The following is a 144,179-nucleotide window of genomic DNA, read 5'->3' as shown; positions in this document are numbered from 1 at the left end:
GGGGGGGGGGGGGATGGCCTCCGGTCCTTGACACTAACCTATGCGAAACATAGCGGCATTAGGCCGCTACTTCACGCCGGTATTCTGTGCGAGTGTGGTAATTAACCCGGACGAGTCTGGCCCGATTGTGCTGACGTCATAAGACGGCAGCGTGACTCTCCCACTTCTAAAAAGCCCTTAGTCGCCTCTTACAACACCCATGGGCCTGGGACTTCCCTATTCTTTTTACGCCCCGGGGAAAGTACAGGGCAGGCCTTTTATTCGCGATAAAAATTAACTTATGTCCTTTCTCAAGCTCTTGTCTATATCTGTACTAAATTTCATCAAAATCGGTTCAGTGACTTAGGCGTGAAAGCATAACAATCAAACTTACATTCACATTTAGAATATTAGTAGGGATTCTGTCATGCCTTATAAAGATAAAGATATTATTTATTATCAAAACTGACGTTGGTTGGGACGTTCTCTGATTTACTGAAAACATTATTCGAGTGCATTCCCGGGATCTTATATCGAATGTAAGGAGTCCAACGAAGGGTTCCTTTATACAGAATGTGTGAACAATACACATTCCTCAGAATAACACAGTAGGATTCTATTATAAATTTTTAAGTATTTACAACTGACGTAAGCAGTGTTTTCTTTTTTTTTTTTTATTATTATTAAAATACTATTCGTATAAAACATTTCATATCAGTTTCTACTTGCCAAGTATATTGTTAATTGTTAACCTAAGTCCCTACTATTAGTATAAATGTGTATGTAAGTTTGTTTGTTACTCTTTCACGCTTAAACCACTGAACCGATTTTGATGAAATTTAGTACAGAGATAGAATAGAGCTTGGAAAAGTATGTAGAGTACTTTTTATTGCGAACAAATAAAGGGATTGAGGTGGAAGATGGAAGTTTTTATGGAAGTTTCGTCATTTTCGAAAATGACACCATAAAACTTTGCATTCAGGCATTTGATAAGAAGTTATTTATAAGTATTTGATCAAGCATTTTTAAAACTACTTAATAGTATTAAAGAGACTATCCACATTGACAAAGGATATCCGCTGTATCGTACGTGGAAAGGCGGCCCAGCAGCGGAAAGAGCAGTTTGTATGTTTGTAAAGTATCCCAAAATATAAAACAATCTGCCCAATGTAACTATTCCACGCGGAAAAAGTCCCGGGTAAAAAATAGTTTAATATATTCCTGTGTTTTAAAATAAATAAAAATTTAGGAATATCATTAGGATTATCACACAAATACAAACAACAATAGATCAATATTAATTGAAGATTTTATTATTTTGAGGTCAAATCAAATCAAATCGAAATTGATTTATTATGCTTCAGAATAGATTGATTAACGAGATGTAGAAAGAAACTAATTGCCACTCCTTTAAATAAATATTCCCCTACATTATTTTCGAAATTACTTTAATGTCAGAACGCCAGTAATTTATATCAATTATTATTAAGTATATATTTAATAATAAAATTATTATTATGTACAGTGGAAATTTACGGCAGTAACGAAACGAAATATGATATAATTTCTTCAGAATAGAAGGACTATTGAATTAAAAATGGCGGATGAATTCATTCACAACTTTGTAATGAAACTTGAAGAAAATTATAATGAATATTTTAAAAATCAAAGTTAGCAAGATTCCACTCGTACATGATCTGAAAAATGCTAAGCTTAATACAACCGAAAGACCTGCAAAAATCGTCCCAAATATTTACTTTTCAAATGATGCACAACGCCTTAATATTGTATCTAAACGATAAATATTTTATGAAAAAAAAAAAACAATTAATAACGTTTTACGAGTATTTATATTAACCGGGACAAAAATATTAAAATTTTTGAATATTTTAGTTAATTTTTTTGTGCAACTTAACTCAGATTCGGCCAAACCGAGTTCAGTGTCATTCACAATAATTATTGTAGCAGGAGTTCCCCTTATCATTTTGTGTTTGGAATTAAATATTCCAAACGATTCGCAAAGAAAATTTATTGAATTAGGCGTTACATTGCGGAAATCCATAATTATACAAATGATTTAAGTTTTCTTTAGTGTTAATTCCGTTAGCGTTAATACTAAGAGACTAAGAGTCTCGTGCCAGATTTTGGCGAGACAACACGTCCTGAGGCTGCCTCGTGTAGAGGCGAAACACATGTCGAATTGTTTTAAAGCCAATTATTGGCGGAATCAACACTAAAGAAAACTTAAATCATTTGTATGATTCGCAAAGAAATAAGTTAAATTAGGTAATACGATATAATATTATCATACATACTAAATATGATATTTGTTATTTAAAGCAAAAAAAAAAATCATCAGATCATGATTAAGTATATATATTTATTAAACTTTCAACAGAGTTTTTTGTACTAAATATTATAGCTACTAATAATAATAAGTATGAGATCTGGTTTTACAGTAATGTTCATTTTAACCACAATTTATTCACATTTTAAGGCTGATCTGTATGGGCCAGGGTGTCATTCCTCGTGTGCAACGGCGGCATGGACGGCTGGTTGAAGTTACCAAGAGCAGCTTTCGACAACGACCAGAACTTACGTGTTCCGGTCGGGTAACTGAAAAGCTGCTCGCCGATTTTGACGACGTGCTTAGACTTCGCACGGGCGATTTGCCGCTTAAAAAATCTGGAGACACGGTTATATTTCCTCTTAAGAACTTTGCAGTTCGGATCCTTTGTGCCCAGCGCCGCAACCCAAGTTCGATACGCCTGTTTCTTGCAGTCAGATGCTACTAATAATAATAAGTATGAGATCTTTTTTACAGTAATGTTGATTTTAACCATAATTTATTCACATTTTAAGGCTGATCTGATTTATATTATTTAAGCATACATTTATTACATTTAATTTTACTAAAGACCAATCTCATTATTCAGTGTCACACACTCAAACATACACATGTTTTTACTTTATTTATTTTTTACTTTCTTTTATATTTAGTATAAATAAATTTGTAGTTATTTAATTAAATTGTTATTTTTAGAGTATCTCCAAAATTTGCAATAGTAATGCCAAATGATGACTGCCAAGTTAAATGGCTTATTGTTAGTTATAGCTCTATTTGATCCCACGATATAGTCTCCGACTAGTGTGGCGATCAATGACGTTCTATGTCATTGGTGGCGATTTATTGATAATCACAATGTAGTCATACACATTATAAGCTTGTAAAATACTTAAAATTATTGTATTAATGACAATGCGCATGTAAAAAGATAGATTTAATTAAATTATTCTTATTTTTTTAAAGCTTGAATGAAGATAAGCAAACTAGTGCGATTCTGAATATAATATAATTAAAATATAAAATATAATATAATATTTTTTAAATAAAAAACAATAGTTTTACTATGTACACTTTGCCATCAATATTTTTCAGATACAACTAATTTTGGTTCGAATTTTTCATAGTTCTAGGTCGATGAAACATTAAATGGCCATTTTTATATCTTCAATGGATAATAAAAAGCCTTATAATTGTTCATGATATTAATAATAACATGAACTCCAACAAAAATAGAGAGTTTGAAGTAAATTTAAAATATTTGAGTGATTAATTACGTGTTTATTTAATTTCCAGCTGATAATAAAAAAAGCAATATAAAGTCTGAGAAAAAGATATTCAACTATGATTAGACGAACACAAAAAATATGTGTCAATATCAAAGAAAAGTTCAGATGAAGACCCACTTTTAAATCTCGAAAGCACAATAATTCATTCGCCTTCTGATCACTTTTCAATTTAATATTAAGAAATGCTCAATCATTATCACCCAGTGTCACACAATTCATGCGGCGATTTGAGTTAGAATAATTTCAGCGTGTAAGGACAGGCCTTGCTAAAAACGTAGTAAGTAGTTCATGCTAATAAACAACGGCCACTTAGGTATTGCACTTTGGTATTTAGGCTTGTCAATAGTTTCGTGCAGTAGTAGGGTAGTGTAATCTGACTTTGTTCTGCTAAATTTACTACACTACAACTACAAAACACCAGCGGTCCTATTCTCGTAATTTCAAAATCGTTGAAGTTAATTTTTAGTCTCATCCAAGTTTTCATTTAGATTGGTATTCTCCTATCATTTCTCTACAACGTTAAATGAATCTGAGTCGCGCGTCACCGACATTTGAACGACAAGCTCGCTAAAACTTACCAATATTGTTCTAAGAAAACTAAAATATTTCAACTACTATTAATAGGGTTATCGATGCTGTATTAGCGCGTGCGTAGGAAAACATATTGTATTAAAAATTAAAAAAACAGCTATGGCAAAACAATAAACAGACATTTGTGAGATTCTAGGATCTTTTCCAGGAATTCCTAGTGCTAAAGTTGCGTTACTGTCCTCTCGGCGTTTGTAGAATGAAATATGATTTTTGTTACACCGAGAACTATGATGCGATGGTCGTTGACTACTGATGAAGTATTATTTTTAATGCGTATTGCGTTCGACTCGGTGCTCGGTGATAAATTTAGTTATCAACTGGTACAAGAGTCAATTGGCATTAGATTAGCTAATCAGATACCAATGCGTCTGTTGTCTATAGGTATTTCTCTTCTTCCTACAGAAACTGTCTGCACAACAAAATAACAAAGAAAATAAACAATTGCTTTTTTCTTGCCGATTTTAACTGAACCAGTGTCAATATTTGGCAAACTAAGCAACTTCCAATAAATGATTTTCTATCTTGTTACGAGAATACGCATCGTGCAATTTCCCTAAATTGGAGCGTAACTTCATCACATTGGAAACTGAACCGTAACGAGACGTAAATATTATGTAATCTTTTAATAAAAAATAATTTGTGCCAGTGAATGCAACACGATGATTCTTCTTCATTTGTTAAACATATTTATTACACAGATTACATTTAGAAATATTTTTTAACAATTTTGTATTGAAATGTTTATGGTTATAATATTATAGTGATAGTGTCGACAGAATGATTTATCATAAGTAACAAAAAATATTATGTAAGAAACAATAATTACGTCATAAAAATAACACATGTTAATAAACTTGATAGATTTGGTAAATAGTGGTTTTTCGCATGTTGAATTGTACCTTCTTGCTTTAATGTATGTAGGTCTATATAATTATTGAAACTCAAAGGGAGTCATGTAAGGGAGTCATGTTTATGTTTAGAAAAATAGCATAGTTATTTGATTCGATTAAGAAATTAATGAACAGAATTGACAATTTAACGCTGAAAAATCATGTAAATTGAAAGAGTTGTTTCTTAAATATTCTAGCTTGACATTATGATTTCGTTTCAGCCGATGGCGTCTTGTACGACATAAATAAAGTTGTAAATATAAATAAAGTTTGATCATAGTTGGCAAAACTTAGTTTTATTCAAATCAAAGTCAATAATTCAATCGCAATGATGATTGTCCAAAACAAACTGTTCTTTGCACAAGATGCTGGCTAGATTATTACTTAAATGGCGTCTATTTCGCCCGTGAAGCAGTAATGTGTAAGCATTATTGTGTTTTGTTCTGAAGAGCGGCGTAGCTAGTACAATTATTACTGGGTAAATGAGACTTAACATCTTACGTTTCAGAATTTTTGCATATTTAAACAATCCTGAGCGGTACTGCATTTAAATGGGCAGGGTGTATCAAACTAGTTGCAGATGCTTTATCATTATTGTTAGTCATTGGAAATACATCGAAGTATTACCTCTTTCTAACACCTTTATTTACTTCACTTGGATTCGATCTGAGTGATTTTGGTGATAAGTTTGTTTTTTTTTTTTATAAATCTAAATATAGATAATTTAATAATCAATGTTAAACATTGCCTAAAAATGATAATAGGCAAAACGTACTTACTAAGCTTAGGTGCCGCGGAAGAATATGCAAGACGTTTACCATCAAAATCACTCCTTAGCATTTCCGAATCTGCAGAAAGTAATGGCAGTAATATTGGCAGTAGATGTGAGTGCTTATGTACACTGTAAGAGGGATTAAATAAAGCTATACCACATTCAAAAGTTTCGTGTACTATTTGAAATGCCGTATTGACACCAGCAAGTTGAATCCATGGTATTATTCTATAAACCAGCCTAGCAAAACTCTCTCAGAAAAAAGCGATTCACTCGACTGTATGAAACGTGCAGTCATAGATAGATTAACAGATGACGTCTATAATCTTGTAAAAAACTGTTCGCTCTCAAACTCAGTCGCCAATCGCCATACTGTAATTACTACTATTTTAAATTTATATCAAATTACTGCACGTTTCATACTCATTCATAGACGCAAAAGTCAAAGGAATGAACAATGTTGAAATGGTAATTAATTCTGAACGAATTAATTAACAATGAATTAAAGGTATAGAATATTAAAATGTTTAATCAAAATACGTTTACTATAGAAGAGTCTACCGAAGTGGTAAGACCGTAAACATTATTTGAAATTATTATTGTGAGTAATATTTGACTCAGCATCATGGATACGATTATGAGTACTTATAATTATCTCATCTACGATTTGGCAAGTAAGTTTTATTTACAATTTGAATTTTTCTCTATCATAAACTACATAAGATGTCTCATTAATTGGTGGTTCATACACATCACATTTGATATCTTATTACTAATTAATATTATGAAAGTGTGTACTTTTGCGTGTTGCTGTTAGTTAAATAAATTTAATGTATTTTTAGTGTTGCGCCTTTCATTTTCTTTGCAAAATGGTGAACAGTATAACTTATGATATTCATAAGTTTCATTCCTTTGACCTAAATGAATAGTGTAAAATTTTTATCCGACGTCAAAATAAAGGAGGTTATGAAGGCATGTAATTTATTATTTGTTATCGCAGAACTCCGTTGTTTGTGGACAAAATCAAAAATAAGCTCAAAAACTACTGCACCGATTTTTACGTTGTTTTCACCAATGGATAGTGTACTTTACTGCGATTGGTGTACTTATTTGCAAATATTTGTTGGGGGTGTCGGCAGAAAAATAAGCCATCTGGGAGCTTTCTACGAAAACGCTGTACGAAAACGAGCCCTTCGAGATATAACAAAATAATGTATGGTTGAATTGTGAATTTTATATAGGTCTACAGAATAGTCCGTGGCATATTATGTCTATCTCTTAGGGAAAACATACTATATCTATTTTAATACCATAAAAAATTGACAATTATAAAGCGGTAATGTAAGAGTTGCTTACACGTATATCTTATACCTTTAAACGAGCAATTCTTGTATGTATGTAATTTATATAATCTGAATCTCGGAAGCAGCTCCAACGATTTTAATGAAATTTAGTATACAGATAGTTTCGGGGGCGAGAAATCGATTTTGTTAGGTTTTAATTAAAAAAAATGTAGTTTTATCCATGTTTTAATGAGAAACAGCGACAATAACATTAGAATACAAAGGTAAATTTCGCCAGTATATACAAGACTATAATAGCTCAGATGGGACATTGGGTGATCCGGAAAGCAGAAGACCCCGGTTTGAATCCAGATGTCCTATTAGTTTTTTTTTTGTTTTTGTATATTCTTAAAAAATATCGTCCGGATATTGATATAAAATCATTCAGAAATACGATTTTATTTCATTAATTTTGATTACAAATTTCTGATGGCTTTAGACAACATTATTCCCGAATATTTACATCATTTTTTTAAATGTCAGAGCAGCGTTTGTCGGGTCAAATTCAAATTCAAATATTTTTATTCAAAATGTGACATCACTTATCGAAAATTAAAAACTACCACCCATTCCAAAAAGAATCCCTCAGACCTGAGAAGAACGGGCGCAACAAACTCAGCGGGATTTTATACATACTCGAGAAAAGATGCATCACGATTATATAATGATATCTCACTATATAGTTCATATAGCTTTTGTCTGCTCCTATGAATCCCAGCTGTTGCCCAATCATTAAATGACAAGAGACCACAAATCAGGTGGTCTTAGAAGTAAATATAGAAGCAAACTCTGTTTTAATTATATTAAATAACATATCATTCATTTCATTGGGATTCATATTATATTCGAATAAATCCAAATTTGAGAGTTTAACTGACACATTACCTCTATATTTCTCCATTCGCCTATAATTTACAGGAACAATCGTAAACTTTTAATTTTAGTACATTTATTGACCTCAATATTAAAAGAGGTCTGAACAAAGTAGTCTGAACTCAGTTTGTTTATTATAGCCTGAGAAATGGGTTTATAATTGGAAAATATGTTACCAATACAGCTTTTGGAGGTGCCGGTTACTCTAGTAGGCTCTAAGAAAATATTGGTTAAATCATATGATTTGAACAAAGATCTGAATCTAATACTGGTGGTGGATTCTTCTAATAAATTAATATTAAAATCACCACATTTCGTGATATACTTCTACGACTTCCATAATTTTAATAAAACCTCCTCCAATACACTTTCAAATAATTCATATACTGCATCTGGGGGTCTGTATATACTAACAACAATGGCGCGCTCGAGCTCTGCACAGGCTATTTCAATGGTACGTTCAACAGAGAGGCCTACAATATCTTCACTTTCTTTGAATTTTAAATAATTTATTTGCAAGTATAAGAGATACGTGTAGCCTTTTCTCTGCTAAACACACTTTTCACCTGATGACCACTGAAGTTAAAGATGAGCTTATAATATTTTCTGAGCCATTGCTCTGTTAAACATAAAATATGTATATCTTTATGATTCAGTTCGGTCAGCTAGTTAATGAATAAAGAATACCAGGTTGCTAATAGTACTAACGCTGAATCTCAAGAGCGCACTTAGACTGTGCTCAGACTTTACTTACGTAAAACATAGCTGAGTATAAGCTTAGCATTATCTTTGATTTCGTTTTATAGTCATTTGACAGCTGAAATTATTTTATTTATTTATTTAAGAATAACTCAACTTAACATTAACAATTGATTTGCACTTACATACTAATTCTAGGTTGGTTATTCTAATTAGGTGCATTCTGCATTTTAATTATTAAGAAATTACGTAACTTAGTAATAAATCTTAAATGTAAAAACTATACAATGTAAATAATTATAATGTGGTAAGTGTGGAATTACAAAAAATAAAAGTAAGAATTAATAAGTCATTAACAATCTAATACAAACTATTATCTACCGTGCCCTATTATCTACTACTATTATCTAATGCCCTGTGCTGCCTCGGGGCGTAAAAAGAATAGGGTAGTCCCAGGTCCAAGGGTGTCGTAAGAGGCGACTACGGGCTTTTTGAAAGTGGGAGAGTCACGCTGCTGTCTTATGACGTCAGCACAATCGGGCCAGACTCGTCCGGGTTACTTACCACACTCGCACAGAATACCGGCGTGAAGTAGCGGCCTAGTGCCGCTATGTTTCGCATAGGTTAGTGTCGAGGACCAGAGGCCATTCCCCCCGTCCTTTCCCCCCCCCCCAACAAAATATGAGAGCGGTCCTAAAAAATAAATTACCCCAGGAGGGAACCGGCTCTTGTAGAGCCGGAGAATCCCTCCCCGAGCATTCGCGCTCGGGCTGCCCCTCGTATTCTGGGGAGGGCACAGTACCGCGTATGTCACAGGACAAACAGGGCAGCAACACCACGGCACCCCGCTCCACGCTTAATGTGGACTTTTGTAACATCCGGGGAATTCACTCCAACTTAAACGCCGTCCACCACCACCTTGAGACGGCGCAGCCGGCCTTGTGTTTCCTTACGGAGACGCAGATATCTCGACCTAGCGATACGTCATATTTAACATACCCCGGGTACAAAATTGAGCATAATTTCATGCCTCATGCCGGGGTATGTGTGTACGTTAGGGAGGATATCTGCTGTCGCCGTCTCGGCAATTTTGAGGGTAGGGGCCTGTCTACTCTCTGGCTCCGCGTAGATTTAGAGGACCGCGTCCGCATCTATGCGTGTGTCTACAGGTCCCATAGTGGTAACGCAGAAACGGATCACCTCATGGGCTGCGTTCAAGCGGCATTTGATGACGTGCTTGCTCAGATCCCCTCCGCTGAAATCGTAGTCTTGGGTGATTTCAACGGGCACAATGCCGAATGGCTTGGATCACGTACCACAGACTACGCAGGGCGATCTGTGCATAATTTTGCATTGGCGTATGGTCTGTCCCAATTGGTTGAGTCGCCGACGCGGCTCCCGGATGTGGATAGCCACATGCCGTCCTTATTAGATCTTCTGCTGACTACACATCCCGATGGTTACCAGGTCTCTGTCGACGCCCCTCTCGGAACTTCCGACCATTGCCTGGTCAGGAGTGTAGTGCCTATCCGACGCCAACGTCGCAGACCACCAGCGACCCGCCGCGTTTGGCACTACAAGTCAGCAGATTGGGATAGGATGCGTTCCTTTTTTGCATCCTACCCTTGGGGCAGGGTTTGTTTCCTTTCAGATGATCCTAGTGCCTGCGCCGTTGCAGTAGCCGATGTGATACTGCAGGGCATGGATATTTTTATACCAAGCTCTGTAGTACCGATCGGTGGCAGATCACAGCCCTGGTTCGATGCGTCAGTTAAAGCAGCATCTGACTGCAAAAAACAGGCGTATCGAACTTGGGTTGCGGCGCTGGGCTCAAAGGATCCGAACTGCAAAGTTCTGAAGAGGAAATATAACCGTGCCTCCAGATTTTTTAAGCGGCAAATCGCCCGTGCGAAATCGAAGCACGTCGTCAAAATTGGCCGAGCAGCTTTCCAGTTACCCGACCGGAACACGCAAGTTCTGGTCGTTGTCGAAAGCTGCTCTTGGTAACTTCAACCAGCCGTCCATGCCGCCGTTGCACATGAGGAATGACACCCTGGCCCATACGGCAAAAGAGAAAGCCGATCTCCTGTGCACTCTTTTTTCCTCCAACTCGACTCTTGACGACAACGGAAAAACACCGCCGACCATCCCGCGGTGTCAGAGCTCCATGCCTGAAGTACAGTTCCGACAGAAAACTGTTAGGCGAGCTCTGTTTTCGTTGGACGTCAGGAAGTCGAGCGGGCCGGATGGCATTTCTCCAATCGTTCTTAGAACGTGTGCCCCTGAGTTGACGCCGGTGCTAACGCGTTTATTCCGGCACTCTTATTCAAAAGGCGTAGTCCCTGATTCATGGAAGTCAGCCCTTGTCCATCCGATCCCAAAAAAAGGAGACAGTTCGGATCCGGCAAACTACAGGCCTATTGCTTTTACCTCCCTACTCTCCAAAATTATGGAGAGCATAATTAACCGCCAGCTCTTGGTATACCTTGAGGGTCACCGGTTGATCAACGACCGGCAGTACGGCTTTCGCCATGGTCGGTCGACTTCTGGTATACCTAACACACAGATGGGCGGCGGCTATTGAAAGCAAGGGGGAAGGCCTGGCAGTTGGTCTGGATATAGCGAAGGCCTTTGATCGTGTATGGCACAAGGCGCTCCTCGCAAAACTTCCATCATTTGGGCTTCCCGAGAGCTTATGCAAGTGGACCTCCAGCTTCCTCACTGGGCGCAGCATACAAGTCGTTATCGACGGTTATTGCTCGAATCCCAAGCCCGTGAACGCTGGAGTGCCCCAAGGCTGTGTGCTATCTCCCACGCTGTTTCTTCTGCATATCAATGATATGTTGGACACCGCCAACATGCATTGCTATGCAGACGACAGCACTGGTGATGCCGTATACACGGGCCATGCAGGTCTCTCTCGGGAAAACGTCGACCAGTGCCGGGTGAAACTTGTGTCTTCTATCGAGTCGTCTCTCGAGAAGGTCGCGGAATGGGGTAAGTTGAACCTTGTCCAATTTAACCCCCAGAAGACTCAAGTTTGCGCGTTTACCACTAAAAAAACCCCATTTGCCGTATCACCGCTCTTCGAGAACACTTGCCTTAAAGCCTCGCCTAGTATCGGAATAAATCTGGGTCTCGAAATCTCGAGCAATTGCCAATTCCGTGGCCATCTGGAGGGCAAAACCAAACTGGCTTCAAAGAAACTGGGCGTCATAAATAGAGCACGGCAATACTTCAAGCCGGCCCACATTCTAGCGCTCTACAAAGCGCAGGTCCGGCCTCACATGGAGTATTGCTGTCATCTCTGGTCTGGCGCACCCCACTATCAGCTCGATCCATATGACCGCGTGCAACGCAGAGCAGCTCGAATTGTCGGGGACCCAGTACTCTGTGAACGGCTGGATCACTTGGCGTTGCGTAGAGACGTCGCTTCATTGTGTGTCTTCTACCGCATTTATCAATCTGTTCAACCTGATTCCTGCCGCCGAATTTCACCTTCGCACGACACGCCACAAGTTACGATATCATCCCCACCATCTGGATGTGTGGCGGTCCTCCACAGTGCGGTTTTCAAGGAGCTTTCTTCCTCGTACCACGAAGCTGTGGAATGAGCTTCCTTGTGCGGTGTTTCCGGGACGATACGACATGGGTACCTTCAAGAAAAGCGCGTACACCTTCCTTAAAGGCCGGCAACGCTCTTGTGATTCCTCTGGTGTTGCAGGAGAGTGTGAGCGGCGGTGATCACTTAACACCAGGTGACCCGTACGCTCGTTTGTCCTCCTATTCCATAAAAAAAAAAAAAAATACCGTGGTCGTTATTTTTTCTAAAACTTTATTTCTAAATGACTTAAACGTGTCGTGAAAAATGTCAACGTCATGATCGTTGATATCATTGAATGTTGTAGATATTCTATTATAAGGACCGTATTGTTTCACATTCGTTCTAGAGTAATTATTTGAAATATTTTATCATGCTGAGGTTAGGCTAAAACAGTCCAACGCAAAAGTAAAGTTTGAGTTTTATCACACTCAGCTAAGTTTAACCTAGGTAAACTCTGAGCAAATTCTAAATAGGATCTATAAATTTCAACCTAAAAGAGTCCATGTCGTAATTTTTATGCTTATACTAAAGTATATTTTTTTTGTTAGTTTTTAATAAAACTGGGTATCTTTAGCAAACGTATTTTTTTAAATTCCTCTTATAACAATTCTAATTATTAGAAAGATAAAAAATTCTTGATAGAAAAAATAATGATTAGCGATCTAGCAAACGGAAGAAGCCTTACTTTTTCCGTTAGTGCAAACAACCCAATTATTAAAGTTTTAATTTAGTATGACTTATACTGCATTATACAAAAAAATCCGTTTATTCTTTTTGCCCTTGAAAACAAATTGGAATACAATATCAACAGTTATGTAAAACATAATTAATACGAAAATAATGTATTGTCATCGTGACTTATAAACATATTCTTCCTTATTGGTAGGTCAAATGTGTGACCGATGGTCTAGCCGAATTATAATATGTATAATTTATGTAGAACGTTTGGTATTCTAAAAATACTTATGAATCAACATGACGAAAATGATATTATATAACAGCTGGTATGTTAGAATTCAAAATGTTGTCATTTTAATTGTTTCAGACAAGGTTTAATTGTTATTATCTATTAATACACTGGGTAATATCAATTTCACAAGGAGGCTCCTTTGCACAGGAAGCCGGCTAGATTATGGGTACCACAACGTCGCCTACTTCTGCCGTGAAGCAGTTATGTGCAAACATTACTGTGTTTCAGTCTGAAGGGCGCCATAGCTAGTGAAATTACTGGGCAAATGAGACTAAACATATGTCTCAAGGTAACAAGCGCAATTGTAGTACCGCTCAGAATTTTTCGGTTTTTCAAAAATCGTGAGCGGCACTACATTGTAATGGGTAGGGCGTATCAATTACCATCAGCTGAACGTCCTGCTCGTCTCGTCCCTTATTTTCATAAAAAAACTTACTATATTATATGGACGTAATTCCAGAAAAACATTCCAAATCACAATCATGTCGAAATTAGGTTAAGAACACAAAACTGGTCATATTAACGGACTGACAAAAAATGGCAGCCCTACTGTCACTCTTTAAATAACATCATGACTTAGTATCCCAACCCACAAGTATGGAATACACTAATATTTAATAAACTTTGAACAATTTGAATTCCTTAAAATGTGATGTTTGTGGCTTGGAACGTTTTTCAGGAACTACGCCCATATTTTACTAGCTGACCCGACAGACGCTGTTGTGACAAAAGAAAAAATAAATGATGTGAGAATTCGGGGATAATGTTGTCTAAAGCCATAGAAAACATGTAATCAATGTTATGAGTTAAAAATGAAACAATAACGTATTTTTGAATGATTTTGTAATATGCAGTAATAAAATGATAAGAATTAATATCGTATTTGTGTAAACAGCTTTTACATCACCCCTTTACAATTGCCTATTTTTTAAAGTGGAATAGAAGATTTTACTAAAATGCATAGAGTATATGAACTTTAAGAGATTGAAATATTACGCCGTCGCGGACTTTTATGTCAACCTATTTAAGATACACAATTTCACCATAAATTATTTTACTATCATTATATCTCAATTTTTTTAGACAGCGTTGTTATATATACAAAATCTACAGAGAAACTAAGCAAATATACTGAAACCTTCCTCGAGAAACATACTGTCTATTGGTGAGAAAAGGATGAAAATCGGTGCAGTAGTTTTTGACCTAATCGCGAACAGACACACAGACAGAGGCGGTGGAGGACTTTGTTTTATAATATGTAGTAATTTTTGATTAAAACAATGGTCTTTTAAATTACTAACTGAACTTAAGACTTTGTCAGTCCACATAAAAATCAATAGAGACCTGTGGAAGACTTGGACTTGGGAGAGGCAAAGGCAAGGAACAGGCTTGTTCAAACATTATTATGTTTCGGTTTTAAGAGAGCCGCGGCCGTAGCGAGTGAAATTACTTTACATTTATATTCATTATCTTGTTTTTACATAGATAAGTTTAATTAAATGTAGGAAGTAAGATTCGACTGTAATAAAAAGTATAGGTAATAAATCAAGTTAAAAATATTTTATCTCGTAGTTAAATTGCATTACACTTGAAGAATGTCATTTTTTCATACAGCTCGTTCGGAAGGCAGTTTTCCTTAGAGAAGAACGAGCAAGAAACACTAAGGTTGTTCTTTTCAAAACAGACTGGTATTAAGAGTTCTTATTTTCAATTAAATTTACAGATCATTACAATAACAATATATGCAAAGTGATGCAAAAAAATACTCAAACGTCAAATACTAAATGCCTTACACGAGTAAGCCAAAAAAAATTTAAATTAATAAGTAAAAACATATTACAGTTATTATAGTTATTGAGTACATACATATAGTACAATATAGTACATGCATCAATCCACACATACCGTTAATAAAATAAAGGCATTATGCGAGCATTTCATTAGCTATTAAAAATATATAACATCTTTAATAAAAAAAAAAGAATTTAAGGAAATAAAAAAAACATGAACCAGATTTCCCGGTCAGCTCCAGCGACCACAAGTAGCGCCCGTTCACGAGCATGACGCATGGACCAACCATCGCCTCCCTCGACCATATTTTAGGGAAGTGAACGAGAAGTGAGCGAGCATGACGATGCCTATCACGAGAACTCTACCAAATAACAAAAGATAATATTCATCAACATATAGCGATACTCACTGAAATGCCTTTACTCACAATTTGACCATTCTGTTTAATAATAACAGACATCATTATTGATTCTATTTATAGACTATTTCAGTGACAGCTATATTTTAATTTATTGTGGTAACATTGATATCTTCGTAGATATATTTCAAAATACACAAAAACTTTCGTTGATTTTATATTATTAAAAGTGCTATTATCACTTAATTCTTTATCTTAAAGGTGAATTTAAATTTTGATAAATGCCAATGTTGTTTATCTATAAAATATGTATTGTGTATGTCGAAATTGTTACAAAGACTCTCCATCTTAAAAATAAAGTATTTTCTACATGTCTACCAGTTTTACCAGTGGGAGGCAACTTTGCACAGGATGCCGGCTAGATTATGGGTACCACAACGGTGCCTATGTTTACCGTAAAGCAGTAATGTGTAAACATTATCGTGTTTCTGAAGGGCACCATAGCTAGTAAAATTACTGGGCAAATGAGACTTAACCATCTTATGTCTCAAGGTGACGAGCGCAATTGTAGCGCCGCTCAGAATTTTCTGCTATTTCAAGAATCCTGAGTGATACTGCAGGGCGTATCAATTACCATCAGCAGCACCATCATCATCAGAACGTCCAGATCATCTTGTCCCTTATTTTATAAAAAAAATATTTAATATTTTTTATAATCCAGTTAATATTTTATAAATTGATCTATTTTTTTTTTCAATTGAGTGGTTTCTTCTGTTTTGGTATGTATTATTGAGTAATGCAACTAATATTATGGTCTTAAAACCATATTCATCATAAAAAAATAATCTCTCAAATTAAGCTAAGTTATATTTTTCTGAAAACATTTAAATAATCACGTTTGTTTCAGGTCCAGTGACAAAAGATTGGTTCCTCTTGTCAAGTCCATGGCCGGTACTTTCAATAGTATTATTTTATAATTTCTTCTGCAAAAAACTTGGACCCTATCTAATGTCAGACAAGGAACCGTTTGAGCTAAAACTTGTGATAAAATTGTACAATTTATTTCAAGTTCTCATCAGCTTGTATCTAGTTTATGAGGTAAATTATTTAGTTTGTCTATATAGTGCATATAAAATGATCAATTCCAAGTCGAGCATTGAAAAGCTGTTCATTGAATGCTCATCTTCAATATGCTTGATGACTGATATAGAAAAACTATTCAATGCTGTTCAGAATTATTGACAGTTTCCAAAACAATATGTCAATAATTGGTGTCAAACAAAATGGTGAATTCAAAGTCCAGCATAGAAAAGCTGTCCATTATATGCTCGTTTTGAATATGCTTGATGACTGATTTAGAAAAACCATTCGATGCTATTCGGAAGTATTGACATTTGCAAAACAATATTGAAGTTCTGCAGAAATTAAAAGTTTTTAAAAAAAAATACATGTCTATACAAAACAAGCTCACCCGACAGACGTTGTTACGCCCAAAGTACAGAAATATGATGAATTTATAAATTTGATATCAAGCCATCGAATATGTGCAATTAATGAAAAATCAAAATCGTATTTCCAAATATAATATATCTATGATAATTCATTATTAATCGAGATATTGGGTTTTGAGATGTCCGTTTGTAAAGATGAACATTTACATAAATTTTAATATAAGCGATGTTTCTTATCAAATAATAAAAATAACACACACTAATCATTCATTTGCGTGCGTTCCATAAAAAATGACAATGCGTATGTTACTGGTAACTATTTTAATTTAATTTAATTTTTTCGATATAGAGGCCTTTTTAACTTACTTAAAATTCATTCCTCACCATTCTTATCTCACCTCTTCATCCTCCACCTAAAAATATCTTAGCAAATAAGCTTTATGAATCTTAGATTATGTCTATTTCCATGGTTAAAGGTAATCCTTTAGTCATTGTGGGCTAGGACAGACAATTATGTAGGATTGTCAAATAATTTGAATCCAGCATTTGGCATATCAGCCATTGCAATGGCGAACCTGTGGGCCGAGGCATCTTTATGGAACTAAAATATATTTTTAATACTTTGAATATTTATAACAACATTTTTTTCCAGGGAACAAAATATGTAACTGAATCAGATTATAACTGGTTTTGTCAAGCACCTGATCCTTACGAGATTCCTAGAGCTTCAATGGTAATATTATTTCTTTATTGTTCCCATATTTTCACTTCTTAGTACATTGGACAACAACCAGTTACTTGTGGGAGGCTCCTTTGCACAGGAAGCGGGCTAGATTATGGATTAATGAGTAAACATTTCTGTGTTTCGTTCTGAAGGGTGCCGTAACTAGTGAAATTACTGGGCAAATGAGACTTAACATCTTATGTCTCAAGGAGACGAGCGCAATTGTGGTGCCGCTCAGAATTTTTGGGTTTTTCAAGAATCCTGACCGGCACTGCATTGTAATGGGTAGGGCGTATCAATTACCATCAGCTGAACGTCCTGCTCGTCTCGTCCCTTATTTTCATAAAAAAACATAAACAACCGATATTGTTTTATTAACCATAAATGTTCAATGGGCACAAAAGGGTTTCTTTTGGGATGAATTCAAGAGCAACAGAAATTAAAAGAATATTTTCTATGTGCTAAGATGGATGGTTGGTCGGGCCGTACGGACTGATTAAAATGAGAAGAAGATTAACTTAATTTTAATGCGTCAGATTTTCAGAGCGGCTTTCTATGTAAATCCAGAATTCTTCATTTTAAAAAATAATAACATTTTAAATATAAAAAAAAATGCCATTTTCAACCTTTTCTAATTAGTCACGTGTCAGAAAAAGACAGGCCAGTTCAATATTCTGAAATCGAGTGTTATATTTTGAATTTCTTAATTTCACATTTTAAATTTTTTTATATTTTAGTCATGGTTTTTAATATAAAACATATAAAAGCTCCCGACAAGACACTAGTATTTTTCTTCTAATCCTATATTACTTTCACATTTTTAAAATGCTTTTGAGAAAATTAACATTGTTTGATCTATTCACCTTACGTTTCAAATTTTAAAGATCTCCATGATGCTTAAATATTTTAATTTTATTTTCTTAATTTTGATTAAAATATATTATCATATTAAAATTACTTTATACACTTTTATAGTTAGCAATTTTAGATAAGTTAGATATTTAGTTATTTTACTGGTACATCATTTTTGGAATAATTTTTTATTTCAAACAAATAAGTCCTACATTTATTATAATAACAACAAAGTTAAGGTGAAGACACACAAGAGATATCGCCGTTTTCTCAAGTGATATCGAACAATATTTATAAAAGAATAATTTTCTTTATTTACCTATTTAACAATTATTTCAGATAGCGAGATCAGTATACATCTACTTTATTTTGAAAATCATAGAATTATTAGATACAGTATTCTTCGTCATGAGAAAATCCTACAGGCAGGTTTCTCCTCTTCATTTACACCATCACAGTTTAATGCCATTAGCGTCGTGGATTGGAGCCAAGTATGTAGCAGGTATACTTTTATAAATTATAATATTATTAGATAGATATTTGCGGTTTGAGTTTATTAATTTTCCTGATGGAATGACCCTGGTGGCTTGGGCACGCGGAAGGGCGATGGTGTGGGACTCGACATGCGCCGACACTCTGGCTTCTTTTCATGTCCAAGTTACGTCAGTTGGTGCTGGGGCTGCTGCTTCGACTGCTGAAGAAAGCAAACGTCGCAAGTATGTCAGTCTCAGTAAGTCTTACACCTTTGTGTCGTTTGGTGTCGAGACGCTTGGCCCGTGGGGTCCAAGGTCTCAATAGGGCTTCTGGCAACCCAAACGCTGGCAGCTCTTTCGGTCAACAGATCATCCTAACTATACAACGTGGAAATGCTGCCTGTATTCTTGGTACACTTCCCCTTAACGATATTTTTAATTTAATGTAATTATAGTTTTGTAAACATAGTTATAAGATTTGTTTTGTTTGAATAAATATTAATTATATTTTATCCTAGAAGTGAGGGTTATCACTTTAAAATATAACAGTTTTATTAAATATTACTATTAGTAGTTTCGAGAAATATGTAATATATGTTCAATTTATTGCTAGAATATAATGAACCTAGACGCGTCAATACCGGCCGCGCAAGCTTGTGCCTTGCTAACTAAATAGTCTTGGCCTGTGTCAACGTGCCTCAATTTCGAGAAATAGGACACAATAAGGGCTGTCTTTCACTCGGACCAGTTAAGCCATCGTGATGTCCGTAAGCAACCAAACTAGACACCATAAAAACACCAGAGTCATGAGGCGTCCGAGCTGGTCGCGCCACCAAATTAGTTGCGCAACCAAACGGACACCAAGTCAGTAACTCTCTATATAGAGCTGTATAAATTTTGTTGGTATCGGCGACTGGTTGCGCCACCGTTGTGTCCCGGTGTAATATAGCCCTAAACGGTGAATGAATGTGCGCTGCCCTTTCGCCGTGGATGTTGGTTTCGATTTGCGTGCCTAATCTTATTGCTTATGTAACTGTTTGCATTATTTATACTAAAAGTAGCTCCAGCAAAATGACAAAGCCAGCCATTTAGATTTTCAAGGCTTCGGATGGCCCAGTGTGCCTTATTTTTATGAAAATAAGGGACGAGTCAAGCAGGACGTTCAGCTGTTGGTAATTGATACGCCCAGCCCATTACAATGCAGTGCCGCAGGATCCTGAAAATCCCAAAAATTATGAGTGGTACTACAATTGCGCTCGTCACCTTGAGACAAGTTGTCAAGTCTCATTTGCCCAGTAATTTCACTGGCGCCCTTCATAAAGAAACACAGTAATGCTTACACATTACTGCTTCAAGGCGGAAAAAGGCGCCGAAATAGGTGCCTAGCAAGTTCACTCGAATACTGAGGCTTTCTGCGAGGTAGGCCTCTCATGCGTCGCACATCAAGGCTGCCTCGCTTAAACTGTGCGCTCTGAGTGTACACTTCTTTTGACTTTTGTATATATTATTTTATTGTTTTCAGGTGGTCAATGTGTTTTGGTTGGATATATTAATAGTTTTGTGCACGCAATCATGTATAGCTATTATTTAGTATCTGGATTAGGACCCGAATACCGTAAATACCTGTGGTGGAAGAAGTATGTCACACTAATACAATTGGTATGTATGAGAGAATTAAATATACATATATATATGAAAACCAGCAGCAAAGATCTGTGTGACCTGATCTCTATCGTTAAATGACATAATAGTTCTATTTCATTCATTATTAACATTAAATAATATAACATAGCAGACGGTAATCACTGGTTAGCTCTGCACAGGGTTTCTTAGTGAGCCATCCAGGGGAATTTAATACATAAAAGTTTCCACTTTGTTTCTGGTTTTGAGACTGAAACTGTAAATTTATATTAGGCATGAAGAACAATATATATAGTTATGCTTAAAAATAAATAAATGAAAATGAAATGGAAATAATACACCTGCCACAAACTAAGACATCCTGGTGAAAGACAAGATATCATTTAAATGATGAGGCATTTGGATATATTCTGGAACTTTCTTCCACTTTTAAGGCCGCTATTCTAAGAAATCACCAAAATAGCACATTATTGATACATTTTTCACTGTCTAGTGCCAAAAAAAACAATAAATTACCCCTTTATTTTACAGTTGGATCCATGCTAATTATTCAATCTAGATAAAAATTGTACGAAAATTTATAAATTATACATCAAAAGTATTTAACATGACATAGTTTTGTAAAGAAAATTGTATTATGTTTGTAATATATTAAAAATATATATATATAGCCCTAACCAAAATATGGCATGAGTTTTTGTGCGTGTTATTTCTAGGTTTAAAGATTGAGTGATTCCTCTGGTGTCACAAGATTGTGCGTGCGGGGTGATCACTTATCATCAGTTGACTCGTTAGCTCATTCATTGTTCTTCTCTTTCTTAACAGAACAGCAAAGCATGTTAAGCATGCACCTCTGGTATTGATAATGTCAATACCTACTTCTCGTGTCCCATACAACATTACTAACACAGCCATGTTGATGATCTGAGTGTAATCGATCTTTTCTGGCGTTTGTTAATTTTTTACATTAGTTATTTTTTTTGGTTTTTTCGTCCATTATTATGACAGGCAATGGGTTCTTTGTTGTTATTTCTACAAATGTAGAATAGCACGAAGAATAAAAAAAGTATTGTGTGGTTTTATGAAACCCCAGTAAAAGTGAAACTTTTTTCACATTATAGACATTTAACTAAAAATTTTTCCATTAAGGGTATAAAAATCGCTTTATCAATCTTAATTTTATACTTGGAAAATTGGAATGATAATGGGAAATAATAAAAGTAGTAAGTCTCCAACTAAAATTTTTAGTGAACTCTGTGTCTCTTAGCCCTGGTTTAAAATATTGATTGAAAAGGATTAAAAATGATGAAATTTGAATACTTTCAATTCTTTTTCATGTATATATAGATATAGTTTACATGTAGTGACTGATTCCCAATACTTTTCAATCAATATTTTTAATCTGGGAGAGTACGACATACATAATACTTCACAATTATTTAGATTATATACACATATTAAAAAACTGGAAAGGGTTTCATTCAATAGTCTATACACTACACGGTCAGCTGCTGCGAACTATAGGCACCGCCCGACCGTCATGCGACATCCAACACATAGACGAAAAAGTTTGAGACGATGTAATAAAAGTTTCACTTTAATAATTTTAAGGATTTGTTTTGTTACGCCAAAGAAGTATCACTTCTTGCGTGCATACATTATAAACACATACTTTATTTTATATTATATTGTGTAGTAATTACACATTTTTTTTTTCAGATACAATTTGCAATGCTCACTGTTCATAGCATAATCAGCCTTTTCTTCCCATGTGGCTACCATTTCGCATTCAAATTATTAACGATTGCGTATGGTTATCTGTTTATAAAATGGTTTGGAAAGTTCTATTATACCAATTATATTAAAACTAAGAAACCACAAAAACATGGATCATCACAAAACGGATTGAAAAACGGTTCTTATAAGCAGCAAAAAATGAAGTAGGATTATTCCTAAAGAATGTGATAATAAATTATTTATTCACAATAATAATGATTGTTTTAATTTATCGACATTATTCACTCTATAGCTTCGCGTTACATTCATTAAAACTCAAAGTGAAGGTATTTGTTTGAGATGTCAAATTAACAGCTAAGGTCAACTGAGGGAAATGCTTCAAAGAGGCAAATGCTTATTTTTGCCATTTTTTTCTTCTTTTTTTCTTTTGCAATTAGAATAACAATGTTTATAATATGGTATATATACCCGAAAAAATTTTTTAAGATTAGATGCGTCTCTTTGTTGCCGCTAATCTAAAATATGTATTGATGACTTAGTGCTATTAGTTTAACACAAATAGGCTTTAGTAAAATAATATGCGAACTGATATTGACAGAGCGAGAAGATAGGTGTATATAAACTATAAGGTTAAAAGTGGACCGCGTCTAAAAGAAACTACTTCAGGCAATGATATTATAGTATTAAAAGAGGTAGATATGTCACTAGCGGGCCGAAAATCAATCCTCTAAATTGAGTCAATTGGTTCCTTTGGTCGTAGTCACTCTCTCGATACGAAAACGGTACACACGCGTTTGTTGTTGACAGAATTTCTTACAATTTGATATAGGTACAATCCACTAATTACGAAAGTAAAAAAAAATATATAGTAAAAAAAATACATAGTATTACATACCACAGTTAAGAAATCATGAATTACCACATTTTATTTTATTTCATTATTTATCTAACAAAATAAATATGTTGCCATGACAACGCCGATCGCTGCCAAGCCGATCATAGATTAACGTACAGAAATGACAAAATGTTGATGCTGTCTGTTGCGGGATGATCGAGGTAGAATATTTTAGGAAATGATGTAAAAAAGTCATTGTTGCAGTGAATGTAATAATTTTTAATAAACAAGTGCTTATAAAGGTAGCTGAACTATCAAACTACTAAAACAAGTTTTAGGGTAGGTAGCGGATGTAGACAGTGAGTGCTATTTGTTTACGTAGGAGTTTTTTCAGTATAACCCTTGCTAACTGCAGAAGAATCAATGGATCATTTTCTTCTTCTCCCATTACCTTATTGTAATACACCCTCAACAAAAAGACTGTCATAAATAATATAAGATACAAAAAATAATAATTGTAATCTTAAAACTTTTTGGGAGCAGGTGTTAGTAAAATTGTAAAAATACTTACTGTAGATACCTTTCGGTTTTGTTTTGGTGTCTGTATGTTTTTTATTATTTTATATATAAATTATTACCATCAATGTGGCTATATATTATAATCAATATTAAATTATTTTTTTATAAAATCAATGACACATTATCTACCTAATTTCAATACAGTTTTACAACTTTATAGCTTTTACTACATGAACTCATGAATGAATCGTAATTTAGGCATAAATCACGGTGTACGGTAATTAATCATATCGGATGAATTAACTGTATTTTCTCTATACAAATACGAAGCAATTAGCATATTAGAGTTATCGCTTTTTCGCTTGCGATAATTGCATTTACTATCCTTCTTTGACGTGTAATTGTAATGTAGTGTGCTATTGCAATGTTAAATTATTCATGTGTGCGTTAGTGTATCATTTTCAAACACCGAATGTTGTCTACGTAACCTATCTATACTTTAAAATATCATTGACATCAGGTGGCTTCAGGTGGGGTTTGTTCTATAAGTATAAGCCCTGTTTTTCCCCGGGGCGTAATAAGAACTGAGGAGTTCCAGGTTACCCTTGGGGTAAGAGGCGACTAAGGGCTTTTCAGAAGTGGGGAGTCACGCTGCTGTCTTATGATTTCAGTACAATCGGGCAAGACTTGTCCGGGTTAATTACTACACTCGCACAGAATACTGGAGTGAAGTAGCGGCCTAGTGCCGCTATGTTTCGCATAGGTTAGTGTCATAGTCTGTCATGATCTGCAAGGCTTAGCCATTTTGACAATCTACAATCGTCAACGCTAATAGAAACCTAACCAAATATATAGGAATGGCGTCACAATAACGTTAAGTCACGTGGTCAAAACGAACGAATAGAAAATAGATAGCCAAGATTACATTGTTAAAAGGATAGAATAAAAATGTAATCGATTCTACAATGCCACCACACACTAAAATCGCTACATCTCATATTAAATCGTAGCCAAGTTACATTTTGAACAAGCGCTAACGACTATCTAAGTAATATATCTATTTAGGTCTAAAATTGCTTGCCCTTTCGTGCAAAGAATGCCTTAGCTATAGAAAACCGGATCAGTTCCAAAGATAATTTGATAGAGCAAGCCGAAAAATTGCTTAAAACTTCTGAAAAAAATCCCATCTCTAAACGTTGGGTACCAACAGTGGTACCCAACCTGTATGAATTCCTGTTCCAGAAGGGGATAGTTGCGGTAATGCTCGCAATAAATTAGCTATAGTACTACAAAAAACCGATGACAATCTTTAGTAACTTGGCACCAAACAAAGTATTGTCAAGACATTGTATTGAAGACAACAGTTTACAGTTTGTGATCAAGAATTACTTAAAAAGGAAGACGTCCCTAGTCTAGAAACGAGACGCCGTACAGTTGCGACTTTGCAATGTCAAAGTCAAAAAAATCTTCATTCACTGTAAAACTTTATAAGTTATTTAGTGCAAGTCAGGATAAAGTACAAAAGTTACAATAGCATTCATATGAGTATAACAATATTAATTAACAAAATTTAGAAACATTAATCCCAACTATCTTTACCATTTAAATAATCTTTCACATTTTAGACCTTAGATCTTAATTTATTTTTAATTATACATTTAAATTTTTAACCAGTAATATTTTAATATCATTTGGGAGTTTATTATAAAATATAACACAATCCACTTTAAAAGACTTAGCAATTTTACAGAGCCTTGGAGATGGAATTGCAAGTTTATGTTTGTTTTGAGTATTGACATTATGTACATCTAAACAATATGTTATGTTTTTAAAGTGATAACCCTCACTTCTAGGATTAATACACAAATAAAATTTGAAAAACAAAATTTTATGAACGATGCGGGTTTCGAACCCACGACCTCCGTATATAAGATTTATAAGTAAAGTTTCATGGTGGACGCAGTCGAATGCCTTGGATAAATCACAAGACACCTCTAACGAATCACCTGAATCCTCCCAAGCATCCAAAATATTTCTTATTAACTCGATACTAGGCATCTGTGGTTGAAAGACCTTGAGTAAAACCATGTTGTCTATTATGCATGAGGTTATTATTGTAAAAATGCTTAATTAGTTGCACATATTTTTTTCGAAAATCTTGCAAATATGCAATCTACAGGGACAGGTCAGGGATTTTTAAAATGTAGTAGCAAAAAATACTGCTATAGTAAAAAGAGTTCCTGTCTTAAAAGTAAGATTTTGTGCACTTCGAATGTCATAACAGTTCCTCATGTAAGAATTAATAATTTACTTTAATTAAGATTTTGAATAGGCAGTAGAGGTACTTATTATTTTTACATTATTATTTTGTTTCTTAGGATCTTTATACTAAGCTCTATGTAAACAAATTACATTATGTTACAAGCTAGAAGAAGTTCCAAGTAAAAGAAAGGTACTTTTCATATTAAAAACATATAAGGAGAACTCTTATTTGTCATTTTAATAAAGTCGATTTTAATTAATAAAACATGTTTCATTTGCCCGTTATTTTATAGGTAGTTTAATATTGATAATCGATTTAACTGAACTAAATGAGAAAAAGTTTCAATTTCTGGCACATCTTGTGGATGTACAGCTTTGTAAGGGGCCGGCCAAAAACTTGGACTCCGGATCAGCCACTCCGGTCCCGACCACCATTTCTCACAACCCACTTGCTCAGCACAAGATAGACCTCGGCTAGAGTAGTCAGCCGGATTATCATCAGTTGAGACATGGTGCCAGATGGACGGGTCAAAAGCGTTGGTAATTTTAACTACACGATGTACGACAGACGTTTTTAATTCATGGGGCTCAGTATTAGTCCAAGTTTCAGTATTAATCCAGTAGAACTATCAGTAAACGCAAAAACTTGAGATAGATTCAGATTTGAGTTTAGTAATGTCTGCATGTGACTTAAGGTGCGGCACAAAAAGTTTGCTCCACACAATCCAATCGATTAACCGTGAGAGGTTTAACCGGCGTGACTTTATATTTTGCAATTAAAAGAAAAACCTGAACCTGATCCCCGATACTTGACCGAATATATTATATACAACATCCATATCCTTGTAGATCCATCGCAAAACCCGATAAGCTGATTTTTAGCTTCCACATAAGCCACCATTTTTCGCGGTATTTTAACATCGTTTCAATGCGACAAATTAGAAACAAAGTTTGACCAATGATAAGACAGCTCTTGATTAATTGGCTCATCCCAAGTCAAGCCAAAAGTTTTGGAGAAGCAATTTAGCTAATAGAATAAATGGCGCTAACCAACCCATAGGGTCATAAATACGAGCGACGTTCGGCAAGATAGAATGTTTCGTAAACTCGACGTCCACAGGGGTGACTCACTAATTCGGTTCCACTGGATGCCTAAAACTTTGAGGGTTGCAGAACCTTCCTCGTAAAATACTTTTGACGTTTGATAATACTCCACAGGAAGTCCTTCTAAAATCTTAGAACTGTTACCTGCTACAAAGCTACGTTATGTACTCTGAGTCCAGTAAGTACATCGACTTTATCTGCCTGCAACTTAGGTCCAGTGTGAACAATGTCGATCAAGGACAAACCATTCGTGTTTTGATGACTAGCATTGAATACAACACGAAGTTTTGTTGTTGTACTCTCGGGACGAACAACACAGGTGCGAAATAAAATACTTACCAGTTGGAATATTGTTGACTGCTTGCATATGATTTAACAAACATGAACTCACAATAGTCAGTTTTTAGTAGTTCTTGTCGACAAAGAATTTTTTCCAGATGAATAAAATGTGACAAGGATCTAAAATATGAATCCCCTAAATGAGTAGTGGTCTGTTTTAATAGAATAAGTACTACATAGCGACCGTCTGATTCCCAGAAGGTAAGAGTCGAATACAAACGGTCGATTTCATCATCCTCTGGAACAGTAATTTTTGTATGAGGTGGATCCTCCACTTTCCAGAATTGCTCGATCATTTTATCAATAGAACAAGTGGAACCAAATAAAGATCTGTGAACTGGCAACATTTATTGGACCAGAAATAATCCAACCAAAATTTCTGTGCAGAGCCGTTGGATAGCCAGGTTCTGAGTTCAACCTCTGCCTGTAATAGATATGATGAAACACTTCAACACCGAGAAGTAACTCAACGTCGGACGGTTTTTCAAAATCAGTGTCCGCTAACATTGTAATATTTTCGAACCGTTTCAGGAATTGAGCAAGTAGGCATTTTAGAAGTAATGTTATGGATATCAATAGGCTTAATATGGAGCTGCGGGTCGCTCGAATTATACGGCCGTATGGAACATTGAGTGAGAGAACCGGCTGCAACGTGCCTTAAGCATCTTGCACGTGCACTACGCAAGTATCGAGAAGTACCAAGTACGAGTCGCGAGTCTGTCCCAAAAACGCACTAGTATTGGCGCTGCTCGGACCGGTGGCTAACGAAGAAGGGTTGTCGACGTGAACTTACGTGTGATGATTACCTCCGCATATGAAACATTTCATTTTAAAAATGCATTTATCTATTGAATGTTTACGTAAACAATTAACGAATAACTTGTTATGTTTTACTAAGTCTAACCTAGCATGTGAACCTAACGATTGAAATGACACTTGACCTAAGACTTGTAAATAATGTGCGCTGCACCACAATGATAACATTCTTATGATATCAAGTCTTTAGAATGATTGAGAAGTGAGCGCAGAACGTTAATAATTCTGCGCCCGCGGTGAAATATTTTTGATCGTATATTTGAACGGGAAACACTCGTCAGAAGATTGAGAAGGCCGCCAACTAACACTAGAAGGCTCATTCGCATTCGACGTGTGATAAATAGTTTCTTTGACATAGTCTTGAAGAAACCGCATTAGATCTTCTAAAGTAAGTATAGAGACTTATTTTGGCACTCGAAGCGGTGTCGCGTATTGTTATCAAGCGCGCGGAAACGCTAAGTTAAATAAAATAAAGTCACCTAAATCATCTAGCTTTAAGGCCTTGAGGGCATTGATGGACTCACAAAGAATATTAGCATACGTCAGCAGTTCATTAAAATTAGGATTTTTCAAACATGATCTATTTATTTGTTCTAAATACGTCACGGCAACAATTCGTTTATTTTAATAACGCTTTAATTCAGCGGATTATAATTGAAATAAATGCACTATTGCCAATTCAGATGTCACTAACACTATGTTACACCTAATGTTTTGGAAAACCTATATAACTTCTGGTAGACTCGGCACTAAAATTTGTAAGTACACTGTATTCCGGTCGTTAGATCCATCTTCGACCTTAGTTTTCTATATTTTTCACGAGCGAAGAAGCGGTTACGCACGCAGCCATTAAGAGATTTTTTTTGACAGATCGCCAGATGGTGCACATTACGGTTGTGCATAAGGAGGAGGGAAAGTTTGAAATTTTTAATCAAACGGTGCCCCGTAAACGGATAAATGGTTCAGTACCTAGTTTACTTTACTGAAATTCAGCAATACAAGTCCAGAGATGTGTTACCGGCCTTTGAAGTGGGACTATGCTTCAAGGTAATATTATATTACCTAAGCATGTTATATAATATATAAATATATTATTTTTATTTATGATTCCTGTCTTTGAGCGTGGGAATTTTCGATTGGACATCTAACATAATTATGTATAGGTAATATATGTAAGGATGTTTCAGTTTGAATAAGGATACTTAAATGGAAGTGGACGGGGCATACTTTAAGAGGACGAGAGAAATGGTATAAAACTATAATATACTCGTATCCGAAAGACAGAAAAAGAAACCGAGGTAGACCAGTTAGGAGATGGGTGGACGATATTAAAGCAGTTGCGGGCAGCACATGGACTAGAACAGTTGAAAACAGGAGTCTGTGGAGAGAAAAATGATAATTATTCAACTAATTCAAATATTATTTTATGAAGGAAAATAAAAATTGAAATAATAATTGTGCATGTGATAAAAATAAATTAAGTATTTTGTCTGAATAAAGGCTTATTTTTTATTTATTTATAATCTATTATCTTTAAACGAGCAATTCTTATTCTTCTTATATATATATATATATATATATATATATATATACTTGAATCTCGGAAACGGCTCTAACGATTAGGTTTTACTTAGGTGATTTTCTCCACTATATAGAAGACTATAATAACTCGGATGACATTGGGTGATCCGGAAAGCAGAAGACCCCGGTTTGAATCCAGATGTCCTATTAGTTTTTTTTTGATCAAGTTTTGTACATTCTTAAAAATCCGAGCAAGGCTCGGTCGTCCGAATATTGTGACAAAGTGATAAAAAAATTGGAATAGATTGAGACTGTATTGTTGTAATCTGAGAATTATGTTAAGTATGTATTAACATATTGACAAATAATTACTGCTTTTTGTTATACTAATATGAGAAATGCGTGTTTCATAATTGATTTTTAATTAGAAGCAAAAATGTTTAAATGATTCCTTACTATTATTTTAATCACTGCGATTTTTGTTAAATGTTACGAAATTTAAATTAATATTATTGTTTTAAAAATAACATGTATAAGGATCTTTTTTCGAAATTCTTTAATTTATGTTATGATTTATTGACAAAGAAATAAATGCCTTTCTACATTTTCTTTTGTTATCACAAATTTAATTTAATAACGAATCGAATGAGCCATTTCTTATACTTTAAATAGCGTCTTTGAACTTGTTGATAAGCCTATAGCCTCTGTTTATGTATCGGGCCTATCATAAAAATACGGGTTACACTCCGTGAGTACTGGCGGAAGTGAAAACTTGAACATTAACATGTGCATGTTTTAAAATTATTTCAATATAACTTCGTTTTACCACTAGTACAATGACCGTATGATCATTCAGTTCAAATAGCCGAACTATAATTAGTTAGAAGTATAACGGCCTTACAAATAAACGCGGGAAACTTTATACGTCCGAATAAAACAATCATAAGCAAAATGTCTCTTTGTAAACATTTTGCATTTTCTTGGTTTATGATAAGTTATAACTTTATGCCAATTTTATTTGTAAGGCCGTAAATCTTTCATCCATAATTTAAATGACAGTCTTACGAATTTTCTCCTGACATGAGTTTAACATTTTATATCTATTCCATGAAAAGTGCTCAACGCCCCTAAAGAAGTTTTAACTTCAAAAATGAGCTCTCTCGTGTAGAATTATTTCTTTATCACGGTTACGTCGTATAGATAAATCGTATTCTTCTGTGTCATCTTCTTCTGTTTTGCCAATTCCAGTGTAAAGTGAACTTAAAACAATATTCATCGGTATTTTGAAAGATGCTGCTACATGTTTATCACTCATGCACAAGCAGCTACTTTAGACTTTAACGTAGGCCTTGTTGTATCGTCAGATTGAAGTTCTTACTGCATTTTATATTGCGTCTAAGAACATAAAATAGTGACATTAACGTAAAATATTGCAACAACATTTGGTAATAAATACCCAGCCAATCTTTTAAATCATAGAATAACAAAATTGCTTAGCCTAATTAATTTAATACTATACAATAATTTAAGGTCACCTGCGCAGAACCAGTCAAGAATTATTTTTAGAAGGTATTTTATCGTTCAATTTAACGATAAAATACCACATTTTTAAGGAAGATTCAATTGAACCTACTTTCATTTTAAAATTTTACCCTACCTAAATTATTATTACAATTAGTAAAGATTATTCTTTCAATAAGATGGACCAATGATCTGCGGGCCTACCATGAACTGTTACTGCGATTCCATAAACGATGTAAAATGAACTGCTTTGCTATTTCATACCACGATGTCATTAGAGCTATCCAATTTAGATTCGACGTCAAATCAAGGCGTCAATCGCAGACTATTTAGTTCGTTCATTCATTCGTACCATGAGGTAATATGTCAACCTAAAATGGATAGTCAAATATGATATGTCAAAATGAGCGATTCAAAAAAAGTTGCTACTCTCTTAGCGGAAAGTGAATCGTTTTGTTAATAAATTTTAAAAAATAGTGAAAAAATACAGAAAAGAAACATGAAGTTGATGAAAGATGAGATGAGAATACTTTATTTGACTTTTTGTAAAACAAAATACTGAAAATGAAAATACTAAAGACGAGGCAGTTTGGCCTTGGTTAAAGCCTGTTCGCAAGAACGAGTTAAAATTTTTTTTTCTGTGCTCCTGTCAAATTAAACATGAATGGAGGTGCGCTCATAACTCGTTTTAATCAGTTTATTTTTACGAAAACACCGAAGTAAACCTTTAATTTGTAATTTAAAGAACTTCAAATATATTACCATTGTTTAATGAGTACTAACAAGGGCTTAGTGGTTTTTAATATACGCTATGAAGCGCAATTTTAAAATACTTTTCTAGTAATTTCTACCCAAAAAATACCGCTAAAGTCATATCATTTTACCTTTCGAAAAGCAAAGCATATAGCATCATCTCACACCACGAACCGCAGACAAATTTTTTTCGTTCATTCTTCCATTAGCAATTCAAACGTCATTCAGTTATAGGCACTTCATTGTACGAATCTTAGCGATTCATTTTAGGTACCTACACTGAACCTCTTATTAAACGTTGGTGGTAGGCCTGCTGATCAAGATCGCCGGAATACGTTGGATGACGGTAGCGCAGGACCGATCATCGTGGAGATATTTGGGGCCTAAGGCCTTTGTCCAGCACTGGACATCTTCCGGCTCATATGATGATAACGATGATGACTTTCAACAATATTTTTTTTTTTGAAGACAGTAATATTTTTTCTACCATACATAATATTCATAATGTCTTGTGAGGGAATAAACTATTTCGTAGAAATTATAAAATTTATAGTAGAAACCTTTAAATGCTTTGTTTTCTTGTGCTTCAGCAATAACAAATTGTGAAGTGTTCGGTAGCGAAACTGGCTGATAATAAAAAAAAAATAGTTATTATTAATTAATAAAGGAAAAAACCTAAGTTAGGCATAAGCCTAAGGTAAGTTTAACCCAACTGGGTAGTGAAAAAGTGAAATTATTTTAAATATATGACTAACTGTGTGATTCCTCTGTTACAAGAGACTATGTGTGCATACATTTGTTTTTCATCCCCCAAAAGATCAAAATCGCAATAAATTTGTAAGCTATTTAACATGTTATGTATAAGTCATTAACATTTACACAAATATATTTGAATAATAATATGTAATGAATTGACTGTTTTAAATTTTATAGAGTCAGGCCATTTAATATTCAGAAAGTCCGAGGTACGGTTACAAGAATTCGTACTTAGCATAAATTTGTATTATTCAATAGGGACCTTCCAGGGCCAATACCAAGAGCACATGACTTTATTTCACTCAACAAAATGGACGTGTCGTATTCGGAATAAAAAATCCAGTGGCCCATAGGATATAATAATATTTATTTTTTATTTTTTTCATATTAGATTTATTGTAAAAATGGCAACTCTGATACGCACGGTCTGGAAAGGATACGGTTTTATTTTTGATGAAATAGCAGGTAAGTTGAGTTATAAATTTTTATTTATTAATAATTATTTGCATGTAATTTATTGATTTAAAACCGATACGTTGGAATAACGTTAAAGTATGTTTATATGTGTTATTTATGACTTACGGTACGCAGACGTGGTCTCTAATTGGCCCTTATGAGAAAGCTCATGGTCACTCTTTGGGCAATGGAGAGAGCTAAGCTTGGAGTTTCCCTGCGAGATCGAATCAGAAACCAAAGCTACCGACCTAGCCCAAATGATTGCGAAACTGAAGTGGCAGTGGGCAGGGCACATAGTTTGATGGACAGATGGCCGTTGGGGCAGTAAAGTCCTCAATTCACCACCGAAACCACGTACTGGAAGATGCAGTATTGGTAAGCCCCCATGAGATGGACCGATGATCTGGTCAAGATCACCGGAATACGTTCAATGAGGGCAGTGAAGGTCCGATCATCGTGGAGATTTTTGGGAGAGGCCTTTGTCCAGCAGTGGACGTCTTCCGGCTGATGATGATAATGATGAAGTTTGTCGTCGGATAGGAGTATGATAATTATTAATAATATAATAAGTTCAAAACATAGATTTAAGAGAGAAAACAAAAATAACTAATTATGCTATAAGAAATGTTAAATGGTGCTCGACGGGACGCACCTTTCGAGATACAGACAAATAGAGCAAATGTATCACAGCCTGGTATCCCAGAAACCAGAAAAAAGGAAATGAGGGGGACAATACAGGAGATTTATATATATATATATGATAGCAGGCAAGACATGGTCTAGGATAGCTAAAGATTAGACAAACAGTGATAGTTAATTATAATGGATATATATTATAAAAAGGCTTATAATATTATTATTAATCGTATTGTCGGATAGCGACTCATGTTCGGAAATCAGAAAAGTGACTGAATTAGCAAGACGTTGTTAACCTAATGGTTAGTGATACGCAATGCCCATCATAATAAAGTGCCGTTCAGGATTCCTGATTGGACTACAAAAAATCTGAGCGGGATCACATCTGCGCTCGTTGCGATGAGACATAAGGTGGTCTTATTAGCCCAGTAGTTTTACTAGCTACGACGCCCTTCAAATCAAGACACTATATAGTAGAACTACGGCAGGCTTGGCGACAGAAAAAGACGCTCTTGTGATATACCAATTTAGCTGGTATCTTTTGCCAAGAAGGCTCCCACTGGTGTAAAACGTTAAAGGAATACATGTATTCATTCATCATCATACCAGCCGGAAAACAAATACTGCTGGAAAAAGGCCTCCCCCAAATATCTCTAACATAACAGGACCGATGGTCTTGACCAAAACATCGGTCCTTATTGTGCGTCCTACCAACACTGCGTCTTCTGGTACGTGATCGCCAGTTCGTCGAACTATGTACCCTGCCCACTGCCACTTCAGTTTCGAAATCATGTCAGTAACTTTGATTCTCCTATGGATGTGCTAATTTCTGATCTCGCAGGGAAACTGCAAGCACAGACCTCTCTATTGCCCTCTGAGCGACCATGAACTTTCTGATCAGGCCTATAATTGGCAACCACATATACGAAATTCGGGATTATTAATTTTTATAATGTTTCAGATCCAAGAACAAAAACATGGCCTCTTGCTGCAAAACCGTACCAAGCGTTAGCAATATTAGCAGTATATTTATTATTTGTATTGAAAATTGGACCTAATTTCATGAAAAACAGACAACCATTCAATGTGGAGAAGTTAATGATACTACATAACTTGAGTCAAGTCATAGCTTGCACTTATGTCTTTTATGAGGTAAGTTTTATTTTGAGCAACTTTCTTTTATTCCCAATTTGTTATATAAAATATATATTTTCATTCTTGTTTCTTAGGAAGATTTAGCACGTATAATATTTATAATACGTAAATTTTAATAGATTATTACAAGAAGTGGGAAGTTTGAATAAGTGTTGAAAAATATTGAGCCCGACTTCTTCTGGGGTTTAGCGAAGGTGAAAAGAAATATATATATATATATTTCACCAGATGGGGGACACCCCATCGCACACTTTAAATTCGCACGCTTATACGTTAGAGGTTTTTAAAATACATAATAAAAAGCAGTATAAACGAAGATAGTAGAGGAAATAATGCACGCCTACCTAACGATGTAGATACTCCGAGAAGGCACTCCGCTATGTAGAATGGCATCTGAATGCTCTGGCGTTGATCGCAGGATCACAGAAGCGATCATAGACATAATTTTGTTCATATAAGATGGCGACATAATTTGTGGTGCGATCTTGTAGTACAATGATTGATCTTTAGTATGAGAGTGAACGGTAGTTTCGGAACAAAAATCGTCAACTCCTCATTGAAATGGGCAGGCGATCGAAGCACGTAAAAAGATGTAGGTAAAAGTAAACTACCCACGTTAACAAATGGCATTATGTCTTCTCCATTTTGCTTTTTGTCTTTCTGTCAGTCTATTTCTCTGTGCATATTTTGTTCTCATTTTTTCAATACAAATAATGTAATCAATTTTTTTTTCTGAAATAATGAGTTCAATTAATTATTTGCATTATAGTACCCATCTAGCCGGCTTCTACTGGTAGATTCTAATATTTTGATTCAATTTCTGCATTGCGTCCCGTCCCGTCCCGATGCCTAAGTACTTTGGCTCAATAATGCAATGCGGTTCGCTGCAGCTTCAGTTAAGAGTCTATAGATTTGTATACACAAATATTTATATTTTATATTAAATATACAAAATACGATGAATAAATGTGTTAACAATTGGGGTTATGCATATGAAATTTAATATAATGTGCACACTTAATCATAAGCTAGTAAAAAAAATTACAGGTCTCTAAAATTCTCGAAATATATATAGGTGATTAGGTGATATAGGTGATTCATAATTGAAATCCAATAAACAGTCAAACTAAAGAATCACTTTAATAGAATCAAAATTGTTTTTGATAGGTTATCTGTAGTAAGGCTTAGCGGCCTAATGAACGAGACTTGTCTACTTTTTATAGTAACAAACGCTGGAAATAAATTATTTATAATCAAAAACCTGCAGAAATGTAATCTGAGACCAGGTGATGCTATGTTATGGAAGTAATTTTAAACACATTTTAATGAGAAAAATAAAAGTAACTAGCAGCTAGTCCACTTTGTGTTATGCTGCTTGTATTGTTTAAAACAGTGACTATAAGATTTGAGTGTACGGCATCACAAAACCACCCAGCCACATAGTACTGAGCCCGTCGATTTGAGATATAAAGATGGAATATCTTATGTGCCTTCACTACAACCAACAAAGACTAATACATAAGCACAATTGCACTGCTATTTTGAAGATAAAATACATGTGGTGGCAAAAATGCCCCGAACAGACACCGCACGTACAGTTGTACTTCTACTACCAAACTCAGTTATTTTGAAATTGACAATAAACGAGATTATTCGGTGCGATAAAGAAATAAAAAACAATAGTTAAAATTTGTACACTTCCCTGTAATTATAATTTTATTTAAATTTAATCATTGAATTGTAATTATAGTTATAAGATTCGTTTTGTTTGAATAAAGTGTAAAGTCATCATTAAAATAGCAAATCATGGACATATTATTTTGTCTAATTAACAATTATATTCATGATTCTCTAGTTCCTTGCACCACCCTTCACATACCCCGCAACCCGTAGTGTTCCTACATTGTATTACACTACTTTCATTCATAAATATTTAGTCCATAATTTAGTTACTTTCCAGGGCAAAAAAATCTGCATTTTATATTTGCGATCTCTTTGAGTATATGATTATCTAGCCTGACATTTTTTGGTAATTATAATCTAATGGTCAATTTCTATGGGATCATATTGTGTAAACGTTTTAATATATTTTTCAGACAGTAGTGTACGCGTGGGGTTGGAAATACAAATGGATCTGTGAGCCTATAGATTTCAGCAATACCCCAGATTCTCTTAACGTGGCTGGCTTTGTTTATCATTATTACATTCTTAAATATCTGGATCTTCTTGATACGGTAAGTGTTTATAATCTGTTTGACGGTACAAAAGCTTTGAAACAGTTTTCAAGCAATCGTCAAACTGAGTTTATTTACCTAAATTAAGACTTATAGTAACACACTCTTCCCCGCAATATTTGATTACGTCCACAACTAGTGGGCTCAAGAGATGAGTTGATGCTCTTTAAGTATCGGTTCGTGAAAACAGCAGTCGGAAAATGATTCCATTAATGCCTGTCCGAGGCAAGAAATTTCTTGTATTAAGCCCGGTTGTGGAATGTCAGATGTCATCATGATTTGGATGAATTTGGCTGCTGGTCCTGACCTGAAAAACTCCACTGAGCACTCCCCATGATAAACCTAGAAGATGCAGAGAGAACATCCCAACACAACGGTAAATAATCAAGCCGATGGAAGATGACCTGATCATCTGATTCGAGCCACTCTTTGTTGTATGCGGTCGAATGGAAGAAGCTGATACTGAGGTGGGAATTTCAGAACAGTACACAGTATATGAGGTCAAATTTGCACCTTACTTGGTTGCAATTATTGCGGTGGCTTGCAGTAAAGGTCTTGTCTTACTGAGTACAGCAAGCATTTTAGAGGCCAATTTGGTCTTCTCTTCCAAGTGACCACGGAACTGAACGTCCTTGATATAAGAACGCTTAGTATTCTGAACAATCTCTGGCAGACCTAGGCATTGGTTTCGAATCAAATCAGTTACAGATCTCGAATCGAGGGATACGATAAAGGGAGACACAAACTTGTGTCTTCTAAGGGTTAAATTAGACTGAATTTTGCCGGCCCCATTCCGAGAGCTTGCAAAGCAAAGTCACCATTTTGGACGGAAGTTTGTTCCGGTTCTCGTCCACGCTATGCCGAGAGATGTTAGCACGGCCAGTGTAAGAAGCATACTCTGTGCCGTCATCTGCATAGCAAATAATACTGCTAATTTGATGGTTGTTAATATGACGCAGAAGAAACATTGTAGGGGATAGCACTCAGACATGAGGGATACCAGCGTTTGTGGGTCTTAAGTCGGAGCATGCACCGTCGATAAAAACCTTGATGCTCTGATCAGCTACAAAACTAGTGACCTGCACAACCTCTCGTGAAGAAAGGCATAGGATGGCAGTTTCGCTATTAGCTCTTAATGCCACACCCTATCATTTTCGGTATTTTAAGACTCACCTCCAATCCTCCTCCTTTCAACTCACCAACTTGTGCCCATTCATGGGTTAGATACAAGAAGATCACTAGCCGAGTAACCTTGGCGGAAACCGTACTGGAAATCGCTGATCAATTGGTATCCCAAGAGCTGGCGGGTGATAATCGATTCCATAACTCAGGAGAAAATGGAGGTCATGGCAATAGGATGGTAGTTGGATGGATCCGAGGGTACACCTTTCTTTCGAGTGCACTAAAGGCTTTTAATTCTTTCCGCCTAATGAGTAGGAAAGCAGAAAAAGACAGGTAATAAAAGACTTAGTTTCAAGAACCGATTTCCAAGGTTTGGTTTAAATAAATAGAAAGATACGAATTGCTAATACATTGTTCTATGAGCCTCTTTTTGCTTCAAATATACACACAAAATTTTTTTTTTCAGATATTTTTCATTCTAAGAAAAAAGACAAATCAAGTTTCATTTCTACATATTTATCATCACACTGGCATGGTAATGCTGACTTGGGGAGCAGTAACGTATTTTCCAGGTATGCAAAATTAGTATTTTAATAATATGTATAATATTATGATTGAAATACGGCCGAAATTAAGATAACAGCTAAGAAGATAATAAACTAGTACATTAAAATTTTTTAAAATTTTTTATTCAAACTAGGATATAAAATCACTTGCAAGTCAAAAACTACTAAGCGTTCGAAAAAGTATTCCTCAGACCTGAAAAGAAACTCAGCGGACTTCCTTTTGTTCATTAAAATATCGCTACAATGTCGTACAATGAAATTTATTATTTAATAGCCTGAAGGCGGTCACTCCATTCCCAATCTGCGGTATCATTAAGAAAACCATTTTTGTTATTACTACCTTACCTTTACCACACAAACGTGTTTTATCAATTATTTTGAAAATCTTATTACATTTGTTTTGAACATTTTCTGGAATCTTGTTGTAGAAGCAAATATATCACCCTACAAAAGACATACTAACTCGACTTAGCCGAGTAGTAGGCATAATAAGTTGATGTTACATACATAACATTATCAAGAATATATTTAGAGGCAACAGTTATAATGTTTATTTCCTTACATTTTGCTCTCAATTATTCTTAAGAACCTAACTCTTATCTATAGTACAAAGATGGTATTAATATCAGCAGCGTTGCCCCGTAGCAATACGTAGTATTATGTACCATAGGACATAATACTATGAAAATAGGTATAGTCGACTAGTCGCACCCTATTTACGTCAGTTAATTGTCTAATCTTTTTTACCGCGTATGCTACAGAACTATGTCTATTTGCCAATGCTTCAATATTGGAGCCCCAATCTAATTTGAAATTAAGAGTAATGCCAAGAAATAAAACAGATTCCACTAGTTTATTCACCTCTCCGTTTAATTAATAAAGCACTGGCATCTTTGAATATGTTTGAAATTTAGTACGGTATATTTTATTTGCTATTCAAAATTAGGATAATAGCGCTAAGTCAGTACATGATGTCAGGTGGTATATCGTTTACTTCGTCATACATAACATTGTTTCTGTTGTTTGACCTTATGTTCCTTTTCTATAAGGTTAGGAAGATTATTTATGTAGGTACGGAAGGGGAACGGTCCAAGAATAGACCCTTGTAGTATCCCCATATTGAGAAGAGACCCAGAAGATCTCCTCTCATTCATGTCGCCCTTATGAATTCAATTGTTTAGATATTATGAAATAAGAAGATCGAACACAGTTCTATTTTTGCGACAGTGACATAGCTTTCGGACCAGCGTTGAATATTAAACACAATCAAAGGCATAAAAGATAAATCACAGAAGATACGAAGTTTATTCTATGATTCTTCCCAGATATCCCAAAAATTCTTGAGTAGCTCAATACCTGCATCCGTTGAAATTTTACTAAGAGTCGGCAAAACCTTAAATATTGCTGTTATTTTACTATAATTCAGAAAGTCACGAAACAAGCCATGTTTTATACGATTATTAAAAACTATTGCAAGATATGGTGCTATGACAATGCAACGAGCCTTCAAACGACACCCTCAAGAGCAATTTTAATTTTTACTACTGTTTTTTTTTTTTTGATAAATAATTTTATGTGATTTTAATATTTAAATCATTGCAGGTGGTCATGGCACATTGATTGGAATGGTGAATTCATTTGTGCATATTGTTATGTATGGCTATTATCTTCTCACCGTGATTGTTCCAAGCACCAAAAATTCAGTTTGGTTAAAGAAACACATCACACAAATGCAAATTGTAAGTAATAATTTGGTAAATATAATTAATTTATAATATGATGTATTTAACATGTACCCATCGTGATCATGAATAATTATTAGTCCTTTTGGTTGAGGAATTTGTTAATAAAGATCTTTAAAAAATCTATTTAATTTGTACTAAAACGAACTTACAAGCCATGCAACTGAAAGTAAGTGATTAACGTTTGTTTGATACACTGCTACTATAACTCTAGAGGAATTCGTGATATCACGTAATCATTAATTGTTTAATATTTGTTTAATTAATAGAACTAGACCGTCATCTTAGTTACGTTAAAAATCAGTTTTGTTCTCTTTTTTCATCATTACCGATATTGTAGCTTGAACTTAGAGAGCTCTTGTACCTTCTCTATTAGTTATCTCTAATCTCTTAGCTAGGTGGGTTGTTATTCGGATTTTACCGATATTGACTGCGGCCTAGTGACACACTTCTTTAAATACATTTTCAAGATAAGCAGTCCTATGCTAGTGAATAGGTTGCGTTCCAAATACGAGTCGCTAGAGAGCGACCTCAGCGCAGTAACCCAATTTTAGTATCAGTGTAGCGACTGATGATTCTGACTTAACTTGAACTGATCTTGACTTAATAAAGATTATTGGCAAGCTTTGTATTTATAAAACATTGGCATCTAAGGATGTTAACACTTAACTAACACTATAATTATGCGTCCAGATCCATCGAAAGAGTTATTGCTGAGGAATAGTTGTCGCCTCCCATTTCTCCTAAATTTGAAAAAAAAAAAAACACTAACTGCTACACTCATATCTGTATCAGCATACTTGGGATTGATATATCAAACTACGTCCAGTTCTGGAGCCATTTGGAAAAGGAGGCCAAATTGGCACAAAAAGCTTGTGTTCAGGGTATATAGGTAGGGAGTATTTCACTTCGAACCATAAGGCACAAATTTGGCCAAACATATACTTCTCGCTTTTCGCCAGTACTAGCTTCTTCTTTTTGACCAAATACAAGGACAACGAATTGGCTTGAATCATCAGCGAAGTTGTCAAGTCAACTCCGATGGCTTGATTCTTTACCTTTGCGTAAAGATATGGGGTCACTCAGCATCGTGTACCAGCGTATTATCCAGTCTATAATACCAGCAGCTGACATTTACCACCGAATATAACGTCTTATGGGAAATTCCATTAGCTTTGCGTTGATGGCTAGCATTCCACAATCGCATTGCTAGAAGCTTCTTGCTTCACACTACCGCTTTGTGGAATTATTTACCTTACGGTACCTTCAAGCTTAAACCATACCATCGCATCCCATCTCAACGGGGACAGCTCATCTCTTCAGTTGACTTCTCGTATTGTGAATGTTCAAGACATCTGGTATTTTATATCTGATTTCAGTTGGACCATCTTTCAAACTTTCCATTTTATTATGTACTAGCTGACCCGGCAAACGTTGTTTTGCCAAATAAAGTATAATTCACGCGATTTTCATCATTTTGTTCTATTGTCAATAGTTTTTGCAGCGCACGCAAAAATAGGTTTTCGATTTTACACCTTGTGTTACAAAATAGCAATTTTATTATGGATCCCTAATTTTGAAAAAAAAAAACATAAAAAAATCGGACCAGTAGTACCAGAGATTAGCGCGTTCAAACAAACAAACAAACACTGCAGCTTTATATATTAATATAGATTTTTGAATGTATCATTAAAAATATTTTATAATACCTTCAATTCAATGTCAAAGTTTATGCTGTAGTCTAACCGTTTTGATAGCAATAGATATTGTTTTACAAAAAAAAATGTTCATTGAGTACATTTTAATAAATAAATTATATATTATAATGATTATTTTATATTTAAGGTCATGTTGTTAAGATACTTAATTAGAAATAGTGACGTGTGCGAAACGCAAATTTAAAGGCAAAAAACCAATGCCACGTTAAAACAAAATACGATATCTAAGAATAAAATAATTTATTAAAAACTGTAGTATTTCATTATAGTGAACCCAAAATATCATATGCTTAAGGCATCGGGTACTGAGTATACAAGTAATTTTCTTGCGTTATAAATGGTTTCGCGAATATCACTCCAATGATTTTAACCTTCCCAAATCGGCAGTGCCATGGGCATTTTTAAGATATACCAAAACCGAGTATGCCATACGGTACCCTACTCCCTCACCAAGTTCTGACCCTTGTTTTGATAATAAGATGGTTTGAGATCCTTATTATAAGCAATCTATTGCTGCTCTTAATATAATACTCATTGACAAAACTCTACGCGAGCGCCAAAATCACGCCGATCTGAGGCATACCGTGCGATCAGAGTTTCCCGGAACGGAAAGATTAATGAAATAATTATACATTTAGTCTGGGTTGCACCAACAAACATTAGCAAAAACAAACATGTTAAAGTACCGGTTAAGCAAGAATGAGTTATATCCTTTAACAATTTGTAGATGACTCCATAACATTAATTGTTAACCAGGTATAGTCCATGTTAAATAGTTCAATAGCGACCTGACAAAAGTTTCAGTGCAATATTGGATATTGACTTGATATTTCACTTTTTAATTTTGACTTAAATTATGTCAAGTAGTACGATGGTGCAACACAATGCACAGTCTATGTTAAAGTCAGCGTAACTGTTAACGTTAAATTTGACATATAACTATAGTATGTAATATGATGCTTGCTTATTTATTGCATGAAATGTATATCTTATGAATTCATTCATTTAATTTAACTTTTTGATTTTCTTTCCGACTTACATAGATAGTTTAATCAGCCTTTATGAACACTGGCTACTTGAACAACCAGATATTAGTTTTCTGATGTTTGTTTTTTTAAAGACATGGTTGTTGTTGTTTTTATGATCCGGATTACAGCGACGTGAAGATAAATGTTTAGACTGCACATTTTGCAAAGTTCTCACTCAAAAAGAGAAAACCATAAAAACGGAAAAAATATGTGATTTAATTTTAGTAAAACATGCATTTAGCACAAGTTTGAATTTATAATTAACTAGTGGACCCGACAGACGATGTACACACGTCTTAAATTTGAAAAATCGGTCCGTCGTTAAGAGGAGTTCACTAACATATATGAGCAGGAGAATTATATTATATGGACGGAATTGAGAATCTAAACCAGCCGCTTAGGAGGTAGTTCAATTATGAATCTAAATTCTAAACCATTCTCGAATCCACCTGAATACACACACCAATCTCAAATTCACTGGAACACACAAAAAACTCATCAAAATCGGTCCAGCCGTTTAGGAGGAGTTCAGTTACAACAGATGCACAAAAGAAATATATATTATATTAGGTTATTTTTACATGAAATATATTAACAAAATTAACTGACACTGAAATTGAATATTTTAAAAGCATAATATGTATGCTCAAAGCTTGAAGATCCGCAAATAATCGGTTCGCGAATAATGCAGCTAATGAATTATTCCAAAATGTGAGGCAAAGAGATTCTTGCGGAACGCATGATTGTAGATTGCTGGACGTCAACGCCGTGCGAATGAATTTTTGTATTTTAACGTGATGTTCGGTAGATATGCGGTAGAAGATGCAAAGGTAAATCATAGTATCGAGCCTATCGGAGATTTGACGTTGATGATTATAATCCATTTCTATGAGGAGTAGAAGTAACTAACTGAACGTCTCTCGGTATACCAAATGGGGTTTTATAGGTTGTAGCAGTTAGGGGTTTGTTCTCAAATTGATCTCGTTTTCCCAATGGGATTCGAAACTTTTTGATATTAGCAGTGAAAGTAGAATTTGTGTCTTCTAAGGATATAATTGAACATAATTCAGCTAGTTTTACTTCGAGATTTTACTGAATAGAAAAATGTTCTGTATTCTTGTTTTCAGACGCAATAATTTACTTGATAAACTATCTTCCAAATGTTATGTATTTTGTAATTCAGCATGTTTGGTTTTTTTTTCTATTACAATACTTCCAATGAAGGACAACTAACTTAAATAAGATTTCTTATGCAAAGTTTGGTAAATACTTAAAATATAAATTAATTGTTTTCATATTATATTATTGTTTAAAGGAATTGTTTGCGTAAGGTATAAGTCTCATTGAAATAACTGAAATTTACTAGATTATGTTAAAGTAATTTCTATTTTTATAAAATAAAAAATCAATTTAAGTGCTTTGAAATATTTTCTTCAAATTGCCTGTTTAAATATCAAAAATTTATATGATTGTTAATTTCAGATCCAACTAGCATGGTGCTGCTTACACATGGGTATTCTAGCAGTTAAAACTGACTGCCAATACCCAAGATGGGTAGCCTTAGTATTCTTGCCAAACGATTTATTTATGCTCACATTATTTATTGATTTTTATATTAAATCATACATTTTAAAGCCCAGTGCTAAAAAAGCCAAACCCAACGAAGAACAAAAAGAATGTGAAGATGAGAAAGTTAACCACTCAATTGAAGATATGATAGTCCGACAACGCAAAATGGCTTCTGAAAACCTACGTTAGCTTACATTGTTTCTAACAAATAATATAATGAATAGTATTCTCTTATTGCAGATTGATTCAAAATTTGTATAAAACTTTATTTAGCTTTATTAGTAACATATTTAGAACAAAATAGATGTTTTAGTGTATTGTCTTGTAATTAATTCATTGCATTAATTTTGCATAGATTGAGATTTTCATTTTACTGGCTTGATTTAGATGGATTTGATTAAAAATTAAATAAAAACATAAAACACATTATTTTAGTTTTTTTACTATCCATTTTAATTATAATAGATATTGACACAGATTGTGTTTAAATCAAAGACGGATCTACACTTTACACATTTATTACTTACTCACACATACAGAAACCAAGTAAGCCATTCAAGGCTACGGGGATTGATTATACCGGGCCCATTAATATTCGATTTTCACCTGGTCGAGGAGCAAATACTTATAAGGGCTATATATGCTTATTAGATTGCATGGTTACTCGTGCCGTCCTCTTGGAGATTTTCTTCTAGACGTGTCCAAGACATCTACAGTGACAATGGCACAAATTTTGTAGGCGCTGATAAGCAACTTCGCGAAATGTTCGATCAAGCAAAATCTAAATTACCTGGTGATGTTGTGAAATTACTTACATCAGAGTCTACCAAATGGCATTTTATACCTCCACACGCCGCAAATTTCGGTGGGTTATGGGAAGTATGGGTACGCAGCGCCAAAATTCATTAAAGGAAAGTTATAGGTGATAGCACTCTTACTTACGATGAGCTATCAACGGTTTTATCATAGATAGAAGCGTGTCTGAATTCGCGTCCATTGACTATTTTAAGTGACGATCCCAATGACCCTCTCCCCTTGACACCGGACCATTTTCTGGTAGGTGAACCTTTGTTAAATATTTTAGATGAAAATTTTTCTGATTAAAATCTTACATAGTAGAGAGATGGAAATTATGTCAAAAAATGGTTAGTGATTTTTGGAAAAGATGGTCGAAAAAGTATTTGGTTAGTCTGAACCAGAGATGCAAATGGAATACGAAAATACCCGAACCAAATGTAAATGATGTTGTAATTTTGAAACAAGATAATATTCCACCTGCGAAGTGGATATTTGGTAAAATCATAGAGAAGCACGTTGGACCCGACAATGTAACTCGAGTAGTAACTGTCAAGACTTAGAATAGCACATTAAGGAGGCCTTTAAGTAAAATTATTGTTATTTTGAAATTAAATATTTTTTTTTGCATAAATTTTCACGGTGGGCGGTCTTCTTTTGTTGATTTTATTTTGTTTGTTATGCTCTTTGACTGTGGGCGGTATCAACGCCCAGTTAGTAGCATTTTTTTCCGAGTAAGTTGTTTTTTGTATAAACAATTTGATTCCTTTCATTTTTCATGTTAGAGAATAATCTTTGTTTTTTTTTTTTAGTAAGATGTTAGAAAACTTATCCTGCGTCCTTTTGTCATATTTGTTTATTATTAAGGCTAAAGTTTGAGAATTTGTAATAAAAGTTTGTTTTTGTGAGTGACAAAGTAAGTAACTTTTGTCGGTTTTGAAACTTAATTGTCGTACATTTTGAAGGACGAGTCCTTGGTGGGCGGAATGTTGAACGTGAAACCGTCTTTTTAGTTCATATCGCATCCGATAGTTCGTTACTAGAGCCTATGTGAAAAGACCGAGATACATTTTAAAAAACGAGAGGTTCCCAACACGATCTACATATAGGTTAGTCTTTTGATACAATTTGACCAAATTCTTCAATCCTTTTTCACAATTTTGATGCTTTCTGACTCATTGATAAGACACCACCATGAATGATGCTGGATTAGTGTTGTCGAAGAGCGGTGACACGAAAAATGGGATTTTTTTAGTGGTAAACGCGCAAACTTGAGTCTTTTGGGGGTTAAATTGGACAAGGTTCAATTTACCCCATTCCGCGACCTTATCGAGAGAGGACTCGATAGAAGACACAAGTTTCTCCCGGCACTGGTTGAAGATTTCCCGAGAGAGACCTGCATGGCCCGTGTATACGGCATCACCAGTACTGTCTTCTGCATAGCAATGTATGTTGGAGGTGTCCAACATATCATTGATATGCAGAAGAAACAGCGTAGGAGATAGCACACAGCCTTGGGGCACTCCAGCATTCACGGGCTTCGGGTTCTAGCAATAGCCGTCGACAACGACCTGTATGCTGCACCCAGTGAGGAAGCTGGAGGTCCACTTGCACAAACTCTCGGGAAGCCCAAATGGTGGAAGTTTTGAGAGGAGTGCAATGTGCCATACACGATCAAAAGCCTTCGCTATATACAGGCTTACTGCCAGGCCTTCCCCCTTGCTTTCAATAGCCGCCGCCCATCTATGTGTTACTTATACCAGAAGATCTCCTGCCGACCGACCATGGCGAAAGCCGTACTGTCGGTCGTTGATCAACTGGTGACCTTCTAGATATACCAAGAGCTGGGGCTGATTATGCTCTCCATGATTTTGGAGAGCAGGGAGGTAATAGCAATGGGCCTGTAGTTTGCCGGATCCGAACTGTCTCTTTTCTTTTTTTGGATCGGATGGACAAGGGCTGACTTCCACGAGTCAGGGACTACGCCGTTGGAATAAGAGTGCCGGAATAAACGCGTTAGCACCGGCGGCAACTCAGGGGCACACGTTCTAAGCACGATTGGAGAAATGCCATCCGGCCCTCTCAACTTCCTGACGTCCAACGAAAACAGGGCTCGCCTAACAGTTTTTTGTCTGAACTGTACTTCAGGCATAGAGCTCTGACACCGCGGGATGGTCGGCGGTGTTTTTCCGTTGTCGTCAAGAGTCGACTTGGAGGCAAAAAGAGCGCAAATGATATCAGATTCCTCTTTTACCGTATGGGCCAGGGTGTCATTTCTCATGTGCAACGGCGGCAGGGACGGCTGGTGGAAGTTACTAAGAGCAGCTTTCGATAACGATCAGAACTTGCGTGTTCCAGTCGGGCAACTGAAAACCTGCTCGCCGATTTTGACGACGTGCTTCGATTTCGCACGGGCGATTTGCCGCTTAAAAAATCTGAAGGCACGGTTATATTTCCTCTTAAGAACTCTGCAGTTCGGATCCTTTGTACCCAGCGCCGCAACCCAAGTTCGAAACGCCTGTTTTTTGCTGTCAGAAGCTGCTTTAACTGACGCAACGATCCAGGGCTGTGATTTGCCACCGATCGGTACTACAGAACTAGGTATAAAAATATCCATGCCCTGTAGTATCAACGGCGCAGGCACTAGGATCATCAGAAGGCAAACAAACCTTGCCCTAAGGGTAGGATGCAAAAAAGGAACGCATCCTATCCCAATCTGCTGACTCGTAGTGCCAAACGCGGCGGGTTGCTGGTGGTCTGCGACGTTGGCGTCGGATAGGCACTACACTAAACTCCTGACCAGGCAATGGTTGGACGTTCCGAGAGAGGCGTCGACAAAGACCTGATAACCATCGGGATGTGTAGTCAGCAGAAGATCTAATAAGGACGGAATGTGGCTATCCACATCCGGGAGCTGCGTTGGTGACTCAACCAATTGGGACAGACCATACGCCAATGCAAAATTATGCACAGATCGCCCTGCGTAGTCTGTGGTGCGTGATCCAAGCCATTCGGCATTCTGCCCGTTAAAGGGAATCTGTGCAAGCAGGTCGTCAATTGCCGCTTGAACGCAGCCCATGAGTTGATCGGTTTCTGCGTTACCACTATGGGACCTGTAGAAACACGCATAGATGCGGACGCGGTCCTCTAAATCTACCCGGAGCCAGAGAGTAGACAGGTCCCTACTCTCAAAATTGCCGAGACGGCGACAGCAGATATCGTCCCTAACGTACACACATACCTCGGCATGAGGCAAAAAATTGTGCTCAATTTTGTACCCGAAGGGATAAGGGATGGCCAACGATCCTCGCCACTAACCTATACGAAACATAGCGGCACTAGGCCGATACCCCACGCTGGTATGCTGTGCGAGTGTAGTTTATTAACCCGGACGAGTTTGGCCCGATTATGCTGACGTCGTAAGACGGCAGCGTGACTCTCCCACTCTTAAAAGCAAGCCTGTAAATGGTGTGGTATCAGGTCTGGGAAATGACCAAAAGAGAATTAGAGATGTAGTTTCTTTGTGTCTAGAGTCGCGTCATAATCCAGAAATTTCTATTCAAGTTAGTGCATATGTTTTAGGGTCACTTACTTCCATGCTTCCTAGTAAAAAACTAGATAGTTCGCAGTGGGTCATCCAACAAGATTTGGAATTGCCTGATCCAGGTTACACTTCGCTAGGTTAGTTAGATATCCTGCTTGGAGCGGAAGTCTACAGCGAAATTTTGCTAAGCGGTATGTTGAAAAATCCATCAGGATATCTCATTGCTCAAAATACGGTCTTTGGATGGGTCTTATCAGGAAAAGTGACTTCTGAATCGTAGATAAGGCGCGCTCGCAGTGCCAAACGTTAAAGTCAACAATCTGTAATGTTGTATTTGCATCTCAGGAACAGGCCTCCATAACATTCTTTGATGATTTGTATCTTGATCTGACACTCCAGCCTATACATCTTCACTAAATCAGCACAGACAGCAATGCGATGCGTCCGCCATCTCATTAAGAGGTGTCTCAAGTCTGAAGTTTTGGTCCTACTAATAGGTCGTCATTTAAAGATACACCGTTCCTTTTGAAGATGCGTTAAATACAACGTGGACTTTGGTCGTTTGTTTATCCTCTCTCACCACTGCATGGTGAGAAAGGTACACAGCTTTCGGATCATTGATTTCCTCCTCTTTGACTAGAGTCATGTGGTTTAACACAATATATTCCCTGGGGGAATATATTGAACATTTGTAGGGATCCCAAGGTTCTTGAGTGCCTTTAAGCAAGAAGATGTTGTATCGAGCAAACTCTTGAGAGCGGCTGCTGATTCGGCATGTATTGGCTTCTGTGCAAACAATGTTTTGAAAATTGCATTGGAATTGTATCGTTTATTATTGAATCGCTTTATTTAACTGCTTCCAAGCCATATGATAGTTTTTCTCGGTGGTAGATAAATTGCGTAACAAATTCTCAGCCTCTCCAGACAGACTACTTTTCAAATAATGTAGTTTTTGTATCGATGGTAAAATTTCGTTCGCATGTATTAATGACACAAACATGTCGTAAAATGTTTGCCATTCCTCATATCTACCACTAAACGTTGGCAATTGTATTCTCGGACGTTGTTGAACGTTACTCGTCGATAGCGACTGTACTTCACTTATATTTTTACGGTCGCTTCCATCTGAACTTGATAGAGCGAGCAAATCTCTTCTTAATAACGATTTGTAGATCACATATTCTTCTTCGAACTCTTCATATAAATCCTTAGTAAAGTAAGGTAAAGATTTGGTTAATTTTGGATCGACTGCAGTTTGCGCTACAATATCTGAATGTCTTCTGTTGAACTTTGCACTCAAATCCTCTAACAATTACAATCTTGTTTCAACATAAGTCAATGTGATTCTGTCTTTTGGCGACTTTTTGTAATTAGTATGCGCTTTAACTAGTATCTCAAATGCGTCATTTTGTTCATTAATTACCTTCTCCACCTTTTACTTTCTATTTTTTTTAATTCAAATGCTCACAAACTTAAAATTTTACAAGTCATGAATGCTTCAAACGAAATTATTCTAAGTTCATATATTGAAAATCTCGAAAAAATTACAAGTTCAAGATTGCACAAAATATTCTAAGTTCTAAGAATTAAAACAGGAAAATTTTACAAGTCCAAGATTGTTTCTGATTTATCTAAGTCTTTGAGAAATTATTTAAATTTTTACAAGTTCTCAGATCATTGAATCTGTCACTGTTCTATTCACTTCACTGATTATACTATGTTCTTAATACTAGTACTCACGAATTTTACTAAGTCCAGTCCTGAGTTTCAGCACCATTGTTTAAATAGGTGGGGATGTCTTGTTCCCTCTCAAGTGGTTGCTGTATGTGTGAGTGAAAAACCTCCGAATGAACAGATATTGATCTGAAAAAAGTGACAGACTGACGATCGTAAAAATTATAGCAACCCTTTTTTGTCTGGGTTTGAAAAAATACCTAACTGCTACTCAACTGATGTCACTCTCCATATCGGGTTCTAAATTCAAAATACGCAGCTGAAACTGAAATAGTGTTTACATTGCTGTCTATTGACCAATAATATTTTAAACAACTGGAGTAAATGCAGAAATATATAGACATAGCTGTCGAAGGTTATTATGGTGTCATTTGTGGCATGTGCCATATTTCTGTTTTATTTTTGAATGAGGTGCATTGTCTATTAAATACTAGGTAATAAGAGGCGGCACTGCCTAAGCAAAATTGAAATTTAGTTTTATATGAATCGTGCAGTCATTTGACATAAATCTATATATATATATATATAAGAGAATGTATGTTTGTATGTTCCCTTATAACTCCTAAACTATTCGACCGATCTCAATGAAATGTTTTGTAATAGATTTGTTGAACCTCAAGGAAGGTTTACATATGTAATTTATATGGCACAACAACGTTTGTCAGGTCAGCTAGTTTGAAATAGTAGTAATTACAGTTTGGCGATTGGCGACGAATCCGGATAAGTTTGAAAGCGAACAGTTTCATAAAACGTAGTGGATTTCGGCTATCTCCGTTTTTACAAGGTCATAGCTGCCATCTGTCAATCTATCAATGAATGCACGTTTCATACAATCGAGCGAATCGCTTTTTTCTTACAGTGCTTCGGCAGCCTGGTGTAATTTATTTTGCCCCAAAAACACGACGGATATGGATAAATGCACGAAAAATCTCGAAGAAGATTGTTAAAATAATGCTCAAACAATGTTGGAGAAAATAATGTGTTAAATGGTAAACTTTTGACATGATAAAACACTTATAAATAAAAATAGCTATAATATGATATAAACTTAATAAAAATATTTGAATACCAGGATAATAAAACATAAAAAAATTATCTGCATGGATTTTCGATACATGTAAATTACCGAGGGATAAATAATACTTCAGCGTATAATTTTACGCTTTTAACAATAATTATTAAGGCAAAGAGTAAGCAGAAAACATGCCAACAAAGTGTTTTAGACAGATTTGTAGTAAACAAAATAGCATTTGGAGCTATGAACACTACTTTATCCTGTTACATATACCCCTGAGTCTTATTTGTAACTATGCTTTCTGTAGGTTATATATAGTTAGCAATCCAAGGCTATTTTGAACTCCCAATTTTTCTTTACAGTTTAACAAGTGTTTTCTCGGCCATTTGTTTAGTACGAAACTCAGAAGAGTTAGTCTTAAGGTTGTTCTTTTATTGTGTAAGTTTAGTATTCCATAACAAGTATTGTAAGGATGTAAACTATTTGTGCCTGTCAAAATCTTACGAAATCGTACGTTTTCCATGAACGAATTTTGCTTGAAAATATGATCAAGCGCTACATTATAATTCCTTGCAAACTATAATGTACCTCCTGCGACAGAGTCTGTCTAAAAGTTGTATGAAAGACTAGGCGGAAGCCCAGAAACTTGTCCAGGGAACATAAATCAGTCGCGAATCGTTGCAGATGATGTAAAAAGACAACGAGGCCAACCATTAATGCGTCATAGCGTTTAGTACAGACATAAACATATAATGCCTACTACTCGGCTAAGTCGAGTTAGTAAGCCTTTTGAGGGGCGATGTATAGATTTTACAAGAAGATCCCAGAAAATGTTCAAAATAAAAGTTACGTTATTCAAAAGAAATGTTAAAAAACATTTGTGTGGAAAAGGTTACTATAACATAAATGACTTTCTTAATAAAACCACAGGTTGGGAATGAAGCGACCGCCCTCAGGCTATTAAATAATAAGCTTAATTGTACAATATTACTTTTTTAACATATTTTTTGATAATAATAATAAAAAGCTCGCTTAGTTTGTTGCACCCATTCTTCTCAGGTCTGAGGCATTCGTTTTGGAATGGGTGGTAGTTTATGACTTAGAGGAACAGACTTAGAAATAGGATGTGACAGAGATGTCACATCCTATTTTGAATAAAAATATTTGAATTTGAATTTGAAGTAACTATTTACCTACCTGTATGTACCTACCTAGATATTATTAAAAGTTATTGACATAATATTGTAAAAACAGTCAAATATTAGTAAGGACTTGTTACTCTAAGAATATAAAAACGAATATCGGACCTGTTCCTTTGATTACCTACTTACATAAAATGTTGGTATCTATAATTATATTACTATATATATATCTATATTTTTTTAATTTCATGCAAAGAGCAGGCAATTACATTGAATTTATAGTTTTAGTTTCTATTTCATAGGCGCCGTTACAGTAGTATTTGCAAATTAAAATATTAATTGTGAATAATTACGATATTAGGTATATATAAACCAATATCCATTCAGGTTACTGCGTATTGAAAAATATCACTTAACCAAATTACTACAACCTTAATTCATAGTGGGTTTATATTATTATTCGACTTCAAAAAAGGGGGACGTTCTCAATTCCACTTTTTTTTAAGTTTTTACATCAGAACTCTCGAATGGGTGGAACCGATATTGATGATTCTATTTTTCTTTGAAATATGTTGCTTCCGGTGTATTTAGATTTTTTCCAGTTCTGATAATGGCATCCGTTAGACACCCATAAAAGTCTGACAATTGCATTAAGTATGTGCGCCACAAATAGACGAATAACTCAATGTCACGCCCAATGATTTCGATGATTCTTTTTTATTCGAAAGGAAGTACTACAATCGTAGTTTGATGAGTATGGTTCGGTTCTGAATATGGGCTCCATGACAAAATAACGGAACTCTTTAATGATTATGATCAAACAATTAACAATAGTCGATTGAATCCTGAACATACCACTTGTTCTAGACAAAGAAACAGAAAACGCTATAGCTATCTATAAAAAATAGGCTATTTTTTCGATTGGCATCATAAAAGTAGGGGTGTTTTTTTACATTTAAGTCGGTTAGACTCCCAAACGAAGCAAGTTATTTTTAGAAAATCTTTGAAAGCAGAATTACTAACTTTTAAAAATAACATAAAGTCTTCTTTCAGTAAAATACCCTATCTACGATATATAAGTTACTTTCCCTTCATGTACCTACCATAACTTTGGGACGCCTTGTATATTTGCCATAAATACTTAAAACAAAGAAAAAAATTCTATTGCAAACAACATTTATTACTTTTACAGTGTTTTAGTTGAATACATAAATATGAAACAATTTAAAATATAAAAAGTCTCTATTATTTGGTCTCCATTGGCTGCAATACAGTCTTTTAAACGTTGAGGAGAGTTTCCATGGGAAATTTCTTCAATGCCAATTGTACAAATTGTTTTAGTGACTCCAAATCATGGAAAGTATGGCTCAGTCACTCCTTCATAGCTAATACCCTACCAAATCCATCACTGATGTCGGATAGTGCCCACGTTGCGCTCTGTCGACTAATTGGGAAGCTTTTTTAGAGCTTTGAGCATAAAGACGGTCATTGTGTTTGTTAAAATGCTGAATTGTAAAAAAATTCGCTTCAATAGTTGTTTAGATTTTACCACCCTATTATTTTTTAAATTGTCAGTAGAGAAATTACCAGTTCGTCTCTTGTAGGCTGCAAGTCCTAAGTCATCTTTTAAAATACGCGACATAGTTCTAGGTGCTATCTTCATCTCCCGAGATAAAATCTTTTGCTTTCGGACAGAATTTCTTCGAATTCATTCCTTTACTGCTTTGACCACCTTTTTCATACGAACACTACGTGGATGATAACACCATGACACGAGAATTTTAAATATTAGATAGATTGTTTAGTGCAATGACCAAGTCGATCGAGCAATACTATAAAATGTCTCTCATACGTTGATAAAGAAGTGTCACTTCAAATATATAATACGAACTTCTTTGTGTTCATTTGTACGTTATGTTGAACCCATGTTAACGAATGCATATATTATTTAGAAAAAATCGTAACAATGACCGAGTGTCTTTTAATAAAATGCTAATAAATGCCAGAGTCGTTGTTCAAACGACTCATCGACTTCTTTTCTTCATTTATATTTAAGTAATGAAGTGAATGAGTCTGTTGTTTTCTTTTAATTTAAAATACCAGAAGCCTTTGACGTTTAAAAAAAAATGGCAGCGATAATTGGAAAACTTGTAACTGGATACAACTTTCTATTTACGGAACTCGCGGGTAAATAACTTTTTATTTTTTTTTTTAATATTTCTTGTTTTATGGTCAAAACTTAAATTTTTTCTATGATCACCGAAATTATTTTCATTAGATTAAAGAATATTTGAGGTAATTCTAGAGTCATATAAATCATAACCTACTATTAAAACATGTATTTTTATTTGTTTGATTTATTTAGAATTTCCTTAAATTTTACATATTAATTGAAATTGTGCGAGACACAGAAAGTATTCAGTAGAGTTTGATAGATGCCGTATTGAAATTTTAAGTGACATTACATCGCATGACATTGTGAAATTATGCAATGTCGGGGACTAACTACATCTACAGGAAGCCAAGCGAACGTGTCACAGAAATGACGCATTATAATATTATTCAATGCTGTGATATCCAGAATATAATAAAGTATTATTAATTAATTACTTATATATTATTATTTTTATTTTGTTCGTATTGCAACACGCCGCACGAACCAACCAAATAATCAACTAAATCATAATTTTCATTTAAATAAAATATTTGTAGAGGTATAAATGTTTTTGAAGTTAAGTTTTTGATTTAAAATTTTCATAATTTTACACATACGAACACTTTTAAATAAAGGAAGTAAGAAGAACTAATTAAAATATTTTACGAGACAATCAAGAAGTTCAGCTGATGGAAATTGATGCTGCCCATTTCAATGCAGTGCCCCCCAGGATTCTTGAAAAACCCAAAAAACGAAGCGGCACTATAATTGCGCTCGTAACCTTGAGACAGTAAATTCACTAGCTGCGGCGCCCTTCAGACCGAAACACAGTAATGTTTACACATTACTGCTTCACGGCAGAAATAGACGCCGTTGTTAACCCATAATCTAGCAGGCATCCGGTGCAAAAGAGCCTCCCACTGGTAAATGACGATTATTATTTAAATAATTATGATTAACGAAATAATTTTTCAATACAAAATATAACATTCAATACACCAATTATATACATTATATTATTTTATTTTCATAGGGTGGCTTACAGCCGTCAATACAAATACATAATATATCTACATGTTTATATATGTGCCAATTATGTGCTCAAACTAATTAAAGGCATTACTATGTACTAGGTAACAACACATTTTTGCAATTTAAATTGACTTAAAGTATACACATATTATGTTGTCATTATATTAGTTTCCTGTGACTTGCAAATAATCTTGTATAATATGTTTCTTAACACTACCTAAACTGTAACAAAAAAGATCTATTTCGGATGATTTTAGTTTGTTACAATTATACTAAGTACGTGGTATAAAGGAGTGTGATCTATAGTTTGTTAAAAAAAATATACGTGTATGTGTATTGTATATATAGATTTATTTAAACAAAACAAAACTTTTAATTGTGTCTACAATACTATGATTACATTAAACTAAAACTAAGATGAGGGGTTGGTCTTCACTGCGCTCAAACTAGATACCACACTACCAAGAACAATAGCTTTTTTATTACGGCAACTATTAGATGCTTGTGTACGTGGCATCTTGACACTTAATGACAACTTTCAAATTTTGTAACATACGCTTCGTGATATTTTATATTGATAGTAATAAAATACAAAATACTTACTGATGATATTTTACAAAGATAGATTATAGATTATTTTTACAAAGTTTTACTACGCTATCCGGCATTTTAGTTTCAATTATTAGCAAAGTTTAACAGAACATCTGTACCTACACAAGAAAGGAGAAGCTATAAGAATAAATTTTCTGAGAGTAGTACTTAACAAATGCGTCATGGCATGCCAAAAAACTCATTTAACTGCAAAGAAAAGTGGTAGTTCAAAAAAGCCCTGGAGCGTTAACTATAACCAACAGCAAACATTAGCAACCTACAGGTAAGACTTAAGTGTAGGTGTAACAGGTTTAAGTAGTGTTCATAGCTCTAAATACTATATTTGCACCACAAAACTTGTCTAAAAACACCTTGTTTGCGTGTTTTCTACCTTATTTATTCTTCCAAACAATTTATTTTAATGTATAATATACAGTACGTGTGTATTTATATGTTCATTATTTACGCATTCTATGACCTTTAACATTTAATACCTATCTACGTTATTTTTAGACACAATTTATAGCATTTTCAAGATTTTATCGTCATTACAAACTAAAACAACTTATTGTCCACAAAGCCCCATTTCTTGTCTTGTTTGTGGGAGTGGGAGGCTCCTTTGCATACGATGCCGGCTAGATTATAGGTACCATAACGTCGCCTTTTTCTGCCGTGAACCAGTAATGTGTAATTTGAAGTGCGCCGTAGCTAGTGAAATTACTAAGCAAATGAGACTTAACATCATATGTCTCAAGGTGACTAGCATGATTGTAGCTCCGCTCAAAATTTTTAGATTTTTCAAGAATCCTACTATTATATTACTATCACCTGAACGTCCAGCTCGTCTCGTCCATTATGTCATTTAAAACTACTTTGAGGAATTAATAAATATTAATTTTCAGATACCAGGACTAGGGATTGGATACTTGTTTCAAAACCATATCAGGGACTTTCTCTTTTGGTACTCTATTTCATGTTCGTTTTTAAATGGGGGCCGAAGTGGATCAAAAAAAGGGAACCATTCAATTTAAATACAGTCTTGATATGTTATAATGCCTTTCAAGTTGCGGCTTGTGGATACTTATTTGTAAATGTAAGTTATAAAAATTAATTTTATAAAATATATTTTTATTTTTTAGAAATTAATTATTAAATTGTATTTAATAAGTTGTTATTTTTGCGGAAATATTCTATACTAATATTATAAAGCTGCAGTGTTTGTTTGTTTGTTTGAACGCGCTAATCTCTGGTACTACTGGTCCGATTTGAATGATTCTTTCAGTGTTGGGTAGTCCATTTATCGAGGAAGGCTATAGGCTTTTTTTTCAAAATTAGGGATCCGTAATAAAATTGCTATTTTGTAACACAAGGTGTAAAATCGAAAACCTATTTTTGCGTGCGCTGCAAAAACTATTGACAATAGAACAAAATGATGTACAGGCTATAATATAGGCAATATTTTATTACTTATAAAACTATCGCATGAATTATACTTTATATGGCAAAACAACGTTTGCCGGGTCAGCTATAACTTATAATATTCAGATTTAATTATACCATAATCTAGGCGATAAATGCTAATATTATAATAATCTTACCTTACCTTGAATTTTGATTATTTTTAAATGGTTAATATCCCTGTTTGGTACTACATATTTTGAGTTGACTTTAAAATATATGTCAGATTTATTTTATGAAAACCAGAGACGAGGCGAGCAGGACGTTCCGCTGATGGTAATTGATACGCCCTACCCATTAAAAAGCAGTGCCGCTCAGGATTATTGAAAACCCCAAAAATTCTGAGAGGCACTACAACTGCGCTCGTCACCTTGATGTCACATAAGATGTTAAGTCTCATTTGCCCAGTAATTTCACTAGCTACGGCGCCCTTCAGACCGAAACATAGTAATGCTTAACGGCAGAATTAGGCGCCGTTGTGGTACCTTTAATTTACACAGCTTCCGGTGCAAAGGAGCCTCCCACTGGTAGATATAAAAATTATTTAAAAAAAATTTACTGTAATTTAATTTTGAAAATGTATTTAATTATGCGTTTATTTGCGTAAAGATAAATCGTATTATTCAGATAAAATTACAATTTATAGATACGTGCTATTTATTTAACTTACCTTAACTAACCTTAAAGCAGAAAAGGTAAAAATACCTATTAATAGAAATAAGAATAAAAGTTGATCAATGATAATAAAACTAGCAATTAGTTCTAATTTTAGTCTGGTTAGTTTTAGTTTAGGCATGTAGTTCTAGTTTCTAATTATCGGAGCTGATAATGTAATTTTACATAAAGTCTAGTAATATTACTAGTCGAATATTTTAATATTTCTAGGTATTTTTTTTAAATATCAACGCAAATCATAATTTGTTTGCTTTATTTATTTAACAAAATATTAATTATTTCTATTTACACTTTGCTAAAACTCTTTATAAAAAAATATTAACTATTAAAAGTGGTTAATTACAAATAGTAAATATATCCTCATAAATTTAATTAATAAAAAAATTTATATCCGAACTGTGTTTATTTCACCTCCCAAAAGTGTCGTGATTTAAGTACCACATATTTAATTTAGCCCCGATTTAACCATTAAACTAGAACACGATTAATACACTTTGAACTTAGCTTACGCGTGCAGATGAGCTTACAGATTCATTCGGATTTCACACAAACTAATCACAGTTTTAGCCTAAACGCGTTTAACCTATATTCTCTAGCCTATACTCGGGCAAATTTATGTAACAGCTATACTCGCATGCGATGTCACAGACTGATAGTTCCTTCCCAACGATATATTTATTTAGTATGAAGCCCAAAAAAATTGGGAATATTTTAAAGTTTAGGATATAATGAAACAAAATAACGTGAAAAATACTTAATTTATTAATTATTTTGCTGATTTTCAGGCTATCACGAATCAGTCTTCAAATTTGAGATTTTTTCTTTAATAATACAAAAATTAAATCTCTACATCTTTTTAGAAACAAATTAAACTTTTAAGTACTGAGAAAGGACAAAGTACAGGACATATTTATCTATGTTTAGCGTAGTTTTGGTCGTCACCCTAAGTAAAAATCGCGGGAACTTTCACAACCTACATATATCATATACTTTAATCTCGTCCTTGTCGTCGTCTTGCTCAATGTCATATGTCTCTTCTTGTACCAGCCACTACTTGTAGTCTTCCATCTCACTTTTATTTTCGTCTTCATAGCTAGAACCAGAACTTAATTCATCCAGCAGTAGTCTCATTCGATCATTATCTATGACTTCATATCAGAATATGAAGTATAATCTAAAAAGAATGAAAAATCTGGTCAGAATTTAATATGGAGTAACAAACATACATACATTTTACTTTTACGTCATAGAGTATACAAAATTTGTAAAAAATATAAACAAAATGTTAAAGAGCTGTCACTGTCGATATCATAATAATTATAATTAAGGTATTGATGAAATCGCTTTGTTTTTAATCAAGATGAAGACTTTTGAACTTGTTTACGTAAAACTCAGTTTGAAGTGTCATTAGTGAAATCTAATTGGCTTAGAGTTGATTGAACAAATTATTGGGTGATTACGAAACTAAATATTGGCGTAACATAGTCAAAGATAGCTAAATGTTTCTGGACAACTAACAACTGGGAACTTCTGTCAAAATGCTTTTACTACTTATTGTTAGACATTCAAGCATTTTTCATTTTCAATGAAGATGAGATGTTTAATGTTTTGCGGAGTTAGGTCCTCCAGGCCTCCGGCCAAATCATACTTGAAAGACATCATCGCTGATTTCTCGTGTTTATCTTTGTCATGAAAAGGTTACTGAGATGAAGCGTAAGAGTCGTAGGAGAGGTGCTGTTGAAAACAGATGTTTATCTTTGATGGTGTTCAGGGTTTCTGGAAAATCAGGCGCAATGACATCATATTCAGATATTGCCTAGGAGATTTTATATCTATCTTGTCAAGTGTTGTTTTATTTCTTGTTACCTGAAAGTAAACATTTTTTTCAGGGCTTAGATATCTGGATAAGAAAATATAAGTATATTTGCCAGCCTGTTGATTCATCAGATTCACCGGATGCAATTAAAATGGCAAAACTTGTACATTTATACTTCCTGTTAAAGTGCTTGGATCTTTTAGACACGGTAAGTTATTTAAATTTTTCTTTACTGCTTTTTCCATGCAACCCATATTAATATTTATTCTTGTCAATAACGGAAGAAAAAGCCACTCATACTTATATGTTTCATATTATTGTGTTGTAGTTATATTTTGTCCTAGAGTACCATCTTCTATTAAAAGATGTAAAGATTTTAATTTAAAGATAAAAAAAATTATTCCTCGTGTTATTTTGTGCTATTTTAAAAACAATATTGAAATAATGAAGGTTTTAAGGACAGCCAATGAAAATAGTATTAAAACACATAATTAATTTAAATATAGGTAAACATTTTAGGCCTAGGCTGCACTATGGTTAAACTGCAGCGGTTTTTAATTGTGTGAGTTTATGACCGCACTCGCCGTTGTTTTTTCCCTCAACTGATTTTTAAACCGTGAAATATCACAAAATTGTGCCAAAAAAACGGCGAATTAGTAATCGCGGGTTGTTTCGCGCTTATAATCGTCACGTGGTGTGTGCGTCTTGAGGGGTTTCGCGGTTAGAGCGGTTAACCGCTCTCGGGTAAAAACCGTAGTGCCGCCTAAGCCTTAAAATTATTTTTAAAAGAAATGATTTTGTTTATTATACGACTTATACGTAATGAAATTTATTTATTTAGCTGAAGTATGATAAAAATGTGCAAGTTGACCAACTAGCGTCAGTCAAAATATATTACAGTGTTTTAAAATCTTAATATATATAAATTAGGTGTCACGTTGTTTGTCCGCGATGGACTCCTAAACTAATTAACGGATTTTAATGTGGATTACTTCATGGAGTGCAGTTTGGTCCAACTTGAGAGATATGATAGTTTTTATTTCGATTCGGGACCCATAATTATTTTTATTTTCAATATTTGTTTTGAATGGACATATTTTCTATGAGAGAATTTAGTGACGCACGGTTTGACAGTTCCGCTGTGAAACAATTTTATTATAACAACAGGGAGCATTTTTTACGAAATAATACTTGATTTTTTTGAAATATTATTGACAAATTTATAAAAAAACAATATTTAGTTTATTATCATATACAGAACAACGTCTGTAGGGTCAGCTAGTATTATATTAATTGTATTAAGTAATATTGTAATTTGTACGTAAGTGTATATATATATATATATAGGTGTGTATAGAGGTAAGAATATGTACAATTATATACAGTGTGTCCCGGCATGTAGTAATAAAAGTACAAGAGTAGTAACTATAAACTGTTTCATCGACGAAAATACCCCATATGGGGGGGTCAATTCTAAAACCCTCTGTCTGCAGCTACTTTTTTGTTTATCTTACCAACACTCACCTTACATTGTAAAGCAACGGCGGTTTAAGTTCTGCGTCCTGTATGTAGGGACTCCTGTTTTAAAGGCAAAGGTGTAGAGTAACTAATACTATGAAGAAGTTGGCAAATAACTTTTTTTTTGTATAAAAATGTTTCCGTATCCGCTCACACACAACGTAGCAAAAGAGCTGAGCAACGCATGCGCCTTCAAGTAAAGTGGTCTATTTGATTGTATACTTTAGGTAGGAATAGGTACAATTGCATATAACTGAAAAATAAATATATTGGTAAGCGTTATAATTAATCAAAATTAATGTAACTAATTGAGAGACATGTTAAAATGTAAACTTTGAACTGTAATCTGAACTAATAAAAATTGTACAAGTGCGAGTCGGGACTCGCTCACCGACGGTTGCGTACAAATAATATTATATACTTATAAAAAGGGAAAAGGTTTTCATTCTTCATCAGTAATCGAAACACACAAAAATAATTAATAGTTCTGCGAATTAAACCCTTTTAAACGATACCCCACATAACACGGATAACTAATTCATAATTTGGACCGTCGTCCCTTGCATTAAGCGACTGTGGAGAGTTTGTTTTTTATGATTAATTACTTCTTGTTCTTTTTATAACTTTCCCCAAAAATAAAATTCGGCAAGTTTTTGGTTTTACCCCGTTTCTTCAAAAATCGAATTTAAAAAAAAAACCGTGACATCTGATGTATTATCGTTTTAAGGTCCTAGGAATTGTTCCTGGCGATTTTTAAGATGGTGTCTGTATGTCTGACTGCGTGTGTATGTGTGTCTGTTTTGCTATTCGAAAGGGCTTGACCAAACAGATTTTTAATACAATTTGGACCGGTGGAACACTTGGGCACGGGAAAGGGAGCTGATGTGGGACGCGACTTGCGTCGATATTCTAGCTCCTTCTCATGTCCAAGCTACGTCAGTTGGTGCTGGGGCTGCTGCTTTGACTGCCGAAGATTTGGAAAAATCTCAAAACAACTACGAAAAATAAACTTTCTAAAAGTGATTTTATTTGAATAGTGTTTAAACGGCTTTACCAATCGACTACGTGAAAATCTGATTAATTCTTTAAAGATTAATTGATTTTTAAACATTTATAAAATAGGGTTTCAATTAACTTTTATCAGTTTTTTGAGCTTGAAGAGCTCAAAAGCGCCATCAGTACAATTTGAAGAGGTAGGGAATTAGCAGGAAATTGTATTGATGGCCTTTAGGGTCAACCGTTCTCCTAATTTTTTACGTGTTTGTGTAAGCAAATTAGTCACAAACGTCAAGAGTAACTTTCGAGTAAACGAGTAACTTTTGGTGCATAATACCTAAATATAATGTAAAATTATGAAACTGTATATCGTCTTCTTAATGGTAAAACCAACTAAATGCCCAATAAAAGTTGTCAATACGAGATAATACATTTTGAAAGTTGAAAACAAAATCACTGATAAAATAAATTATAATTAAAAAATGCGCTAAAATTTATTTGTAGAACAATTATTTATCATTTCAGATAAGTAAATGTTGTGTGCCGCAAGTCTATAATAATATCAGAAAACAGAAAAAATGTCTTAAAACCCCCCAGTTAGTTGGTTTGTACTGTATAACCTTAAAACATGAATATTGAATGAAATAAAGCTACTCCCTACGTGTTATCGATTGGTAATATTGGCTTAGAATAATTATTTATTGGTTCAGATCGAGTTACATCTTTAAGACAGGAATTAATCTAATTAATTATAAAAAAAACACATATGTTAGTTTATTTTACCTGTATATAAATAAGAATACGTATATTAAGTCAAGAGCAAGTACATCGATTTTAATATTTTCTTGACTCTATTAATTATTCATGGGCTTTCTGTCAGTGTAATGTTTATACTTATTAATTTACTTGTAAATACTCAAATTTTAAACAAAGAGTATAAAGCGTAAATTGTACAGCATTTGCAAAAACGTACAATTAACAGCAAATTAAAACAAAAATTAAAAAAAGAAAGAACAAAACCAACATAATTAACGTTCAATAAAAAATCATATTTGCGAAATTATGATATCCTTCTCCTTGAACATATTTTAATCTTACTCTTCATCCGAGGTATCTTCATCAGACACAGTAGCATTGATCGACAATACTAACGTCGATCTCCATATTTTCCTTATCCCAATCATGGTACTCCACTCCCCTCAAGAACCTCGTATACGATACCCATATTGCTGAAATCATAATTTTGTGTGGCGGCCATCTTGGATTTCAAAAATGATCCCAAATTCGTTCTTGGCACCCTCGAGAACCTCGGATACGATACCCATATTGTTGAAATCATGATTTTGTGCGGCGGCCATCTTGGATTTCAAAAATGATACCAAAGTGGTTCTCAACACCCTCGAAAACCTTGGATACGATATCCATTTTGATGAAATCATAAATTTGCGCAGCGGCCATCTTGGAATTCAATAATTATCTCAAATTCATTCTCTGCATCCTCGAGAACCTCGGATTCGATATCTAAAGTATTGAAATCATTATTTAAGCGGCGGCCAACTTAAATTTAAAAGAAAAACCTGCACGATACAAGGCTAGTAGGGAAGATGTTCTACTTACTAGCGGCCGCACGCTAAACCTCCATAATACAAGGCTAGTAGGGAATTCCAAGAGTAAGAAATACTCTCCCTCAATCGGTGTCAATCGCTCTCTCCCTTGAACAAAAACCTCCTCCTCTTCTTGAACAAAAACGTTCCAAACTTCCGTGACGCTCTATTCCGTTTCATTTGTAAAAATTTTACCCTCATGCGCCTAAAGAAGTTTCACTTCAAAATGTATAAAAATATCACAGCATTTCGTACTATTGCGCAACGATGAGTTTTATAAAATATTACGCAGTCCTTCCGGGGTGGGGTCGTTGACCCGCATCGCTCGGCTCGTGTCTCAGCCATGCCCGCGTCGAACGTATATCTAACGCTAAATAGATATATACGTTCGAGTGCTTTTTGCCTAGTGTTGGGAAAACCTCGCCTTAATATTATGCAGTGAAGAAGAACACACACACATACATATACTGACGTTTTCTAGTGTTTCTTGTTCGTGTTCTTTAGCACACAGTGTCCTGATTTTAACGATTTCATTTCTATGTGGCACAGCAATTTCCGAATTTTTTGTGCTACTTTTATGTGTGGCATTAGGGTTATCATTATAACCTCCACGCATACGTATGGATCCAAAAATAGTTTTGCGCGGCGGCCATCTTGGATTTCAAAAATGATCCCAAATTCGTTCTCTGCACCCTCGAGAACCTCGGATACGATACCCATATTGTTGAAATCATAATATTGCGCGGCGGCCATCTTGGATTTCAAAAATGATCCCAAATTAGTTCTCTGCACCTTCGAGAACCTCGGATACGATATCCATAATGTTGAAATCATAATTTTGCGCGTAATATAACATTTCTGTCATACGTCGATAAAAAAGATTTACTTAAAAAATGCATAAAAAATATCACAGTAATTCCGTGCTCTAGCGCAACTGTAAGTTTTAAAAAATATTACGCGGTCCTTCCGGATCGGCGGTCGTTGACCCGCATCGCTCGGTTCGTTCCCGACGCCCGTGTCCATGCGTACCTATCGAATCTTACGTTCGAGCGATTTTTACCTAAAGTGTTGGGAAAACCTCGCCTTAGATAATTGACAGAGAATTGTTAAATAAGGGCGGCACTGAAAATTTCGGGAATCAAGGAAGTGACACAACATTACTAGTTAAAAATGTATTTATTGCTTTTCGAAGTATTCTCCGCGATTTTGACACTTTTTCCATACGATGGAACCAATAATTGAAGCAACCATTCCATTCGGAAGTTGGGGTCTCCAAAATGGCCGTTTTGTAGGCGTCCACAGCTTCTTCAGGTGATGAAAATCGTCAGATATTTTACGCAATTTATTCTTTATTTTAGGGAAAGTATAGAAATCATTAGGGCTTAGGTCGGGGCTGTACGGCGGATGGTCTAATAATTCTATGTTTTCTTGCTCTAAAATCTCATTTTTTCTGTGCGCGGTGTGAGAACTCGCATTGTCGTGATGGAGGATGATGCGGCGGGTACAGTTCTCTTTACGGAGTTCAGAAACGACCTGTGGCAAACAAATGCTAGCATTCCATTCTGCATTAACCGTTCTGTATCTCCCATTCTGCATTAACCGTTCTGTATCTCTCAAGAGGAATAGTCGCAACATGGCCGGTTTTGGAGACAAACGTGGCCCCCATTTTTTTTGCAACACTCCGTGAACGAACAATTTTTGTTAGCTTTAACTCATTTTTGAACACCCAAACTCGTCACTGGTTTTTTGTTTCGGGTTCGTACGCGTATACCTGATACGATGTTGTATACAGCATTTGAGGATCCTTCGTAGAATCTTTCGAGAGTTCTGACGCACCAAGTAACACGAGCCGTTTTTTGCTCTTCACAGAGCAAATGCGCTATCCATCGGGAAAACAACTTTTTTACACATGATTGTTCATGTAAGATTATTTGCATTTGACTCATGCCAATGTCAAAATTGCCTGAATTTTTTTGAATTTTTAGTATGTCACATGTCGATCTTCCTCAATCAGCTTACGCACAGCATCAACGTTTTCTTTGATGACTGCAGTTTTTGGACGACCTTGACGGGGATCATAACTGAGCTTGACACGTCCAAATTGACATTCAGCAAACCAGCGATAAATTGTGGTTTTGGATGGGGCTTCATCACCAAATGCAGAAATCATCTGGTCAACACACTGTTTTTGTGTTAAACAACTCAGTCAATTCCATTTTCTCAACGACTAAACAAGTTTAACAAGACCGAGAATCTTTTTTTAAATAAATAAATGGAATTCGATTTTTAAAACCAAGGAGTTTTCAATTAAAAAGATTTTAATATGACAGGAACAGTGGAAATATTCCATTCCCAATACTTTTAGTGCAGCCTATGTATTACAGCTAAATCTGGTGCAAGAATATTAATCAAAGGCTTTAAAAGTTTAACTGATACCCCAGAGATCATTTGTCGCGTTAGTCTTAATAGATTTAAAAGCTTTTATAACATCAGAGCCAGACACAGGATCTTATTTAAAGATATTATCACATTCAAGAATATTATCCTTAATAGTGAATGAGCGAAGTCTGGCTCATAGGAGTTCAACGAATTTGTAGTGGAAGTATAATTGTAAAGAATGTTTGGAAAATTGTTGCAACTTTGTAATCCGACGAGACAGATCTGTTATCAATGTTTAAATTTAACTAAAAATTTTTTTTGTTTCACCCTCCTTCATTTATTATTTTCCAAGTTGTTTTAAATACATTTTTTTTATATAAGACGAACGAGCAAGAGGCTCACGGGATAGGGAGTGGTGAGACAACCGCCCATGGACATCCGCATCAACAGATGTCAAGAGATGCGTTGCCAGCCTTTAATGTGGGAGTATGCTCTTTCATTTTTTGCTGGTAATTGATACCACAAAGTGGCTCTCCGATAGTCTAGAAGTTTTGCTGGTGAAGCAATGTGTATTATAAAATTTATAAATCCCATAAAAGTAACGGGTTCCCGCGGGCAAGTAAAACATTGTAAAAACATAGTCCAGCATAGCGTCATTCATATTAAATCAATTTTGTGACGGACGTCTTTTCCACCTGACGCAAATAGTGAGAACGACAGGTCACTTAGGTCAGACATAATAAATAGGTAAATATCGTACTAAACTTAATCTTACAATCCTGTAAAAATTTCGAATATGTCATTCGAAAATGTATGCCACAAACCTGGGAAGAATGCGCAAGAAACTCAGCGGGCTTCTCCCTTTCTTTTATAGTAAATATTTCGGTACGTATTAAAATCGCTTCATTACTAATCTGTATTGAATTAACGGTATCATTTAGATAGTTATTTATGTTATAGTAACCATTACCACAAAAAAGGTTTTTTATTAGTTATTCTGAACTAGCTGTTCTAGTTCACAGAATACGAGAACATCGGACTGGCAGACAGATAGACATGACGAATCTATAAGGGTTCTTTTTTTGCCATTTGGCTACGGAACAGGTGCATGCTCCAACTTAAAACTAATAAATGCGGCTGGTGGATATCAATGATGTGCTATGATTTAGTAGTATTCATTTCTATACAAACGACAGCACAGGGTTTATTTGCGTAAATCAAAATCGCAATAAACTTGTCTCTGAAATCAAGTCTATACATAGCAAAATCTCAGAATAGGGCCGTCAAAATTTAGTTCAATTTAACTCCAAATAGACACAAATTTGTGCGTTCACCGCCAGTGCCACAGCCTTAATCGGCATACTTGCCTTCGATACGTATGTGGGTGAATATTATTTTTTGTTATTTGGTAGAGTTCTCGTGACAGGCGTCGTCATGCTCGCTTACATGTCACTGCTTGTGGCGGCGACGTGAGACGGGTTATTAAAACATTGTCGAGGGAGGTGATGGCAGGCCCAGGCGTAGTGCTCGAATGGGCGCTACTAAAAAAAAATAATTCCAAATTTCTATATTTGATATTAAAATATATATACAAAATTACTAAAATCTACTTATTAAAGCAATTTACAATTAAGCCTTTGGCAGGACGTTTTATAGATTTTTTTCATTTTAAAGTTTAACTTATTTTATTTTTTTATAATCGCTAATAAAATACTCGCAAAGTACCATTATTTATTAAAACATTAAATTGATCTTCTGTTCAAATCATTGATTCCGATGGACAGATAGGCAAAAAATTACTTAATAATTACTATATTAATTTCATTTTGACGCATGAGAAACACCTAGGCGGCAAATGGGCATTCCCCTTTATCGTCAAATATTTTATTTCGTGTATAAATAATATGTTCACTAAATAGCTCGAATTTTATAGTTTCCGACTATTGTTTGATAATTAGGGGTCGAAATTTTTAACCTTTTCGCTGTCATTGTTTTAAGGTAAAACAATATACATTGTTTTCTTGGTGCTATATCCTATAATTAACATTATTATTGTGGTTTGTAACTTTTACAAATAAGTGAGAGTATTGATTGATAAATATTACCTACTAGAAATTAGGCAACTTTCAGTTCCGTGGTCATCTGGAAGGAATGGCCAAATTGGCCAGGTGTAGCTTGGTAGGATCAGTAAGCCAAGAAGGTAATTCGCTTTATGTGACTGTTTGCAAATTTGGCCCCCCATGGATCTTTTTCTCATCTACGGCTGGAGTTTCCACAGTACCTGCTCTTTCCAGTTGACTGAATATTATGCTTAAAGGCAGCTCAACTCATTTTACCACATCTTTCACGCGTAGTGCCGGGGAGGTGAATGTGCAAAGTATCACTGACGTTAGATTGAGGTCTAGCTTTGCGTTTTGTTCGAAAGACTCTTCTATGGACTATTTATACGGCTATAGAGATAGACTATCACAGATATATATATTGAAAAAATAGGCTTTAGAACTAACCTCTACTTTGAGCAATTAACGCACACTACACAAAGTGTCATACAAATGACGAGTGTAAGATGTAGCTTGTCACGCACACTAAAGTAATATTCTTGGGCTGTTTTTATCGGTTGTCTAATAACGAGAGACTATCTAGACGTATAAATTATCGACGGGCTGTCAAAAGTTATTAAAGCGCCCTTTATAGTATTGTAGATGTCCATTAGCGAAGGTTTTAACTCTCCGTGTTTACGTAAGTCTCTTACCTCGTCTAATATAAAATAATCAATAAAATTCAAAAACCTGTTAATTCGCAGATATGGATGCAATAATACTTATACATAATATTACCAACAATTTGTATAATCCGGTAATAAATACATAATTAAGGTACTTATTGCAGATAAATACCTGAATTGACAGAAGGAATTGCGTTAGGATTAAGGGTTGTTATAAAAAAACTCAAAGTGGTAGGGCGCTTAATACTTACACATAAATGTATGGCATGTAAATAGTCAGTCTATTTATCAATCAAAAAATCAAAAGGAAGAGCAGACGTCCACAGTATATATACACCCGAAACACTTAAAAAATACATATGAGTTATAGAGCAAGAGCCCGTGGACCCCAGACCTACGTTATTTTACAAAAGCTGAAAGTTTGTCAGCGCATGCTCCCAACGCAAGTAAGAACGATGGACCGTTATGGAGTTTGGGTTACAGTGGCTTTCAGGGAACGGTACTAAAGGTGTGTAAAATACCGATCTAAATACATCTAATAATAAAGTGCAATTTTTCGGTATTACCTGCAGAATATTATTAAAAATCACGTTATTCATTGCTAGACACTTAAAATCGTGGCCAGCTCTTGCCAGACACCATTAATGTTCATGAAATTATAATTTTACTTACGTCATAGTATAAAAGCTGATTTTTATATATAATACTTGGGTAATAAGTAGATGATGTTTCCTCGTTAGCCAGATACTTTTGATAGTTCCAACCCCTTGCCAGATGTGGCTTTGGCAGCTAAACTGTACTAAAGGTGTGTAAAATACCGATCTAAATACATCAAATAATAAAGTGCAACTTTTCGGTATTACCTTCAGAATATTATTAAAAATCACGTTATTTATTGCCAGTCACTCAATATCGTGGCACCCCCTTGCCAGACACACTTAATGTTCATGAAATTACAATTTTACTTACGTCATAGTATAAAAGTTTCCTGATTGGCCAGACACTTTTTATAGTTCCAACACCATGCCAGACAAGCATGTAGGGTAGCTTTTTAAGCTTCTTTCTTTTTTCTTAGTTGTAGATATATATGTAAGAATGGGCAAAATCTACTTGCAAATGTTGTTAAATTTATTGTTGGTATTTGCATTTTGTTCAAACGGTTGTCTAGTAGGTTGTTATATAAGGTGAATTCAACACCTCTATATATGCATATAAAAATAATTAATTAATTAATTAATAAAGATTCAATGATATAGATCAGCTTGAACATTTTCACTGTTGTTTTAAGGTGTTGCTTAAATTTTTAGTTTTCGTCGGTGACGACTTCTAAGTATTTTATGTCAGTAGTTTTACTTATACTATTGCAAGAGCAAGGGCCAGATAGAGTAACAGGACATGTGTGTACTTTAATATCAAAAGTGTGGCAAGGGGTTGAAGTGGGGCAAGTTTTCGTTTTATGAAAACACATGAACTGTGTTTTGGTGAGATAGGTGAGATTATTAGTTTGTAGCCAAGATGCAATATTCCTTATTCCGCTGTGTGTAGTGCAGTAGCCTAGTTTTTCTCGTAAAATAGAATAATTGTATCATCATCATTACAAATGACGTCAGAACTACATACTTAGTTCTGATGCTATTTATCCACAAAAGAAATACCGTGGGGCCTAATATACTTCCTTGAGGGACGCCAAAATCTATTGTACTTGGATTGCTTACCTTATGATCAACTATGACACGCTGATTTTGTCACATTAAATAGCTTTTGAACCAGTTGAGGTAATTTTCTCGAATACCTAGGAGCTCAATTTTTCGTAAAAGTGCAGGAACTTTTGATACAGTCTGGGTATCAAAAGCCTTGACGATGCCTAAAAATACACTAATACATGCTTGCTGATTATCTATTTGCGAAGAAACAATTCTAGTTACAAACGGCCGTTTTCAATAACGTACCTCTAGTTATGGATAGATTGCTGTCACCGTTTAATGACAAGATCTTATCAATCCATAGTTATGTCCAATATATAAACCAATGATTTATGTCGATAGGTTATTAAAATGTAAGTAAGCGAAAAAGGAAAGATTTTTCTACGTTTAGTAAGTTAAGCTAAGGATAGATAGGTTATTAAAAACGGCCGTAAGTCTACACCGTCCAAAATTATTAAGAATGATCCTAGTAAAGAAATCGGTCTTGAATTCGTAGGATTCAATTTGTTACCCGAATTATGAATAGAACACATTGCAGTAATTTTCCAGGAATAAGGAAAATAAATCGTTTATTATTAATTAAATCTATCTTCAAATAGCAAAGTTCAAGTTCCTAACAAGTATTGGTCTTATACAATATTTAACTAATTACAAAACAGTGCGTTGCGGCTATGTTTAGAAAAAGATTGAGCATCATTTAGAACAAGGTAATGGTATGATCAGAATTAGGGCTTCATAATTAGAAGCAGTTTAACTAAATAATATCAGATAATTAATTAAGATTATGATAATTGTAATATTTTAGAAGTAAATTTAAACTCATGTATTGTTTATTTTGAATGCCAAATCAATATATCGCATATCTAACAAACAATAATAGTATATCTTACACTTTTGCGAAGGTCTAACATCAATCTCTTTAGCTTCTCTCACTGTTAACTGAATGTCGCTTATTCTATAGAAGTAAATCCCGCACACTTGTATAAAATTATGGAGAAATAAAACCTTTCCCATAAAATAATATGTATAAACTTGTAATAAATCTCTTTGGCTGTACTATTTGTATCTGTCATCATTTTGATGCCATTTGATAGGTTACATTTCCAGAAATAAACTAGTAAATGTTGTATTCAGCTAGTTTTCAAAATTATTGATTCTAATGATAAGATTCTAAACTTTATAAAATTAATTACTTATAAAGAATAAAAGTAAAACCAAGTTATTTAAAAAAATGTGACGTTTATGCAACTTATTACATAATGCAGTGTCAGCGAAGCAGCGAAAAGTTGGTTTAAGCGAATACTATCCAGGAATTTTAATGTCAAAGAGAGAAAAATAGATGTCAAATTTGACGGATAAAATAGACTCAATTTTTTAAATAGTGGAGCAAGTTTGAGATATCACAAGTAACAAGTAACATAGCTGAAGAAGCTAGGATTTGACCACAGAACAGTTTTGACTCATTTTAAGAAAGCTAGGCACACGAGAAGCGATATCTGGGTACTACACGACCTTTCTGAAAGTAACCTTATAAATCGTGTAATAACTTGAAATTTTTTTTTTGAGACGTAATGAAACCGAACCGTCATTGAAAAGATTGATAACAGGTGAGGAAAATTGGATCACGTATGACAAGAAAGTCTGAAGAGATAAGCCTATAGTCTGAAGAGTAGGCTGTGGCAAAACCCTTTGTAACTTGCAATAAGGTGATGCTGTGTGTACATTCCATATTTTTTTTACAACAGGACAAATCTTGATTTAAATTAATTTAATTGAGAAATTCATCCTTTTTGAAATTCGTTGGAAAGTTAATGTATCAATAATATAATAATAATAATATACCTTTATTTCATTTATTTTTTTTTACACTCACTGCAAATAACTTAGTGCTCTCCCAACTGAGCTAACCGTTCGAGTGACGTATCGTCATAAAATCAGATGAATCATCTGAGTGTTGAACAAAGTATACAAGATTTTATGACGATACGTCACTCGAACGGTTAGCTCAGTTGGGAGAGCACTGGCACGGAACGCAAGAGGTCGTGGGTTCGAGCCCCGCATTGTTCATAAAATTTTTGTTTTTCAAATTTGTATATTAATCCTAGAAGTGAGGGTTATCACTTTAAAAAAACATAACAAATAACTTAAATTACTTTATGTACAATATTTATTATATAATACTAATTATTTAGATCTTTTTATCGTTAATTGTAATAGTAATAACATTGAAAAACGGTTTTGCAGTGATATTAAAAGGGGGGAACTCCGATCCCAAAACTAGATAAAACTGTATCTTCGGGGTCAGTGATTCCTCGACAAATGACAATGACAAACGAAACAATTAATAATAAATAAAAATTAAATGTGTATGTGTGTGTTTAATTCTTAGTGAATAGGTTACAGTATATAGTATGAGCTATTGATTTTCATTTTCAAAAAACCATTCCTTTTTTCCTACATTATTCAATTAATTAAAGTGAGGTCTGTTGCCATGGTTTTTTTGTAAAAGTAACAAATTCATTCAACGGATTGGTCTTTAGATCACAGCTAAAATATCATTCTTATTAAATAGTTAGAAATTTTTCCTTTCATTCCAGGTATTCTTCGTGCTTCGTAAAAAAATTACCCATATAACATTTCTTCACGTCTACCATCATGCTGGTATGGTGGCACTGGTATGGGCAGCTATAACATATTATCCAGGTTTGAATTATTTTGATTGGTCTTTTAAAAGGCTGTTATTTGCAATTCATATTTATTACCAAAAAATAATTCCTTTATAAACTCACTTTTTGGAAACCGGTTTATGAAATGGTTCTCAGATACACACCATGTCAATCTGCGACTAAACCGATTAGAGGTAAATTTTTTTATCATTTATTTAACATATTGTAAGATAGCCCGGCAATGGATAGCGAGGTTTCTGAAATTGAGCTTTATACTTTAACGAATTTAACGTACTATTTTATCTAGCTTTATAACCTGTTAGCTGCCCAAGTAACCACAATACAAACTCTTTAGTCACTGGTCGTTCTTAACTGTATTGAGGACATACACAGTAAAACTTTCAGGTTTTATAATATAACGAAGGCCGTCGTGGGCTCTTGATCCATTAAAATTAATGTTATTTTTGGAATATGTGTATCTATGTTTTTTTTTTTCACAACACGCTCAAAGCATATATCGATACATACCGTCATATTATGTACTGTATTTTGCTATCACATGTGAGATCTTAGAAAATTTTAAACTATTTTCGCATCGTTAATAAAATTATGTTTTCAGTTTTATTAGTGTAATTAATCGCAGAAGTCAGGGTTATCACTATAAAAACATAACAAATTGCTTAGATTTGCAAAAGCGACATCTCAAGTCAATTTCCTAATATGCAAATATTGGGGTTGAGCAGCTATCAACTGTAAAGTAGATGTATATGAAGCCACAACCTGAGAGTTGAACATAGCATACAAGATTTTATAAACGAGATGTCACTCGAACGGTTGGCACAGTTGCACACTAGCACGGAACGCGAGAGGTCGCGGGTTCGAGTCCCGCATCCTTCATAAAATTTTGTTTTCAGTTTTATTCTTAAAATATTTTTATGGTAGAGGATGACAAACGGGCGTAAAAGATGAACGCCGCCCACATCTCTTGCGACACCAGTTTAGAGAACAAAAGAATTTCACTTAAAAATCTATCTTTTTGGGCAGATTGACTATATAACTGAACAAAATGGAACATGGCCGATTAATTTTATTTATTTTTCTTTTGTTATCAGGTGGTCACGGAACGATGGTTGGACTTATAAACTCATTCGTTCACATCATAATGTATTCGTACTATTTACTGACTGTGCTAATTCCAAGCCTCAAGGGATCTATTTGGTGGAAAAAATATGTTACACAGTTGCAAATTGTAAGTATTTAGAATGGGATCTTAAAATTTAATTTATTTATTTTAAACTAGCTTCTGCCCGCGAGTTCGTCCGCGTGGAACTCGTCTATATCGTAGCTCTTTACAACGATGATACGACTCGCTTGACAGACTCTAGCAGGCGGGTTAGTGAATAAGGTTTATTCGCTATTTTCGCTATGGTGGTAGAATTGTGCTGAAGGTTACCAACAAAGTGATATTACAAATTACAATGCATTATTGTAAATGCATGCTATTATTATTGTTTAAACAACAATATTGTTATTGTTGTTGCATTAGCTATAGTACTTCCTTATACACTACATTAGTGGTTCTGCCTTGAGGTGCTAGTATGACCAAACTGCTCGGCGAACTTACTTTAGAACAAGCCACGTAAAGCTGCCCGTGTGAGAAGCAGCCCCCCCTTAGGTCAATCCCTGCCGTTCTTAACGACTGACCCTGTGATTTATTTATGGTCATTGTAAAACAGACCTTAAGGAGGAATTGCAGCCTTTTAAATTCAAACGGGTAGTCAGATGATATTAGAGGTATGCGTGGTATATACATGGATTAACCTCTAACGCAACCAGTAATGACAGTGGCCTCTACCACATTGTTATGTAACGCTTTTATACGCAACCTGGTCCCGTTGTACAACTTGGTAGGGTTCAGATTACGTAGTAACATTACTGGAGCACCCACTTTAAGGACAAGTTTATGAGTTGGTAGTCCAGGCGGGTTGGGTGCATTCATGAATTCCACAGGATACTGAACAGCATCATCCGTAATTACTACAGAGTCTATAGAGTTGTATTGAAGTTCTGCGCCTTCCAACGCCTTCAATAAAGTTTCATTAATGACAGAAGCTTGGTCGTTCTTAGGACTCAGAATAGCACGTTCACACAACCACTCCATGGGTTTATTGAGCAGGTTTTGGACTTCTGGGTAAATTCGGGCTATTAGGTCTTGAACGTGACGTCACCGTTCAAGACCTAATAGCCCGAATTTCCAGCACAGCTGACGCAAGTTTTGGTGGAATTACAATTTCGCCCTCAGTTATCGGATATTATCCATTCACTATTTTAAGCAAAAGATCGGCGAGTTCCCCGGCGCACACGTCGCCCTTAAGATGCACTTGCATGTTTTTTGTAATGTTTAGTTTTTTAATTAAGGGCCAAATATTTGACGCCTTAATGCATGCTTTGACTTCGTCAGCTAGAGTTCCCCTCGGCACTACGGGCAGAGTCTGACGAAAGTCTCCAGCTAATTAAATTGTGACCCCTCCCGTCGTGAAGTTGTTCCCTCGGATGTCTTTTAGGGTTCTATTTAACGCTTCAAAGGCCCCCTTGTGCGACATAGTGCTTTCGTCCCAATCTATAATTTTCAATCGCGCAACACTTGTGCTGCGTATCTTTGTTTTGGAATATTGCACAATGGAGTTTCAGTATGATTAAGATTTAATAAGCCTGTAAGTAAAGAAAGTAATTCAAGAGGCAGCCTGAAAGCCGTGTGAGCAGTTTTGCCTCCCTCCAGTAGTGTGGCAGCGATTTCTGATGACGTGAGAGCCAAAGCGATATCCCGGTTATTTCTTACTTTTGCTAAAAACTCCGCATCATCTTGCAATTCTCTTTCAAGTTGCCCTTTAATGTCGTACGAAAAACTGTCCCTATATTTTTCCCAAAGGCTTAAGGCATCAGTAAGTTGACAAAAACCTATCATTATTGTGAACAGTTCGCGCAATTTGAAAGGAGAATCACGCAATGCAGCTTATTCTAAAGTTGTGTCCCAATGTTTATCGTCCTCTCACAGTCCATGGGTGTTACACGCTAATTGAAATGTTGGATGGAGGATACTGTTGACAGTTTTTAAATATTCGAATGATGTCGGCCCTCTAACCTCATGTAGCGTAGATGGTAGCACTCGGTGTTATTTGGATGTTTCGTATAGACCCTACCGAGAAAAACGGCAAAAAAACACGTTTGTTTTATGGAAGCCACCATAAATATTTATTTTATTCTGTTTTTGGTATTTATTGTTATAGCGGCAAAAGGATCTGTGAAAATTTCAACTTTCTAACTATCACGGTTCATGAGCCTGGTGACGGAAACCTAAAAATAATTGAGGTGGGCACTCCATACCATACATGTAACCAAATTTCAAAAAAATCTATTTAACCTCCTATTTTTATAGCTCAAAAAAAGAGTTTCCCCATACACACTTTGCACCCCAATTTAGGTTCTGACTGCGACTGCGTCCGCGTGGGTTTTGTTTAAATATTGTAGCGCCATTCAAACCTCTACACCCCCATTTCATCCCCTTAGGAGATGATTTCCGGGATAAAAAACTATCCTATGTCCTTCCCCGGGTCTCAAACTATCGCTATACCAAGTTTCATCTAAATTGGTTCATACAAACTTTGCACCCCTTTTTAATCCCTTTAGGGGTGAATTTTTTCAAAACTGTGAAAGTGATTTTCTTGTATTGTAATAAAGAGTCCATATGCAAAGTTTCAAGTCAAGAGACTTAAGTAAGAACTTATAATTTTTACTCCATCCCCAAACAAACTTTGCACCCTTTTTTAACCCCTTCTGGTGTGAATTTTTTCAAAATGCCTAAAGTAGTTTTCTTGTATTGTTATAAGGAGTCCATATGCAAAGTTTTCAAGTCTCTTACTTAAAATTTTACTCCATCCCCATACAAACATTCAACCCCTTTTTCACCCCTTTAAGGGTAGAATTTTAAAAATCCCTTTTAGTTGATACTTACGTTGTAAACTATATGTTGTGAAAAAATCAGCTTTCTAGGTTCAACGGTTTAGGCTGGGCGTTGATTTAAGTGAGTGAATCAGTCAGTCAGGACTTTTACGTTTATATATTATATAGATAAGTTTCAAAAGTTCTTTTGGTATGAATCCAAAATTTCCATTTAATTTCCATATAATAGTAATTGAGTAAATTTATTTTAACCCTATAAGACGATGTTGAGGTCATGGATATTTTTATACCAAGCACTGTAGTACCGATCGGTGGCAGATCACAGCCCTGGCTTGATACGTCAGTTAAGGCAGCATCTGACTGCCAAAAAATAGACGCATTGAACTTGGGTTGTGGCGCTGGTCATAAAGGATTTGAACTGCAAAATTCTAAAGAGGAAATACAACCGTGCCTTCTTTAAGCAGCAAATCACTTGTGCGAAATCAAAAAACGTTGTCAAAATCGGTGAGCAGCTTTCCAGTTACCCGATTGGAACATGTAAGTTCTGGTCGTTGTCGAAAGCTGCTCTTGGTAACTTCAACCGTCCCTGCCGCCGTTGCACATGAGCAATGAAACCCTGGCCCATACGGCTAAAGAGAAAGCCGATCTACTGTGCGCTCTTTTTGCCTCCATTTCGACTCTTGACGACAGGAGAAATACACCGCTAACCATCCCACGGTATTAGAGCTCTATGCCTGAAATACAGTTCAGACAGAAAAATGTTCGGCGAGCTATGTTTTCGTTGGACGGCAAGTCGAGCAGGCCGGATGGCATTTCTTCAATCGAGCTTATTACGTATGCCCCTGAGTTGACGCCGGTACTAAAGCGTTTATTCCGGCACTCTTATACAAAAGGCGTAGTCCCTGACTCATGGAAGTCAGCCCTTGCCCATCCGATCCAAAAGAAAGGAGACAATTCGGATCCCGCAAACTACAGGCCTGTTGCTTTTACTTCCCTGCTCTCCAAAATCATGGCGAGCATAATTAACCGCCAGCTGGTATACCTAGAAGTTCGACAGTTGATCAACGACCGATAGTGCGGCTTTCGCCATGGTCGGTCGGCAGACGATCTTCTGGTATACCTAACACATATATGGGTGACGGCGGTAATCTAAATTAAGGGGGGAAGGCCTGGCAGTTTGCCTGGATATAGCGTATAGTCATTTGATCGTGTATGGCACAAGGCTCTCTCAAAAAACATCCATCATTTGGGCTTCCCGAGAGCTTATGAAAGTGGACCTCCAGCTTCCTCACTGGGCGCAGCATACAAGTCGTTGTCTATGGTTATTGCTCGAACCCAAAACCAATGAACGCTGGAGTGCCCCAAGGCTGTGTGCTATCTCCCACTCTGTTTCTTCTGCATATGCCGTTCTCCCGGCACTGGTCAAATTTGTGTCTTCTATTGAGTCCTCTCTTGAAAAGGTTGAGGGGTGGCGTAAATTAAACCTTGTTCAATTAAACCCCCAGAAGACTCAAGTTTGCGCGTTGACCACTAAAAAAAAGCCCATTTGTCGTATCACCGCTCTTCCACAACACTTCCTTTAAAGCCACGCCTAGTATCCGAATACTGAGTCTTGTGATCTCGAGCGAATGCCGATTCCGTGACCATCTGGAGAGCAAAGCCAAATTGGCTTGGAAGAAGCTGGACGTCATTATTAGAGCACGGCAATATTTCAATTCGGCAAATTCTAGCGCTCTACAAAACGCAGGTCCGGCCACATATGGAGTATTGCTGTAATCTCTGGTCTGGCGCATCCCAGTATCAGCTCGTTCCATGACCGCGTGCAACACAGAGCAGCTCAAATTTTCGGGGACCCAGTACTCTGTGAACGGCTTTATCACTTGGCGTTACGTAGAGACGTCGCGTCATTGTGCGTCTTCTACGAGCATTTGTCACGGGGACTGTTCCGAAGAGCTGTTTCATCTTATTCCTGCCGCCGAATTCCACCTTCGCACGACCCGCCATAAATTAGGATATCATCCCCACCATCTGGATGTGTGGCAGTCCTAAATTGTGCGCTTTTCAAGGAGCTTTCTTCCACTTGGAAGCAATCCCACAGCTTTGTAGTACGTACTAGAAAGCTGTGGGATGAGCTTCCTTGTGCAATGTTTCCGTAACTATAGGACATGGGTACCTTCAAAAAAAGCGCGTACACCTTCCTTAAAGACCGGCAACGCTCAACGCTGGTGTTGCAAGAAAATGTGGGCGGCGTTGATCACTTAACACCAGGTGACCCGTACGCTCGTTTGTCCTCCTTTTTCATAAAAAAAAAAAATAGATTTTGAGTTAAAAATGATGATCTGTCAAGTAGATTGAGATGATATGGCTTCATCCTGTGTCGGTTACCGATTTTATCACGGAGTGTGTTACGGTTGACAACGCTCCTGTGATTCATAAATTACCATCAGGTTACAAATCAAAGAAATAGTCCATTATTATATACTATAATTAAATATCGTATATAAACGTTTATAAAATGTCTCATGCTTTCCTATTAAACGCAAAGAATTTTTTTTCTCCGACCTATTTATTATATTTTGATAAACGGCTGAAGTCGAATTTGCATGCAAACTTTGAAATAATTTAATTTTTTATTTCCAGTTACAATTCTTCCACAACGTCCTACATTTTGGCACCATAGTGTTTATCCCGAACTGTGGCTACCCAAACTGGATTGCTGGAGTATTTCTACCACAAAACATATTTATGCTAATCCTTTTCCTAGATTTCTACGTTAAAACCTATGTAAGAAAACCTAAACAGCCTTCAAATCGAATTGAAAATAAACAGGATTTAAATGAAAAACCAAGTCCAGTTACAGAATTTCAAGAACTAGTTAGTCGGAAAGGTGGAATGGAGAGAAGCGCATTGAATCACAGAACGTAATTTTATGATTTAGTCATTTTAACCAGTACCTAAATATGTTACGTCCATAGATTAAGTATTGGTCTCCACTGCGCTCCAACTAGATACCGTAGGCGTAGTCGCAAAGTGCGGCAACTTATACTACGGCCAACACGAGGCAGTCTTGAACAATGTGTGAAGTTGACGTGCCACATGTTCTGCTTCCTGTTTGCTCACGTTGCCATATGGCAACGGCATGAGGCCATCGTGTAGTACCTACGCTGTTATGAAGTTAGCGCACAAGACATTAAACTTTGCTAATAATTGAAACTTAAATGCAACCCGGCATTTAAGTTTTTAAACTTTGTAAAAATTTTACTACAAGAAATGAGAAAGACACTAGGATCATATGTGATCAGTAATTATTTTTTATTTTATTAATTTCAATGTTATAATAACACAAAGCGTATGTTACAAAATCTAGTTGGTGCGCAGCAGAGACCAATCCCTAATCTAAGGTTCATTTCTTAGTCTATTCTGTTATGTCTACGATACGCTACTGCTTCTTTCATAGAATAATATGTCACAAAGAAAGTCTCATATTCTCGAAGATAAAATCAATTCGATCGACGCCATCAATTTGTTTGAATTATATACTCAAAGTATAATATAATACGAAGCTTCTGAAATAGGAGAATATCTGTAACAGCGAATCTTGATATGTCTTGTACATCTCTTAGGTTGTGGAATCTTCAGAATAAAATAAATAATTTTATTTTATTCAGAAAAAATATAATTTGAGTATGAAATATCTTGTTTCTGACACGTTATCTTATTATGTTCCAACGACCCTTGTATTAAAATATTACTCCTTACAAAACTTCTTCTTAATAGCAACTTAAACTATCCAGGGTGTAGTACCTACTCATTTCAATTTCGATTCTTTCATTTCAAAATGGCGTCATTAATATTTTCTCTTTTGGTCACTGGGCCAGATAAATTTGTGTCACAATACGATATTGATATATTCGTACATACATATGAGTGTAACATTCTTGGCATAAGCTGTAAATACTTCGCATATGTCTTTGAATTCCCTTATAAAAGGCACAAACCTACTATTTAAAAGAAGTGTATGCGTCTCATACCTACGTACTTCTTTTGGGATTGCATTTGTTGCGCCCGTTCTTCTCAGGTCTGAGGCATTCTTTTTGGGATGGGTGGTAGTTTATGACTTTCAATAAGTAATGTCACATCCTTTTTTGAATATACATATTTGAATTTGAATATACATTAATAGTTAAAGAAGTATAATCAGCAAACAATATAATATATCTGTTATAATCTATAAGACTTTAGTCAGCAGAAAAAGTACGTCATTTATTTATATAAGAAAGGGGCGAGAAAAGTACCCTGCGGAACACATAGGTATTTCTGCTGTTTTACCCGAAGACCGTATGTTTGACTACCTGTAATAATTATTTACACAAATAAGATTAAAGCATATTTAAATATATATTTGTACTGCATCATGTTTGAGTTTAAGATGTATAATTGGTCATGGTGGATGCAGTCTAATGCTTTGTACAAATTATGATGCCCAATGTATCCTGTGACTTACTACCTACTTACCAGACAAAATATTCATTAATTATTAATAAGCTAAAGTTAAACAGACATTATTGAAATTGGCCTTAATATCAAAATTAATTGTCACAATATTAGTTAAATGACCCCGCAGGTGCGTTTTTAAGTTATTGATTTAAATATTTTCGATAATGTTGCTACTTCTAAAATAGGTATTTAAATTTTATTTAAACTGATCATTCAGGTAGGTACATGTAATCTAACCATATCCTGTGCTGCTTTCAATGAAGAATTGAAGTCTTTGGTAGTAAAAATTGGGAATTCTGCATAAAATTTACTAAATTAGTTTGCTTTTTTTGTAGGAAATTGAGTTATATAAGGTTATGTTTGTTAATAATTTATTTATATTTATACTCTCGCGACAACTTGGCCTGCTAGTTTTAGTGTTAATATATATGTTCCATGTTGTTTTTACTTTCAATTTTCACTACTTTTTTATTTTATCTGGATTTAAAAGTGTTTTTGCTTCATGAAAAACAATTTTTTTACTATTATTGTATTATTTTTCACAACTATTGTAGATACTTTGTCACATTATAGTCCAATCTTTAAAATCAGTTTTGTTGTTTATGTGTTTTTGGTCTGGCTATTATAATATTATAAGTTTAATAATTATTTTTATTTTAATTATTAATTATAAGTTCACTAGTGATAGAAATATTTGTAACAAAAATATCTAAGGAAGTTGCTATATAAGCATTAACTCTAGTTGCATCCTGGAATACATTGAACAAATTGAAACATGGAAATACATAATTTATGTTAGTTCATTAAACAGAAACTTCTATTAAATTCACACTGAAATACCCATATTATACCTAAACTGAATTACAAGGCTTACAATACTTGATAATACCTCAACAAGTAGGTACTGCAGTGTTAAGATTCATATGTATTTAATAAATGTTGTTTTTTGATATACTACATAGGTATATCATCATATCAAGTTAATAAAATAACATTTAGGCATCTATCCATATATAAACCAGAAGTCGAAATAATATTGTGATGAGCATTTATTATTACTTGCACTTGTTTTAACCAATTCTCTTCATTTTCTTCTTTTTTCTGTAGTAAAACACTATATTATAATGCTTCTTATCTCATTTTCTCCCACGTATAATCTTATAAATTTATGTGTCCTGTCTCTTTCTACAGTCGCTTTTTCGTTTCACCGACTATCAAATCACAACGATGCTAAAGACGTTTACACTTCAAAAAAATATTGTCTATCTTTTAAATTAATTTAAGTAATTATCAGAACTGCTGTGTCAACAATCTCGTCAATTTCTGACTTAGATTAGCTGATTAGTTAAAAATTGCTCATAACTAACGGCCGTTTTCAATAACCTATCTAACCTTAGTTTAACTTACTTGACGTAGACAAATCTATCGTTTTACGCTTACTTAGATTTCAATAACCTATCGACATAAAGTATTGCAATTTAACTATATTGAACATAGCTATGGATAGATATGATCTTGTTCTTAAACGGTAAACAGCAATGTATCCGTAACTAGAGATAGGTTATTGAAAACGGCCGTATAACTGTATTGGACATAACTATGGATAATATCTTGTCATTAAACGGTGACAGAAATGTATCCGTTAGTTAAACTAAGGGTAGGTAGGTTATTGAAAACGGCGCGGCCGTAAGTCTAGTGATCACACGTTACAATTTTAGCTGATGACTTAAAAAAGCACTTACCTGTACACTAAATTGAAAAATAGATATATGTATGACATATTTTTATTATTTAGTGAATAGTTTTAAATTCAAGTTGTAGGTAGTCATGTAAAATTAGCCTCCCGATTTATAATGAATTTGTGTAAATGAATAAAGATGTAAATGTTGATGATATGTCTTTTAATTATGTTAGATTTTTATTTTATATTAAAATTTAATAATTGTCTATTTTGTTTGATCTACAAAACATGTTTCTTTTTCAGTTTTCTAAGGAAAGGTAAGATAAAATTATGGCTAACTTCCATTGTGCAAAACAAACATCAATATAAATTTTTTTTAATAGGAAGCCATGGATGAAAATTCTGAGCATAATTGCGATTCTCCTTATCACATTGAGACAAGTTATCATATTAAGACTAAGTAGTCCTGTAGATACAGTGGCATTTGCGGCGTTTATAGGGAAGTAAATCGATTGTGCGAGTTGAACACCCAAAACAAATTTTTGTTACTTATTTTGTATTCAAGATATTTTTTTTTGGTTTTACTGGTTCTAGTTGCAATTTAGTTACCGGTGGCAATATATCTATTGTTGCACTTCATGAGAATAAGCACATTAAGTAACTTTATCCTTTATGTGCGCTGACAGATTGGCAAACGAACGGACAGAGTGCAGCCCTACTAATAGGGTTCAGGAACCCTATATTAGTAAAAAACCCTGAGCAATTATTTACTCCTAATATTCATGTGGCATTAGGTAAGGTAGTTGAATAAGCTATAAACAGATACACAGTAAAATAGCAAAAAAAAAGTATGAGAGAAAATATAAGTACGGCAAATCTAGAATTTTTTGACTAATAAGTTCGTGAAGCAAGCGTGGCTCATGGATATTCATTTAGAAATCTGGATTCAATATTACTTATTAATTCACCCAAAACATTTCTTAAAAACTCTGGTAAGAGCTTAAGTGTTGGGTAATGTTTTTTATTTACTGTAATGTAAATCAAAGCTAGATTGTTTTTTATTAATAATATAAATTATGCAAAGACGGCTCATGGTTTTGATTTAATCATCATATCAGCCGGAAGATGTCCGCTGACGGACGCTGCTGAAAGGCCTCCCCCAAAGATCTCCACGACGAGCGGTCCTGCGCTGCCCTCATCCAACCTACTCCGGCGATCTTGACCAAATCATCGGTCCATCTTGTGGGGGGCCTACCAACACTGTGTCTTCTGGTACGTAGTTTAATAATATTGCTTTTTAATTCAACAAAAATAATTCCTACAAATTCTGGTAAGAGCTAAAATGTTAGGTATTATTTATATTTTTAAAGGCATTTTTTTCGACAATCTTCATTGTCATGGAACATTTTATTTGGAATCTGATATTATTATATAGGCGTCCAATATAATAACGCTGGCTAGGATCATGTTGAATTGTGGTGACGCTTCAGTGCGTTAGACATGTTCGGTACTTTGATGACTTCCAGGCCGTCATAAGACGACGACTATTTTTAAAGAGGAAAACAATAATATATTTACGTATTTAGGCCCTGAAACAGAGTTCATATGTACCTAAGGCTTGGGTGTTCACATACGCGGGTGTTAGAATGGCTACGAGAAATAGAGTATATGGAATGGAAATTAAAGATAAAGCTAATATGAAAATCTAATAACCTTTATATTCAAGTAAACCACTTTATTCTTTGAAATATATTTATAACTTCATGAAACTACATCGGTTCGTAAAGGAGCTTTGCCATGGGGAGAAGAACCGACAAGAAACTCCCAGCTCATCTTTTGAATATTAAAAAATATACAGTATAATCTTTGTACAATATACATCAAACAGGTTAAAACTAAAATAGAAGTGCTAGCCTTATTTAATATTCACAAGGGGTGACGCTATTATATTGGATATAGCGAAGGCCTTTGATCGTGTACGGCACAAGGCGCTCCTCTCCAAACTTCCATCATTTGGGCTTCCCGAGAGCTTGTGCAAGTGGACCTCGAGCTTCCTCACTGGGCGTATCATACAGGTCGTTGTCGACGGATATTGCTCGAACCCGAAGCCCGTGAATGCTGGAATGCCCCAAGGCTGTGTGCTGCCTCCCACGCTGTTTCTTCTGCATATCAATGATATGTTGGACACCTCCAACATTCATTGCTATGCAGACGACAGCACTGGTGATGCCATATACACGGGCCATGCAGGTCTCTCTCGGGAAATCGTCGACCAGTGCCGGGAGAAACTTGTGTCTTCTATCGAGTCCTCTCTTGAGAAGGTTGCGGAATGGGGAAAATTGAACCTTGTCCAATTAAACCCCCAGAAGACTCAAGTTTGCGCGTTTACCACTAAAAAAACCCCATTTGTCGTATCACCGCTCTTCGACAACACTTCCCTCAAAGCCTCGCCTAGTATCGGAATACTGGGTCTCGAAATCTCGAGCGATTGCCAATTTCGTGGTCATCTGGAAGGCAAAGCCAAATTGGCTTCAAAGAAACTGGGCGTCATTAATAGAGCACGGCAATACTTCAAGCCGGCCCACATACTAGCGCTCTACAAAGCGCAGGTCCGGCCACACATGGAGTATTGCTGTTATCTCTGGTCTGGCGCACCCCAGTATTAACTCGATCCATTTGACCGCGTGCAACGCAGAGCAGCTCGAATTGTCAGGGACCCAGTGCTCTGTGTGGCTGGATCACTTGGCGTTGCGTAGAGACGTCGCTTCATTGTGTGTCTTCTACCGCATTTATCACGGGGAGTGTTCCGAAGAGCTGTTTAACCTGATTTCTGCCGCCGAATTCCACCTTCGCACGACACGTCACAAGTTAGGATATCATCCTCACCATCTGGATATGTGGCGGTCCTCCACAGTGCGGTTTAAGGGAGCTTTCTTCCACGTACTACAAAGCTGTGGAATGAGCTTCCTTGTGCGGTGTTTCAGGGACGATACGACATGGGTACCTTCAAAAAAAGCGCATACACCTTCCTTAAAGGCCGGCAACGTTCCTGTGATTCCCCTGGTGTTGCAAGAGATTGTGGGCGGCGGTGATCACTTAACAACAGGTGACCCGTACGCTCGTTTGTCCTCCTATTCCATAAAAAAAAAATATTATTAATAGGTATGACAAGAGTAATAATATCTGAACAGAAGATGGAATAATATAATGAATAATAATAAGTACTTAACTCTGATGTGACCGTTCGATGCGGCAGCTACGAGCCAACTGTACCTGAGAACCACTGCGCCGAACCAACGAAACCTTGGTCGACTTAGGTTGGCAATTCTAGCTGCTTGATCGCTGATTGGCTGCTCAACAGCCAATCAAGAACAAGCTCTTATTGGCTGTGTTGACTTTTAAATACAATTGAGCTACTTTTTAGTTTTAAGATGTCTAAACATATTTTATATATATTTATTCAGAGTTATTTACCTCTTTATCGTTATTAAATAATTACTTTAAAGCTTAATAATCTATCACGGGCATCTCGTACCGACTAAAAACATCCACTATGCATTAGCATTATAAAGATTAAATATCTTTTCCAACGAAGCAGGTCAAAAGGACGGTTCACATCGCGTAGAGTTCATACGATGGGACCGGCTATCTACTGAATTGTATAGGAAATAGTATATTGAAAACTAATAGTAAGTATGTATGTAAGTGTGTAACTGTTTATGTAGACGACGACTCTAACACTTTTCTAAAGTTATTTGTAGATCGTTGGGACTCACCAACGATGCAGCACTGCAGCATTGGATTAAGCTTCTTGCTCTTTCGTTGGGGGGGGGGGGGGGCCAGTATTAATGTATTTTTTGCTTCGAACATAGTTCTCTGATAAACATAAAAATAGTATGAATGGTTTGATTGATCCCTTTTTGTATAATCTTAAAGTTAAAGCCTTTGTTCTTATTATTTTAATAGAAATAGGTTAACCCAAACAGTAACTGGGCTATTTTACTAAAACAAAATCAAGCAAACTAAGTGGATTTTTTTCTAAAGCTTCATTTAGGTCTAGACGCTTCTTAGATAAATTGGCGGCCGCTAGATCAAAGATTAACCACGTTTTCATTATAAGACCAATTGTCTTGTTCATGATAAAGCCGGAAGCTTTAAGCTCGAATAAATCAATGCCAGATAATGCAAGCTTCAGTGTCAAAAATTCTACTACGTATATATATATATATATGTATATATATATATTTATATATAACTAGCTGACCCGACAGACGTTGTTCTGTATATAATAAATAAAATAATGTTTTTATATGAATTTGTCAATAATATATCATAACATCAAAAATTATTCCACAGCAGAATTGTCAAACCGTGCGTCAATAAATTCTCTCAAAAAATTATGTATGGACACATCAAAGGAAAAACAAATTTGTTGTTTTTATTAAATTTAGCAGCATTTTTCTATTTATTCACCATTTAAACCTTCTCTGGACTTCCACAAATAATTCAAGACCTAAATTTGCCAAATCGGTCCAGCCGTTCTCGAGTTATAGCGAGACTAACGAACAGCAATTCATTTTTATATAAATAGATAGATTAAACAATTCATTATAGTATAAGATCCCACCGCTCAACTCTGCAGGTACGTATTTTTCTTGATAAAACTATTTTTAAATGACGATTGAACTGAAGTGAGAATCGTTTATTGAAATCATGGAAAACCCTGCTTTAGCTGGCAACCATGATAAATATTATAAAACTTCAATTTTGTATTAAAATTATAAAAAAAACATATGACTACAAATCATCAACAAAAATGTACGTGTTTACATCTGGCAGCCATATTTTTTTCAATTATTTACATAATTTCCTTTAAAATGACGTACAATTTATTTAAAAAAAACATATAAGAAAATTAAATATATTATAATAAATTACAGGTACTTGCGGCCATTTTTTTATCAGCAACCTATCGCCAATACAATGCATACTCAAAACACAAAAAAACACGTACTTTTCTCTTATTATAGGCTTTTTATTACTTACTTGATGTTTGTTTGAAGTAATAGTTAGACTAAAATGCTCGTATCTCTTAAAGACAAAGGATCATTATACAAATAATTTGAGTCTTCTTTAGTGTTAATTCCGCAAATATTTTTCTTTAAACAATTCGACACGTGTTTCTCCTCTACACGAGGCATTCTCAGGACATGTTGTCTCACCGTCTCGTGCCAGATTTTGGCGAGACAACATGTCCTGAGAATGCCTCGTGTAGAGGAGAAACACGTGTCGAATTGTTTAAAGACAAATATTTGCGGAATTAACACTAAAGAAGACTCAAATTATTTGTATAATTATGGATTTCCGCAAAGTAACGCCTACTTCAAAAAATTTACAAAAGATCATCGCTGTAAGTCATGGAAGTCATACTGTACGAGAAATTTACAAGAGTGTGCGCTTCAGGATGATAGGGCCACAAAGTTGGTCATCGAATGTTGCGTTCCCTCCTCAGTACGGTTTACAAGAGACTTTCTTCTACGTACTATCAATGGAATGAACTGCCTTGAATGGTTTTTACAAGACGATGTGAGTATAAATAATCACGTACATCTTACTAAAAGGCCGGTTTTGAATAATAATCCTGTGATTCCTCTGGTGTCGCAAGATAATGGGGGCGGCGATGAGGGCGACTTAAGGTGTATAAAATAACAGTATACGGGTGGTCAGGACAGATGAAATTCCGCGTGATAGGAAAACCGCCCTTAGCATCAGTTGACCCGTATGTATGTCATCTTCTATTTTCCTTCTTTAAAACATAGTAGTACAAATCTGAAAATACCCCATATAAGTCAGGATTTTAATAAAAGTAAAAAAAAAGTTAGAAAAAAAATAGAATCTAGAATTATTGTAAAAGAGAAAAAAAAATCGATCACTTTTGTAGGACTAAGTGGCCTTATAATCACGATTATGATAGTCGCATCGTAGGATATACCAAGACGACCTATGGCGTAGCGTACCAAGATACTACGCTGACCTAAGCGCATTGCGTCTCATGTCTTGCCTGGAATGTCGCGGGCTATTTAGACAAGTTTTACTATATTTTAGATAGTAAAACTGTTTAATAATAAATTAATACATATTTATATTTATAATATTATAATGTATTAGTGATGGGGTTAAGTTTCTACACTCTCAGCTCGCCATTTGTTTTCAAAGCAGCTGTAATAATTTAATTGACATAAAAAATCTCTAGGAATACATTTTTAACAAACAAACGACACTCATGACGAATTAACATGATAGATAGAATTAAACGATCACACTAAAATAATCTACCGAAACGGTAATCGCGTCCTAAACTCTTCATATTTCGTTATGCTAAATTAATAATTACCAGTTTACTAGTGGGACGCTCCTTTGCACAGGATGCCGGCTAGATTATTGGTACCACAACGGCACCTATTTCTGCCGCTCCTGCAGGAGTAATATGTAAACATTACTGTGTTTCGGTTTGAAGGGCGCCGCAGCTAGTGAAATTACTGGGCAAATGAGACTTAACATCTTATGTATCAAGGTGACGAGCGCAGTTGTAGTGCCGCTCAGAATTTTTGTGTTTTTCAAGAATCCTGAGTGGCACTGCATTGTTAGGGGCAGGACGTATCAATTACCATCAGTTATTCATTTAAAGCTTAGAAATACATTTGAATGATTTTTGATGAAGAATTATGGAAGTTTTGGTATTTCAATAAGTATCACCTTCAAGAATTTCATTTTGATAGGAAAAGTGTCTCGCGTCATATATTGTTTCATAAATTTTTCAATTTTACATCGGTAAATTTGATTTTTAGAGAATTTTAGAGAACGGAACCCTTGGTTCCTGAGGTGGTCTCGTAGTTGTCCGTTTTTTTATAAATATAATTGATTGGAAGTAGGACGTTAGTAGTGAACGACATCGCACGTAGTTGAATCCCTCAGTGGCCGGCTTCGGGTCGATATTCCGCAGTACACGTGCTAACTCTACACTGTACGGTCTTTGGTGCCCTTAAATAGGTGAGTTGCTTTACGATAATCTGATTTTTCATTTGCTTAATACTTTTATAGCTAGTTCAACTAAAATAACATACACAAATAGAATGCCTATTTTAAAAAAATGCTTTTTGAAAGCTTAAAAGTTATGTAATTCCTGAAACAAGAGAAAAATTATTCGACTAAGTTTTGTTTTGAATTAATAAATTAAACTTATTTTTCTATTATATTTCAATCTAGATTTTATAATTCAGCATTTGATTTTAAAATACATTTCAAAACAATTTGGTTGATTTAAGAAAACATCTGTCAGTTTGATTTTGTTTGGGGTACTTAAAGTTTTGCTATTTGTCAATATTTATAGTCTAACTAGATAAAAATATTTTTATAAATTGTGCCAATATTTAATTTAATCCAAGAACCCAAATAATGCGGATTTTGAATTACATATTCAAAAAAATACAAAATATTTGGACATGAATTATTTTATGGATATTCTATTTATGTAGAGCGGACTAGTTCACTTAAACCTTAATGTCAAATCTCGAACTATTTTAGATGAGAAGAAATATATCACATCTTAAAGAAGTTTTTGTTAATAATTCAATTATAGATTATTTGCTGGTTTTTTAATCTTGTGACATTATTTTATTTAATTCACTGTCTTTTTATTCTTATTGTAATTGATATTTTCTTAGTGAAAATATTCATTCATTCATTTTGAGATTCATATTTTCAACGGATCAAATGTATTGCATAATTTTCTATTTTCTGAAATTTTATTAATTCCGAATAAAAGAAATATTTCCCTTTTTTATCTGTCAGTATTATCTTATTCTTTCTTCATCCGAAACCTCTTATTTATGACTCATTATTCAAAAATAATTAACCTCTTGTCATGTTTTGAAACAAAACAATATCGAAATACCACTAAATCTTATTCCGAATGTATGGTGAAGTTAATGTTAAAAATGTAAAGTTCCACTACTGTAACTCAATATTTTTAAAAGCTCTGTAAAAATTGTTTTGAGGAATTATGGTTTTATAAGTGACAGTATAATATTATGTACGTCTAAAAGCTTATTAATTTAACAGTACTTTATCGTTTAATGATTTTCTGATAGTGATTTTGTACGTAAAAGAAAATATATAATACATTTGACCTCTTATATCTATATAAACATATAGTTAACGTCAAGCAAACTTTTCTCCGATCGCGTCAGGGTCTGAAAAACTAAATTTTAAAAGCTTATTGATAATTTGCAAGAAACGTTTAAGCTTTCAGTTCTGCATCAAACACCGCCAAGGTTAATGTTAAATAACTTTAGTCGATCTGCTTCGAACTGCTTTCTACTTGCCGCACTGCGCAAATCCTTACATTTCGTTTAACCATTTTGTTACTCAATATAGTTGTATATACCTAGGGAGAGTACTCATAGGGGCTACATTATTAACTACATAATATATTTCTTCAATCCTTAATGTATTGGTGCTTTACATCTTGTTTTTACGTTCATATGGTTTCTATGCCTGACTTTGCAATTTAAAATGCGTTGTTACGAGAATTTATTAAAGTCTTATGTTAAAATACTGGTTATAAATGAAAACATATAAGATATAATATATCTCTTTATTTGTTACTTGCTGTGATTTTACTTTAGTATTTGTTGACTTAAATAATTGATTCCAAACAACTCTGTGATTATTATGAAAAGTCATAAAAAGGCATAAAAGGCATTTATTTTCTCAAAATTGATTCCTTTAGAATTCTTTTTGATGTCATTTCTAATAACTACTAGATACTACTACCGCTTCGGAAGCAAATGGCGCTCTGAGAGAGAAGAAGCGGCGCAAGAAACTCTCCCAGCATTCTTTATTGCGCTCTTTTCAATATCAAATATACAATATTGTACAGTCATTTCTATCCCAGGCTGTCCGATCATTTAGATATTCACCAGTGGAGTAATAGGATTTACGACAGAGCCATTTTTTTATGAAACATTTAAATTTATTTATAGATAATGTCTGAACAGTGGCTGGGACTTTATTTTTTTAAGTGTATACATTTACCCTTAAAGCATTATGTATCTTATTCAGAAGCCCACTAGAATTAGTTACAAGCAATCCCTTATTTCTAGTGTTATAATAATGAAAATCACTATTAAGAGCAAAAAGGTGACGATTTTTGTGTGTATTCAAATTCAAATTCAAATATTTTTATTCAAAATACGATTTATAATCACTTATTGAACGTCGAAAACTACCATCCATTCAAAAGAGACTGCCTCAGACCTGAGAAGAATGGGCGCAAGAAACTCAGCGGGCTTTTTTTTATATAAAATATGGATTACAATGTAATATCGTACAATAAACATTTATAATTAAAGAGCCTGAGGGTTTTCGCTTTAATCCCAGTCCGTGGTGTCATTAAGAAAATCGTTTATGCTATAATAACCTTTTCCACACAAACGTTTTTTAACAATTCTTTTAAATCTCGTAACACATTTGTTTTGTACATTTTCTGGGATCATATTGTAGAAGCATATACATCGCCCAACAAAAGACTTACTAACTCGACCCAACCGAGTAGTAGGCATAACAAGTTTATGTTTGTTCCTCGTGTTAACATTATGAATGTCACAGTTTATAGAAAATTCCTCAATGTGCTTATGAACATACAAAACATTATCAAAAATGTATTGAGAAGCAACAGCCAAAATGTTTATTTCTTTAAATTTTTCTCTTAATGATTCTTTAGGACCTAGGTTATAAATCGCGCGAATAGCCCTCTTCTGCAGCACAAAGATAGTATTAATATCGGCCGCACTGCCCCATAACAATATACCACAAGTAATAATATTACACAAGTAATAACGGCAGTATAAGGCTCTAATTTGGGACCAATATTGTTTACACTGTTTATAAATGATATTTCCAAAGGTATTCAAGAATCAAACTATGATTTGTATGCAGGCGACTTAAAAATATATCATATAGTTACTTGTTCAGAGGATCAAACAAAACTACAGAATGACATCCATCGTGTAGTGTTATGGTGTAAAAATAATTTGGTGGAATTGAATGCGTCCAAATGTCTTTTTATAAAATTTTCTAGGAAACGAAAGAAAGAAAGTAATTATCATATTAACGGCATACACACAGCATACAAACAAATCAAATAAACCATATCAATGATTTGGGTGTCATCTTAGACGAAAGTTTAGATTTGATAAACATGTTGACAAAATAGCTCACAAAAGTTTTAAAATGCTTAGGTTTTTCTTTCATAACACCAAGGCTTTTACATCAATACCTTCGCTTAAAATATTGTACTATTCCCTTGTAAGATCTCAGGTTGAATACAATTCGGTAGTCTGGTGCTCCTATTACAAAAAATAAACATCACTAGGATTGAGTCGGCTCAAAAAAAAATTATATACAAGTTGAGTTATGTTACTAATTATAAGTGGCAAAGACAAATTTAAATTCTTCAATATGAAAACCTTAGAATTGCGAAGATATTTATCACAAATTCTTTTCTTATATCAATTATTAAATAATGAATTAGAGTGTCCATTACTTGTATCGAAGATTGGATTATGTGTACCACCTTATCATTGTCGAATTAATTCATATCTTAATATATATGAAAGTTCATAACTATCGAAGATAACATTATGAACCTTTATATTCAGGCACTTGGTAAAAAAATATTTGTTCTATCGTTTTTAAAATTAACACCTGTGTGGGGATGAATAAGGGGGATGAAAGTCATATTGTTTGTAGCTTATAAAGATGTATTAACCACAGCAGTAACTATGTGTATTATTGGCAAAATGCGTTTATTACAAATACACAATGCTGCCCAAAGTAATTATTGCACACGGACGAAGTCGCAGGTAAAAGCTGGTATATATATAATACTATGTTATATCTCTCATCGTTAAGGCAGCATTTGTAATAAATGCTTTCAATCGACGCTTTTTTCTCTGACTTACATTGCAAATCCGACTACAACGAAAAAGTCTATCAATATTTCCGGTCAATATATTGCCTATGACACTCTCAAAATGGGGCTTTAAGTATATTGGTAACAGAATTTCCAAAATCGGTTCAGTATATCCAGGGATTACCCTACAACCTGATAAACGTAACCTGCTTATCATATTTTTATAGATTACTTTTGTTTTTATTCACAATCAAATTTTTATAATTAAACCATTAGTCATTAATATATGAGTCAAATTTTGATGTTTTTATAGTTTAATAATATTAGTTGCTTGGTATACCACGGATCTGCAGTTACGGCAGTCGATTTGGTTCATTATAAGTTATTCATTTTAAGATGGACGTTCGTGTTGTTTTCATCATCTTCGTCATATAATCATAATATTTGATTATAAATATAACAATTAATCCTAGTACTCTACTCCTCCTCGTTCAAATATTGTTGAAACGCCGTTTACAAATGTAAGGTTCTATTTTTGAAACACGTTTTAATTTATTTTAATCTTTTTTTTTATGAAAATAAAGAACGAGCAGGACGTTATTGATGGTTATTGATCGCACTACAAATACAATTCAGTGTCGCTCAGGATTCTTGAAAAACCTAAAAAAATCTGAGCTAAGAAAAGCTGAGCTAAGTGAGGATTAACACTTGAAAAAATAAAAAGTGAAATTATAGCCAAGTTTATGCAAGTGGGCCACTGGTTTCCTCACTGGACATAGCATACAGGTCGTTGTCGCCGAATACTGCTAGAACCTGAAACCCGTGAACTCTGAAGTGCCCCAAGGCTGTGAGCTATGTCCTACTCTATTTCTTCTGCATATGAATGATAACATGTTGAACACCTCCAACATGTATTATCTCCAACGCAGATGACAATACTGTAGATGTCGTTTAAATGGGTCATACAGGTCTCGCTCGAGAGATCGTCAACCGGTGCCATCGAATTTCCAGATCAGCTTTCACATTCTCTTTTGAGAAGGTCGTGGAAAGAAATTTGAACTTAAAATGAACCTTCGTCAATTTAAACACAAGAAAACTCAAGTTTGCGCGTTCAAAAAACTCTTGATCTGTGAATGGCCTAATTACTTGGCAATGCGTAGAGGGCTTACTTTATTGTATGTGTTTTAGCGAATTATGTCAAACAGGTCTTTGGAACCTATATAATAGCATAGCTATATAGTCATTTATAATAGCTTTGCATTACCAGTATCAGGATACATGCCACAGAATTGCACATTCGCACGACACGCCACAAATTTGGATAATATCCTCACCATCGGAATGTGTGAAGTTACTCCACAGTACGGTTTTCAAGGAACCCTTCCCCGTAAAACAAAACAATGGAGTGAGCTTCCTTGCGCGATGTTTCCAGGGCGATAAGACATGGATATCTCCAATAAAACTGCGTTACACTTTTCTAAATGACAATGCTCCTATGATTCTTCTGCTGTTGCAGGAGAATATCAGAAGTGGCTATCACTTCAAAACAGGTGACCCGGACGCTCGTTTAACCTCCAAATTCAAATAATATTTTTATTCAAAGTAGGAAGTGGCATCACTTATTGAAAGTCAAAAATTGCCACCCTTCCAAAAACAATGCCTCAGACCTGAGAAAAATGGGCGCAACAAACTCAGCGGGATTTTTTTTCATCAAAAAAATATGTTTACAAAGAAATATTCTACAATTAAACTTATTATTTAATAGCCTGAGGGCGGTCGCTCCAATCCCAATCTGTGGTGTCATTAAGAATGTCATTTATGTTATAGTAACTATTACCACACAAACGTTTTTTAACAATTATTTTTAATAAAGTAATAATACATTTGTTTTGAACATTTTTCTGGGATCTTGTAAAAGCATATACATTGCCCCACAAAAGACTTACTAAATCGTATTAGCAGAGTAGCAGGCATCATGTCTGTTCCTAGTGTTATCATTATGGTTATGACAGTTTCTAGCAAATTCACTGAAGTGCCTATGAACATACACTACATTATTAAGAATATATTGAGAAGCAACATTCAAGATGTTAATTTCTTTGAATTTTGGTCTCAATTATTCTTTACACTTTCATAAAAAGAAAATATCCATCCAGGACTGGTTCTAGAAAGAAATTTTAATTAACAAATTGTTGTCCTACTAAATTATTCATATCAAGTTAAAAATATATTTTAGTTATGTTATGCCTCACCCTCGCACGCAGGTATTTCCGGTCGATATTGACGCAATGGAAGGGTTCGGTAAAATATTACGGTTACGAACGAAATGGTAATTTAAAGAAATTAATCCCATTGGTCGAACGATTTAAATGAAAGGGGTTATTTCTATTCAAGACGCTTTCCTGGCGCTAAGCTATACGCCTTCTCCGCTGATTACTAATACTTAACCTAGATGGCGCTATCGAAAATGTGCACCATAAATTAAAAAAATATTTTTTTACAATATTGGGTTTAAAACAATAATAAAATACAGTCAGTGAAAACTAAATACTAAAGTAATACTAAAATATAACAATAGTTTCATTTTTTAGTTAGTCTGATACAAAAATTAAAACTTTTTTATTTATAAATACAATAATAACATATTTTTTAATTTAAGTATTAATTGTTAGTAACATGAAGGAACATACAAAACTATAGTAATACATACGCCACTGAGGCTCGTGTATTTACTTAATGTACTTTATTTAATTTAATGTTCAAATAAATTATGTACTTTCATTCCTTACTTAACAGCAGATATCAATATACAATTAATGGAATTATATTTATGACTAATGGGTAATCATTTATTAAGGAATACGGTATTATTGAATCGAGCCGACTTTACCCTAATGATCGTTACATAACCGAGCGTGACAGCTCAGTCTCATTCAATATCAAATGCTGAACACTAAAAATATTTCAATTTAAAAATAAGTTGAACGTAAGTATAAATTAGAGATGAAATGGATATCCGGTAACTATCTGGTATCCGGCCTATCCATCGGCCTTAATACTATCCGGCCGAATACCGGATAACTACCTACTATTAGGTCGGATAGGCATCATGCCGAATTAAAAAAATCTGTACAAAACATATATTTTCGAGTAATTATTTGCTTTATTTAGTTAGTTTAAGTATCATTTAAGAAATATAATTAGTTTTAGTTGTAAATTTTTAATCACACCATAGTAAATAAATGTAATAGAAAAAATAATTAATTAATACTCATACTGCACTAAAGGCAAATTATGGTGGATTAATACTAATTTCTCTGCATTGAGAGGTAGCAAGCGGTTTCGCTTCTCTCAACCGAATCTAACCGAGTCTAATCGATCGTTCGTGCGCCGCTTACGCAAGTCTGTGTTTGTGGGTGCGATACACCAAACGGCTAAGTTCCGCCGGGTATCCGGCGGCCGGATATTCGGCTATTCGGCCGCATGGTTGGCCGAATATCCGGTATCCGGTATCCGGCCAAACTGCTATCCGTTTCATCTCTAGTATAAATAAATGCTACTTACAGTCGGAATTCGTCCTAATTAGGAATCTTCCGCGTCACGTGACTCATCATTGAAGTGAAGTAAATCAAAATATTAATATCATTTTTAGTTAAGCTAGACGTCAAGTCAGTAGCAATCAGTCATTTTTTCAAATCATTTATGCGTTATTTTTAGATTAAAATTTTGATTGAACCCGAGAGTTGAACAGCATACAAGATTTTTATGACGATGCGTCACTCGAACGGTTAGCTCAGTTGGTTAGAGCACTGTCACAAAACGCCAGAGGTCGTGGGCTCGATTCCCGCATCGTTCATAAAATTTTGTTTTTCAAATTTTATTTGTGTAAAATTTTGATAGTCAATAGTTCACAATGTCAATTAATATCACTTAAAAAAAATTAAGTCCACGAACATATACTGTTGAGTGGTATAACAATGACAAATGAATAATATAGAATGACTATAAGCAAGTCTCTACGTACTAACAGTCACAGCATTGTGACTCAATATGCTAAAAATAATTTTCCTTTACGCATTAGCTCGCTTTCTATACCGCAAGTCATTTATAATAGCTTTGCATTACCTTGGAAACCTATCACCTAGTTTACGAAGCAATAAAATCAACATTAGTTCATTGTCATTGAGTGCAAGAGCATTATCCATTTTGATCTTACATTGAGTCGCCATCACATCGTCATGGTCAGTTTTCTCTGTCAGTAATACAATGTATTAAGGTTACGTTTAGTAACAAGTCAACTGTCAAGTGACAGGTGTAGGTCGGGTTGAGAGCCACTTCTCTAATGTCCATTGTATTCACTGCGATTACGAAAATGTATCTTAGTATTCTAACGACATCAATTTATTTCAATACAACTCTAGTGATAGATGTGTATGTATGTTTGTAAAGTCAAAATAAAATGGATTTTAATAGCAGCGCACGTTAGTAAGCGAAAGTTGTTCCCTTTATAGGATTCCGTAGCCGAATGACAATAAAAGGAACTTAAAGATTCATCATGTCTGTATGTCAGTCCGTGTATGTCACAGCCACTTTTTTCCGAAACTATTAGAACTATACTGTTGAAACTTGGTAAGTAGATGTATTCTGTGAACCGCATTACGATTTTCACACAAAAATAGAAAAAAGACAAGAAATTTTGGGCCCCCATACTTAGTACTGAAACTCGAAAATTTTTTCCGATTCCGATATAATTTTTTTCTAAACTGAATAATTTGCGCGAGAGATATAGAGATAGATTGCGCGATACTTCCAAAGTTGTAAAATGTGTCCCCCCCCCTATAACTTCTTAAATAAGAGAAAGATAAAATTAAAAAAAATATGTAAAGTACATGCAAACTTCCACCGAAAATTAGTTTCAACAAGATCTAGTAAGTAGTTTCATACGTAATAAATCGTTACAACGAACTACAAGAACTTTTGTAATACGTTACTGGCTACGGAACCCTCCATGGGAGAGTCCAACTCGCACTTGGCCGCTTTTTTTTTATCTCTCCCCATTCACTCTCTTCTGTTTTGTTCGTTAGCTTTCCGTAGCTGTTCGCTATAATAATATGGACCGTCTTAGTTAGCAACAAGCCCAAAAAAGTGTTGATACTTCATAAAGGTCCTAAAAATCATAGACCTTTATGAAGAAATTTATCATTTGATTCTCTGAATGACGTCTATAAAAATGTGTCTTGAGCATGGACTTACAGTATACTAGCGTATAAAGGCATAAAAGGCATTAATTTTCTCAAAATTGATACCTTTACTATTCTTTTTGATGTCATTTCTAATATACCTACCACGTACTACAAAGCTGTGGAATGAGCTTCCTTGTGCGGTGTTTCCGGGACGATACGACATGGGTATCTTCAAAAAAAGCGCGTATACCTTCCTTAAAGGCCGGCAACGCTCTTGTGATTCCTCTGGTGTTGCATGAGAATGTGGGCGGCGGTGATCACTTAACACCAGGTGACCCGTACGCTCGTTTGTCTTCGTTGTATATACGTACTAAATACTAGAGAGAGAGAAGAAGGTCTAACGGAGACACATCAACATAGAAAAGTAAAGCAAATCTATTGTTACTGTAACCGATTTTGATCAAGAAGCCGTAAATAGTAAGATACGCTTGGAATAGAATCATTACTGTGTTATTACAAAAAAATAATTTAAACACGGCTTAGACACGTGTTTTGCTAGACAGTGACCTAACTTTAACGACGTCTAAATTGGAGTTTATCTTTTTCTATTATAAAACAGTGTTTAGATTGTGTTTAACTAAAACGTCGCTAAGCACACCACAAGCTGAAGTGTATAGGAACCAGTTAAGTAACGGAACGCAATTGTTGTCAGCTGTCACCTGTTATCATATAATCTACTTCCGCACGTATTTGATCTGAAGATTGTTAGACATACGTTAGATAAGCTTCGATTCGTGTTTAAATATAAAGAATGTCAAAGGATTGTTGAACGCTAAAAAAATTTTTTTAACAAAAAAACAACCGACTTCAAAAACACTATTCCAAAACAATAGATATAATATGCACTAAAAAGTATAAAATAATTGCGTATTTTTATACAAAATAATTAATTAATGTAATTCTAGTTACGATTATTGTTATTTTTGGAATCGGTGTCCTTCCGCCGCGACCCCCTCTCGCCTCTCGCCTCCTCACAACTCAAGCACATCTCACCTATAAATATGTATGTAGTTACAAACCTATCTTGGATGACACCGACTTCAAAAATTACAATATTCGTAAATAGAATTAGATTAATTAATTAGATTTTATAAAAATACGCGATTATTTTTATACTTTTTAGTGCATATTATATCTATTCTTTTGGAATAGTGTTTTTGAAGTCGGTTGTTTCTTTGTTAAATATTTTTTTATTTTTTGATTTGTAGTGAATTTGAAGTACACTAACTAACAATTTGTCTAAATATGTGTATAAATAAGATTCGGCCGACTATCGTTAATTTGCTTCTAAGAATTGAAGAGTTCCGTTACTTTGTCATGGATTCCGTAATGAGAACCTAACCAAACTCTCACCAAACTATTTTTGAAGTATATCCTTTTCCACACGGGAAGCACCAGCTTTCATACAAAAAATGAATTATAAAAATCGGTTCACCCATTCGAAAGATTTGATGTAACAAACATAAAAAAAATACCGACGAATTGAGAACCTCCTCCTTTTTTGAAGTCGGTGAAAGACAGAGATTTGTAATAGAACTTTTATAAAACAAGTATGTTGAACATAATAAATTTAACTTTTTTGTGAGAACACAGTTAGTGGGGTAAATTGAACCTTGTTCAATTTTACCCCCAGAAGACTCAAGTTTGCGCGTTTATCACTTAAAAACCCAATTCGTTGTATCCGCGCTCTTCGACAACAACTCCTTTAAAGCCTCGCCTAGTTTCGGAATACTGGGATTTGAAATCTCGAGTGATTGCCAATTCCGTGCTCATCTGAAGGCAAAGCCAATTTGGCTTCGATGAAGCTGGGTGTCATAAATATAGCTATAGCAGACATTCTAGCGCTCTACAAAGCGCAGGTCTGGCCACATATGGAGTATCACATATTATCGGACTGTCAGGTCAACAATAGCCTTTGGTCAGCTAGAAATTATAAATTTAAACTTAGAAAAAAAACTTCACACAATTACAATTATTATTTGCGATAGAGCAAACTTATATTTTTTTTTATGAAAATAAGGGACAAGACGAGCAGGACTCTCAGCTGATTGTAATTGATACGCCCTGCCCATTTCAATGCAGTGCAGGAATCCGCTTAGGATTTTTGAAAATGCCCTAAAGTTCTGAGCGGCACTAAAACTGTGCTCGTCACCCTGAGACGTAAGCTGTTAAGTCTAATTTGCCCAGTAATTTCACTAGCTACGGTGCCCTTCAAAGCGAAACACAGAATCTATACTAATATTATAAAGCTGCAGTGTTTGTTTGAACGCGCTAATCTCTGGTACTACTGGTCCGATTTGAATGATTCTTTCAGTGTTGGGTAGTCCATTTATCGAGGAAGGCTATGTTTTCAAAATTAGGGATCCGTAATAAAATTACTTTTTTGTAACACAAGGTGTAAAATCGAAAACCTATTTTTGCGTGCGCTGCAAAAACTATTGACAATAGAACAAAATGATGTACAATATATATATATAGGCAATAATTTATTACTTATAAAACTATCGCGTGAATTGTACTTTATGTGGCAAAACAACGTTTGCCGGGTCAGTATAATATAAATGGTAAAATAATAAAAATAATATACAAAACACATACAAATAGGGAAAAATATTGTAAGTTTACAAAGTAAGTTGACATATTTACTTAGTATAAACAATGCGTTTAGTAATAAACACGCAATATTCAAGTACATAGTAGAATACAATCAGCCAGCAACTATTATTTAGGATAATAAATATTATTATGTCTCCCAACGTCATCGTATAATGTAACCAAAGTATTATTATTTACATTTAGTATATTATTATATTACAAATAATATATTTTTTTGGAAGAGGAGGATAAACGAGCGTACGGGTCGTTGAGGTCACCTGTTGTTAAGGGATCAATACCATTCTCCTGCAACACCATACGAATCACAGGAGTGTTGCCGGCCTTTAATTAAGGTTTACGCGCTTTTATTGAAGGTACCCATGTCGTATCGTCCCGGTAATACCACAAGAGGATGCTTATTCTACAGCTTTATTGTACGTGGAAGAAAGCTCCTTGAAAACTGCACTATGGAGGAATGCCACATTTCCAGGTGGCGGGCATGACATCCTAATTTGTGGCATATTGTGCAAAAGTGTAAACGGCTCTTTGGAACACTCCAACACAATGAAGCGACGTCTCTACGATACGCAAAGTGATCTAGCCGTTCACAGACCACTGCGTCCCCGACAATTTGAGTAACTCTGCGTTGCACGCGGTCAAATGGTTCGAGCTGATGTTGGAGTGCGCTAGACCAAAGATGTCAGGAATACTCTATATTTATTACCTTAACGTATCGACTGTCAATTACAATCAAGAAGTGCGAAGTAACGATCTCAGCACATCTGTTTTCTCATCTGTCCTAGTATAAAACTATATAAATAGCTATTTGGTCGTCTTTTATCGCAAACTTGAACCTATCTCCATATATTATTCAAGTACCTACTTCCCAGTCAGGCTTTCATATAGACAATGTCAAAAGCTCTTTAACGCCTGTTTATCTCAATGACATAGCAAAATTTATTGAATAAGTACGAAACACACATATTTAAGCGGATAGCGGGAATAGAATTTCACATCTTAGTTATGAAGATGCTTTGTTACGAGTGTATTAGATTAGTTGGTCACTGTCGTGAACTACAATATATTTTTACCGGGTTAGAATCCCGGTAGGTGCAAGCATTTATATGATGAACATGGAGGTTTGTTTCCGAGTCATGGATGTTTAAATGTATTTATGTATGTTTATATGAATTTATATATGTTTAAGTAAGTATATTGTATTAAATATATCGTTGTCTTGTAACCCATAACACAGGCTATATATGCTTAACTTGGAGCAAGATAATTTGTGTAAAAAGTGTGTCAATATTATTATTTTTTTTTTATTATTTATGTCTCCGATTGGTAATACTTAAGTGATCGCACTGTTCCTCAACTGGACACACTCACACTTTTTGGTAATTTATTGTTAGATTACATATCATTGTATGCAAAATAATTGTTTATTTTACAGAGCCTAGAAGGGGGCACTATAAGCATGTTATTTCTAGTGTTTGAATTATGGTTGTCACTTATTTTACTGCATAAATTATAATGTTTATGTACATGCAGGAGATTGCTATAAATATATTGTCCGTACATGATCATAATATGAAGTTCTTTGAATTTTTCCCTTAGAGATTCTCTTGGGCTCTTTTGGTATATTATGGCACGTACAGCTCTTTTTTAAATTATGAAGATATTATTTACTTCCGCTGCACTACCCCATAGTATAATGCCATACGCCATAATGCTATGACTAAGGATTGGTCTCCGCTGCGCTCCTAGACACCGCAGGCGTAGTCGCAAAGTGCGGCAACTAATAGTACGTGAACGTACCCAAGTTGGCGTACTCGAGCCAGTCTCGAACAATGTGCGACGTTAACGTGACACATATTCTGTTTAATTTTGCTAATAATTAAAAATAGAATGCCGGGTTGTGTAGTAAAACTTTGTAAAAAGAATCCTAAAAGAAATAATAGACACTGGGATCATATAATACCATCCGTAAGTATTTTGTATTTTAATAATTTAAAATGTAAAAATAACACGAAGCGTGCGTTACAAACTCTGATGAATTAAAGATGCCATTATGTATCAAGATGCCACGCACACAAGCATCTAATAGTTGTCGTAATAAAAAAGGTATTGTTCTTAGGTAGTGCGGTATCTAGTTGGAGCGCAGCGAAGGTCAATCCTTAATCTAAGATTCATTCGTTTGAAATTCTGATGCGGCCGTTCCCCATATCCAGGTTTTGGCCTACTTAATTTATGTCTATTTGTAGATGGTATATTGGGAACGGCCGTAAGACAGTTCTGCGTTATACGTCATATTGCGTAATACTTTTTTTTTGTTTGTTCTAATACAGGGATTATTTACAAAAAGAGGATGGATCAAATGAAAAAAATACGATAGACCAATAAAAACAGTTCTAATCATAAAAAATAACCAAAAATACAGTCGATTTGCAAAACTGCTTATGTTTTTGAATTCAGTTGAAAAAGTTAATTTTGTATCTGTGTTCACTTTGTCTTTGGATGACAATTACAAATCAATGGGTAATTTGCGAAAATTAACTTAATTGAAAATTCGAAAACTAATCCACAAAGAGAAATCAAACACTACGTTCATTAATCCATTCTAAATCGTGAATTCGTAACTTTGGTGTGTCTTGTCGCTGTTGTTTTTCGCCTCTTTAATCATATTTTATTTCGTTGGAGTCAAAAATATCCTCTTCGGACGCAGACTTTAAATTATCTTTTAACTTGATAGTGCAAATTTCATGGAAGTCAATAAAAATGGCAATTGGAACAGAATGCAAAACAATAACCACTTACCCTTTTTACTTACTAAAACTTGCAAACTACTCGGTTAAGAAGAGTTAGTGTCTACCTACCCAAGTCTTTTGTGAACTTTAAGTTATAAAAGCCTTAATATTATAGGAACATAAGCAAATTCGCTTGAAACTGATAATCATGACGTTAACAACAGAAGCATAAACTTGTCATGCCTACTTCTCGGTTCAGTCAAGTTAAGTTATAAAAGCCTTAATGTAATAGGAACATTACTAAATTTGCTTGAAACTGATAAATTTTATGATCGTCAGTTTCTAGCAGATTTTCTAACATATTATAAGAATCCTGTAATACTAGCACAACCCAGCTTGACCTGAATAGATGCTGAAGCCAAAGAAACTGAAGCCAATAGAAGCAAATTGAATTCCAACACGGATATAGGAAATCCGCGTGTGAATCTGCTTTATAATGTTATCTATGACTATTGCCTGTAGAAACGTTATGTCAAATTGAACATTTTTCATTTTAAAGACACCAAATAAAAAAAAATGGGTTGCACTCCAGGAGTGCCGGAAAAAGTTAAAACTTGAACATTAACGTTGTGCATTTTGGAATGGTTTGGGAATAATATCGCACGAATTTATCAGTATAAAAGTCAAGTCAAAAGTTCATTTATTGCGGTATCGTACACAAAAATTACAATTTATATTACATAAAAAAATTAACACTTTAGAAGTATTATAATTATTTTACATTCAAAAGTTTATCTCTAAGAAAAATCAACTTTTATCCATAATTTCAACGACTGTTTTACGAATTTTCGATCAGGTGTCGTGTCCTGACGCGAGTTTAACATTATATATACATCCCAAAAAAGATGGACAGCATTGCTACAGAAATCTTCCCTTACAAAATTTAACACTCCAGAAATATTACAATTCTTTTACTTTAAAAAGTATATCTTTCAGAAAATTCAACTTTCATCCATAATTTCAACTACTGTCTCACAAATTTTCGATCAGGTCACGTGTCCTGACGCGAGTTAAACATTTTATACCCATCACAAGAAAAGTGTTCTACAATGCTAAAGAAGTTTTCACTTCAAAACTGATGCTTTTGGAATTCTGGTTGGCCTTAATTACGAGTCTAACACTGCTTCCAAGATAAATGGCGGTCTGAGGAAGAGAAATTACTTTTTTACCCGATTGCGACGAATGTCCAAAAGAAGTCGTGTGGTTGTATACAGTATCCAGGGTTCATATTCTATGTATATCAATTTCTTAATCCAACACAACATCAAGACTGTCTGACTTACCTTATCGTGTTACGTGTAGAAATATAGGATTTCAATGACTATTTTAATAACTTTGACTCATTAAAAAATATTAACCCACATATAGAAAAAATATTATCATTATTGTAAATACTTTTGCTGGTGTTTTAATAATAAAAACATTATAAAATAAAACAATAGAAATACGCCTGAAGAGTCGGTTATTAAATTATTTTCACACCTCATGCTCAACTGAATGCGATTCAAACGAACTCAAAAATCATAAAAAAAAACCGACTTCAAAAACTGAAAAGTGTCAAATAACTAAAAATTTAATTTAATACACCTCTTATGCAAATCTATACCTTTAATATTAATAAAATACTATTATTAATATTTGCTACATATTGATAGGTTTTAAATCAGTGCCAAGCCCTAAACAAAATAAAAGTTAATATTATAAACAGGTTACTTAATAATTATTTAGGTTGTCTTGTCACGCGTGTCTGTCCGCTTGGGTTGTTTTGTACTAGACGAAGCTATCCCTCTCAAAGTCACGCGGTTTTTAGTGCCAGTTAATAATAATATATAATCAACCTGAATGAAAACTCCAAGAAAAGGCGTACACAGAAAACGATTATGTCATCCAGGTAGACGAAAATTTTCATATAAATGTTCATAAAATGAAAACTACTGGGCCTAATTATGTAAAATTAATGTAATGATACCACACATTGGGAATAATGCGACCGCCCTCAGGCTATCAAATAATACATTTTATTGTACGATTATACAATGTAACCATATTTTTATAAAAAAAAGAAGCCCGCTGAGTTTCTTGCGTTCCTCTCAGGTCTGAGGCATACTTTTCAGAATGGGTGGTGGAGCGCCATTTGTTTCGGAAGCGGTAATAGTATCTTGAATTCTAAAGGAAGCAATTTTGAGAAAATAAATGTCTTTTATGCCTTTCAATAAGTGCTACTATATCCTATTTTGAATATAAATATTTGAATTTTATTTAAAAGACGGTTTGAAAAAAATACATATTGACCTAATTGTGATTTATGCGACCGTAAAAATGTGTCTCGTGGTTGGATTTCCTAAAATGAATCATCAATATTTTCCGAATAACTACATACATAATACATTCTATTTCTAAAATGAATTTCAATATTTAGCGCTTTTGGGTCGGTTTCTTTTAGTTATGAAGAATCACCAATCCTAGAATAAATGTCAAAAACTTAGATAATTAATGGTACATTTAGATTAGTCTCTTGCTGTTAGACAACTGAAAACCACAGGCCAGGTTTAATACGTTAGTGTGCGTGACAAGCTACGTCTTACACTCACGATTTGTATGACGCTTTGCGTTAGTATGCGTGCTTTGCGTAAAATAGAGGCTACAAGTTGGCCGCTATTTTTTTCGATGTGTTCACAGCTGTCACAGTTGATCTAGAGGAATATTTTTTCTAAGGTTTTTACTTTTAAAAGCGTATTTGTTCAACTGCTTTTTTGTAATTAAAAAAATTATGTAGTTGTACTAGATAAATCATGAAGATGTTGGCAATGACACCAATATATTTTTCATGAATATTAATAAATATATTATCTTACTACATGCAGTAATAAGAGAAAGGCTTTCTTAAATATATCTCATATTTCAGCTACCGTCAGAAACAAAAAAATTAGGGTATGTTCCGATATACACTACGACCACTGTACAGTGTGACGTCAATTTATTATACTGTGAAGCCGTTCCTTTATAGCCAGTTATACTGGTTACTATTTAAAACGTAACGCAATCCAGTGTACTGTCAGCCGCATTTTTTGACGCAGCATTCAAATGAGTGTATTATAGTTTTCTAATTCATTAAAAAAACTTTTGTTGGAGTACTGTCAAATTAAAAATATTTTAATTAATATTTTAGGCACTCGAGTGGTTTTGACTGATCACGTGATCAAAGAACTGATAGTACCTTACCTCGAAAACGCCAGTACTTACAGTAGAATATCGCAGCGATTTATGTCGTCATATATTTCCCTAGGGTACTGCGGCAGTATACTGGCAGTCCATAACGGAACGAATTTTTCTACAGTGATAGCACTGTGCAGTGCTCGCCAAAGAGAATTTAAACACTACAGTACTAAGTTCAGTGCTCGCAGTACATATCGGAACATACCATTAGCATTTCTTTCTGTGCATAGAACATAGATTAATTGTTCTATGCTGTTGTTACTCTATGTTGCATTTTATAGAACCATGACGAAAACACACTATAATATTTAAAAATAAAAAACTTTAGACATTGACATTTCAATTTTAATGCCCGTTTTAGCACTTGCAATATACTCATTTATGTTATATTCACCTTTTCAGATCCAAAATGAGCTACTTGGCGAAAATTGACAAATACCTGGATTCCTTGAAAATCGGTAAAAGTAAGTTTATTTTAAATATTTATCTTACGTGCCAATGTTGCTGTAGTCGCTTCGTGTCAGACCTTGTTTTCGAGCTGTCAGTTTTCACTGAAAATCATGAGGTTTTTTTTCACCCTTATTCGTATTTCCTCCTCTTCGCGTCGTATTCCTCTCTGCTGAGGGTCGTGATTTCCCTGAGAATTCAACTTTTTGACAACAGTTCGCCATCTGTGTCTGTCTTTGGCTATGTGCAGTGCGTCATGAAGTCCGGTATCCAGAGATGTGCGGATTTGGTCAGACCATCAGTTGTTCGAGGTTATAGGCCATATTTTCTGGCGATATGTCCAAAGACCTCCACTCATCTGCACTAAATACGAATCTTAATTCGTACCATCAAGTAATTAGATATATATATTTCCAGGTGCAATAGTGGATTCCTGGTTCATGATGTCTAGTCCGTTACCGATTTTGGGCGTAGTCATTTCTTATCTTCTTTTCTTGAAGATTGGACCTCGACTAATGAAGAACCGAAGACCGTTTGAGATTACGAAGCTAATAAGCTACTATAACGCAGCTCAAGTGGTGCTAGCTGTCACAATATGTTTGAAGGTAAGTTATATTTTTGTTTTAAAAGTACTAACGGACGTTCCCAATTTTCAATCTATCTGCGGTTATGGCCTACTTGAGATAAAAATCGTTACTATCGTTGACTTTTCTGTCCCAATAAACTTATCGACAATAACTCACGTTATCCGTACACGCTGTCTGTCAATGGGAGGACGTATAGCGTACCAGCGATAGAAGTTTGTATTTAAATTGTATTAAATTTAATTGTATTTAAATCTCAATTTAAGGCGATAAGAATGACTTATCGGGTATATTGATACAGCTTCAGATTAATGACAGCTAATTACTGACAGTAGAAGGTAGTAATTAATCTCTATCTGTAGATGGTATATTGGGAACAGCCGTAAGAGAAGCGAGACTTAATACGATCTTGTTTTTTTCTGTTTATGGATTTTGGATAGAATTCGTGAATTTAGTACAAATATGTGAAAATATTTTGAATATATTTTCTCCATTATAAAAGACGCTTTTTATGTCCCAATCATCAGTACAGTTATGTTCTGACTTAAATAGAGTCGTTCTCATAAACATAAAACGGCTTCTCATTGAACCGGGAAAAATAGCCCATCCGATTCTCTTGCACATATTTGGGTGGTGGCAGTGGCCATACCATAAGTGATGCAGATAAAGGAACTTATGATAACGTACACACCGGACATATAGGGAGACCAGTACTAGAATAACTTGAACCTTGAGAAAATCATAGAATGGAGTAACATGCATAGCTGTTTAATTCTACTCCTAGATTATATTTGAGCTTACCACTAAAACACGCCATTAAAACCTGACCTACTATCAGAATATAATATAATAATCTTTGATCTCGGGTGATTGCCAATTACGCGGTCATCAAAAAGCAAAAGCAAAATTAGCTTCGCAGATAGTAGGGGATATAATTAGTTCAAGGTGTTAGTTATAGGATTAAAATCAAATGGGTATACAGAAGAACAAAATTGATTATTACTATAAAGTAAGTTAACATAATATCACTTACTATTAATATTTCAGGTGTTTAAACTGAATCTTTTCAAGGATGGGATCATTTATGCAGGTTGCCGCTATCCCTCGAACACCCAGAATCCTTTGGTAAGCTAAAAAGTCACTTAGAAATTAAGACGTAATTTATCACATATTTTGCTTAATTAAATCAAGATAGACAAAATATAGGAATAGGTTGGATGGGGGCAGCGCAGGACCGATCGTCAAGGCAATCTTTGGGGGAGGCCTTTGTCCAGCAGTGGACGTCTTCCAGCTGCAATGATGATGATGAGACAAAATACCATCTGCCAATTCAAACCAATGCAACGTGCAATGACCTTTGACGTATCTAAAAATATCTATTTAATTAGTCAAGTTCAAAGCATTATTAATAGGCTATTTGCTACTCGTCTATCGAATAAAAACATCAGTTGCGTCTCACAATGTATATATAGGCTTTTAATTGGCCTTATGTTTATTTACTTGTTTTAACTGTATTGTGTGTGGGGCTGTAAGCTTCCCTAATAAAATAAAATAGTGTTAACTAGCAGCTGAAGCGTCATTTAAATTATAGGATGGTACTAGTCGCAAGTATCATAGTTATCTGCCGGGTACTGGATAGCCTGACAGAGTGGTAAGCATTTGATAAAATATTGTCAAAATAATCATGTCTTGTGCATGGTTTGCTTACGTTATGATTTAAGGACAATAACAAAAGACTCATAACAATTATTGATTAGTTGACATTCTCAAATTTCGTTACATGAAAGTGCGTAACAATTATGTGATGATTGATTTTATTATGAAAATAGTAGAAGTGTTATTAAAAGACTTACGTAAGTAATACTTACTAAAGAAAAAAATTTGAATTTAAAGCCATAAAAGATTAAATAGATAGCCTATTTAAACCTTTAAAGAGCATCATTTGGTTTAACGGAAATATAGAGTGCGAGGTTGTCAAACCGACGAGGCAGGTCGGTTTGGCAACCTCGCTAAGTCATTTAGTAAATAAATATAGCGGTGAAGTGTTGTGATATACAATCTGTGTTACTCGGTATATTTAGGTTGCCACTAATTTATCTCGCCTACGAAACATACTACATCTTCCTAAAATGCAGTGCCAATCAGAATTCTTGGCTGATCTCAAAATTTGGAGCGGCATAGCAATTGTGCGTGTCACTTTTAGATTTATAAGATGTTAAGGCTCATCAGCCAACTAGCTACGGAGCTTTTCAAACCGAAAGACAACAATTCTGGCATATTACTACTTGACGGCAGAAAAAGGAGCTGTTGGGGTACCTATCAAGACGACAACAGAGCAAAGAATCCTCCCACTGGTAACGATGTGATACATTCAACTCCACCAATAAGTTATAGGCAATCTGGGTGGAAACTGTATCATTCACACTAGCGCATTAATGATCTAGCGAATCAATGATTTTTTTGCCTGAGTTGAAATGTTGGACAAGTATGGCTTATGTGCCGTCTCCGTCTTTTATTAAATAAGATGTTAACCTTTTATATTCATAGTTTGACTGTTATTAACGCTATTTAACATTTATATTTCAGTTGCTGGATTTGGGTTGGTGGTATTTCTTCGCAAAATTTACTGAGCTGCTTGATTCTGTTTTTTTCGTATTGAAAAAGAAGAATAGCCAGGTAGGTTATGGAATCTTTAATTTCGTCGCAAAATACACAACGAATTTTTAGAATTAAAGGAAAATTTTATATCGGTTTTACACATATGGTATGATTTTTACCATCGTACTATTTATAAGCATAGCTCGCAGATGACTTATGCTAAACTGTAAAGTAAGTGAATTTCAAGCTAATGAAAGAGACTACTATTCATCCTAATTTTAATACCAATTTAACTAAACAAAAGAGCTGGTTTATCAGTAATTTACTAAACTATATTAATTATACCGGCACGATTCCTATTTTATTAACTTTTTCATTACGGATATTCGATTAGTCTTCATATTTACTTTAGAGTAACAGTCCATGTCACTTGTGCGCTTGCAACGACAAAAAAGAGAACTTACCTAATGATTAATTACCTTTTGTCCTTTAACAAATCGATTAAAAAGTTTTGTACTCTCTGTTCTTATTATTTCATCAGTACAGAGAACATACTCGTTATCGTCCACTTTTTTCTCTTTAGATAAATTTTGCTCATTTTTTACAGCTAACGTTCCTCCATGTATACCATCACGTTGTCATGGCTCTCTACTCTTGGAGCTACTTAAAGTTTGCGGCGGGAGGTGAGGGAGCAGTTTTAGCACTGCTGAATTCAGCAGTGCACGTTGTCATGTACTCTTACTATCTACTTTCGGGTCTGGGACCAAAGTATCAGAAGTATTTGTGGTGGAAGAAATATGTCACAAAGATGCAACTGGTAATTTCAGATTTTCTGCAAGAGTTTAAATTAAACCTATATATATAATTTATTTAACAATATTTTTTAATTAAATTGATTATTTCGTATTTATTGCTTTTATTTACTATGTTTTTAATTCTGTATTTAATGTTACAGGGCCAGTTCATTTTGATGCTGTTGTATTGCGCCTGTACTCACTATTCTCCAAGATGCCAATATGCACCTGGATTCACATATTTTATATCGGCAAATGTAGTCATCTTTCTCTTTCTCTTCCTTAACTTCTATTCTAAGAGTTACAGGAGAAAGAATGGAACTAAATGCCAGGAATATGAAACCACATGTACAAATAGCACCAACAATAATCATACCAATAAACTCAATGGTACCAAGCAGAAATGTGAGAAATTTGAAAATGGCTTCTGTACACCAAATTGTTTGGTTGATAATGATTTTGATAACGTTGCTCATGAAGTGACTAAAGCTTGTGGGGATTACGTAAAAAATGGAAAAGTTTATCTAACAAGAAGATCGGCAAAAGCAGCGTATGGACCGGATTTTAACTATGAGAGTATTATTGCAAAGTAATTTGCTGGGCCCAATACTGAGGGACAATGAGACTGATGTATGTGCTTTTTGTTACACGATGAATGATATTTTTTCGATGAAGGGAAAGTTTTATTGGTGAACTGATTTAGGTTAGGTTTGACGAATATTTAAATGATAATGGATCGTTATTTAATGGAGTTCTATCGGAACATAGTGAAACATAATATCAGCCATATAATAAATAAAAAATTTGAAATAAAATGTAGGCATAGAGATGCTAATTTAGTAGATATTAAGAATCATTTTAAATAAAATATTATAGTTAACTTAATGGCATTATCAAACGTCAATTTAGTAGTAATTAAACTCAGGTTATGGGAAATCTAACGAGCATTTATTAGTGGCTAATAAGAAAATGTAGGTAATGTAATTAGGTGAAGGTACAATTAAATATAATTTATCTTGTTATCGAGGCGAGCCTTTTTGCAGTTAAAAAGATAGTGTTGGCCTTTCTAGAATTAGTTCTTACTATCGCCACTATTCTTTTTAAACAGTGTCTTGAGAGTGAATGCATAATGGCTGCAATGAATCTGCATTCTGTAATCCTTCTGGATGCTTCTAGCAGGATTGCCTGACACTACTTAAAAATGTAATTGTTAAAATTAAATTGACAAGTGAAAATCCTAATAAGTTGGATTCATTGTTATTATGAAGTTTAATTTTCAGTTTAAGATTATTATGATATTAAAAACCCACAAGATCGTTAGTAATAATAATTGGCTACGTTTAACAATGAATTTATAAGATATATAATATTTAGGTATAATAAATTTATAATGATTCAAATCTCGCTTAAAGCTGTTATCAGTAACTGATTAATATTAAAGCTTACCTAATTCCGGCCAATAAAACAAATATTTACATTATAAAATAAGGACTTAATGCTACAGTATTTAATATTGTATAATACTAATCATACCTTAACCGAGAACATACGTAATAACAGATTCCTTTATTTCATACATTAGAAGTGTTTTTGTTTGAATCACTGACCTCTACTGTGTACTACTGGACTTGCGGCTGTCAAAGTGCTTTTGTACCTGTTTGAAATTCGCCATTTTGGCGCTGTAGGCCATGTAGCGAGAGTCTGCGATTTTAAAACTAGTGGTGACAAACTCAGCAAACATCGATAGATGGTGGGAAACAATTTACAAAAATAAATAAATAACACGGAAAACGAACGAAATTAATTCATAATGCAAAAATACTTCAGACTATTGTACGTTCTTTCGCAGCCATTTGTATTATTCGTCAAAATTAGTTGGACTCTCTCTCTCTCTGGACACTCGCGAGTGGCGCTTCAAATAGGCACAAAAATAATTCTGTCAAACATATGGAACAACCTGTCCAGTGACATTTATACAGGTCAGTGGTCTGAGTTATATTAAGCTGTATCTCAAGCCTGAAACAATTCTTAGATTTTCCATTTATTTTGAACTTGCTATATTACTCTGTAATAATTTTTTTTTTTCAAATACTTCAACTTACTGTATGTATGTTAATGTTATATACGTGCTTTGACAATTTTTTACCTCGCTATTGTCTAAGTTTTAGTAATTTGCACGTTACGCTTTACTTAATCTTCCATTATATTGAAATTTAATCCTGTTTCTATTACTACGGTTGCTAGTATAAATCTTTTGAGAAATAAAATAAAATTTCCTATTCTTACTTAATTAAACTATATATAAATTTGTCCACGATGATTAAAGCCTTCCTCCGGTTTTCTTATATACTAAGATAATATTTTAATCTATAAGATAGCTTATCAATAAGTATTTTATAATGTTACAAATAATAGGCCACGACATTAATCTGTCGTTTTAGATATTTACTGCATGATTTCTACACTGTAAGCTTCACATATTAATAAGTGTGTGTATGAACGTACAGCAAATCTGTCAATTTTTCGAAACAAAATTTAAGCTTAAAAATGTAGTAATTTTCTGGATCCCAATGTAAATGGTTTTTTTGTATGTAGACCAATTCGCTTCCAATTTCATAATTTGTTTTCTATTACGTTATGCTTCAGACATTATCTTCAATACAATTAGTACTTTCAACTTTCAAATTATGATTTCACACACATTTCCTTGTTAAATTGATTTTCTCACTGACCCTAGTCAATACTTTAAATAAAAAAACATTGCGTGCGTACAAAGTACACATGTCAGAAGTGAAACCTGCATGGTGCATGAACCTCTTAACTGCATATGAATTCCTGGTACGTGTTGCTAGGATGACACATGATTTCAACCGCTATGAAAGACATTCCTACGACCACTAATATATATATATATATGTAATAATATGTTCTCCTGGTGTCTATGTAGTAAAACGTCGTGCGCTTGGAGTCAGAATATATTAAGGTATACTCGCGCCATACCTAAGACAATCACTTCTTTAACTATGATCGCCTGGTACCAAAACATTGTATTATGCTTCCTATCTCATTATCTCCCATGTTAAATATTATGAATTGATGTGACTGCTCTTTTTACTGTCGCTTTTTGTTTCATCGACTTTCAAATAACAACGACGAAAAAGACGTTTTCACTTCAATAGTATGCATATTCCTGTCTCATTCTTTGCCGGCTTCATCCTACACATTTTTGTATTTGTGTCTCTTACCTGTCGTTTTTTCCGTTGCATCCGGTTTGAAATCACAACGATTCTAAAGAAGTTTCACTTCAAAAATTAGAGACAATAATCATTCTAATCCGAAATAACATTGCAAGATGTATTGTAAGAATAGGGATCTACAAAACAGATAAGGGAAATTTCTTACAACAAACAGTTTTGTATTTAATCATTCAATATTATTGAATTCGCTCTATAGCGGTAATAAACGAAATATCATTCTACAATGATATTTTTTATGTCCAGACACTTAACCTTACAAGCAATCAATAAAATGGTTATTTACGTCGGGCCAGTAAGAAAGAATTGGGTTCATAGGTGCGTGGTCAATTGAAATAAGCAGTTTGAATTTGTTTTGTATAACAAAAAAATATTACCATTTTTGAACTATAAACTTCTTCAGCGGCGTTAAGCAATATTCTTGGGGTGGGTATAAAATGTTACTCGCGTCAGGACACGTGACCTGGTGAAATTCGTAATACGGTCGTTGAAATTATGGATGAAATTTTTCTTAGAGGTAAACTTTTTGATGTAAAATCATTGTAATAATTCTGTAGTGTTTAATTTTTGATGTATTTAATGAATATTGTTTATAACCACATAAATGTTAGTACTTTTGTATTGATAAATAATGTAGTTCATGCGATATTATTCCCTAGCCATTCCAAAATATTCAAAAATGTATAAAGTTAATGTTCAAGTTTTCACTTCTGCCGGCACTCCCGGAGTGCAGCGTATTTTTTTAACATACAATTCTACAGCGACGCTTAAAATTATATATTGGTATATTGCAGGCTTAGAATATTTACATTGTAAGTCACGGCAACGATTTTTTAACTGATTGTAAGTTTTCCTTCTAGATAATATCAAATTATCTACTGAGAATAGTATTAGCATTAAAATTTGTAAGATTGGCTTAGCTGTTAGGTTTTATACAGAAATGCATACGTGGCCGTTTGCTTCATAATATAGGTGCCACTTCTAAAGTCTTATGCTATTCCAGTCTGCAAATATAACCAGTTCATCACCATATATGTATAAGGTCACTTAGAGATTTCGTTTCTTCACTGTTAGACGTCTCATGTTAATTATTTGAATATAGCCTAGCGAAACTCTATAAAAAAAGCGATTCACGCGATTATATGAAACGTGCAGTGATTGATAGATTGACAGATGACGGCTATAATCTTGTAAAAAACGGAGATAGCCGAAATCCACTACGTTTCAAGTAACTGTTGGCTTTCAAACTCGCCATACTGTAATTACTACTATTTCAAACTTATGTCAGATGACTGCACGTTTCAAACTAAACTAAACTTACATTTATTTAGGCAGTCTCGTTTCTTATTTCGTAGTATTTACATCCTCTTTGGAATATACCTAGTATATCATTGTTACACTAATGTCAATTTCAGGTTTTGCTTCAGTACGCTACACCTTCAGCTTACGTAATTATAATATGTTTAAATATGATAGCGATACAAACATTATTAATGGTAAATTTTTAATGCCAGTGAGATCAGACGCTTTATAAAGATAATAATATGAATCGCACAATTAAAATTATTTTTATAACTGTAATTAAATATAAGACAGTGTTATTAATTGGTATAGATTGATAATTGCGTAAAATAAAAATAAAAATTAATTTTTGTTTTATTTATAACTCACAACTTTGATAATTTATACAGCTAGATAAAGTATCGTGCTGTTAGAAAACCGATAAAAACAGGAATATTAGTTTAGTGTACGTGACAAGCTAAGTCTTACACTCGCGTTTTGTATGACACTTTGTGTTAGTGTGAGTGATTTGCTCATGGTCTACCTAAGCGTATGAATGATACAAGTCTCCCATTTTTTTTGTGGAATAGGAGGACAACCCAGCGTACGGGTCACCTGATGTTAAGTGATCACCGCCTCCCACATTCTTTTGCAACACCAGAGGAATCGCAGGTGCGTTTCTGGCCTTTAAGGAAGGTGTATGTGCTTTTTTTGAAGGTACCAAGTCAATACCATGTCGTATAGTCCGGAAACACCGCACAAGGAAGTTGATTCCACAGCTTTGTAGTACGTGGAAGAAAGCACCTTAAAACCGCACTGTGGAGGACCGCCACACATCCAGATGGTGGGGATGATATCGTAACTTGTGGTGTGTCATGCGAAGGTGGAATTCGGAATGGGGGGCGAAAGGCCTCCGGTCCTCGACACTAACAACCAAGCTATATGAATCTTATATCATAGTCAAAGTCGTAGTAAAATAAACTTTATTCGAAAAGGCTTAGGCTAAGTGCTTTTGAAATAATGTTTTATTAAAAAGCGCTGAGGTGAAATATTTTATAAAAAGTAATAAAAAGTAACTTTAAATATTATATCATGGATTGGTCTCCACTGCGCTCCAACTAAATACCGCAGGCGTAGTCGCCAAGTGTGGCATCGAATTCTACACCCAAGTTGGCGTCCTCGAGCAAGTCTCGATCAGTGTGTGACGTTGACGTGCCACATGTTCTGTTAAACTTTGCTATGAATTGAAACTAAAATGCTGGGCTGCGTAGTTAAACTTTGTAAAAATAATACTACAATAAATAAGAGTGACATTGGGTTGACATAATATCATCAGCAATTTATTAATATCAATGTAAAATAACACGAAGCATATGTTACTAAATTTGGAAGATGCCATTGAGTGTTAAGATGCCACGCAAACAAGCATCTAACAGATGCCGTAACAAAAAATCTATTATTCTTAGGTAGTGCGGTATCTAATTGGAGCGCAACGGAGACCAATCCTTAATCTAAGCTGTAAATATAAATAATAATAATTGATAATTATGCGGTAACGTGAAACCATAGACTTACAATATACCAGGGTGTAGACAAATAAAGTGAGATAGTAAGAAAAACATCTCTAAAGGTCAAGATACATCAAGATAGAAAAAGAAATACATTCTATAGTTACTGTAACCAATTTTGATTGATAGGTCGTATAGCAACGCTTGGAATTAGCTCCTTCTGAATATTAAACTAAACAATATGTTATGTTTTTAAAGTGATAACCCTCCCTTCTAGGATTAATACACAAATAAAATTTGAAAAACAAAATTTTCAGAACGATGCGGGACTCGAACCCACGACCTCCGGCGTTCCGTGCCGGTGCTCTAACCAACTGAGCCAACTGAACAACAAATCTTGTTTCCTTTGTTCAACTCTCAGGTTGTGGCTTCATCTACAGGATCAACTTTACAGTTGACCTGCTCAACCCCAATATTTTCATATTAGGAAATTGACTTGAGATGTCGCTCTTGTAAATCTAAACATTATGTTATGTTTTTAAAGTGATAACCCTCACTTCGGGTTCGAGTCCCGCATCGTTCATAAAATTTTGTTTTTCAAATTTTATTTGTGTAATATTAAACTAGCTAACGGGCTTATTACACTTGACTGAATTGAGTCGTCTTAATTCAGTCGTTACTGAATTTAGAAAAGTATAATCGCATTCAGCAAGCTAGCATCCTAAATGCAGAAGCAAGTGTGGTTTCTGACTGACTAAATCATTTAGAAGCCTTGCCTAATTAGAAACGCATTTAGCAAGTAGTAATAGCATTTAGTTAGTACTAGTGATTTCAGTCGCACTTGGGTCTTCATGCGTGGAGGACGTGTTTAAGTTTTGTTTTGTGTTCCCGCATCAAAAAGTAGGGTTTGGGATATTATAGAACTGAATTTTAAATCTTGATAAGAATTTCCTGTTGTGTTTTAGTGTTACGACCAATCTATCTTTTGTACTAATACTGTCTCGTTAGATAGTATCTTACTTTTCGTAAGATTTAATATTATGTCAAATGATCTCGTATCCATTCTTAAATAATTTCTAAAGTCTGCTGGTTCTTAAATACCCCTAATAATCATGTTTGCTAACTTTCCGCGTAGTACTAAATATTATTTCACCCATGTTCTTCCTTTTCTTATTTCAATTTTAATTGAGCCAACGGCCAGGGCTAGAGAAAAACCCTTTTTTTTGGGGACTGGACAACACTGGAGTCATCATCGTACTTATAAGACACGTCCAAATTAAAAAACGTTAAGTGGAGACTGATTCAGTAACGAAATTTAGGACAGTGTGAATTTAGATGACTAAATTCAGTCAAGTGTAATAACCGCATAAGTACTATCCCACTCCATACATTAACAGATCAGATACTACATTCTAAGTCCATAGCTGAAACCAACAACTTGAAACTTTTATTGTCTCTTGGTATGAGGCCAGACTGACTCACTGATCTCTGGAATGAGACTGAATTGTATGATTTTTTTCTCGAATGAACTCATTGGATGGTCAGCTCAAAATAGCTTACCGGCAAAACTGTGCGTTGGGGGCGGTGTGTAGCGACACCACGTGTGTTTTAGGCGCATTTCAAATTAGTGTCTTCTGCGAAACTTGTACCTTGGCCTAGCTGTACGCTAAAGGGAACTGTAAATCGACCTACCCTTAGGTGGCAAGTGCCGGCGCTTGGAAACAAAGTACCTTGCCTTCACCGTCGACGGCGGTGTAATGACGGTGGTTGTGTGGCGTCTGTATATGTGTGTGTTTAGGTTTCATGTTCGCAATAGTGATGTCTTCGTCGGGATCAACTAGAACGTGTCGAGGTCAACGTCTGTGTTCCACATTCAGGTGTAGTAATACATTATTATTATTATTATTATGATTTGGGGAATTCAGTGCACTTAAATCCTAGGATCTATTCTGCCCCTTCTTGCGCTTGCGCGTCTGCTCTCAAACTTAAAAGTTAAGGAGGAGAATCGAGGCTACTAACAAGGATGCGTTTCACTGTGCCAAGATTTAAATTATATCCTCTAGACTTATTACTTTTAGAAATCGTAGGATCCACAGAGGGTCCAGGCAGGGCACGTCCTCTGCTTTGAGCGAAGGTGTTTTAAGACACCCCAGCCTGATAGTAATACATAGTCACATGCCTCTCTCAACAAGATGTAATAGTGAAGGGTCGCTTTGTTGAAGAAGCATCGTGATAGCTCTTTGAACTATTGAGTGATAATTAGCAGCTCAAGATATTGCTGGATCTGCTGGTCTCAAGCTCCAAAAATATCCCGAAGCACCAGTGAATTTAATAGAATTTATTCTACACCACACACAAACGGTACATGCGGCGTGGGTAAGCGTGAGTGAACACGACATTATCGGCCATACGACGTCGTTCTACATCGTTTCTTTATATGTTACTCCGCTTGTTCAAAAGCAGGTACAAGCCACCGAGAACGAACTGGCTCTGTTACGTTCCTCGTCGATATGTTTAACGAAGCTCATAGCAACTTTGATTGTAACGTCAATGGAATGGATGTGGTTCTCAACTTAATTTAACCGAACGGGGTCTTATTTTTTATTTTAATTTCCTTAATAAATATTTGAAATTGCTTCGTTACGTTTATTCTTTTTATATATTTTTTTGGATATTATATAAATTATAACATGACTGTCACAGCCAAACATACAAAAAAGCTAAATAGATAATTTATCAAATTACATAGAAAACATATTAAATAAGTGTATTAAATCTGGCGTATTTCCTGATTGTTAAAATTTAGAAAAATAATACCATTGTTTGAAACGGGAAACATAAACGACCTATCAAATTTTCATACCTATATTTCCTCTCATCTGTAAAATATATCGTGTAAAAATATTTAAAATCAACAAATTAACGTACTTATTAATTTCCAATCAATGACGTTTTATACATATGAGGCGCTTTATCTCATACAAAGCCGAAATATGCAACATGCCATAAATGACACCATAATAAGCTTCGGCTATGTCTATTCATTTCTGCGTTTACTCCAATTTTTTCAAAATATTATTGGTCAATAGGCAGCAATATTTTACACTATATCAGTTTCAGATGCGTATTTTGAATAAAGAACCCGATTTGGACAGTCACATCAGTGGAGTAGCAGTTAAGTATTTTTTTAAACCCAGACGAAAAAGAGGGTAATAAAGATTTTTCGTTCGTCAGTCTGTCCCTATATTCCGATCAAGATCTGTTCAGTGGATGGAGGTTTTTTACGTTTTTAATCAAAAATCACTTTCACATTATAATGTTTCTACGTTTATTTATTGGCTTGTATTTATATTTGTTACTTTTTTACGTTCTAAAGGGATTTGGATTTAATAAGTTAAGGTAACCTTTAATGAGAGACACTAATACTTAAACATAATATTTTTATTCACATAAAATAATTAGTTAAACTGGTTATTTCAATGTTAGCTTTCTTGAATGAAATAAAATTTGTCTTTCAGACTTAGTTATCTATTCCAGGGTATCTTCTTGGTATATTTGTGTTACATTAACATATATTTTTATGACAAGTTTCGTACATTTTTAAATGTGGTTCAAAAAACTTAAATACTTTAGTGGTGAAATAAAAATATGCTTATTTGGTTTGTAAATTTCTAAACATCTCTCTCTTGCTACCAACTGGCGCTTATTCTCTTTCATTCATTCGTAAATAAGTATCAATTATCACTAGGTAACGTCACTTCCGTGATAACGTGTAAATAGCACTAGTATGTTATTGTTCACGTTCTTGTAATTTTTAGATTTTATAAAAATACGCAATTATTTTTATACCTTTTAGAGCATACTTTCATGTTTTTGAAGTCGGTTGTTTTTTTGGTTGGTGAGTTGGTGGTTTTAGATTTTTAGTGAATCTGAACTACATTAAGTAATAATTAGTCTAAATTTGTGTAGATCTACAAAATTTTGCAATGAAGCAATGAACGTAAGCGCATTTCAATATTATTACAGACTGATAGAAATTCTGCTACAGATCGCACCCTTACTGTAAGTCGTTAAGGAGTTCCATTGATCATCATATTTTACTACGAAAATTACTTGACCATAACGACGTTACGGTTAGTGACTCAAATATTCGGATAGCATAAAAAAGATTCGACCTAGTATCGTTGATCCTGAGAATTGAAGAGTTCCGTTACTGTGTCATGGATTCCATAAGCAGGACCTAACCAAACTATCACCAAACTACCATTGAAGTATATCCTTCCAATAAAAAAATGAATAATCGAAATCGGTTGGCGCGATAATGAGTTATTCGTAAATTTGTTGCGCACATACTTATAGCAAATATAAGAATTTTATGGTTTTCTCATGGTTGCCATTGTCAGATCTGGTCAAAATTGCAATGTGACCATACGGGAAGCAACAGCTTTCAATTAAAAAATTAAAAATAAATTCAAATAAAAGAAATATCAAAATCAGTTCACCCAGTCGAAAGTTCTGAAGTTACAAACATAAAAAAACATACCCACGAATTGAGAACCTCCTCCTTTTTTGAAGTCGGTTAAAAAGAGCGACTCTATTGTTTTCATTTTTGACTGTGTCCTTTTATCTGTTCCATTCTGACAAGCGGGCCTTGTCTGGGGACTTGTCAATAATTGTACCATATTTAATGAAAAAATATTCAGTTTTATTAAATTGCTTACGCTTTTTGTATATCAATCTTATATAAATAAAATAACCTTACCGATGATAAGTCACACCATCTTTTTTTTGAGTCGTTAATGTATTATTTAGCACTTTTTATAGCACACTTGGGCATGTTGATTAACACACGGTTGGAAGACACACTAGGAGAAAAGTGTGCTTGCATTGTCTTTAAGCACTCTTTTGCCGTTCCGCTATCAGACTGCGAATGATACGTCCATATGTATAGAACGTCATTGTTTCCAATAATACAACAATACTAGAATGTCAATATTATTATGGTTTCATGTGTTACCGATCTACAGCTCATATTAGACCAGTTATTTTAAGTTACATATATAATCCTAAAAGGCATAAAAGGCATTTATTTTCTCAAAATTGATTCCTTTAGAATTCTTTTTGATGTCATTTCTTATACTACTAGATACTACTACCGCTTCGGAAACAAATGGCGCTCTGAGAGAGAAGAAGCGGCGCAAGAAACTCTCCCAGCATTCTTTTTTTATGCGCTCTTTTCAATAAAAATATACAGTATTGTACAGTCGCTATAAAATAATCACAATCTAGTCCCAGACTGTCCGATCATTTAGATATTCAGCAGTGGAGTAATAGGATTTACGACAGAGCCATTTTTTTATAAAACATTTAAATTTATTTATAGATAATGCCTGAACAGTGGCTGGGACTTTATTGTAGAAGTGTACCCATGTGTGTAATTTACCCTTAAAGCTATTATGTATCTTATGAAGCCTACTAGAATTAGTTACAAGCAATCCCTTATTTCTAGTGTTATAATAATGAAAATCACTATTAAGAGCAAAAACGTGACGATGTTTTGAACATATATTAAATTTTCATAAATGTACTGACAATAAACAGTCATAATATTTATTTCTTTAAATTTTTCTTTGAGAGACTGTCTATAACCAAGCTGATATATAGCACGAACAGCTCTCTTTTGCAGTGCAAACACCATATCAATGTCAGCAGCATGACCCCATAGTAATATACCGTACGTCATGATGCTGTGAAAATAACTGAAGTAAACTATCTAGCGGTCGCAACATTCGTGTACTCTCTAATCTTTCTAACTGCATATGCCGCAGAGCTGAGTCTATCTGCTAGATGGGTTATATGTGGACCCCACTGAAGCTTTTTATCTAACGTGATACCCAAGAAGACCGTAGTGACCAATCTCTGGTCATTTATAAGTACGTTGGTTTGTACCTCCGCTGTGTTTGGTGTAATGAACCGTAAACACTTTGTTTTTTTTACTGTTTAAGTGCAGATTATTCGTCTCAAACCAACGCACTATCTTTGAGAGTGCATTGCTTACCTCGTCATCAATATCCGCACGTCGCTTCACTTTAAAAATAAGTGAAGTATCATCAGCAAACAATACAATCTCATGGCTATCATCTACCACAAACGGTAGATCGTTAATATATATAAGAAACAAGAAAGGACGGAGAATAGAACCCTGAGGAACACCTATTCCCACAGGTTTACCCGAAGACCGTTTGCCATTTACATCGACTATCTGAACTCTTTCCTTTAAATATGATTTTAACAGATTTAGGGCTCTATTTTTCACTCCATAATGCTTTAGTTTTAGGAGTAAAGTTTCATGGTGGACGCAGTCAAATGCTTTTGACAGATCACAAAAAATGCCCAATGCATCCTGTGACTCTTCCCAGGCGTCAAAGATGTGCTCAATGAGTCTAGTACCCGCATTAATTGTTGATAAGCCCCTAGTGAAACCAAACTGATTTTTGTTCATTAATTTACAAAAATGCATTTGTAGCTGTTGAAGCAAAAGTTTTTCAAAAATTTTACTTAAAACAGGCAGCACTGAAATAGGTCTGAAATTAGCAGGGTCAAAAGAACTGCCCGATTTAAACAAAGGTATAACTTTGCTGTATTTCATGAGGTCAGGGAACACACCCTCATCTATGCATTCATTAAATATTATTGCTAATTCAGGTGCTATAATGTCAAGTATGTATTTTACAATATTAGACGAATGGTCCCATAGGTCTTTTGTATTTTTTAGGTTAGTTAATTTGAAGATTTTTATTATATCGCTACCTGTAACATACTTAAATTTCAAATCAGTGAAACATACTGGTACGTGTAATTTAAGCATATCATATGCTGCTTTTGGCGAAGAGTTTAGGTCTTTGGTCGTGACAATCGGGATTTCGGAGAAGTATTTATCAAATTCATTTGCAATTTCTATTTCCGAATTTATAACGCGATTATTAATATTTGAACAGATAGAGGTGTTACGGCAATTCGATCAACCAGTTTCATTGTTAATTACACTCCAAGTCGCTTTTACTTTATTATTACTGTTTTTAATTTTATCTGCAATGAAACGTGTTTTCGCTTCATGAAAAACTACTTTAAAGAGCTTGGAGTATTTTTAACATATATTTTAAATTCTTCACTATTATTGTAATGTTTCTCATAATAAAGGTCATATAAGCGTTTACGACTTTTGTGGATACCCATTGTTGCCCAATCATTAAAACAATGTTTGTTGTTTACTGTCACCGTTACTGGAGTAAAAATCCTGTCAAATTCCTCACAGAAGGAATTGAAGACTAAGTTGTAGTGAAAATTCGCCAGTTTCGCCACAGTGTAAAAATGGTATCGTATTTACCAAATTATTTCTAAACCTATCAAGACGGCTACCCGTAACTGGTATAATCGTCACCTTTTTTGGTCTGACATTGTCCAATCTTGTATTTACTTATATAAGTTGCCCACTATGGTCGGACTGAAGATTATTAATTATGAGTTTACTAGTAATAAGAGTAGTTTGTGACTTGACAAAGGTATTTAGCTGTGTTAATCAAATAACCCTTTTAAGAAACTGAAACTTATAAAACTAAGGTATTCAAGAAATTTTGCATTTTATGACATAATAATAAAATAGAAGTCTATCAGTCAATGTTAACATAGCCATCAACCACTGGAGCAACAACGCGAATAGGCCACAGGGTTCAATTTTGGGTCCTTTTCAATTTGACGTTTATAAAATAAACTATCTAGCATGTTACGTCAAAAGCATGTTGAAAATTGTTTTGATTGCTGATGAAAGGAAAAAACCTTATTTATAATGTTGTTTTTGAGTCAATAATATCGTTTCATACAAATAAAATAAGGAATAAAAGTTATCAGAAGTTAGCCCTTCCAAATGTGACAACTCCACATGCTTTGAGTAGTACCTACCTATTATATTAAACAGTGAGAAATTCACATATGAAGGATATGCTCCACAACATTTCTTGGAAAGATATTTTTACCAAAAAATTGCAATGGAGTTCGAGCTTTGGACAAATGAATGACTGAGTTTAACTCCTTTTGCAGTCAAAAAAATCCGAACATATAAATTTCAGAGTATCGTCAAATCAAACATATTAGAATATAAATATATTTTGAATTTGAATTTTACATTGAATTTAAATTTGAATCAAACTCTTGGACCAAACAATAGATTTTTTAAGAAATTTTAAATTTTTTCAAATAATTCAGATTTTGAAGTACCAAATTAACTTTGCTACTATAGTCAAAAATCGTTGTAAGAGAATAATGTTAGACGTCTCAGAGTAAAGCTTCTCACAGAAAATTAGCTTGACACTGATCAATTACAAAAATAGACGCTGGAACCTGGACTATAGCTTATATAATTAGATTTTTCTTGTATAGAAATAAAATTAAATAATGACTAAAGCTGATTTTAGAATAAATTTTAACAGCAGCTTTACTGTACACATTTAATAAATGATTTAAAAGTAAAGTAATTACTACTTGAATAAAGAATTTTTATACTTAGACTTTGACTTTAATAAAAAAACTCAAACATTACATAAAAACACATCAGCGAGCAGAAAAAATATCCATATTATATGACAGTTATAAATAATAGTTACGGCCTTTTCCTTCACTGCAATATTTCAACGTAATTTCTTATCAATATAATAATCAAACGAAACACTTGTTATTAAGAGTTTTATAGCCTTTCGAGAAAAAAACACAAAAAAAATTTGGTACACGTATTAACCCTTAACATTATTTTTAACTTCGCTGATAAAAAGTGTTTCTTTTACAAGTTAAAATATTATTTTAGTATGAAAAACAAATAAAAATAAGAAATGTTTGCTACTTTAATAAAAAGTTGAAAGAGTTTATTCTAAGAGTAAAAGAACAGTAGGTAATAGGAATTATATAATAGTACGGTTCGAATTATATTACAGTAGTAGTAGTATCCTATACCTACCATTTAGAGTTAAGCGACAGCTGGCTACTTTAGTAGCTTAAAGTCTTAGTCAACAAACTACTTCCTTTGTAGTATTATTTAATAAACATGCCTCTATTGGGAAAAATTGTAAAATAATCGACATACAAGCCTCTATTGGGGAATGTATTAGTGCTAATGTAGAAAAATATAACAATGAAGATTTTTCTTCAATTAATTTAAATTAAGTTATTTGACAAGGGAGGACAACTATTGCAATATCATACAAAATAGGCAACATTCACCAAATATAAATCTTGCTGCTAGGGATAATCATAATATAAAGCTCATAAATATTGTTCACCAGAATATACAAGGTATCTCAAGTAAGGAATTAGAAATTGAACTGTTTTTGAGCTGCTGTAATATAGATATATTATGTATTACAGAACATTGGCGTAAGAGTCATCAGCTCCAGTTTAGTTTTAGAGAACATAAAGTAGTCAGTTCGTTTTGTAGAAGTAGGGCTTTACATGGAGGTTCTCTAATTATTATTAATAACAGACTAAAATGTAAAAATAGAAGAGATATTGATAATCTCTCTATAGAACATCTAATTGAGATAGCTTGTATAGAACTAGAGAAATTTGTTATTGTAAGTGTATACCCCACTACATCATATGAACAATTCCAACATAGAATGGAGGAGGTACTATCAAAATTTAGCAAAACCAGCAAGTCAATTGTAGTGTGTGGAGATTTTGATATAAACTTGCTTGAACCTTCGGCCAATTGTACTAGCCTTAAAAATTTATTTCAAAGTTTTAATTTGTTCAATGTATTTTGGGAACCTACTAGAATCACTTCTACAACAGCAACCTGTTTAGATAATATTTTTACAGATGTTACTATTACTAGTAAACTCATAATTAATAATCTTCAGTCCGACCACAGTGGGCAACTTATAAAAGTAAATACAGATTGTATTTACTTTTATTGGACTATGATTGGACATAGTCAGGCCAAAAAAGGTGACGATTATACCAGTTACGGGTAGCCGTCTTGAGAGGTTTAGAAATAATTTGGTAAATACGATACCATATTTACAGTGTGGCGAAACTGCTAATTTTCACTACAACTTAGTCTTCAATTCCTTCTGTGAGGAATTTGACAGGATTTTTACTCCAGTAACGGTGACAGTAAACAACAAACATTGTTTTAATGATTGGGCAACAATGGGTATCCACAAAAGTCGTAAACGCTTATATGACCTTTATTATGAGAAACATTACAATAATAGTGAAGAATTTAAAATATATGTTAAAAATACTCCAAGCTCTTTAAAGTAGTTTTTCATGAAGCGAAAACACGTTTCATTGCAGATAAAATTAAAAACAGTAATAATAAAGTAAAAGCGACTTGGAGTGTAATTAACAATGAAACTGGTTGATCGAATTGCCGTAACACCTCTATCTGTTCAAATATTAATAATCGCGTTATAAATTCGGAAATAGAAATTGCAAATGAATTTGATAAATACTTCTCCGAAATCCCGATTGTCACGACCAAAGACCTAAACTCTTCGCCAAAAGCAGCATATGATATGCTTAAATTACACGTACCAGTATGTTTCACTGATTTGAAATTTAAGTATGTTACAGGTAGCGATATAATAAAAATCTTCAAATTAACTAACCTAAAAAATACAAAAGACCTATGGGACCATTCGTCTAATATTGTAAAATACATACTTGACATTATAGCACCTGAATTAGCAATAATATTTAATGAATGCATAGATGAGGGTGTGTTCCCTGACCTCATGAAATACAGGGAAGTTATACCTTTGTTTAAATCGGGCAGTTCTTTTGACTCTGCTAGTTTCAGACCTATTTCAGTGCTGCCTGTTTTTAGTAAAATTTTTGAAAAACTTTTGCTTCAACAGCTACAAATGCATTTTTGTAAATTAATGAACAAAAATCAATTTGGTTTCACTAGGGGCTTATCAACAATTAATGCGAGTACTAGACTCATTGAGCACATCTTTGACGCCTGGGAAGAGTCACAGAGCATTGGGCATTTTTTGTGATTTGTCCAAAGCATTTGACTGCGTCCACCATGAAACTATACTCCTAAAACTAAAACATTATGGAGTGGAAAATAGAGCCCTAAATCTGTTAAAATCATATTTAATTGAAAGAGTTCAGAGAGTCGATGTAAATGGCAAACGGTCTTCGGGTAAACCTGTGGGAATAGGTGTTCCACAGGGTTCTATTCTCCGTCCTTTCTTGTTTCTTATATATATTAACGATCTACCGTTTGTGGTAGATGATAGCCATGAGATTGTATTGTTTGCTGATGATACTTTACTTATTTTAAAGTGAAGGGACGTGCGGATATTGATGACGAGGTAAACAATGCACTCTCAAAGATAGTGCGTTGGTTTGAGACGAATAATCTGCACTTAAACAGTAAAAAAACAAAGTGTTTACGGTTCATTACACCAAACACAGCGGAGGTACAAACCAACGTACATATATATGACCAGAGATTGGAACTTGTGAACACTACGGTCTTCTTGGGTATCATGTTAGATAAAAAGCTTCAGTGGGGTCCACATATTGCCCATCTAGCAGATAGACTCAGCTCTGCGGCATATGCAGTTAGAAAGATTAGAGAATACACGAATGTTGCGACCGCTATATAGTTTACTTCAGTTATTTTCACAGCATCATGACGTACGGTATATTACTATGGGATCATGCTGCTTACATTGATATAGTGTTTTCTCTGCAAAAGAGAGCTGTTCGTGCTATGTATCAGCTTGGTTATAGACAGTCTCTCAAAGAAAAAATTAAAGAAATAAATATTATGACTGTTTATTGTCAGTACATTTATGAAAATTTAATGTATGTTCACAAAAATCGTCACCTATTTGCTCTTAATAGTGATTTTCATTATTATAACACTAGAAATAAGGGATTGCTTGTAACTAGTTCTAGTAGGCTTCATAAGATACATAATAGCTTTAAGGGTAAATGTATACACTTCTATAATAAAGTCCCAGCCACTGTTCAGGCATTACCTATAAATAAATTTAAATGTTTTATAAAAAAAATGTTCTGTCGTAAATCTCAAAAAGAACTCTAAAGGAATCAATTTTGAGAAAATAAATGCCTTTTATGCCTTTTAGTACGAATCTTAATAAAGGTATATTTGAGCCTAATTTGTGTATATAAACAATTTTAACGTCAACATAAAGTTTTTGTTATATTCATAATAATAATAATTATTATTAATCATTTAATCGTAAAATGGTAAAAAAAAAGTCGTACAAAGATTTACTGTGATGTTTTTTTCGAAAAAATTTTGTCAGTTCTTGAGATATTATATTGAATTTTAGAGTGAGAAATTAGGTATTAAAATCAAGACTTACTGACAAATCCTTATATAAACTTAAAAGTGTTTTACTGTATGTAAGTACAGACTCTTTATTAAAGTCATGTACTTAATTTTCCCAATAAAAACTCACATTGAACTAGCAGCAATTAATAAGATAAAAAAAAAACACACGGCTTAATTTATTTAGGTAATAACAGTTTTAATTAAATAATAATTATATTTAAGTTATAGTTAATAAGTTACTGATATTTAATATAGTTTTTAGGTTATAATTTTGAAAAATTAAGCATCTGTATTTACTTGTCTTAAGAAACAATTAGTTTTGTTCAAACAATATTAGAAGATAGAAGTTATAAATATTTGCTTTATTTTGACAAAAAAAAATTTACAAAAAAACAACCAACTACAAAAAACTATTCAAACACATTAGATATGTATACAGTATGTAATATGTTTATGTACATATAGAACTACAAACCTACCTTGGCTGACAACAACTCCAAAAATAAAAAATAACAATATTTGTAACTAGAATTACATTGTTTAACCACACCGAATTATTTACTTTTTAGTGCATATTACATATAATGTTTTGGAATAGTTTTTTTTTATTTTTTGATTATTATTGAATCTGAAGTACAATAATAATAATTTGAAATTGTAATAAAGAGTATAATAATAATTTGTCTAAATATGTGTAGATCTACTAAATTATGTAATGTAGCAATGAAGGTAAGCGCATTACAATTTGATTAAAGAGAGTTCGAAATTCTGTCACAGATCGCACCCTTACTGTTAGTTGTTAAGGATGTCCATGAATCATCATATTCGACTAAGTACGACAATTCCTTGATCATAATGGTGTTACGGTAGGTGACTCAAATATCCGGGTAGCATGAAAAAGATTCGGCCCTGTATCGTTAATTTACTCCCAAGAATTGAAGAGTTCCGTTACTTTGCCATGGATCACATAATCAGCACCTAACCAAAATCTCACCAAATTACCTAAGTATATCCTTTTCAATAGAAAAATAATCATAGAAATCGATTAAAAGAATCAAAGAAATCGGTTCGGCACGATATTGAGTTAGTCGTCTATTTGTCGAGCACATACATATAGCAATTTTTTTATGGTTTTCTAATATATTTTTAATAATTACTATAATATTATGTTTTAAATATTTAATAGCTAAAGAAATGATTATTTATTATGTTATATAATATGTTATGAATTCACATTTTTCTAATCAACAAGGGCGAGGACCCGATTTATCTTACAGTAACGGCCGTAACTATAATGAAGTTCAAAAGCATTCGTTCTTGTGGGTGATAAAATACTTTTAGACCAAACGATTTTGAAGTGTGTCTGTACCCGATTTAACTTTTTTCATGGCACAGCTGAATTTGAGTACTTCGCTTGTTAGTGATTGGATTTTTTTAAAGTTTAGAAGCACCATAAATTGAATGACGATTTTACAAAAAAAATAAGTTTTTTGTATACATGGTGCAGCTAATGCAGCCTTGACTCTGGCAATGTCAGTTTGATGGCCAAGGTACAGCATTGTAACAAATACTCAAAACAACTTTCATAAACACTTTTTAAAGTTCAAGTTTACTTTATATATCTACAAACAGTGACGTACTTAGAATAGCTCCGAAGGGATTTTATTTTGAAGAAAAGTGACGAAATGAGTAAGACTTCATCTGATTGTAAGTGATACGGCCTGCCCATTACATTCCAGTGCCGATCAGGATTCTTCATTGTATCCAGAATTCTGAGCGGCATCGTAACTGCGCTTCGACACTTTTAGACATAAGATGTTAACTCTAAATAGCCCTGTACTGAACCAAAAATAAAATACAACTATCAATATTAAGAAACGGACTTTTCCGACATGAAATTAATATAGACACTAGCTGACCCGATAGACGTTGTTCTGCCGATAGCAATAAAAGTACGTTGGAATTTGCTCGCTTTGTGTAAACGCACAAACAAATCCCATGAGTACAACATTTAAGTCTGTATTTCTACACTTCAGCCGGAAGACGTCCACTACTGGAAAAAGGCCTCTCCCACATATTGCCGTGACGATCGGTCCTGCGCTGCCCTAATCCGACATGTTTCGGCGAATTTGACCAGATCGTCGGTCCATCTTGTGGGCCTACCAACACTGCGTCTTCCGGTAGGGTTCGCCTCTTGAGGACTTTACTGCCCTAACGGCCATCTGTCGAGCTATGTGCCCTGCCCACTACCACTCCAGTTACGCAACAATGACTTTGGTTCTCCAATGGATCTCCTCATTTCTGATTCGATCTCACAGGGAAACTGCGAGCATAGCCCTCTCCATTGCCACCTGAGCGACAATGCCTAATAAACGCTGTGAAAGAAATTCACATTCAGAAGGTAAGGAATTCATGGTATCTTGTAGTATTTTTCCTCAACCCTTATAATTATACTAGCTGACTCGGCAAACGTTGTTTTGCCATTAAAATTAGAGCCCCTCACCCACTCATCTCAGTTGCTTGAATGAAAGGTTCATAAAACCTTCTCCGAAAAACCTTGCATATTATGGTATAAGTATTATTCCGATCAGATCAGTAGTTTTTGCATTATAACCGAACAAAAAACCGCCTCTCCATTTATAGGTATATAATATATTTTATGGATATTGAATGTTAAATTGCTATATGTGTAAGGACTACGAGAACAAGCTATGGCGTTTCTTCTGCCACCATACATCCCTTGCATCTCTCATCACCTGGTCCCCAGCTACCAGCCATACTTATAGTAATTATTGGAATAGTTTTATTTGAAAAACTGCGTAAAATAATGACGTTGCGATCAAATTTTTGAAGTGAAAAGTTCTTTAGCAGCGTTGAGCACTACTCTTGGGATGGGTATAAAATGTTGAACTGATCAAAAATTCGTATAATAGTTGTTGAAATTATGGATGAAACATTTATACTTCTTACTAATTATAGCTCGGATATTGTAACTAAATGATCATACGGTCATTGGACCAATGGTTGAATCATTGTGATTGCGAAGCCGAAACACTATGAGGTCGAGGGATCAAATGTCAGCCGTGAAATATTCTTACAGTTTATTATGGATGAAAGTTGATTTTTCTTGTAGATAAACTTTTTAATGTAAAATCATTGTAATAGCTCTGAAGAGTTAAATTTTTTAAAGTTATATAAATTACCATTTTTGTGTACACTAGCGCAATAAATGAATATTCTGTTTAACCACATAAATGCTAGTTCTTTTACACTGATAATTATAGCAGTTCGTGCGAAATTATTCCCTAACCATTCCAAAATATTCGAAAGTGCCAACGTTAATGTTCAAGTTTTCACTTCTGCAGGCACTCCCGGAATTCGACCTGTATTGTTTTTATACCATCGGAGCTGAATTCTTTTCATTTGTCTGTATCCTCTATTTGCTAATGAATTTTTTTGATCAACCAGTAACAGGCATTGGCTTATCTGCCAGTATCGTATTACTAACCCATGTGTAGACCGCATACTAAAAATTGATAAGTATAATCGACTTCACACATATAAAATGACTCAAGTACTAGTAACTCAATCATAAATAAAACCTTACGTGGTATCACTATAAAAAGTATAGAACTATAATATTATAGCGAGTGCAGCTCATTACAACATTTAAGCCGAAAGAATTTATAATATATGCTAGAATTTAAGGTTATTCAACGTTCTGATGTCTACAAGCAAGCATCATCGTCAAATAGTTCGTTGGTATTTTCATTATAATTCTTTAAATATTGTGTCTGGTTACAATTTCTCAGCTACATTGTCGACACCCATGAAATAGTCATCATTAATCAGTTAAGTGGCTTTTTTGGTCATCTTCATCAGTTTCATTTCACCAAATTTTAGTTTCTGATTTCATAATATCAATTTTTTAATTTGTCGATGAAATTTTTGTTCATAATGTTTGTTTTACTAAGAAGCCGTTTATTACTCTTCTCTTAAGGCTCGTCATCGTTAGGTAATTAATATGAATGATCAAAATAATTTTCTGTCTCCGTTTTGCCGGATAAGAAAAACTCCTTTATTATTTTGTTAGATATATTAATTTGATGATCAGTAGTCAATTTTAAACTTTATAAAATTTGTAATATCTTCTAAAGCCTAAACCTAACAGTTGCTTTTTGCAGCTTGCAACATTAAACTTGCGAATACATAGTCATAATAATTTAATTGAAAAAGGAACATGTAAATTTATACCTTTTTATATGGTATCTCAGGCTTAACACAATAAAGAGGTCTTAAAAGCCGTATTGTGTTAAAAGATTCTTGCGTAAAACTAGGTTAACAGTCACGTGTGTATCAAATTTTTCACGCAATAAATTAAATTAATTTGTATTCTCTTGGACTATAAAAAGGAAAGGTTAGAGCAAACTTTCATAGTTCTTCACTGTATACAGATGAAGACTGTGTCTTATCACGTTTTCTATCATTATCTCTTTTGATTAAAAGTCTGAATTAATACTTTAGTACACGCCATTGTAATAATATCACTGCAGTGATTTTTCAATCCCGATTTTGAATGAATTTATTTGAGCCGTCTTGTAATATGACTAATTTGAACGTTTATCTTTTAGTTATTGATATTATCTTTTGCTTTTCTCGCAGCTGGGCGTCATCAATAGAGCACGGCAATACTTCAAGCCGGCCCACATTCTAGCACTCTACAAAGCGCAGGTCCGGCCACACATGGAGTATTGCTGTCATCTCTGGTCTGGCGCACCCCAGTATCTGCTCGATCCATTTGACCGCGTGCAACGTAGAGCAGCTCGAATTGTCGGGGACTCAGTGCTCTGTGAACGGCTGGATCTCTTGGCGTTGCGTAGAGACGTCGCATCATTGTGTGTCTTCTACCGCATTTATCACGGGGAGTGTTCCGAAGAGCTGTTTAACCTGATTCCTGCCGCCGAATTGCACCTTCGCACGACACGCAACAAGTTAGGATTTCATCCCCACCATCTGGATGTGTGTCCTCCACAGTGCGGTTTTCAAGGAGCTTTCTCACTCGTACTACAAAGCTATGGAATGAGCTTCCTTGTGCGGTGTTTCCAGGACAATACGACATGGGTACCTTCAAAAAAAGCGCGTACACCTTCCTTAAAGGCCGGCAACGCTCTTGTGCGCACTTAACACCAGGTGACCCGTACGCTCGTTTGTCCTCCTATTCAATAAAAAAAAAAAGCTTTTGTTTTGATTTGAAGTTTTTCGACATAATGTTTTTTATTGTCGCTGGAACACTTTTTTCACTAGACCTTGAGATGTCGAAGGTATATCACTGTTAACGTACGATGACCGGATTCCTTTAGTTGTCCCTTGAAAATAAAAAATTACACAATATAATTTCAAATTAACTAACAAAACTCGGAGGGAAGAGCAGTATCTGGCAAATATTACAAATTTAAATTTTTGCCTCCGATTTGTGTCAGGTTTGGAATTTTTTAAATATTTTTTGTCAAATTCATTTTCACAACAACGGGACACAATAAAAGGCTTTCTGTAAGCACTGTCTGATTGTTGTCAGTCAAGTTACTGGTACTTAATATTAATTCTTACTGTTTCAAACAAAGTTAGCAACTATAGCTAAAACTGTATTGTTTCGAATTTTTCTTTTATATTGGTCAGGAAAATGCGTGCTGCAAGCAAATGTCAGAGGCTAAACAATAACTATGAACGTAATTTACCTGTTATCAATCAAAAGTAATCTAGATAATTAAATGTAAATACGTTATGGTTAACATAGACGTCATCTAAAGTAATAACATAACACAATAATATTTCAAAAATTCCTATAAAACAGAAGTGGGAATTGAATATATGGATTTCAAATTATATAGCATTTTATCTCTGCCGCCGTAACCCGTCGATTGGTGAGTCTCACGAAGTATAACATAATATTCATCTGGAGGCACTTTTTTCACCACATATTCAGAAGAACACTTTCTTTTCAAAATTAAATATTTTGTAGTACCTACCTCCATTACATCATATTTATTTCCGTAATAATATTGCTTGTTTGTTCACTTTACTTACATTACTGCTGTTGGCTCTAAAGCAGTGTCAAAGTTCAAGCACATTATGACGCGGTTAGATTAATATTTGTATTATGAATAAATTATTATTAGAATAATCTTTTTAGAGTTTTTGGCTAACAAATTCCGTGCATCCGGCAGCTACAAGTTTCGCTGAATTATTTATATCATATCGACGTAAGACCGACGGTCAATTTGTCCGAGTCCTACGCAACGCCGAATGTACTCTCAGAAGAACAAATAATTTGTAGTTTTTCTAGTAGTAGTAGTAGTAATTCTTTCAATTTGATTTCTAAACGACGGGGGACACATCAAAGGAATAACGAAATTTTGTTTTTATATTTTTATTCCTTCATTCCAATTTCATATTTTATCATCGGTCCAGCCGTTCTCGAGTTTTAGCGAGACTAACAAGCTGCAATTCATTTTTATATATAGATATATAAAAAATATATCAACAAAACACAGCACAGCTAGTATGAATCATTTCAATTGCTTTCAAATCAAAACAAACATGCGTTAGCCCTTAAGGTCGTGTCCCAAGCTACTAATTTCCCTGATTTCCCTGTCTAGATGCCTTGGTCGGATGACTGTTTGTTGATGTGTCTATACATAGTCTATATGTTGCAGGGATATGATAAAAACAGAGTGATTTGATCAAATCACGGAAGATGTTAAAATAACAACAGGATTTTACCATTTCTCTAAACAAATCTAGTGATTTGATCAAATACCAGAATTGGTTCCGTGAAATGACAAAAAACATGACAGTTCTTGTTTTGGTAGCGTCCGCGCATGCTAGTCAATGAAAATATTGGGATAATGTTAGAGCGGCGGCAAGATAAGGAAAAACCGTATGGACTCGAGAAATGATAGAAGAGGCTATAACAGCGATTAAGTAAAGTGAACAAACAAGCAATATTATTACGGAAATAAATGTGATGTAATGGAGGTAGGTACTACAAAATATTTAATTTTGAAAAGAAAGTGTTCTTCTGAATATGTGGTGAAAAAAGTGCCTCCAGATGAATATTATGTTATACTTCGTGAGACTCACCAATCGACGGGTTACGGCGGCAGAGATAAAATGCTATATAATTTGAAATCCATATATTTAATTCCCACTTCTGTTTTATAGGAATTTTTGAAACTGTGTACGGTGTGTCAATTCAAAAGGAAATTCCCAAGAAAAGGTATTGTTGTTTGTCCAATTGTATCTAGTTATTTTAACCATCGTGGGCAGGCTGATTAGCATACAGTCAACCCCCGACAAAAGTTATAAATGGCTTTTACATTACCAGGATCACGCAACAAAATTAAGTTTTCTCCAACTAATGATTTCAAAAAGAGCGGATTGAGTAGTAATCGATTTATTAAAAAAAATCCTGGAGGTTGGTTTGTCCTTTTAACTACCATACAGTGTAATTACCGAATGATAATAATGTATAATACCTGATATTGTATCAGCTCGCATAATGCCTTTATTTTATTTATGGTATGTGTGGATTGATGCATCTACCGTATTCTACTTTAAGTATGTACTCAATAACTATGTTTTTACTTATTAATTTACATATTTTTTTTTACTTACTCGTGTAAAGCATTTAGTTATTGACGTTTGTGTATTTTGTTGCATAACTATGCTTAAATTGTAATTGGAATTATTTGTAATACTAATTTGAAAATATGATTCTGTAATATAACTCATTTTTGAAAAGAGCAACCTTAGAGTTTTTTACTCGTTCTTCTCTAAGGAAATTAGCCTTCCGAACGAACTGTAAGAAAAAGAAAATGACATATTTCAAGTGTAATGCAATTTTACCTACGAAATAAATATATTTTTGTTTGTTTGTTTGATATAATAATAATAATAGCAAACCGCAATATTAATAATAATTAGACACAGTATAGCCATCATATATGGACTATACGTGAAAGTTATAGGTTTTTTTTAATGTTAAGGAAGTTTTTTGCCGGCTAGCGTACCCCTCCGCAAGGCCTACACGTCCCGTCGGGCTTCGCTGTAAATAATCTAGCCGGCATCCTGTGCAAAGGAGCCTCGCACTGGTATTGTGACACAGAGGCAATCGTTATTGACAGTTCATTTTATACATCTCGTATTGAATAACCAATCTTTCTCAAATTTACCAAAAGCCCTTGTAAGCCCCTGAAGGGTACATTTACAATTTACTGAAGTAGGTCGCTTAAAAAATTTGTGCAAAAACATTGAATAATGGCTCAATATTTGGTTTCGCCGGAACACTCATATTCTTTCTCTTCTCTACTGATATATTTTAGAAACACAAACTTCTAATAATATATTACTAGTAGCTCGCACAGACTTTGATCGAGCTAAATTTTATAGTACATATAAAATAATAAACTTATCGTGTTATCTTATGTTGTTTTCACCAATAGATAGCGTGGTTGTCCATTAAGTTTTTAGTATATTATTTGTTAAGTTTTTAAATATATATTTTTGTATATAATAACGGTATTTGTTGGAGGTGTCGGAAAAAATGTCGTCTGGGAGCTCTCAACGTAAAACGCTGTCAAAACCCTTTGAGATATAAAATAATAATGGTTTGTGGAATTCTGTATCTTATATAGGTCTAGGGTATAATAACGGTATTTGTTGGAGGTGTCGGAAAAAATGTCGTCTGGGAGCTCTCAACGTAAAACGCTGTCAAAACCCTTTGAGATATAAAATAATAATGGTTTGTGGAATTCTGTATCTTATATAGGTCTACAGAAAAGTCTGGGATGGCGTATGAGTATCTACACTGGCCTGCAAAAGTAAGTATCACACTTTTCAAATTATTTTTTTTTCTTAACTATAGAAGGTAGAGATTTAAGATTAAAAACGCTTTGTTGCAAATTTTATAGGCTTTAATTCTTAGAAACTAAAATTATACATTAGTTCTTCATCTTTTTTAAGTTAAAAATGTTAATTTTTAACTTAAAAAAGATAAAACAATGAAAATAGACATTTTTAGTTAAGTGTAAAAAAAATCCACTAAAATGTATTACATGTTATTTAATTTTTAATAACTGGTATTGCCTCCTCAAGCTCTGATTACAGCTTCGAGCCGGTTTGGCATACTGAACACTAGGTTTCGGAGCCGATGTTCGGGAATATTCTCCCATTTTTCTACCAGGGCCTGCTTTAGTGCCCTGAGGGTAGTAGGTGGTGGTCTACGATTTCTGACTAGCCTCCCAAGCTCATCCCAGGCGTGTTCAATCGGGTTGAGATCAGGACTTCTTGATGGCCAAGCCATCACGCTGATACCGACCTCCTGAATATACTCTTGTACGATATGAGCCGTGTGTGGCCGGGCATTATCATGCATCAGCATCGATCCATCACCCATATTTGCTAAATACGGCCCTGCATACTCATTGAAAATCTCTTGAGCATATCTTTGCCCAGTGAGGGTGCCATTTTCTATGGCTACTAGCTCTGTGCAACCTTCTGAAGATATGCCAGCCCATACATGTACACTGCTTCCAGCGTATTGGACTCTTTCTGAGATGCAGGCTTGAAGGTATCGCTCACCAGGTCGCCTGTAAACACTTCGCCTTCCATCAGAAGTGTAAAGGGAGAATCGAGACTCATCTGCAAACAAAATTCTTGACCATTCTTCTTCATCCCACTGCATGTGTTCACGGGCATATCGCAGTCTCGCTACTCAATGCTGTCTCTCGAGTTTTGGGCCACTCGCTGGTCTTCGAGGTTTCAAATTTGCTTCAGCAAATCTTCTTCTCACTGTACTGTCACTAATGTAGTCCCTCCGGGTCTGAAGTAGCTGTTGCTGGACTTCAACTGCATTTTGGTGGCGATTTCTTAACACAGTGGAAATAATATTACGATCTTCTTGGGCACTGGTACACCTGGGTCTGCCATTACAAGGTCTCCTCAGATGGTGTCCAGTCTCTTCGTACCTTCGCTTTACCTTCTGGACCGTTCGTACCGTCACACCCACCATTCTTGCAGTGCGACGCATACTGATGCCTAGTTCTAGAGAAGCTGTGATCCTAGCACATTCTTCAACTGAAAGAGGCATGATAAATAAATAATATGTGCTTTTTAGCATAAATTTTTAAAACAAGACCCATCGATCTTGAAAAAAATTTAAAACAGAAAGAAAAATGTGAATGGAATTGTAATTCGGAAACGTCCACTTTGAAAAAGGAATGGTTTTGTTTTTGAAGTTTTTGTTCAGCCAATTCTTAAAAGAAGGTTACCGACTATAAAGTTTTTATGTACAAAATTAAAATCTCTTTGGAGTCCTTTTTATTTCGAAAGTATATCTTGTGAACTTAAAACGTTATCCCAATTTTAAAAGTGTGATACTTACTTTTGAAGGCCAGTGTATTAAGAATAACATACTTTAACAATTTTTTTTTCTATTGACAGAACAGCGTCTATCCCTATGGTCAACTAGTTTTTATATAAAATACAACATTTTAAAATAAAATAATATAAAAAATAAAAAATATAATTTTAAAACAAAATTTTACGAACGATGCCGTACTCGACCCACTACAGCTCGCGTTCCGTGCGAGTGACATATCGTCATAAAATCTTCTATGCTTTGTACAAATCTCAGGTTGTTGCTTCATCTACAGGATCTACTTTACAGTTGAGAAACTGCTCAACCCCAATATTTGCATATTAGGAAATTGACTTGAGATGTCGCTCTTGCAAATCTAAACAATTTGTTATGTTTTTAAAGTGATAACCCTCACGTCTAGGGTTAATATACAAATAAAATTTGAAAACAAAATTTTATGAACAATGTGAGACTCGAACCCACGACCTCTCGAGTTCCGTGCGAGTGCTCTTCCAACTGAGCTAACTATTCAGGTGACGTATCGATTAGATTACCTGGAATATATGATTATAAAGTAAAATTCATATAAATATGTTATATACAGATAGAAAGACGGTCGGGCACACGGCTGACACTTATTATTACAAGTTTCCTTTGGTTATTACTCGAATAAGGAAGGCTTAAAAAAATGTGTGCGTGTAATCTTTACGCGCGATTGAAGTTAAACTTAATTATAAACTACTTTAGGAATAATTCTCTCTTACACGCGGGATCGTTGTTGTTAATCAAACAATGTTATACTATTATTACGTATGTTCATTTACCATCTTTTATATTATTATATATTATGTATCATAACTTTATTTAAGCGATTAAGAACTCCTTGTTACAATATATTATATACTTTTTTTGCTTATCTGAAAGCTCAGAGACAAAATATGTTATTTTCGTTTGCCCTTGTTTGTCCCACTTATTCTGGGACATCCAGTGTATAACAAATATTCTTAAAAAGTTGAAAGACAAGAAGATTAATTTAATTAATTTTTTTCAAAGCGGTGTTATTAATAAAAAATTGAATTAATTCAATTATTTATTAATATCACACATATCAATATAACGCTGTTATTGAATGTTAACGAATATGACTCTATGGGCTCGGACCTTATGCCTGTTCGATGGACAAAGAAAAATTAACGAAAGTCGCAAACGTCAGAATTTTTATTTGTTATTTATTACAAAGTAGTCATAAATGAGCAAATACACTTGGAGATTTTTAGAAAATATTACTGGGAATTTTGAAACAATTTTTTAAACCATCAAATTATAATGGTTAAAAATATTTTCAATTGACTTTTTTCAACCGGAAGTACT

The 144,179-nt window shown here is 34.5% G+C and overlaps 4 protein-coding genes across 4 annotated transcripts; all 4 read left to right on the top strand.

Moving 5' to 3' along the window:
- Positions 1 to 6,416: 6,416 nt before the first annotated feature.
- On the top strand, positions 6,417 to 22,636 carry LOC126978823 (elongation of very long chain fatty acids protein 7-like). Its single transcript, XM_050827946.1, has 6 exons — positions 6,417 to 6,539; positions 16,411 to 16,601; positions 17,607 to 17,687; positions 18,870 to 19,032; positions 20,526 to 20,662; positions 22,364 to 22,636. Exons 1-6 carry the CDS (start codon positions 6,491 to 6,493, stop codon positions 22,586 to 22,588), a joined length of 846 nt encoding a protein of 281 aa, XP_050683903.1. The 5' UTR covers positions 6,417 to 6,490; the 3' UTR covers positions 22,589 to 22,636.
- Positions 22,637 to 33,079: 10,443 nt separating this feature from the next.
- Positions 33,080 to 45,459, top strand: LOC126978407 (elongation of very long chain fatty acids protein 1-like). The gene is made up of 6 exons (XM_050827216.1): positions 33,080 to 33,272; positions 34,861 to 35,051; positions 37,151 to 37,288; positions 38,877 to 38,982; positions 40,579 to 40,715; positions 44,947 to 45,459. Exons 1-6 carry the CDS (start codon positions 33,212 to 33,214, stop codon positions 45,220 to 45,222), a joined length of 909 nt encoding a protein of 302 aa, XP_050683173.1. The 5' UTR covers positions 33,080 to 33,211; the 3' UTR covers positions 45,223 to 45,459.
- A 9,861-nt stretch (positions 45,460 to 55,320) lies between these two features.
- On the top strand, positions 55,321 to 84,928 carry LOC126978331 (elongation of very long chain fatty acids protein 7-like). Its single transcript, XM_050827105.1, has 6 exons — positions 55,321 to 55,450; positions 57,944 to 58,134; positions 61,064 to 61,198; positions 74,513 to 74,618; positions 75,694 to 75,830; positions 81,182 to 84,928. The coding sequence occupies exons 1-6, from the start codon at positions 55,390 to 55,392 to the stop codon at positions 81,464 to 81,466; spliced, it is 915 nt and encodes a 304-aa protein (XP_050683062.1). The 5' UTR covers positions 55,321 to 55,389; the 3' UTR covers positions 81,467 to 84,928.
- A 6,811-nt stretch (positions 84,929 to 91,739) lies between these two features.
- Positions 91,740 to 118,880, top strand: LOC126977689 (elongation of very long chain fatty acids protein 7-like). Its single transcript, XM_050826415.1, has 7 exons — positions 91,740 to 91,769; positions 109,958 to 110,019; positions 110,420 to 110,607; positions 111,634 to 111,711; positions 113,173 to 113,262; positions 113,792 to 114,001; positions 114,140 to 118,880. The coding sequence occupies exons 2-7, from the start codon at positions 109,965 to 109,967 to the stop codon at positions 114,569 to 114,571; spliced, it is 1,053 nt and encodes a 350-aa protein (XP_050682372.1). The 5' UTR covers positions 91,740 to 91,769; positions 109,958 to 109,964; the 3' UTR covers positions 114,572 to 118,880.
- Positions 118,881 to 144,179: the final 25,299 nt, after the last annotated feature.

Source organism: Leptidea sinapis, chromosome 1, assembly GCF_905404315.1.
Source record: "Leptidea sinapis chromosome 1, ilLepSina1.1, whole genome shotgun sequence".
NCBI lineage: Eukaryota > Metazoa > Arthropoda > Insecta > Lepidoptera > Pieridae > Leptidea > Leptidea sinapis.
This window is presented reverse-complemented; position numbering and strand designations above follow the sequence as displayed.

Coding starts and splice junctions, on each gene's coding strand:
- LOC126978823 (XM_050827946.1), top strand. CDS start 6,491: ATGGATACGATTATGAGTACTTATAATTATCTCATCTACGATTTGGCA. Junction 16,602..17,606: donor GCTTGTATCTAGTTTATGAG/GTAAATTATTTA, acceptor ATTTTTTTCCAG/GGAACAAAATATGTAACTGA. Junction 17,688..18,869: donor AGATTCCTAGAGCTTCAATG/GTAATATTATTT, acceptor CAATTATTTCAG/ATAGCGAGATCAGTATACAT.
- LOC126978331 (XM_050827105.1), top strand. CDS start 55,390: ATGGCAGCGATAATTGGAAAACTTGTAACTGGATACAACTTTCTATTT. Junction 61,199..74,512: donor GCTTGGATCTTTTAGACACG/GTAAGTTATTTA, acceptor CTTTCATTCCAG/GTATTCTTCGTGCTTCGTAA. Junction 75,831..81,181: donor ATGTTACACAGTTGCAAATT/GTAAGTATTTAG, acceptor TTTTATTTCCAG/TTACAATTCTTCCACAACGT.
- LOC126977689 (XM_050826415.1), top strand. CDS start 109,965: ATGAGCTACTTGGCGAAAATTGACAAATACCTGGATTCCTTGAAAATC. Junction 110,020..110,419: donor TTCCTTGAAAATCGGTAAAA/GTAAGTTTATTT, acceptor ATATATTTCCAG/GTGCAATAGTGGATTCCTGG. Junction 114,002..114,139: donor ATGTCACAAAGATGCAACTG/GTAATTTCAGAT, acceptor TTAATGTTACAG/GGCCAGTTCATTTTGATGCT.
- LOC126978407 (XM_050827216.1), top strand. CDS start 33,212: ATGGCAACTCTGATACGCACGGTCTGGAAAGGATACGGTTTTATTTTT. Junction 33,273..34,860: donor TATTTTTGATGAAATAGCAG/GTAAGTTGAGTT, acceptor ATAATGTTTCAG/ATCCAAGAACAAAAACATGG. Junction 35,052..37,150: donor GCACTTATGTCTTTTATGAG/GTAAGTTTTATT, acceptor TATATTTTTCAG/ACAGTAGTGTACGCGTGGGG.